The 144,179-nt window shown below is 40.5% G+C and overlaps 1 protein-coding gene and 1 pseudogene across 3 annotated transcripts in view; both read left to right on the forward strand.

Annotated features, from left to right (window-relative positions):
- The first annotated feature begins 21,386 nt into the window (after positions 1-21,386).
- Positions 21,387-55,655, forward strand: LOC124527154 (vomeronasal type-2 receptor 1-like; annotated as a pseudogene).
- A 46,919-nt stretch (positions 55,656-102,574) lies between these two features.
- KCNAB1 (potassium voltage-gated channel subfamily A regulatory beta subunit 1) overlaps positions 102,575-144,179 on the forward strand; it is a 417,565-nt gene continuing 375,960 nt past the window's right edge. For 2 of the 3 annotated variants that reach the window (XM_047099247.1, XM_047099250.1), the window contains exon 1: positions 102,575-102,849. In XM_047099247.1, the coding sequence (XP_046955203.1) occupies positions 102,575-102,849 (275 nt within the window). Of the gene's footprint in view, positions 102,850-130,242; positions 130,485-144,179 lie in introns of those variants that run through there. The other variant, XM_047099248.1, reaches the window with a different exon arrangement.

Raw genomic sequence — 144,179 nt, forward strand, 5'->3', positions numbered from 1 at the left:
AGCACAAATGTAGAATATTATATACCTTAGAAATGTCCGCGTCAAAATGTGGACATGACCCGGTATCCTGATAAAATAGCTAGGGAATGCTAAAATACTTATTATAACAACTGGATGCACATAGGATTTCCTTTCTCCCTAGGAAGCCAGATGGAAAGTAAGGAAGAGTTTTCAGAAATAAAAATAGAAGAAAGAAACCTCTAGATATTTACATGAACTTCCCTTGTGTATGCCCTGAATTTCTCTACTGTCTAAGAGAAACCCAACCTTCTTTAATTGGCAGGGCTGTCCTCAGAGCTTCAGGACTAAATGGACGTTGGGGATAGTATTGTAAGATACTTTACTGGTGTTTCACTGCTTCACTTTCACTGGGCTGCTGGCTCCCCTACTTTACCCTAGAAGGTGACAAATCCAATAGCAAAGGGAAACCTCACCTCTTTTCTGGCAGGTAAAGATGTTGGAGTGTTCACAGCTGTAATTGGTTATTTTTTTTTTTTCATATTCTTCCATCTCATCATTTTGAATGATGCCCAAAGGGAAGCTGTCCTTTAAAGCTAACGCTTTGAAACTCAAAGATTCCAAATAGAGATGTTTCTATGTTTTTTAAAATTTACATTTTTATATTTAAAGCCCTAAATAATAGAACCCTTGCCATATCTTGAAGCTCAGCAGTTTTTTTCCTCAGGCGTGTCTAGTCTACTAACAAGCCTATCAAAGACTTCTTCTTCATTTTGTTACTATGTTTGGTCTTCAGCATTTCTTTTTGATTCTTTTTTTGGAATTTCCATCTCTGTGCTTACTTTACCCATCTGTTCTTGCATGTTGTCTACTTTTTCCATTAGAGCCCTCAGCATATTAGTCACATTTGTTTTAAATTCATGGTCTGATAATTTGAACATCCTTGCCATATCCGAGTCTGGTTCTGACGGTCTGTATTTTCAAACTGTGTTGTTTGCCTTTGGGTATACCTCGTAATTTTGTTGAAAGCCAGACATGATGAACTGAATGAAAGGAATGCCAACAAATAAGCTTTTAGTGATATGATGGTGAGGAGATATGAGGTGTGGGGGTAAGGGAAGTGTCCTACAGTCCTGTGATTGGACGTGTAGTGAGTCTCTGGCCCTGGGCTGTGAATGTCTCGAGTGCTTCTTAGTTTCAGATCTACTGCCGGGACAGGATGGCTGGCTTAGCTGGGACAGGATGTCTAGCGTGGCCAAGGTTGGCTATTTCCCTTTCCCTAATAGGTTAGACCCTCATAAAATAGTTTCTCTTGAGGGCAGGTCTTGTTAAGAAAGAATGTTCTGGTATATTTCAAAATGGTTCCTTTTCTTCTCCCACTGCTGGAAGCCTGAGGGGCTTTTTGTCTGATATTCACTGTGAGAAGTAGGTTCAGCTCCAGGAGGTGAAGCATAAAACTATGTCCCTCTTCCCTGGGATTTTTAACTCTCATATTTGTCCACCCTGAGCCTCCCAACAATTCAGCAGTTACAGTTTAGGTTTTTCTACCCCTGTACTGGTTTCCATGGAGGCTTCTGCTCTGGTAAGTTGTGATTCCTTGTATCTGCCTATCTACAATTTTGAGGGTAGCAGTTTGCCCTGTGACCTCTCTTTTCTGACATACCTAAAAAGAGTTGTTGATTTTTTCTGTTGGCCCAGTTTTTTACTTGCTGGTTCGGACAAAATGGCAACTTCTAAGCACCTTACATACGAGACTGGAAACTGGAAGTTGGTACATCAAAGAACTCTTAAAATTAAAAACAAACAAACAAACAAACAAACAAAACCTTTTAAGTTGAACTCACTCCTAAGTTCTCAAAGCACTTTTCAAGGACATTAAGTAAGCAGTGTGCTTAGTAGTCTGGTGAAAAGAGTACTCGGTGTTAGGGGACAGATGCCATGACAGTAATTGTATTTATTAACAGATCGTTTCAAAACAAAACAAAACAAAATCACCCAGTACTTCGAAGAGAATTCACAAGAGAACATAACGCTCCATGAATAGTTTGGAAGGAAAGTGTCCAAGATGCAAGTAACCTGAATTTATTGTGGTAAATTTTATCTGTCAACTTAGGCTAACTTGTGCTGTGGTAGCAAATATACCCAGGATCTCAGTGGCTTATGACAACACAGGCCTATTTTCACTCGTGCTACAAATCCACTGAAGGTCAGCTGAGCCTTTGCACCATGCCGTGTTCTTCAATGCAGTTTGAAGGAGAGGGTGCTCTCTGGGACATGCCAGTCAAAGGAAGAGAGAAGATTTTGCTCAAGAGAGCCACACAGCCCCTCTGTTCACCTTTCTTTGCTCAAAGAAAGTCATCTGGGTGCTCTTGTGTTCAGTAAGGTGGGTTCCAGGAAAGGGTGCTGTAAGTCACATGGCCAAGCATGACATCAGTGTGATGGGAGGTATAACCTTTCTACAGAGAGGGGTATAGATGTTTTGAATGTTAATACAGTTTACTATATAGCTTCTACCAACTTTGCCCCAGGAGTAAGGGAATTGTCGGTGTAGAATTCTCTCTTTTTAAAAAAAATTTTTTTAAATATAATTTATTGTCTTGTTGGCTAACACATGGTATATACAGTGTGCTCTTGGTTTTGGGGGTAGATTTCCATGAAAAAAAATTTTTTTAATGTTTATTTTTTGAGAGAGAGTGAGCGAGCATGAGCAGGAGAGGGGCAGAGAGAGAGGGAGACACTGAATCCGAAGCAGGCTCCTGTCTCTGAACTGTCAGCACAGAGTCTGATGCGGGGCTAGAACTCATGCACCAGGAGATCATGACCTGAGCTGAAGCTGGACGCTTAACCCACTGAGCCACCCAGGCGCCCCTGTGTAGAATTCTCTTATCTATGTTGCAGGACTGGGCAGTTGTTACTGGCCACCTCCATGCTTACTTTGAGGCTGAATTCTTTTACATTCCTTTACTAGAGGATGAGGGAACAAAGGAATTCATCAGGTAAATACTTTTGTGAGGCACTCTTGGGCATCAGGTGGGGCTGAAAACAGGCACTTGCATTTGAGGTACTTACAAAACAGTGCTCTCCAGCAAGTCCTTGGTGTAAACCTTGTTCCTGGAATCTGCATTGGGAGACAGATGGTAGAAAAATGACTCCTCTTTTATGCCACATCAGATTTTGGTTCTTGAGAAGCATGTGACTACCCCATTGCCAAGATACATCTGTGTAATAATAAGGAAATATGCCGATGGAGTGATGGTCAGCTATTCCATCTGTTCAGAGATGGGGATAAAATTAGTAAATGGGCAGGATTAGGAACACGTTAAGGATAGGTAAACTAATAAATGGGCAGAAAAAAATGCAGGAAGTATTTGTTCTAGCAATAGCTGGAGTACAAAGCTTCAGAAGTCAGGTGAAAATATTAAAGAGATACTTTGTGATGCAAAGACCATAAGCTGGCAGCTCGCAGGATAAATCTGGGCCATATATACCTTTTGTTTGGGCAACACAATGTTTTAAATATCAGGAGATGTTGGGGAGCCTGGGTGGCTCAGTCAGTTAAGCGTCCAACTCTTGATTTTGGCTCCAGTCATAATCTAATGGTCACGAGATCGAGCCTCAGTCAGGCTCCACACTGAGCATAGAGCCTGCTTAAGATTCTCTCTCTCCCTCTGCCCCTGCCTCCCATCTAAAATTAAAAAAAAAAAAAAAAAAAAAAAAAAAAAAAAAAAAAAAGGAGATGTTACATTGAAAGAATCCAGGTTTCTGGCTTCTCATGAAAAATAGTAAGGTTCGTTAACTTTTGCCAACATCGCTGTTTGGCAAAATTGGCTGCAGCATTGCTGTTGCCCCCTTGGGAAGCAACATGAATCTCCAGCTTTCTATTTGGAATCTGGATGGATTAAACACGTTAATATGAAAAATAAAACTTTGAAGTCTGTGGAAGAAAATATAGGACACCCTCTTTGTCATGCTGTTTGAGGATAGATTCTTTTTTGTTTTTTCAAAAAATTTTTATTTTTTGAGAGAGAGCGAGAGAGAGAGAGAGAGACAGAGACAGAGACAGAGTGTGAGTGGGGGAGGAGCAGAGAAAGAGGGAGACACAGAATCCAAAGCAGGCTCTAGGCTCTGGGCTGTCAGCACAGAGCCTGGCATGGTGCTCGAACCCATGCACTGTGAGATCATGACCTGAGCTCCACCCATGCACCGTGAGATCATCACCTGAGCTGAAGTTGGATGCTTAAACAACTGAGCCACCCAGGTGCCCTGAGGATAGATTCTTTTTTTGTTTTTTATTTTTTTTAATGTTTATTTTATTTATTTTTGAGAGACAGAGAAAGCGTGAGCAGGAGAGGGCAGAGAGAGAGAGAGAGGGAGACCCAGAATATGAAGCAGGCTCCAGGCTCCGAGCTGTCAGCACAGAGCCTGATGTGGGGCTTGAACTCATGAGCCATGAGATCGTGACTTGAGCCGAAGTCAGACTCTCAACCGACTGAGCCACCCAGGCACCCCCCGAGGATAGATTCTTAAACAAGAGTCCAGATAGTCAACACTATACATTAAAAATTTATTTTTATTTTATTTTTTTTTTTTTTAATTTTTTTTTCAACGTTTATTTATTTTTGGGACAGAGAGAGACAGAGCATGAACGGGGGAGGGGCAGAGAGAGAGGGAGACACAGAATCGAAAGCAGGCTCCAGGCTCTGAGCCATCAGCCCAGAGCCTGACGCGGGGCTCGAACTCACGGACCGCGAGATCGTGACCTGGCTGAAGTCGGACGCTTAACCGACTGCGCCACCCAGGCGCCCCTAAAAATTTATTTTTAATCAAAATTAAGGATTCTTCTTCAATTTCTGAATATAACCAGAAAAATGCAATTTATAATAAAATGACTCCATCTTGCAACAATCCAGTTGGCAAAAATTATTAAGTCATGTAACACCGAATGATGGCCAAAGATCGGGGGACATGAGATTCCTCATATGTTGCTGGTAGAACTATAAACTGCTATTCCAGTGAGCTGTCTTGGCAGTAGGGGTGAAATTAAGAATACACATATACTACGCCTAGAAATTCCTTGCCTGGAGAAATTTCAACATCCAGAGAATCACTTGCATAGAGTTTTGGAAAAATAAAAAACAAAAAAAGACCTCCGAAAGACATATGAGAATGTTCATGGCAATGTTACATGTTCTAACAGACAGAAGGTCGGAAATAACATAGGTGTCCATCTTCAGGGAAATGTAGAAGTAGAATGTGGTAATGCATTTTAATGGAAGACTATGCAGCTGGCAGAAGCTTGATGTAAATAAGATTCACATGTCACAATACAGATACACATATTTGTAAGTGAATATATATGAAAGATGGTGTGAAAGATCAGACTCTAAATATACTAGAGTGGGTGTCTATATCAGACTCTAAATATACTAGAGTGGGTGTCTATACCTGGGGAGAGATTGGGATTGGACATAAAGAGAATCAAAATAAGACAAATCGAAAAAGAATAGAATAGCCTTGCAGGTGCCACCAATGGTAGCATACTATGACCTGAGGAATATGATCCATTCAGTTCTGTAAACCTAAAGATGTAAAAAAAGTCAAGAAAAATTTTCCATTTTTAAAATTTTGTTCTAAGATAACCTCTTAATCTTTTTTTTTTTTTTTTTAAACTTGCGGGTATGGAATGAATTGCATGGTTCGGTCTGACTTGAGCAGCGCCATGGCCAAACTCTACTGGGGCCATGCACAGTAGACTCAGTAGCAACAGTAGCAACTCTGCTGTTGCTGCTCTTTCCTGTTACCCAGGCATACATCTGTGGTCTTCCCGCTGTGTTCATTTATTTCCACCCAGTAAAGTCCTCCGGCAGGAAACTGCCAGATGACCTATACCACTTTTGCCTAAGCAGCGCCTTTATAGGAACCAGAGGGAAAATTCCTGCACGTTAAACTACCTTAATGCTGCTGGGTTTGAAGTAGCAGATGTTCGTTGGATTTTACAAGGCCCCTTTGCCCTCTTCCTTCATTTTCTGCCTGTTTTTACATTAATCTTCTCTGTGCAGATCTGGCAAGGTGTGTGAATCACCCTCCAAGGAGCTGCATTAATGATAAGCCCAAATCTGGGTCTCTAAAGAGTCACCTTTCATTCACAGAGTCTGGGGAGCCCCTACTGGCCTTTCCCATATTAAGGTTTTGCAGCAACTGTGGTATTTAGAGAGAACACACATGCAGGATGGGGAGGTAGGGCTTGTCTGTCTTCTCGGCAGAGAGCCTCCCAGCAGGCCGGATTTATTGGCTTTTTCACTTTCCTTTACCATTTGGATTTCCAAATACTTTTTACTAGTTGGGGTTTTAAAGCTGAGAAACTCAGCCAGATTGTAATAAAACACTGCAGGCTTAGAACCCCAGGGTCCAAGAACAATCGCTGAACTTTTCCAACTTGGCTGCAAAGCAGCATGTGCTTAAATGTCGTGCCTCACCTCCCCAGCCTCAGGGACACCACACTCACAGGGTGCAATTTTTGTGAACAGTTGAATTAGTATATCTTGTGCCTCTCTCCTTTCAATATCTTATGCTTAGTGTTAATGTTTCTAGTTTAGGAGTAAATGAAGTGACTTCACAATGTTTAACATAGCAAGATTTTTTCCCTTAGTTCTGAGTCATTCATTCGTTCATTCATTTATTCACTGAGTGTTTTCTGAACGTAGGTGTCAGTATGTGGCTCTAACTCTAACCAGGTAATTGCTAGGTTGTCCTCTTCCTCTGGTGATGAGATTTGTACTGTGGGTATTGGACTGATCTGATCATAGTTCTGTCAGGCAAATAAATGCTGGAAATCAAGTTGCCATTCTCTTGTCAATTTGCTGCATGCCTTTCAAACTAGTAGAGAGTTGATCTTCTTGGAAATAGGAAGAAGAAATATGGGTGTCTTACCACTGACTTAAATTTTCAGTCAGCCGTAAGCGTCACTGCTAGGTTTTAGTAAATATCACCTGCCTTCATGCTGTGCTTGAGTGAGGCATAGTATAATGTGATATGGTATTTATTGTATGATGTGGCATGGTGTGGTGCGGTACTGTATCGTGAGGTGTGGTAAGTATGGTATGGTATAGTGGATAGTACAGTACTATATAGTAGGTGGACCCCAGATTCACATAATAGCTTAAGCATTAAGTTTTCCATTAACTTCCCTTGTGATCTTGGGTAAGTGTCCTCAATTTCTGGGGCTCAGTTTACTTAAAATTAGATGAAAGTTGATAATTGGAGTTACTGAAACAAATTAAGTGAGGTCTGTTTGTGCTCAGCACATAGTAGATGCTCATTAAATGCCAGCCTCACCTATGGCATTCTAAGAGAAATGTGCAATGGATAGAAAAGCACAGTCCTAGTCCTCAGGAACTAAAAATCAGTTAGGGAGATGAGACATAGCCCCTGTGTGCAATCACCAGAGAAAGTGCCTCTGAGAAGATAGCTTAAATGGAATGAGTTAACTTTCTAACTTTCTTTCTTTTCTTTTCTTTTCTTTCTTTCTTTCTTTCTTTCTTTCTTTCTTTCTTTCTTTCTTTCTTTCTAAGTTTATTTATTTATTTTGAGAGTGAGAGGGGGGAGGGCAGAGAGAGAGGGAGAGAGAGAGAATCCCAAGCAGGCTCCACGCTGTCAGTACAGAGCCCGAGGAGGGGGTTGAACTCATGAACCTTGAGATGATGACCTGAGCCAAAATTAAGAGTTGGCCACTTAACTGACTGAGCCACTCAGGTGCCCCGAGAGAAGCTTCTTAGAGGCTGTGGGTGTGTGTTGGATGATTCAAGGTGGGTTGAAGAGAGTGAAGGCCAATTCTGGATTGGATGTTTCCGGAAGCAGGAACAATTTTATGATTGTGTATCTTAACAATGTTTATTGATCACACAGGAGAACCGCAGTGGGGTGGGTGTTCTTGGTAAAGCAGAGGAGCAGCAATCACTCTGTTAGACAGAAGAGGGGGATATTTCATCATTTTTGTGGTTCAGGAGTGTCCTTATCTTTGTCCCCTTCCAAATATGGTAAAGGAGTAGCCTTGGTTAGACATTGTTCCTACTCTGTGAGTGTGGCTTATATTCAATTGGGAGCATCACGGCCTAGCTGCCAGCAGAGCTGTTTTCTCACCTGGTTTGGGGTATATTTATTCACCCCCTTTCCCAGAAGGCAAAGAAGGAAGTCATATACTAGGGCGTGCCAGGGCTGAGCACTAGGGCAGACTGTCCCTAACTGGGTTTTGGAGGTTGTATAAAGAATAAGAATTAAAGTTCACAAACAAAAGGGGGAACCAGCTGATAGACACCAAGGAGCGGAGCCTGTCAGGGAGGGTGAATGAACGGGGTGTGGGCCTGAAGCACTTCCAGAGACAGAGTGCAGCTTCTCATCGGGCGCGGGTCTGTACATGGGCACGTGTGAGAGTCCACAAAAGCCAGGCAGGATTCCTATTTCCTGACTTTAAATCCAGTGACCAGATTTTCTCTCCAACCCCAAGGCCAAATTATCCCTTCTTCCTCCCTATTACCTTCCTATGATTCTTCTCTATATAGTCTGCATCTAAATACATAGTCTTCATTTTAAACTTTATCTAGATAAAAATGGGAGAGGTAAACTATTAACACTGGTTACTTCTGGGAACTGATCCGTAAGGGTTTCAGACGAAGTCATCAAACTTTGCTCTCTACGCTTATATATTATTTAAATTTTATGGGTTAATTTATTTTTTAATTAAGTTGTTAAAAACAAAAATGAAACAATGTTAAAATGGCAGTGATGGTGGAATGTGTGATTTGTCGCTGGTGATGCTCTCTGAGGTATAATTTTAGAATTAATATTTCCTTTTTTTTTGGAAGGGAAATTTGAAATTCCCTTTGGGAAGAGCACGGTGTGGATGTCTTGGATCTGTTTAAAAGATTATTTTAATAAAATGCTAAAAATCATGATTCTCATACAAATGTAAAATGAAGAATGGCAGTGATTTTATTTGATTCACTAGTTAAGGTAGAACCAGTGAGATGTGGAACCAGTTCAAGAGAATTCAAAGAGCAGGCATGTATATAGACAACCAGGAATGCTGAAATGAATTTGCTTAATAAATGTAAAACTGGCTTCTTGGCGAGAGAAGGACATCGATTTGCACCTCTACCTGACAAAATTCATTTGCAGTCTGTAGACAAGAGCCATTTGCTTTTGGAAACTTAGCGTAAGAAGGACACATTGGAGGTGGCATCAGTCAGATTCTTTCCCTGTTTGCTTCCCAGGGACAGTATCCACATGTCCTGGTAGAGGGAGGAGGTACTGCCTCTCAGGGTGGGGCAGTAAAGTCTTTTCTAAGTCCTCTCTTTTGCTTGAAAGACCAAATTTCTGAAAAATTTCAGGAAACTTTTGTTTATTAGAATACTATTCACACTTTCTTAAATGTAGACTCTGCTAAGCCAAAGAAGTGGATTACTTCTGAAGACAGATATCCTCTAGGGGAACAACAGCTTGCCTCTGGTTCTAAATGCTATAAAGTCTCCTTAGTTCAAGCTCCACATAGTTTAAATTCCAGAGGGACGAGTCTGAGGTTTGCTTTGCAAACCCTTTCTTCATAGATGGTGAAAATTAATGCTATAAATAAGATTCTGGTAGTGTCTGGGGTGTGTGTGATTTATAACACAACTATATCCCAGGCATCTAAGAAGTATCATTAAGATATTTAGTTAAATTAAACACTAATTTATTATTTAGACTGCTAGGTTCTAAGAGGAAAATGGAAAAATTGTGCATTCTGGTATGGGTTATTGAAATTGCAAATCTGGCTCATTTTGAAGATCTCTCTCAACCACAGTTGAGTGAATGAACCAATGAACAAAGAAATATCATTGCCTGATTTGAGTTATTATATGTATCTCAATAAATTAAATAAAATTTCTTTTATGTCCCAAATATTTCCATCATGGTGATTTCTAAAGAACTGCATTTGGTTCAGGGCAGTTGTATGATAATCTTTTGCTATTCAAGCAACTTTGATTGAGTGCATGACTGTGAGCCAAGTAAATTTATTAGCTTGTTTCATTGAACTGCATTTGTACAATGAGACAAATTGTTTCAGCCAGGTTTCAAAGTGCTTCTCATCCACTGAGAAGTGACTTGGGCAATAAAGCCACAGTAATCAGATCTTCCTGAACACTTAATAATTGTACATGGAAAACTGTATACTGATAATAGCACTTACTAAATAGTATAGAGACGTTTTCAATGCTAATAAAACATATGGTATTAAATAGATCATTTGAAATGTGCATGTACCCTTTCTAGATATATCTGCTGTCTGGTTTTAATGTGCATGTGTGTGATAGACCCTAGATTTTCACCTAAGATTTTTGTCAAGATTTTTCTTGGTTTGAACTATGCCCTTACTCCGAAATCCAGAACACATTTTCCAACGTCTTAATAAATTCTACTCAAAGCAACATTGCCATCCACGGTTAGTGAGGCATCTCAGCAATGACCCTCTGCGAGGAGATCTAAAACACTGATGGTAGAGTTTTATTGTTGTTGTAGGAAAAGAAAATAATGGATATCCTTCATTCAGTGTTCCTTTTCTGCGTATGAAATTCAATAAGGTGAGTGAATGACTACTTTAGTAGTTAAGGGACAAAGAAAACACTTCGTTTCTAATGTTAGCTAGGTACTTCATTGTGTGCCAGTGACTATGTTGAGTGCTATACCTGCTATTTCATAGTCATTCTTGATCCTCATCACAAGGTTAGTATTGTCTCTATTTTTTATGTATCAGGAAACTGAAGTATAGAATAGTTAAATGACTTGCCCAAGGTCATGCAGTTGGTAAGTAGTATAGCTGTAAGGCTCCAAATCCTGGAGACAGAGCCTCATACTTTACCATTGCTGTTGTAAAGAAATGAATATTTTGAAATAATTCTTCATGTCCTTGTCTTTTGGTTATGAAATTTTTCTTTTCTGTAGTCCTTCCACCATTAGGGTCAGATCATAAGGCTTTTTCTGCTAAGGAAAGGAAAAAATATCCATCCGTCTGTAGAAAAGAAGCTCATGGGTTGAGTCATGTGTTAGAGAATTGTCAAATAAATATGTTGTACACCTGAAACTAATATAACATTGTATGTTAATTATACTTCAATAAAAAATTTTGATTAATGAGAAAAAAAGGAAAAGCTCATTGGATAAGTAAGAAGGAGGCTATGACATAGAATTCCTTCCAGAAGGGAAAGTTAGGTAGAAAATCCTTCTGGTGCTGTCAGAAGAAAGGAGCTGAGAAAGAGACGAGAACCAGACAAGTTTCTTGGCTCTCCATATCCTCAGGGCTGAACAGGGGTTGGTGTGGTTAAGCATCTAAACAGGTTTGGGGCTGTCAGAGTGTATCCAGGCTGGGGAGACTATATGTTGTTGAGGGAAGCCTTGAGTTTGTTATGGCACCTTGTTCAACACAACGCCATGGCATGGGCTCAGTTTAGAAGTAATGTCAGGGAGGAGTCCCTAGGCAGCTCAGTTGGGTATGTGTCTGACTCTTGATTTCAGCTCAGGTCATGATCTCAGGGTTGTTGAGATTGAGCCCCATGTCAGTTTTTGCATCGACAGTGTGGAACCTGCTTGGGACTCTCTCTTTTCCTCTCTCTCTGCCCCTCCCCTGCTCATGCATGCGCGCGCGCTCTCTCTCTCTCTCTCTCTCTCAATAAATAAATAAACTTAAAAAAAAGTAATGTTAGAGAGAGGTGCTTTTATGGACCGTATGTCCGTATTCCCCAGGGCTTGTATCATGGCCACTGAAGAGTTAGAGTTCCTCCCCAGTCCTCTTCCAACTCTACGTCAATGGCTATCAGCAGAAATAGAGCCAGAGCAAGCTGGTGCAAGATGAGACCAGGTGAGCAGTAACTTCTTTTAAAAACAAACTGACCAGCATGACCCCTTCGGCGCAAGAAATTCCTTGAGCTTTGAGCAGATGTCAGTGGGCAGTTTCTGGCTACATTTTCCTCTTCACTGGAAATCAGTGGAGTGGGAGACCAACTGGTGATGCCTCCTACTTTTTGTCTTTACAGACAGATGGGCAGCCGGGATATGTGTACTCTCATGGGCAGGTCATTGGCTAGAAAATTCATCCAAGCCACTCAGGACTTTTGTGACCTTGAGAATATTGCTTAACCTTTCTGAGCTTTAGATTCTGTATGTATAAAGTGGAAATGATAGTAAAATAACATTTTCTGTGTATCGTTTTTGTAAGGGTTGATGAACAGTGAGACAAATATACTATGGAATATAACGCTATCATTATTAATACTATTATTGCCATTACTGTTATTAATTGATATATTTTGAGCTAACAATTGGAGGACCTTATATGTATAAAATAAGCACATGCAAAGCTACGTGTATGGTTTTGTGAAGCATCACAACATCATTCTTTTAAAATCCAAGCTGTATACCTTAACATGTTATCGCATATTGCCTCATTTTCTATTTTACTTAGTTTTGTTGATTCTTTCCATCTAAATGATCGTTTCTAGGCAGGCACTATGTCTTATGGTGCATAAATTGTAGGGGTTTTAAGATGATATGTATAGTACTTACAAAAGCTATAAAAAGTGTGAACTGGAGATCAGAAATACTCATTTTCAACCAATTTACAAGACAGTAAAGTTCTTGAGAGCAACGCCGAACAAATAATACAGGAAAAGCTGGATGCATAGAAATTAGAAATTAAGAAATCAAATCCAATCAAGCTTTTAAAAATTCCAAATCTTTTTCCTTTATTTTCTCATTTCTTTCATTTTTTAAGTTTATTTTATTGCCTTTTCTCCCTTATCGTTACAAAACTGATGCAGCCTTAGGCTCACTGCGGATAAAACAAAAACAAATAAAAGGATAAGCATAATGAATAATAATTATTCTATATACTTTAATAACTTGATAGATAGCCTTCCAGATAATTGTTAATTCATTTTTTAAAACGATCAAAACACACCTATTCTTTCAAAAATTATCAGAGGCTATACAACCAATTCCATCCTGTGGACATTTAGGTTGTTTACATTTAGGTTGTTTCCAATTAACTCTCTTATTGGATATCCAGATTGTTTCCATGTGGTCCCTTTTGTTGGCTATTAGATTTTTTTCCCAACTCATTACTATTGTATTCTCTTGTATTACTTATTGCTGCTGTAACATATCAGTACAAATTTAGTAGCTTAACACAACACAAACTTACTCTCTTACAGTTCTGGAGATCAGAAATCTGAATCAGTTTCATTGGGCTAAAGTCAAGATGCCAGCAGACCTGGTTCCTCCTGGAGGCTGTGAGTGGACAATTCATTTCCTTGCCTTTTCCAGCTTCTAGAGGCTGCCAGCGTTCTAATCTCTGCTTTTGTCACATTGCCTTCCCTTTGGTATGGTATCTCCCCCTATTTTTCTCTTATGAGGACACTTGTGATTAAATCCTTGGGCCTACCTGGATAATGCAGGCTACTCTCCCCATCTCAAGATCCTTAATCACATCTGCAAAGTCCCTTTTATGATATAATGTAACATATTCCTAGGTTTGGGGAATTAAAATATGCACATCTTGAGAGGCCATTATTCAGCCAACCAAAGACAAACATTATAAAAAATGTGAGCAGGTAAAATAGTCTGGGGAAAATTATAGGAAAAATCACCCTGAAAATTTTATGAAAAGTGATAACAATGTTTAAAGACATATGAGCAGTATAAGCCTTGCAAAATTTCTAATGCTGCCTAAAATAGGGATCAGTGGTGTCCATTTTAACCGAGACATTTCAACCAGTTTGAGGTCTTCACCAGCCTGTTTCCCACAAATTCCCCAAAGTCCATCATGTGAAGACAAAATAAGGTAGAGTGTGGGGGGTTGTGCATCTCACATATGAGTCTCAGAGGAAGTGAAAACTAAGCAGAGATATGAAGGAAAAGAAGTGGATCAGGTGATGTGGCCTAAGGAAGAAAGGTCCTGACATGAGCAATGTGGTGCATATGTGAGTGAGAAAAGACCTGGAGATGGGAGAGGGTCCTGTGTTTCAGGAACTGATGGCAGGATTATGTGGCTAGTAGTATATTTTGAGTTGGCAGTGGGAGGAGGATGCTGTAAAAGAGGAAGCTGGTGGGGCGCCTGGGTGGCGCAGTCGGTTAAGCGTCCGACTTCAGCCAGGTCACGATCTCGCGCTCCGTGAGTTCGAGCCCCGCGTCGGGCTCTGGGCTAATGGCTCAGAGCCTGGAGCCTGTTTCCGATTCTGTGTCTCCCTCTCTCTCTGCCCCTCCCCCGTTCATGCTCTGTCTCTCTCTGTCCCAAAAATAAATAAACGTTGAAAAAAAAAAAAAAAAAAGAGGAAGCTGGTTAGTTAACTAGGAGCTGGATCAAGATGGGCCTGTTGTGTATGGATTTTATCTTAAGGCAACTACAGAACCCTTGAAAATGACCTGGATCTTCTAATACATGAACTTAATATTGCTAATATGGCAACACTCCCCACACTGATCCATATTAGCCTCGCTCTTTTTTAAGTTAGCTCTATGCCCAACGTGGGGCCTGAACTCATGATCTTGAGATCAAGAGTTACATACTCTACCAACTGAGCCAGCCAGGCACCCTTCCACATTGATCTATCGACTTAACACAATCCCTATCAAGATTCCTCCTTTTTTTTTTCTTTCCTAAAAATTAACGAGCTGATGATTGTAAAATGAAATGGAAAGGGCTCAGAATTGTTAAAACAATCTTGAAAAAGAACAAAAAGTTTGTAGGACTTAAAGTTCCTGATTTTAGAACTTATGTCAAAACCAGAGTAATGAAATCGCACAACAGTGGCATCAGGATAGCTAGACATAGAGACCAATGGAATAGAAGTCCTTGCATTCACAGTCAATTGAGTTTTGACAAGGGAGCCAAGATAATTCAATGGGGAAGTAAATAACCTAATGGTGTTGGGATAGTTGGTTATTTAAAATTTAAACAATGACAGCATGAACTTAGGCCTGACTATATATCATACATAAAAGTCAACCCAAAATGTGTCGTAAACCTAAATTTAAGAGTTAAAATTTGAAAATATCTAGAAGAAAATGTATAGTTTTCTTTGAGTCATTAGCTATTAGGGACACACAAATCAAAACCACAATGAGATACCACTTCATATCCACATTATAACACCCACTAGTGGCTATGATAAAAGAAGGCTAATAGTAACAAGTAGTGGCAAAGATGTGATGTTGGGACTGTCATACATTGCTGCGGGCATGGTTCAGGCACTTTAGAAAAGAGTGTGGCACTTTCTCAAAATGTTAAACATACAGTTTAACCATATGACTCAGCAATTCCACTTAGGTATCTACCCAAGAGAATTAAAAACGTATGTCCACACAAAGCCTAGTACAGCAATGTTTCCAGCAGCATTGTCCATAGCAGCCAAAGAGTGGAAAGACCCCCAATGTCTATCAATTGATGAATGGATAAATAAGATGTGGTATATCGATACAATGGAATGTTATGAGTAATAAAAAGGAAATAATAAAAAGAGTAAGTACTGATATGGGCTAAAAATGGATGAACCTTGAAAGCATGCTATATGAAAGAACCCAGTAAGAATGATCACATAGTGCATGATTCCATTTATATAAATATCCAGAGTAGGGAAACCTTTAGCAGTAGAAATGTAGATCAGTGATTGATTATATTAGGTTTGAGAGTAGAGGTTGGGGAAAGTGGGGAATGATTGCTAATGGTTATGGGCTTCTTTTTGGGGTGATGAAAATGGTCTAAAATTAGATTGTGGTGATGGTTGCACAAGTCTGTAAATATGCTAAAAACTTGAATTGCACACTCTAAGTAGGTGAATTTTATGGTATGTAAATTATATCTCAATAAAGATATATATACTTTTTAAGAACATACTGGGGATTGACATAGTCAATTTCCATCAGTGTGGGAATGGATTAGAAGGAGGACAGGATTGGAGGCAGGCAGGCATGTTAAAATTTTCAGGTGCGAGTTACAGCTGGCCATGCTGTTTTAATTTCACGTTTTATTAAAAATAGATGCTTATTCTCTAGAAGACTGTGATTATAACAGTTTCCCAGCTCTAGTCAATTGCTTACCATCATCACATAATCTTTGTTATAGCCACAGCACGCCGTGGCTATGTCACATTTGATGCATCCAAGGAGAAAGGATGCTTTAGGTTTTATATGGTAAGAGTTTGCTGCTTAGCGAGCCAGCTGATTTAGAGGCAGGGGATTAATCAGGCTGTCAAATTGTTTCCCTGGAAATGGATGCAGCAGAAGAGATAGTAACCTGTGGCTTTCTCAATTCAGCAAGGCAGCTGTTTAAAATTTTTTATGCCTGCAGTATCTGAGTGTCTCTCTCCTTGACTATAATTGAGGGCTTTCTCTATTTAGATGTACAGGAGGCTCTCTGTAACAAGTACTTAGTATTGGCATATTTAAAAAAAAATCCCGAAGCCTGCTTTTTATGTACCCCAAGGCCACTCATCGATAACTAGCACTTCACATAATAATACACTTATGAAAACTAATTTATTTTTAGTCTTCCTTTCTTCTCATGATAAAAACACAGACAAACCATAATTTCCTAATGTCACAAAATTCAATACAAGTAGTAATTTTTTAACTGTATTTTTTTACATTAAAAAACACTAGTATATATTTCACAAAGCAAAAACAGCAATTTAAACAAATAGTGTTCATTTCTTGACTGTTCAGAAGGACAACTCTGGATGAGATATAAGAAAATGAAGTAGGATTCATTCATCATGAATATCCATTCATCTGAAGGTATGGCATGGATATTACCTAGGATTCTAAATGATTATAAAGCTGAGGGAAAGGCAGAGAGGAATGTAAAAGCCAAATATTATCTGACAAACTGTATCTGACCAAGTGCCTGTAATCCAGCTGTGAGTTCACTGATTGTTATAATGCTTGGGCTTTTCAGAGGCACGCAGAAGTGTCATCTGCAGTTGGTTTGGAATTTGAGCTTTTCCTGTAAATCTCATAACAGCCTTTAAATACTCTTTTAGCCTTTTTAATAAGATGGTTCTCATAAACTTTAGAGGCTCAGGTGTTTTCCTTTGCTTGAAGCCAGAGACAAGTCTGGACAGAATGTGTTATTATTCCTGGAAGGGAGCCTGACCTTCACCAGTGCCCTTGGAGAACAGCTAGAATCAAGCAAGTCCAGGGGTGGGTGGTAAAAACATACAGACTTAGATTTAGGAGTCTGGGTGTGGACACATGGCCATTTGCACAAACATTCATCTGGTGTCTTTTGCTTTGATGGAGAGTTCTTGAAATCAGAGTCCTATGGAAATGGTACTTAGGTTCAAAGTATTATTGAAGGAACAATCTCATCTTGACAGTTAACAAAACAACTTGCTACTTCTTGCTCTGGCAGCATATTGTTAAGCTCTCATTGAATATGAGCCTCGGAAAGACTCACCCAGAACTAGAACATCACTGACTCCTTACAACTCATGGACTCTGAAAAACGCCATTGAGTCTAAAGCCCCCCTGTTTTAGGATGAGGCTGGTAGTCCGAAGAGATGAAGGGAGGGCTGGATAGTGAAGAAGCTGGATCTAGGACCCACCCTGTTGGACTTGGTCTGTGTCCTCCCTACCACAAGGGCTTTGCTATCTGCATGTCATCATGTACTAGCTGTGAGAACTCACGTTTCTCCATTTGTAAAATGAACAAAAGAAAGCCAGTCAAGTAGGATGTTATAAGGAAAAAATGAGGTGTTGAGCATCCATCACTGCATTTAATAAAAAGCCTCTGTGCCAGAGCACTGATGTTGTTTTCCTAGTCTTTGCCTCATCTTTGATGAATTCTACTGCATTTGGAGAATGTAGTCATTGTGGCCCTGGTAAAATATACTATCACCCTGGGAATTATAAAAACATTGGAGACCAGATGCTGCTGCACAAATCAGAAGCCTCATCAACATTAAATCTTGTTCCTGACCTAGAGGAAGAATAATATATGTGGAAACAATCTGCAAAATGTAACATGCTATAAAAATGCTAGTTTTTGTTATTAATGTAAATTAATCTATTTTAGTGATTTTTTTTTTTTTTTTTTTTTTTTTTTTTTTTTTTTTTTAGCGGTCCCTAGCACAGCTTTTGCCCAGAGGATTAAGACAAATCAGCTTTGGTGATAAACATATCTTTGTGCAAGGGGTAGCCCTTGGCAACAAGAGGGGTAATTGCTTAGAAACAGCTGCCTTCTATCTGGTAAGAGAGAGAAAGAGCAAAAAGGAGTGAGGAATACTTCCAAATAGTTCCCAGAAAGGCCATGGACTAAACCTTTACGGCTCAAGAGGGGTATTCTCAGACTATTGGTGAGGAGTGGTCTGTCACCCAGGAGGCCAATTTGTTTGGACGAAGCCAGACTCTGAAGCCTATCAGGGAAGAGAGTCTTCTGGAAATGTGTCTTTTTCCTTAAGTCTTTTCAGTATCCTTTTGAAAGAGGGTAGAACCCGTGGACCATCCACATTTTAGAAAGCTGAGACTAGTCAGACATTCAGCAGATGTCACTCAAAGGCCAGGGGTATGCTCACCTGTGAGGCTGTGGGGAGACTGAGGCATGGGAAGTAATAATAGGAGAAACTCTCTTTTGGGATTCCTTGGGTAGGGTAGAGATTACACTTAACCAACAAATATGTGCTGAAAATCCTTCAGTGGGTTGAGGTGAAGAAATGACTTCTGTGTGGAAGTTGGTGGGACCCACGTGACTGATAATGCTAATGATACGAGGGTGGGGTGGGTGGGTGTGTGTGGCAGGGATGGTATTAGGGTTGAATGTGCCTGTGTGGAGGAGTTATAAAAAAGATGTGGGAGGGGCGCCTGGGTGGCGCAGTCGGTTAAGCGTCCGACTTCAGCCAGGTCACGATCTCGCGGTCCGTGAGTTCGAGCCCCGCGTCGGGCTCTGGGCTGATGGCTCAGAGCCTGGAGCCTGTTTCCGATTCTGTGTCTCCCTCTCTCTCTGCCCCTCCCCCGTTCATGCTCTGTCTCTCTCTGTCCCAAAAAAAAAAAAAAAAAAAAACAAAAAACGTTGAAAAAAAAAAAGATGTGGGAGGGACGTTTGGGTGGTTCAGTCGGTTAAGCGTCTGACTTCGTCTCAGGTCATGATCTCACAATTCGTGGGTTTGAGCCCCACGTCGGGCTCCGTGCTGTCAGCTCAGATCCTGGAGCCTGCTTCGGATTCTGTGTCTCCCTCTCTCTCTGCCCCTCCTGTGACTGTGCTTTGTCTCTTTCTCTCGAAAACAAACAAACATAAAAAAATCTTTTAAAAAGATGTGGGTTTTTTTCGGTATTATTTCTTTGTTTATAAAAGAAATATAAGAGTATTGTTGGACATATGGGAAAATATAGAAAAACATAAAGAAGAAAATTAAAATCACCCACAATCTGCCACCAAAAAGTAATTAAAAGTTCTATATGGTTGTCGATATGGACTGGAAATGCACACGAAAATATGACAACTATTGGTTTGTTAAAATAATGAGGAAAGGGATTTTTTTGTCCTTTTTCCTTTTTTTGATTTCAGTTTGCAGTGTTTTTTTTTTTCCTAGTGTTTTTAATGGGAATATATGGGTGAAAAAGAACTATAATATATTCGTAAATTTTACAAATTTGGAACGTGGGCTCCTGGGTGGCTCAGTCGGTTAAACGTCTGACTTTGGGTCAGGTTATGATCTCGCAGTTTGTGGGTTCAAGCCCCACATCAGGCTCTGTGCTGACAGCTCAGAGCCTGGAGCCTGCTTCAGATTCTGTGTTTCCCTCTCTCTCTGCACTTTCCCAGCTTGCACTCTGTCTCTCTCTCTCAGAAACAAATAAATATTTAAAAAAATTATAAATTTAGGATGTAACTGTATATTTCTGTATAGAACTGTATATACTATATAGAACTGCTTTGTTCTCTGTTATCTTCACTTTTAGCATATTGTGAGCTTTTCCCTTGTGAGTAAATATTTTTTTTAAATATGATTTAAATAGCTCCTTTGTATTTCATTATGCAAATATAGATTATAATTGATCTTAGAAATTCTCTATTGTATATATATAGTTTCATCTTTTATAAATAAAACTTTACTTAATCTCCTTATACACAATGTTCATGTGGATCTCTACTACTTCCCTGAGATAACTGTTTCAACGTAAAATCACATTATCAAAGGGAATACACATTTTTTATGCTCCTGATACATTTTATTGGGTTTTTCTCTGAAAATATTCTATGAATTTACACTCCAAAAGGAGATGTTTGAGAAGCATCAAAGGTGGAGGCTGGGAATCTATGATGAGTTGACCTGAAGAAAGAAGAAATTGGGAGACATCTCTCAGAGGGGCCTAGCAAGAAAGTAGGAGAGGAGTTTCTCATGAAAGAACCCTGGTATACTCAGGCATTTGTGTCTGAACCAGTGACAGAGTCAGCAAAGTGCACTGAGGGCCTTACTTCACCTTTAAGAGGGGGTTCAAGAAAATGATGTATGTGAAAAATGACCTCTTCCTTGAACTCTTGTGGGCTTTACAAAATTGTTCTAGGGTAGCTTACCAGGAGTCACTGAGGAGGACCTGAGGCCCAGAAGTTAGGCGACTCTCCCACATCACACTAATGCAAGTGGCAGAATGCAGATTCAAAACAATGCCTTCCAAACCCACCATGGTTTTCCACTTCGCTTTTTCTACACCTCTAAGTAAAGAGGTTGGCCTGATGTCACCTTTTTTCTTTCTTTTTTAACGTTTATTCATTTTTGAGACAGAGAGAGACAGAGCACGAATGGGGGAAGGTCAGAGAGAGAGGGAGACACAGAATCCGAAACAGGCTCCAGGCTCCGAGCTGTCAGCACAGAGCCCGACGCGGGGCTCGAACTCACAGACCGAGAGATCATGACCTGAGCCGAAGTCGGAAGCCCAACCCACTGAGCCACCCAGGCGCCCCCTGATGTCACCTTTTTTTAAAATACTTGGTGATGAAGCAGAATGGCCTTCCTCACCTTTGGGGCAAGAGCTGCTCCCACAAGGGTGGCTGAAGTGAGAGTGAATGAGGCTGACACATGACAAACAAGAAAGGGACAATTTTTACAAAATGAAATCACTCTTTCAAACTCAAAACCCACTATTTTTTCATTATATATTATTGCTAAGCATAGAAGAGATTTTTATGAGGCTCATTTCAAAGGGATTACTCAGTGTCTAGTCCAGATTGATAAATTGCAGGTGAGTATAAGGCCCGGTGATTGATTGAGGCCTGACGATTATGTAGCAAGTAGTGGTAAGCCAAGCCCACTGGGACATAGCATGCACACACTCACTGAAACACTCTATTAAGGTGCCTCCTTAAAGCTTCTAACACTGGTAATTTCTCCCAAACTCACTTTATTAAAATGGAGAGCAGAAAGAAATGCTTGGTTCTAGGATTTCTTGCTTTTTTATGGGCTGAATTAGGCATTGAAGGCAAAGAAGAGAAAGGAAGAACACACCTATCGTTTGCTGGGCAAGTTTGATCTGAATGGGTAGGTAGATGCCAAAAACCATTCACCTGTCATTAGAGGACTGTTTCCTATTCACTACAGGGCCATCCTATCAAATGAGTCTGTTTTGGAGCCAGTATCAGCAAAATGTGAAGGGTAAGCTGCTTTTCTTGTCTTCTTTTTACATCAAGCACAGTGGTGGGGATGAAGGAATGTGGGGAGGCGGGGTGGAAGTCAGGGTCTGGAGCTGGCACCATGAAACCAGCCTTGACTCCGACACTATTTATTTGATACAGGATAGGTACTATCTGTTTCTGCGCCTCAGTTTCTCCAGGGTGGACACTCTAGGATTGCTTAGAAACAAGAAAAGCTTGGTCTCAAGTGGGTCCTTTACCACTTCCGTACCGCAGAAAGGACAACAACAGGTTTTGTGTAATATAAAATGTTGCTTTTCAGAGGGTGGTCTGTGGACCAGCAGCAGCACCTAAAAGCTTGTTAAAAATGTGGAATCTCAGGCTGCATCCCACATCTGCTGAATCAGAATCAGCATTTTGATAAGGCTTCCCGGTGATTCATGTACGGTAAAGTTTGGGAAGCACTGATGCAGAGTTATGCAGTGTTATAGCTTTAATGTGAATTGTTAATTAGACTAAATTCTCCTCAAGTGAAAATACACGGTGTGGGGATGCCGATTTTATATCGGAGCTAAAATTCATAGTAAGATTCCTTCCCCTGGAAGGTTTCTGCCCTTCTCTCCTCATGCCGAAATTGCCATGTCAGGAATTGGGACCCATGACGGATAATCTGAATTTACTAATAATGCTTTGTAAGAAAGGCAAACAGGGCTTAGATTTGCATGCATGCATGTGAGCACGCACACACATACACACATTTTAGTTATGAAAAGTGCCAGAAATTGAAACAAAGGAAAACAACTATCCACTATATTACTACCATAACAAAGCAGTCCTTTTCCTATATTCTTTCTCAACCCTTTTATACAAATGCAACTATAATTTTTGCATAGTTGTGACTATAGCATGACCACAATTCATTATATAGTAAGCATTTCTATGAGGCTGGATGGTAATTTCAATTATAAATGAATGCTATAAAAATTTTAGCAACTTCTTATACAATTAAATCTTTCATGATCACAACTCTTTTCCTTTGATCTTATTTCATGCTACATATTTGAAATATCATTAGAGGAGTAGATAAACAGTAATGTTATTGGCAAAGGAAAGGATTGCAATCCATCCCTTCTTATCTCTTTCCCGGACCTTCTAATTCTTTTCCAGACCTACAGCTAGGCAAAGGAAAGAGGGATGAGAAGGGCTTTTGCTGGCAGCTACATTGTTGTAGAGTCAGTTCATTATTTATCATGGAGGTTTACACGTTCAATCCCTAAAATATAAAATGAAAACTAGAGTTTGTACACTAATATTTTGTAAATGGAATCGCTTAATTTGTTCCTCACCTTTCATCAGAATTTTTGAAGGTTATCTTCCTAGCAAGGCTAACTAGAAAAAAAGCCAATATAGAAGTTTTTAGTAAAAATCTACCCCTTTCATTAAAAAAATAATTTGGCATGTCCAATGTGGTTGAAACAGTGGTGAGAAGTATGTCCCATTTACAAAGTAATTCACTATGTCAGGGATATTTTGATTTTCCTGTGTAGTGCACGTGTTCTGATTTTTTTTAAGTGTTTATTTTTTTTGGGGGGTGGGGTTGAGAGAGAGGACAGATGATCCAAAGTGGGCTCTGCGATGACAGCAGAAAGCCCAATGCAGGGCACAAACTGTGAGATCATGATCTGAGCTGAAGTCGGATGCTTAACTGACTGAACCACCCAGGCACTCCCCCTTCCTGTTCTTATGTAAGTTTCAGAGTAGTGTAATAGTTGCTTTATATGTCCTGTCCAGCAGTTTTAATTGTAATCAGTGGGAGAGATAAGGTGTGTATTTATTCCCTCTTTAACTCAAACCTGAGGAGTCTCTGAAAGGATTTCTTCAGTCATTTTCTGACTCTCAGTGTTGCTACTGAGAAGTCTGTGACACTTTGATTCATGACATTGTGTGTGAAGCTTCTTTCATGCAGTGCAGGGCCTCTAAAAAGACAGTTTCTCATCCTGAATGTGACTCAGCAATGCAAGGCATCGTTATGAGTGTTCAGCTGGTCTCCCAGTCTTTTTTGACTGAAACCCATATTGCTCATCTTTATGCTATACAAAGCTAAAACTTCCCTTAGCACCTTAGTCCATCTTGAAAATACCTATATATTTTGGATATCAAAATTCCATATTTTTAAAATTGACGTATGTTCTTCAAGATTATAATTCATTTTCACCCACACCACCAGCAGTTTCTTCCAATCTCCGTCCAACACCAGTGTTCTCCGAGACTCTTAACACTCCTTCTTGTGATGCAACTTTCCCTTTCAGTGGGACAGTTGCATTGAGACTGGCCTGGCCTGGGACGTGCTCAGGGGCCAAGCCAGGCCTAATCTGGTAGTATTTTGATTTTAGCATCATCAACCCACCTATACCTGATCTAGAAATTCAAGTTGGGGTTTGGAGAAGTCTCATGCTCTAATGTTACCAAAATACTAGTTTTGCTTGGCCATCAGCTTAGGCATACAGAAGAGGAAGACTTTTCTGTTACTTTGAAAATGTCGTTCAGGGAAGACAAAGGTAGTGAAATGGGAGGTGAAAGTGTATTTTAATTCTTGTTTTGGTTGATCTAATAGAGGTTAGGATTTAGAGAAATTTTCTGGGGGGGGGGAAGGTATATGTTGCACAACAGTACTTGAATATCATAATGGAAATCAGAGAATGAAAGAAAAATCATCCCAAATCTCATTGTTCCAGTAATTATCCTGTGCTCATTTAAAATATTTCCCTGTTGAGGAGCATCTGGGCGGCTCAGTTGGTTAAGCGTCCGATTTCAGCTCAGGTCATGATCTCACTGTTTGTGAATTTGAGCCCTGTATGAGGCTCTGTGCTGACAGCTCAGAGCCTGGAGCCTGCTTCGGATTCTGTGTCTCCCTCTCCCTGCCCCTCCCTTGCTCACACTCTGTATCTCTCTCTCTCTCTCTCTCTCTCTCAAAAATAAATAAGCATTAAAAAAATTTAAAAATTTCTCTGTTGATACTTAACCAAATGTTCACATAATTTGTATGTATGTTTTAATTATAGTATGGAAATAACATTGCATATGGCCTGTTTCACTTAATATTATATACATGCTACTGTGTAATCTAATTATAGTTTTTTAATGATGGAGAAAATTCCCATCAAGTCACTATACCATAATTTCTTATCAGTGAACATGTAAGTTCTGGTGTTTCAATATTATAGATAATTCAGTAATGAATACTTTGGGGGTATATGTAGCTTTTTCCTTCGGGAAGAACAATTTGTTCAGAAAAATTCTCAGGGATAGAATTATTGATTCAAACTAGGTAAACGTTTTCCTAGCTCTTGAAATAAATTTCTATGTTCCCTTAAAGAAGATATTGCTACAGATACTGAGTGGCTCAGTCAGTTAAGTGTCTGACTCTTGATTTTGGCTCAGGTCACGATCTCGTGGTTCATGGGATTGAGCCCCGCATCAGGCTCCGCGATGACAGTATGAAGCCTGCTTGGGATTCTCTCTCTCCCTGTTTTTCTGCCCCTCCTCCATTCTCTTGTTCTCTGTCTCTCAAATTGAATAACTAAATATTAAAGAAAGGTATTGCTATATTTATTTCAAAGACATGTATGCCAATTTATATTGCCCCCATGTAGATTTGGAAGCCAACTATCTTAGGATGATGAAGACTTTCATGTTCTGGCACCTCTGGCTGTCCAGTTTCCATTTCCCTGTGCCATACCCACTCCCACTTTTATCCTTCGAATGTACTGATCTTTCCATCCCTAGAACGTATTAGGTTCTCTTCTTGAGAACATGCTTTCACACACACCATTCCCTCCATCTGCAGCTTTCATCCCTGTTTTTATATCATTCTTCAAGCCTCATCTTGGCCATTATGTCCTCCAGGGTGAGGTGTCCATCTTCAGGGCCCCTATGTGTATCTCTGTCACTATTTTTATAATTTGGTGCATGAGTTGGCTATTTTTCTGTGTCTTCACCTGTGCACTGCAGTTCCTATCTGGTTCTGTGTTATATCTATAAGGTCTAGCACCAGTGGAACACCCAGTAACTATTTATTAAACAAATAAAAAACAAAGTTAGCCTTAACTAAAAAAAACCCAACTAAAGAAATACTAATCTGCTAGCAGGGCTATTTGCTATTAGATGTTTAATCAAAAACATTTATTGAGTAGAAGATACAGAGTTAGGTACTATATAGGTGAGAAGATATTAAGATAAAATTCTTGAGATACTTTTAAATAGGTTAAAGTTTAGCTAAAACTGGGGAGAACAAGAGTTGGGAATAGAATAGATATTTGTCAGTGGAGAAGACCCTGAAAAAAAATGTGGTGATGGATTATAAGAGAAATATTTTTCCCTTTAGTGGCTGGGGGATGAAGGGGGAAATATCTTAATCATGGTTTTATGTGAGAATGGTGGGAAGGAGACAGTTTTCAATTAAAAAAAATTTCAGCATTAACCATCAAATCATGGCAGAAAAAAATGATTAAATTGGAGTCATAGGATATATGGTGTACATAAGCTTTATATTCTTCTTTGATATACTTTTATCACATTTTCATATATTTACATCATTTTTATTATAATTAATAGGAAAGTAAAGAGGAGGGAAAGGAGAGTCATATGGCATCAAGGACTTCCAATGAATGGCAAAAATGTATTGAGGGGTTATTTAGTGCCCTGTGTGGTGGAGAGAATTGAGAATATGAAGATATTTTTGTGAAAAGACATAATCAGCAGTTTGGGGAGATTATATCATCTGAAAGATATATAGAGCTAGAAAATGTCCCAAACAGGTACTTCTCAGCCCAAACCAATCAACAGTGAATACAATTCATATGTGAACCCTTGAGCTTTGCTCTATTATTCATGCAATATTCACATGCTCACGCAAGTGAGGTGCCTGCTGATATCCTGGCAAAATGCTCTTGGTACCACCCTCAGCTAAAGGTTGCTCTCTCGGACCCCGAAGTTCCACCCACTGACTAAAGCCTTACAAAACTGTTTCTTTTCCAGGTTTAACTTTTGGGGATTCCGCTGGATGAAAACCATGATCCACACAATCAAGGAGATTAACAAGAGGAAAGATATTTTGCCCAACATCACTTTGGGCTATCAGATTTTTGATACCTGTTTCACCATCTCCAAATCTGTAGAAGAAGCGTTGGGATTCCTTACAGGGCGGGAAGAAAACAAGCCCAATTTTAGAAACAGTACCGGAGCATTTCTGGCAGGAATTGTTGGAGTATGCGGATCGTCCTTATCATCTGCTGTGTCAAGAATTCTAGGGTTGTATTATTTACCACAGGTAATACTCAGGTAGCTCAGAATACTGTGCTGGGTACTAATTTGTAAGCAAACACAAGCTGTGTTTGTGGAAACTGCAGTAAATAGTAAGGTACTCAGATGAGGCTGAGGTAAATTGCAGAGACAAACAGGGATGATGGTGAAGTTACTGCCCCTAATTACTCTGTCCAGTCTAGCCTCAGCAGGTATGACTTGGTGACCATGTAGAGGTGATTTCAGACTCTTCTATACCCTTCAGGATACTACTTTAATTTTTGGCTTGAGGCTGTGAGTTATTGATTTCTAAGTTAACATCTCACTAGGCACAACACAGAGGCACAGAGTAGGTGATGGAGAAATACTAATTGGTTGGTTGTTTGCTAGATGGTATAAGGAATTCATTTTGTTTCTTGCCTATATTAAATATTCATGACTCTTTTTGTTCCATACACTAACATAGTGAAATGAGCCTGGGAATTTCATAAGATAGCTAGAGTTTTGGGATGCTAATTTTATGGATTATTTTATTTTTGACTTAAAAAACTTTTTTACTTTAAGTTTTTATTTTAATTCCAGTTAGTTAATGTAATAGTGTTACCTTAGTTCCAGGTGTATAATAGAGTAATTTAACAGTTCACGCATCACTCTGTCCTTATCACAAGTGTACTCCTTAATCCCCATCACCTATTTTATATATCCCCCCACTCACCTCCCCTCTGGTAACCATTAGATTATTTTAAATTCAGAGACAGATGATATGTTTCTACTTAAGAATAAGATGACATAAGGGAGAATGGATTATTAAGAAAATATAAATAAAATTCTATTTCTAAGGATGGGTGATTAAAGTATAGTCAGGATTTATTAATGTGAATGATGATTAAGCCTATTTGTGTTACTAAAGTAATGGGAAATTTGAAATAATCATAAAAACTAACATTTACATGGTGTTTCTTATAAAGTTACAAATAAAAATGAAGGAGGAACAGAAAAATACCGAGAAACTGGCCAAGTGGGTGGGGGGTGGGTGGGTGACACAGCTAACGCCTTAGCCGTGGGCTTCATGTAGCTCAGTTGAACGGTTACTGTGAACTCTATTTTCTACCAAAACCCAGCTGCAGTCCAGGCACTGGCTAGAAACCTCTAGATCGATTTTCTTGTTTAAATCTTTGCAGTAAATATGCAAAGAAGGTAAAAGTAATCTTCTATATGACACTTTCACATTGGCTGTTTCATTTAATATACTTATCATATTAAAATTTTTATATTATATATTAACATGTATGATACGTATGTTATTCATTATATTATACTGAGTATATATTAGGTGTACTTAATGTACTTAAGATGTAGATACCATTACCCTGATTTTGTTCATGAGGAAACCGAGGTTCAGAGGGTTTAAGTAAATTGTCCACAGTCTTACACTAATTATGTAGCCAGAATTAAAAATCAGGTGTCTCTGCTTCTTAAATGAGATTCTTTCCTACATATGACTTCCATGATGCTGCTGCTAATGAGTTTCCAAAGAAGAATGTAAACTTTAGCTAAGAGTATAAGAATAGGACAAATGGTATAGAAAAGAGAAAATAGGAATATTTTGTCACTCACAAAGGCATTGACAGTCATGGAACTATGGAATTATAATATAGGGGGTCCTACTGAAGGTGACATATTAATAACAAGAGATGGGTTGGGCAAGAATGTAGCGTATGTTCCTCATTGCAGAGTCAGTGAGGCTGGGGGTAAGGTACAGCAGAAATGCATGTAAGATTGTCAGGAATTCATGGTACTGATGGAAATATACACGAGGATCACTGGCAAAATGAAAAAAAAATACTGTTTAATTTATCTGGACAAGTACCTATAAAATGAGGCCTTCTAGAACTTTGTTGGAGAATGTAGCTAGACCTGCAGGTGCTGTGGAGCTTCCTACAACCTTCCTCCAGTAAGTCTCAGAACCTAAATGCTCACAAGTCCTGGCAGAGAAAAACAACATAAGAGAAGAGAAAGAGGGAAAGGAGTGGTGGTAGAAAGACACACACACACACACACGAGGGGCAGAGGGAAGGAGGAAGAACAAGAGAGAACTGAGCCTTCCAAATAGACTGTGAGTCCACTCACTCCATCATCTGTGTGGATGAGAAAGCAGAGCTGAGGAAGGACCTTGACCCTCACACCCAGTGTCACGAGAACATAGATGAAATGTCAGGTGACCTGTTTTTCAGTGTTGTGTCCCCAGCTCTGAAAAGTGGTGCCTTGAATGTCATTATCTTGATAATTGGCTTTTCTGACTCCCCTGGGGTGGAGTGAGGAAAGGGTGCACAGGGAGGCCAGTGTTCCCTTGCATGGTCCCCACCCATGAGATAGGGAGCGGAGTACAAGGTTTTATTGTGGAAGGATGTGAGAATGAAGGGAGAACTGATCAGTCCCTTCTTTCTCCAATAAAAATATTCAGAGGTTGTGTAATTTGAAATTTTTCTATTGCTGTCTAATAACTGCAAGCACATTTTCAATTCTGGTGAGTTACACCTCTACCTGCTTGATTCTAAGTGACAAACACCAGTTTCCATCTTACCTTCACACGGTAGGCAGTGATAAGATCCAGTCAGAAGCCATGGTATGACTTATCCACCACTTTGATTGGATCTGGATAGGCACAATAGCAACTGATGATGATTATGGGAAATATGGAGTGAAAAATTTTAAGGAAAGAATGGAGAATGCCAACCTGTATTGCAACATTGAGTGCCAACAGTACAACCTGTATTGCATTCTCTGAAATTATTCCCAAAGCCTCTTCCAATGAGAAAATGCAGAAAATTGTTGATGCGGTTGAGTTCCACTGCCAGAGTTGTGCTTTAAGCATCTGACACTGACCTCAGTCCTTTTGTGTGGGAATTGTTCACCATAACATAACTGACAGAACATGGATAGCCAGTGAAGCCTGGATTACCTCTGCCCTCATTGGAAAGCCTGAATATTTCCCATATTTTGGTGGAAGTATTAGATTTGCGATTCCAAGAGCTGATATACCATGACTCAAAGAATTTCTTTATGATGTACATCCTGGCAAGGATCCAAATGATGTCCTGACCGTTGAATTCTGATAAATGGCTTTTAACTGTACTTAGCTGGATAGCAGTGTTCCTTACAACATTGACCATAGAGTGAATTTGGTAAGGAGGACAGATTACATGCCATGTCTGATGAATTCTGTATTGGAGAGGAGAAGTTGGAAGATCTTAAAAATACCTATCTGGATGTGTCTCAGCTAAGAATCACAAACAATGTCAAACAAGCTGTATATTCTCTGACTTATGCCTTGGATGGTCTAAGTAGATGTGAAGAAGGACATGGGCCATATATGCCAGGAAACACCTGTGTATATATACCTGACTTTGAGCCTTGGCAGGTAAGTTATTGGGTTGTTTCTTTTACTTCATGACAGAGTTTGACATTAAAATAATTCATACAAATAAAACCTTTGACTTGCTTTTGTATTTAATAGATATAATTGTATCACATGTCTACCTAAGAGAAGAGCTTGCTTGTGTGACCTAAATGAGCATTTTTAAGTTCCTATTTGGTGGGATTTTTGAAGCCTTTAAATTTTTTCTATTTTTTAATTAAAAATTTTTTTCCTTTCAAATTTTTAAATTCTAGTTAGTTAACGTACAGCACAATATTGGTTTCAGGAGTAGAATTCAGTGATTTATCACTTACATACAACACCTAGTTTATTAATAGACTTCTTATTAGGTTTGTTTTGAATGGTAGAAAATTCTCCCTAAACAGTACTTTATGCAAAGTAGGTTTTGTTTTTTTTTTTCTTCATGTAAGTGAAGTTTAGAGATTAACATTCTGGGACTGAAAGACTGACTTAGGGATCCAGATTCCTTCTACCTTGTTTCACTGTTCTCACTATGTGGGTTCACTTCATAATCTCAAATGTCTACTTGGACTTCAACCATCATGTCCATACTGTAACCAGCAGGAAGGAGAAAGGGCAATGATGTGTACATCCCTCCATTTAAGGATATTTCCTGGAAATTACATACAATTCTCCTTACATGCCATTAGCCAGAATTTAGTTAACATGGTCATAGCTAGCTGGGAGGGAAACTTTAGCCTTTATGCAGTGTGGGAGGGGCCATGCAAAGGCATGAACCCTAGAAGAAGACTAATGGGGGTCATCTTGAAGATATGATTCTCCTCTTTCCTGTCTCAACTCTGATGTCCAAGAAATTCGTGTTGGGACACAGTAGCCCGAATGATCTCAGCAGGATGCACGCCTAATCAGAGTGCTCCTTTGCTTACAACCTTCAGTCCCTCCCCTCTTACCTGTAAAGGATAAAGCATGACATCTGTGGTCTGGCGCTATCAGTATCTTTGATTTTATCGTTCTTTCCATGACTCTCAGCACTTTATTCTCTAGCAACACCAAATTGCCTGTCACTCCCAACAGAGTCCACAGTAGTCTGAACCACCACATCTTTATTTTTATTTTCAAATTGATCCCACAATGCATTTCGATTTGTGTCTACTTAGTCTCCTCCAGTATGTGGTAGTTCTCCATTCCTCCTTGTTTTTCATGACTTTCATATTTTTTATAAGTACTAGTCAGTTATTTTTAAAATGTCTTAAATTTAGGGGCACCTGGGTGGCTCAGTCGGTTAAGCTTCCCACTCTTGGTTTGGCTCAGGTCATGAACCTTATGGTTTGTAGGATCGAGCCCCACGTGAGGCTCTGCACTGACAGTGCTTGCTAGGGATTCTCTCTCTCCCTCTCTGTCTGCCCCTCCCCTGGTCATACTCTCTTCTCTCTCAAAATAAATAAATAAACTAAAAAAAAGAATGTTTTTCAATTTTGGTTTTTCTATTTTTTTTCACATGGATACATTGAGGGTATGCATTTTGGCAAAAATATCATATGTTTTTTGATATGATTTATCCTTTTAAAAATTTCTTTTTTAAAGTTTATTTATTTTGAGAGAGAGAGGGAGGGAGGGAGTGTGAGTAGGGAGGGGTGGAGAGAGGGAGAGAGAATCCTAAGCAGGCTCCATGCTGTCAGTGCAGAACTGGATGCCGGGCTCAATCTCTCCAACCATGAGATCTTGACCAGACCAGAAACCAGGAGTCAGACGTTTGACTGACTGAACCACCCAGGCACCTTGATGTATCCTTTTTATGTCTCATATCAGGAGGTACATGATGTCATTATGTCTTATTATTATTGTTGACATTAATTTTCATCACTAAGTAATAGTGATGTCACCTTTTCTACTGTAAAGTGTGTTTCCCTTTGTAATTATCTTGTGGGGACAGTATTCTGAGGATCTGAAAATAATGTTTCTCATCATGCCTTTGCCCACAAATTTTAACATCCATTGATGATGGGTTTTGCTTGAAACAACCATTACTGTCTTGTTTAAAAAATGGTCATTTTCTGTTTCCTTCATTTCTTCTACACTTATTAACCAGAATTCTACTCTTCCCTCTCTGATTTAATTATATCAATATGGATGCAAGAATATTTATTTCCATCCTATGAGTAGAATAATCCACAACTATCATTATTTATTCTGCTGCTCAAAATTTCCCAGATTTGGCTGTTGGGAGCCATTTTGAGCTACTTCTTTTTTCTTTGACACATCTTTATCATCTCTAAGTACTTCCTTGTTTTCTGGAACCCCAAGATGTTCTGGGCTCATCTTGTACTTTCTCTGTGTCAGGTCAGTAGTCAAGTCAGCCATTTCTGTTAAGACTCCTATTTCCAGTTATTGGAGAATGGAATTTGTAAAGCAAGATCTGAGTGCAAGGTGTATTCCTTGGTACTGGGGAAATTGTGGTAAATTCAGAATAAGAAATTAAGTTATATTTTAAAGTCTTAGGGCAGTTCCTTTATTTTAAAAGAAATCCTTTGGGTACTTGTTTTGTAATAGAAAGGATACTATATGGTAAATAACAACCTCTAGTTCATTATTTGAATATTACAATTTAAATTTGCTCAAAGAACAACAAACATGTATTAGAATTGCAGAGAAGAGACTTTAGTGAAGATCAAAGGTCCACATAGTGTCAGGGTGAATGTTGGTGGGATAGTCCATGACGGGATTCATGCTTCTTGACACATACCCCATATGATGTCAGTAAGTTAAACCTGAAAAGCAGGACCTTACCCTAGAGATGGTTAAGAGGCTTATTGAGAATGCTTCATAAATGTATTGAAGTAAAAATTTTAAATTTATTTAAAACTAAAATGACAATGTACTCCATACTCATTCTTCTCAGCTTATCCCGTTAGCAGACTTGATCAGAATATGTATATTTGGTAAAACCCTTTTACTCTTGTGGTTTATTTAGACATATCTCTAAATTCTTTTGTATAGCTGGGTGATAGGGAACTGTATCCTACCATCCAATGGTGACAAACAGATGGAATTATGGCAACATTGTTCTAGAGAATGGTCAGGGACTGGTATTCTTTGAACATTTTCTTTCTTGACTCTTCTGAACATTGGAAAGGGAAAAAAAATGCCTCTTCCCAATGGACTTGCCAGTGAAAGTCACCATGTTGTGAACTCTGATGTGAATTTTATGTTGTTTGAGAACAGCATGTGGTAAAAGGAAGGAGAGATAAAAGGGCAGGGGACCTGGAGTGGCCCTACTCCAGAGTGGATGGTGATTATTATAATACTTAACTTGGTATTGACTTACTAAAGGCTGAAAGTTATATTAATTTCTATGACAGAGATAGGGCAGGAATAATTTCCTTCTTTTAACAGACCAGGAAGCTAGTGCTTACAAGATATATGACTTGCCCAAGGTCATGACATTTGAAAGAACCAAAATATGATGTCAGCTCATCAGACATCATAATTCAGGCTGTTTCCACCAAGTTGTTTGGCCTCTCTGGTTTGTGGAGGGAACTTTGTCCACATGTTATTCTCTTGGCTTAGAATCTCCTTGTCACCAATGTTTGTCAGGTGAATTCTTACTAATTTTTTAAAACCCAGCTCAGATAGCCACTTCCTGGGGAAACCTCCTAAATTTTCCTAAGACAATTAGTTAGCCACCCCCTCTCCCATGCCTCTTCAACACTTTCCACAACAGCAACATAGAGGCACATTGAATGTTACTATTTGTACCTGTTTATTTGTTTAACCTCTCTACTGGATTGTGAGGTTTTCAAGGTAGGGAGTGGATCTGGTTGATCTTCATGTCTCTACCACCCGACATGTAGGGAAGGGAATGGTTGGGGAGGTAGACTGGTATCCATAAGTGGAAGAAATCTGGGAGGGAAGGAAGATTCCCTAGATATGGAGATATTATTAGGCACCCCTATGCCTAATCTGTATGAGTCTGTATGAGCCACACAGGTAATTTAAAATTTTCTAGTAACTAAATTAAAAAATAAAAAGAAACAGATAGAATTAAATTTAGTAAGTTTTATTTGATCTGGAATAGTATTTTAACATGAAGTCATAATCATGATAATATAATAGTAATATTATATATATAAAGTAATAAATAATATTTATTATTATAAATATTATACATATAAAGTAATAAATAAAAGTAATATAAAATTATTAATGATGGTTTACATATTTTTAAACTAAGTCTTTGCAAACCAGTGTGTATTTTATACTTAAAGCTCATCTCAATTTGGCCAGCCACTTTCAACTTTTCAATTGTCTCATTTGGCCAGAAGTTGTTGTATTGGATAGCAGAGGTATCAGGGAAAAGGAAAAAGTCCAATCACATGAATTAGATATGAGTTCTGAGATTCTTTTCTTTATAAACCCTGTTTTCTAGGCAACCAAATATTTACAAATTGCTTTTTTTCCTCCTCTTTTTCTAGTTAATGTACTATTTGAAGGGACTTAAGTTTACCACCCATAATGGAGAGAGAATAGAAATTGATGAAAATGGAGATGTGACTATGACATTCTAAACTGGCGATTAGGTGATAATGGAGAGGTTGCTTTTGTGAAGGTTGGAGAATATATATTCACAAACTCTAAGTTTGAGCTGGTGATGAAAAAGAACAATGCAACCATATTTTGGAACAATGCATCATCAAAGGTTAGTTACTCGGACATCTTATTTTGTTTATATACACAGAGAATTATATGCCTATATTGTTTCAGGCACTGTGGAATATCAGACATCTAGAGTTGGCTATTCCAAGTCAATTTTTCAAATATAGTACATATCTTTTCTATGTACAGATTCCAGTCTTTTGTTTTTGGAACATTCTCTTGGACTATAGTTTTAAATATTAGTTCTATCATTTGGTTTTTCTTCTTCAAGCACTCCAGTCAAAGAGTTTGACTTCCTTGGTCTGTCTTCTGTTTTATCTATTTTCTCTCATTTTTGCTTTTTTTCTTTATTTCCTCCTTATTCTTTTGGTTATTTTCCTGCCTTTTCGATGTCCCTTATTAAATTTACACTCAGGTATGTTTGTTTTTGAGTACCTTGTAACTTTTATCTTAATTTCTGAACTGATATTGTTTTGTCTTTAGTTTCTTTCCTGAACTAAAAAATGAAATTGTTTTCATTCTTTCCAGTTTTATATTTATTTAGGTTTTTAATTTTTAAATATCTGAATCAACATATTTTTGCACATCTCCAAGTGCTTTTTTGAGAGTATTTAATTGTAGTGCTAGAATGTTTATTTAAAATACTATGTTACACGGGACACCTGGATGGCTCAGTTGGTTAAGCATCTGACTCTTGATCTTGGCTCGACTCAAGTCTTGATCTCAGGGTCATTAGTTCAAGCCCCACGTTGGGCTCCACACTGGGCATGAAGACTTCTTTAAAAAACTAAGAAATAAAATAAAATGCTGTTACATTATTTTTCTGGTTAATGGTTATGTGTTTATATGTGTTGATGGGAATTTTAATCTGCTGGAATATTTTTTTTTCTATTAGAATGTTTTGATTTTCATTGCCTGTTTTCTTCTTATAGTAAACTTACATCAAGGCACTCTTCCATTTTTGTTCATAGACAAGGATAAGGGTTTTTGGTGTTTTATAAATTTCAATTTCAAGACTTCCTTCTGTTAGTAGAGTAAAGAATAGTACATTTGAGATAATGACTTTTTGTGGTAAGAGAAAGCTTGATGTGTCTCTTGGTTTTATGATTCACTCTTGTTTCTGTAGGACTCTTAATTTTCCCTTCTTCTTTCCTTTCCTATAATATCTCAAAAAGTCACTTCTCCGTCTTCATACACCTTCTAGTCCCATACAAGTGGTGCCGTCCTGAGACTGGCACCTTAAGTCCCACTTTCAAGACCTTTCTCTAGCCGGTGCTGTCTCTACATGGTTTTGGACCTGTTTCAATGCAGACTGGGACATTTTCTTTCTAGGAGTGTCTTGTCTGCTCTCCATCAAACTTAGATTCTCTGTTCCCCCTTACTCTTTCCTGCATAGTTTCTTAAGTGTCATTTTCCACATACCCAGAGATGAGGGAGGAACTCTAGAGATGGCATTGCTGGAATTTAGTGACATTTCTCTACACACAAGTACTTTGAAGTTCGTAGTATTCTCAGGTCCTTCATGATGCTACAGTAGCTGTCATGTACGGTTTTATTTTATTTTGTTTGTTTTGTTTTTAAAGTTTGTGTGGTGTTTTTGATAGGATGTGTGGAAAGTCACAGTTTAGCAGCTACCATTATCCTCAGGCCACCCAGAAGTCCTTCTTTCTCTTTCTGGTGGTAGTTCTAAAGGGACTTAATTTCTTCCTCCTTTTTTTCTCATTTATTCTCAGGGCCAAAGTGTGGGAGGGAGGATTTACAAATTCATAATATGATTTGGGGTAGGGAACGCTAGCTACCCGTATAGTATGCATATGTGTGCACATGTATGTCAACAAGCTTTGATGTATCATTCAATAAACCTTTTACTGAGAAGATTATAGGAGAGAAAGATGAGTTTCCAAAATACTGCCTTCAAAATTGTTTTGAGAGGTAATAGAAATAAGGTTGGAGGATTAAATGCGTTATGTTTGGAAGTATTGTTTACTACACAATAAAATCTGTTATTTTCCTTTTATTTCCTATTGTTATTATTTATTGATTGTGAATTATTGTTATTTGTCTCATTATTTTACTTATTATAATTTTTATTTCTCTTCCTCCTATAGCAACAGGAGGGCTTTGATATGCAGGACTGAGAAGTGGTTGGTGAGCTAGAGACTGGGCCCCCCTGGGTACATGAGGTAAAGACAGTACCTGGAGAAGTAACAGAGAAAGTTAGGGGAAACCTCATCACTTACCAGAAGTTATGAAGAAACCCCATTACTTACCAGATAGCTGAACTTTTTATCCTTCATGAAATATTAGTTCTAGGAGAGTAGGACTCTATGGCCTTCGATATTCTAGTTCAGTGTTTACTACATGGTGACCTGCTGTGTCACAGTAAAATGGTCAGGTGGAGGAAAAGCACTGGCAATTTAATCTTCCAAGGGGATCTCAGGATGAAGGACCTAGCAGGAGTGAGAGAGTGGAATGTGGGAGTCCATGCAGCCAGTGGTTTTTCTTTAATGGTGCAGACTTATTTCAGGAGTGTGGGGTCTGTTTTCATCTTGTTTCTTGTTCATGTATTTTCCCTCTTCTTGTGTGGCCCTTTAGACGTGCGATCTGAGATACCCAAACGGTCTTCCAAATCCTGCTGGGGAAAGATCTAAGAATAAAGTGACAAGGAAATTAAGATTTTTGAGATCCTGTCCTATGCCAGACATCTAGAAGATCTTGTGTTTTTTTTTTAAATCTCTTTTCATCTCTTTTGTTTTCTTTTTTTGCTCTCTGCTTTTCATGGATGGCAGTAAACATTTACAAACTCATACAGACTCACAAAAGCACACACACTTACACACAAGTTCCTCCCTTTCTTGGCCCATCCTTAGGCAGCACTCAAACATTATGACAGGATATAAAAATAAAACCTTATCAGTATGTACCACTGGAGGAGCCACAGCTCTCTTCTGCATTTTATTTCTTTGACCTAGAGCTGTTCTGTCCAAATCAGTAGCCCCTATTCACATGTAGCTTATAAAATGTAAATTAATTAAAACTAAATAAATTTAAAAATTCAGTTCCTTAGTCACATTGGCCACATTTCAAGTGTTCAACAGCCACCTGTGACTAGGAGTACTGTACTAGACGTATAACACTTCTACGTCCCTAGGCCTAGAGTATAAACTATCTCTTGTAGTCTAGAGGTCTCTCCCTCAATGAGGCCTGAGACTTTTCACTTTGCAGTCCTACTGCTAGGCATATAACAGGTACTTAATATAATTATTGTGCATGAAAAAAGAGATGTTACTGCTTGTATAGGTTCATAGAACACTCATTCTACTAAAATTTGATGGAAGAACAGTAAAATGTAGTAGTTGGTTTTTATTTTAATGTTTCATTAGAACATAATAATTTTATTTTTCTTCTTTATTAAAATTGGGGTTATATTTGAATAATGAAATTGGTACAAATGAATTCGATACACATTTACTTAACATCTACTATGAGTTCACCTCTTGTTAAGCACTGCAAAAAACCACTGCCCTGAATTCCAGTCCAAGATGGCATCATAGGAGGACCCTGAACTCACCTCCTCCATGGACACACCAAATGTACACCTGTTTATAGAGCAGTTCCTCCTGAAGAACTGAGGGCTGGTCGAACAGCTTCTGCACAACAAAAAGATAGTGACCACACTGAGAATGACAGGGGAGATGGAGACTTGGTAACAAAAGGAACCCCCACTCCCAATACTGGGAACTGCAGTGAGGAGGGATAGTACCCTGAGATGACCTTGAGCAGGTTTGTCTGCTCAAGGGCACAGGAAAAAAAAAACTGAGATTTGAAAGAGCAACTAGAATATGAAGGGACTGGCCCTAGAACTTCGCCTAAAGGTGGGGAACTGCTGGAACTCTTTCTGGGTCAGAGGGGCTAGTGAGTGCCGGGGTTTATGTTCCCCCTCCACCTTGACAGTGTGAACAGGAACAGGATCTGTGTACCCTACTGGCCTGCTGCTCCAGTGTTTCCTGGGTTCCTAGCTCACACCAGCTCCACCCATCCCACCAAGGACGTCACAGGGCAGTGCACACCAGGACATCCCTAGTCAGTGCTCACTATGGCTCCAGCTATCAGACCAAGATGACACAGGAACACGGCACCCTGGAACACTCCAGGCCCAAGTCACTTCAGCTCCAGATGGCTTGCTAGGGCACCCCTGATACAGAGCTGTTTGAGACCTCCTGGCTATGCCTTCTTTAGCTCCAGCTATCCTGCCAAAGTGCCCCTTGTGCAGAGTGGCTTGGGAATGCCTGGCCCATGCCTGCCTCAATTGTAGCCACCCAACCAGGGCACCCTGGGACCTCCCAGCCCACACTCCACCTTGGTTCCAGCTGCTCCACCAGGGCAACCCCTGTGCTCAGCACCCTGGGACACCCTGGATTATACTCACTTCAGCTTCAGCTGTCCTGCCAAGGCACCCTCTCTGTGGAGAGTCCCGGGACCACCCCAGCCCCAGAACCCACTTCAGCTCTGGCCATGTTACCAGGGTAGCTCCATTGCAGAATACTCTGGCCACACCAGACACAGCTCTAGCCAGCCAGGCAAAGTCGCAAGGCACAGTCCACACAGGGGCCAACCATGCATAAGACTGTTCCTTCAAGTGTAAGAGAAGTAGCTGTTTTGCCTAATTTATAGAAACAAACACAGAAAGTCAAGCAAAATGGGGAGACAAGAATATGCCCCAAATGAAAGATCAAGAGAAAACCTCAGAAGAAGAATTAAATGAAATTAAGCAATATGCCTGATGAAGAGTTTAAAGTAATGGCCATAAAGGTGTTCATGGGACTGAGAGAAAAGTAGAAGAACTCAGTGAGAGCTTCAACAAAGAGATAGAAAATGTAAAAAACAGAACCAGAGTTGAAGAATATAATAACTGAAATGAAAAATACACTAAAGGGAATCAAGAGTGGATTAGAAGATGCCGAAGAATGGATCAGACATCTAGAAAATAAGGTAAAGGAAAGCACCCCAGCAGAATAGCGAAAAGAAAAAAAGTATTAAAAATTTTTTTTAAAAATGTTTATGTATTTTAGACAGACAGAGATAGAGTGTGAGTGGGGGAGAGAGAGAGAGAGAGAGAGAGAGAGAGAGAGAGAGAGAGACCCAGAATCAGAATCTGAAGCACACTCCAGGCTCCAAGCTGTCAGCACAGAGTCTGATGCTAGGCTTGAACCCATGAACCGTGAGATCATGACCTGAGCTGAAGTTGGATGCTTAACCAACTGAGCAACCCTGTCACCCCAGAAAAAAAGTATTTAAAAAAAGGAAGATAGGTGAGGAGAACTCTTGTAAAAATCTTCAACAAAATATTAGCAAACCATAGTCAACAATGCATTAAAAGGATCATTCACCACAATCAAGTGGGATTTATTCTGGGGATGCAAGGATAGTCAATATTCACAAATTAGTCAACATGAAACACCATATAAACAAAATGAAGGATAAAAATCATGATCATCTCAAGAGATGCAGAAACAGCATTTGTGAAAGTACAACATTCATCATGATAAAAACTCTCAACAAAGTTGGTTTAGAGGGAGCATACCTTAATATAATAAAGACCATATATGAAAAAACCTCAGCTAACATACTCAATGGTGGAAAACTGAGAGCTTTTCCTCTACGATCAGGAGCAAGACAAGGATGTCCATGCTTACTACTTTTATTCAACATAGTGAAAATTCTAGCCACAACAATCAGAAAAGAAAAAGAAATAAAAGAATCCAAATTGGTAAGAAAGAAGTTCAACTGTCATGATTTGCAGATTATTTGATACTAATCACAGAAAACTCTGAAGACTCCACCAAAAAAAACTATTAGAAGTAATCAATGAATTTGCTGAAATTACAGGATACAAAATTAATACACAGAAATTGGTTGTGTTTTTATACACTAGTAACAAAGTAGCAGAAAGAGGAATGTAGAAAATAGTCCCATTTATAATTGAACCAAAAAGAATTAAACACCAAGGAATAAACTTGATCCAGGACATGAAAGACCTATACTCTGAAAACTATAAAACGCTCATAAAAAAATTGAAGACAGCTTAACAAATGGAAAGATATTCCATGTTCATGGATTGGGAAGAAATAATATTATTAAAATGTCCATAATAGCCAAAGCAATCTACAGATACAATGCAATCCCTATTAAATACCAGCCGCGTTTTTCTTAGAACTAAAACAAATAATACTAAAATTTGTATGGAACCACAAAATATCCTGAATAGTCAAAGCAATTGTGAGAAAGAAGAACAAAGTTGGAGGTATCACAATTCCAGATTTCAAGATACACTACAAAGCTGTAGGAATCAAAAGAATGTGGTATTAGCACAAAAATAGACACACAGAATCAATAGAACAGAATAGAAAGCCCAGAAATAAATCCATGATTATATGGTCAATCTATGACAAAGGAGGCAAGAATATACAATGGAGAAAATATAGTCTTTTCAATAAATGGTACTATGAAAACTGGACATGCAAAAGAATGAAACTGGACCACTTTCTTACACTATCTACAAAAATAAACTCAAAATGGATTAAAGACCTAAATGTGAGGCCTGAAACCATAAAACTCCTAGAAGAAAACTTTGGCAGTAATTTCTTTGACATCAGCCTTAGCAACACTTTACTGGATATGTCTCCTCAGACAAGGGAAACAAGCAAAAAAAAAAAAAAAAAGCTTTTGCACAACAAAGGAACCCATCAACAAAATGAAAAGGCAACATACTGAATGGGAGAAGATACTGCAAATGACATATCTGATAAGGGGCTAGGATCCAAAATATATAAATAATTTATACAACTTTAGCACCAAAAAACAAGTAATCCAGCTAAAAAAATGGGCAAGGGACTTAAATAGACATTTTTCAAAAAAAAAAAAAAAAGATATACAGGTGGCAAACAGACACATGAAAAGATTCTCAAAATTACTAATCATCAGGGAAATGCAAATGAAAACTGTAGTGAGATATTGCCTCATATCTGTCAGAATGGTTAGAATCAAAAAGATAAAAAATAATAAGTGTTTGCAAGTATGTGGAGAAAAGGAAACACTTGTGTACTGTTGTGTACTCTTGGTGGGAATGTAAATTGGTGCAGCCACTGTGGAGAATGGTACTGATTTTCCTGAAAAAATTAAATAGAAATATCAAATGACTCAATAATTCTGCTATTGGGTATTTATCCAAAGAAAAGAAGAAAAAAACCACTAATTCAAAAAGATGTATGCTCCTCTGTTTATTGCAGAATTATTTACAATAGCGAAGATATGGAAGCAACACAAGTGTCCATCCATAGATGAAGAAGTGGTGTATATATGTATATAATGGGATATTACTCAGACATAAACGAGATCTTGCCATTTGTGATAACATAGATGGAACTAGAAAGTGTTAAGCTAGGTGAAATAAGAGAGAGAGGCAAACAAATTGATGATTGCCAGAGAGAGAGGGGGTGAGGGGAATGGACAAAATGAGTGAAGGGGAGTGGGAGGTACAGGTTTCCAGTTATGGAATAAATAAGTCGTGGGGAATGAAAGGTAGAGCATAGGGAATATAGTCAATGGTACTGTAATGTATGGTGACAGATGGTAGCTATACTTGTGGTGAGCACAGGGTAACGTATAGACTTATAGAATCACTATGTTGTACATGTGAAACTAACATAACATTGTCAACTATACTTTAAAAAAGAAAAAAAGAGGGGCGCCTGGGTGGCGCAGTCGGTTAAGCGTCCGACTTCAGCCAGGTCACGATCTCGCGGTCCGTGAGTTCGAGCCCCGCATCAGGCTCTGGGCTGATGGCTCAGAGCCTGGAGCCTGTTTCCGATTCTGTGTCTCCCTCTCTCTCTGCCCCTCCCCCGTTCATGCTCTGTCTCTCTCTGTCCCAAAAATAAATAAACGTTGAAAAAAAAATTAAAAAAAAAAAAAAAGAAAAAAAGAATGCGGGAGCAAAGCAGTTCTCCCTGGTCAAAAATTGGACAACTTGAGCATCAAGAAGGAAAACAAATGCAGTAAAATAAAACACATTTTAAAATCCATAAGTTCATAATGATAGTCTCTCTCCTCCTTCCAAAATTGATCAGCTTTGGAAGATTCTTTGGAACCAACCTGTTATTTCACAGACTACTAAATAAAGGAAAAGAAGTAAAAAACAAAAGCAAACACACACACACACACACACACCACAAAATACTGCCTTCACAGCACTTACAGTGAAATCAATTAATTAATTGAGCCAATATTTGTTGAGCACAATATTATAGATGCTAGACACTATCTCACGAACCGGGAATACATCAGTGTACAAAACAGAACAAATCTCTGACTAATGGAACATTTTGGTGGGAGGAAATAGGCAATTACGTAAATTAGGTAAATTATGTTATCTTAAAGGGTGATAGTGCTGTAGAGAAAAATTTATAAGGATTAAGATAGGGAATGATGGAGTTGGGGGTTTAATTTTACATAATATAGTCAGGGAAGGCCTCACTGGGGTGACATTTGAACAAAACTTGAAGTGAATCCATGCATTATCTAGGGGAGGAGTATTTTGGACAGAGGGAATGGCAACTTCTAAGCTCTGAGGCAGGGGTGTGGTTGGCATTTTGCAGAAACAGCAAAGAGGTCAGTGTGGCTACAAGGAAAGAGGGAGAAGGAGAGTAGTGGGAGAGGAGGAAAGAGAGGCGAGAGAGTAGATCACATAGGACCTTATTGGGTATTTCAGGACTTTGACTTTAACACTGAGTGAAAAGGGGAGTCACAGAAGAGTCTTGAGAGAGGAGAGTAATGGTCTGACTTAGGGTTTAAAGGATCATCTGTCTGCCATGTTGCAAATAGCCCTAAGGTGGGCTGGGGTGGGGAACAAGAGTAGAAAAAGGTAAACCAATTAGAAGACCAATAAAATAATCCAAAATAATGCGGGTGCTTGAACTAAGATAGATGTGATGGAAGTGACACATAATGGTCACATTCTGGATGTCTTACAGTTAGAAGCCCCTGGACTTGCAAGTGTTCTGCCCCAAATAATTAGTGGACAGTACCAGGTATGATTTAACTCATGATGGCAAGCTGAATCTGGAGGTTGGGGAGCAGACGGGCCTGAGTGAAGGAGAGGGTGTATATATGCATGCAAGTAATGCAAGATAAAGATATGGATGAGAATGGTGGTGTTGGTGACAGAAATGGGGAATTTGGGAGGAGGAATAGGCTTAATGGGAATAGTTTTGACATGTTGACTTGGAGGTGATGGTAGAAACTAAAAGTAGGGACACGTTGGAAGTTTAGGATATGGAATTAGAGGTCAGGTGGGATAGGTTGGCAGAGATCAAGATTTGGGCGTCCTTATATAGAGCTGCTGGTTGAAAAAAAGAGTGAATGAGCTGCTTTATATGAAGAGATTAAAGCAGAGGATTAAGGAGCAAACCTAAGAAAATGCCCACAGTGATGAGGAAGGTGGAGGAGGTAGAGCTGACAAAGTAAATAAAAGGCCCAATGGAAGCCAAGGGCGCCTGAATCTCAAGGAAGGATTGATCAAGAGTGCCAAATATTGAAGAAAAACACCAGAGAATTTAGCTAGAGGAAAAGCTAGCAGACACGGCAAGAAACATTTTAGTGAGATGAGTGGGTTAGAAGCTAGGTTGCAGGGGTTAAGACAGAAAGGGATACTTAGAAATGGAGCAAAAAGGCATCAGTTCATTGTTCATGATGATTTTATTTTATTTTTTTAATGTTTTTATTTATTTTTGAGAGAGAGACAGAGTGTGAGTGGGGGAGTGTCATCCATGCCTAGCTATCTTGGGTTTCCTGAGATATCACAAACCCCCTAGAAATCCAGATGTAAACTCTTTCTGTCCTCCCCTGGTGCCCCAGTGGAGACAAAAGGCTTTGTTACATGCATTGATTGTATTTGTCTTTGCTAGCTTTTCCATTTGGTGTGTACTGATCTATGTCGTCCTGGGACCCGGAAGGGGATTCATCAGGGGGAACCAATGTGCTGTTTTGACCTCATCGCATGTGCTGATGGACACGTGTCATGGGAACCAGGTAGAGATGATCATATTTTTCATTGATACTGAAATGCAATCAGAGTAAGCATGCTTTGGTAAACAGGGCTTTAGGAGTGATCTTTATAAATAGGTGTAAACAACTTATAACAAAAATCATTACAATCCTTCAAACTGTTGGATATTCTGTGTAGTTTGAAAAAAACCCATAATACTGGGTTTCAGTTCTAAAGCTGCTACAGTTGGGAATTTAAGAGAAAGAATTTAAGAGAAGAAAAATTTTTAAAATGAAATGTGAAATGTGAATAAATGGAATCATAAAAAGTACTTAAAATTATTTCAATTTATAAAATACATTAAACATCAGTTATGTAAGAAATAGTGAATAATTGGAAAAACAGGTGAATTACAGTTCTGTATTCTACTGAATTATCTCTAATTTGGAACTGTAAGATGTAGAATTCCATCGCTAAAGACAGTGGACTTAAGGCCATAATTGCTCAAGGTTTGTAGGATGAATTTTACAGATGAATTCTTTACTGCTCCATGAATTCTTCTCTACAACCTGATGAATTTCTGCTCTTCATGACCAGGAATTTACCTGGGTTTGGTGTTCGTAGCCTTATGAAGCATGTTGGAGCAGGTATACTTTTATCTCTGCTTATCTCTATCTTTAAAGATAACTCAAAAGCTGTACTTGTCCTTTGCCCAAAGGCCCTCCATAACAATTTATTTCAAGAAGAATTTTAAAAAATGTAAAATTTCCCCAAATAGAAAATAAGCACTATGTAACCTGAACAACTCCCTGAGCCCCACGTGACTCATTCTCTGAAGAGTTTTATCCAGAGAAGTCCAATCCAACAGTGAGAAGTGGTTAAAAGCGATTTCCAGTCATCACCTGTACATTTCAAAGAACACTAAAGTGATCCATTTGATAATTTACCATAAATTCATCTCAAATACCTTTTTCCTATGTTGTAACACACTCCCATGTAGCTTTGTCAACACTGTTGTTTTTGTTTCCCTTGTTTTTAAAAAAACTTTTTTTAATGCTTATTTACGTGTGTGTGTGTGTGTGTGTGTGTGTGTGTGTGTGTGTGTGTAAGAGAAAGAGAGGGTGGGGGAGGGAGAGGGGCAGAGAGAGAGGGAGACACAGAATCTGAAGCAGGCTCCAGGCTCTGAGCTGTCAGCACAGAGCCCGACATGGGACTCAAACCCACAAACCATGGGATCATGACCTGAGTCAAAGTCTTAGCCAACTGAGCTTAGCCAACTGAGACACCCAGGGACCCTTGTTTCCCTTCTTATTCTCAGTCCTTCTCTGCCTGTTCTCTGGAATCTGCATCTGGAGGGTGGGGAGGAGAAAGCTGAAGGAGCAAAGACAAGATTCCCCTCAGTAGGTGGCAGTAATGTTGAATGGAAGACTGAAAACACTTGTATTTTAATCAAATTTCTCACAATAATTCTCTTGATTGTTTCACCTGAGTAGCTTTAATTTTCCCATCCCTGGCAAACCATCTGTGGGTTGTTCTTAGGTTTATGAGGATACACACCTCTCTTCTCAACGGGATAATGGGAAGAGAAGGAAAGAGGCATCTTACTGGAAAAGGCCCATATAGGAAAGGCTGAAACCAAGAAGGCAGTCCAAATTTCCACAACTAAAAATAATTCTCAATTTGTAATATTGGTTGCAGACTCTAAGACCATTGTATTGCTGCTTTTTTTCTTCTTTCTTTCTTTCTTGGTTTTTTTTTTTTTTTTTTTTTTTTTTTTTAGATTTTGTATATTCTGTATAAAGGGATTTCAGCGAGTCCTGCCCTGGGTCTTTGGCTGCTCCGAGCTATTCACAGCTAAAGGGGACAATTAATTTTCTTGCAGTTAATCCTCTGTTTGTTCATTAGGTCAAAGGGAGTGTGAACAATGTGGTGAAGACTATTGGTCAAATGCACAAAAGAGCGAGTGCATACTGAGAGAGGTGGAATTCCTTGCTTACAATGAGGCCCTGGGATTACTGCTTGTCATTCTCTCCATCTTTGGGGTGCTTGTGGTCGTGGCAGCCACAATTGTGTATGTGATATGCAGGCATACTCCACTTGTGAATGCCAATGACAGGGATCTGGGCTTTCTTATTCAGGTTTCTCTTGTCATCATACGGCTGTCTTCCAGGCTTTTCATTGGCAAGCCATACAACTGGTCCTATATGACCCGCCATGTCACTTTGGCAGTGAGATTTTCTCTTTGCCTGTCTTGTATTCTTGGAAAGACTATTTCACTGTGTTTAGCCTACAGAATTTCTAAATCCAGAGCCCGACTCCTATCCATCCACTCCCTTTATCGAAAAATCATTGTGCTGATCTCTGTTCTAGTTGAGATTGGCATATGCACAACCTACTTAGAACTGGAGCCTCCAAGAGTGTGCAAGAACATGGAATCTCGAAACATAAAGATCATTTTGGAATGTGTTGAAGGTTCTATAGAATTTTTATGCTCTATGTTTGGGATTGATGTCTATCTGGCCTTGCTATGTTTTCTTACAACCTAGGTTGCTTTCCAGTTGCCAGATAATTACTATGAAGGAAAATGCATCACCTTTGTGATGCTGGTCTTTTTCATCGTCTGGATCTTTTTTGTCCCTGCTTACTTGAGCACCAAAGGCAAGTTCAAAGTAGCTGTGGAAACGTTTGCAATCTTGGCATCCAGCTATGGTTTGTTGGGTTGTATATTTGCTCCCGAGTGTTTCATTATTCTGCTGAGGCCAGTGAGGAATACTGATGAAATTGTTGGTGGAAGAGTCCCCACTATAAATAAAAGCATCCAACTGACTTTAGCTTCTGTGAGCAGTAGAAGTAGAACACAGTGTCAAGTGTTCTGGATGACTAGGGTTGTGAGTTACGTGTGTCTTTCAAAGCTGCAATGGTGACATGGTTCAATGTTCCCTCTCAGGTTGCTCCTGCAGCAGCTGCCTGATGCTCTGGGGAAATATTGAGGACTTGGGCTCTGGTAGTATGGTCCTAGCATGAGATGTGAAATCTCATACTGTAAGATACCATTGAGCATGAATTAGAATACCTGTTACTCCTGAAACTGTAAACCACTACATTCAAACATCTCAATACTTGCGAATAAGGAGTGTATAGCAGAGGGTACAAGTAATCTAAAATAATGGGTAAAAAATTGGCTCATGAATATATTCTTTTTTATATCATGGGTGTCTGATCTAGAAATTTACATTAAACAAAGTCACCTTGTGGGGACCAACAAAGACATCTTGTTAATGCATCTATTGATAGCTTTTCTCTAACTGAGGTAAGAATTATAGCTCATAAACTCTCCCTTGGAGCAGGGCATTTGGTAAGAGAATTTATGTTTCGAAGGACTCTGCAGCATACAGATGATATTGGAGGAACTGAGATGTGAACAAAGCTCAGGTCCTTCTTGAATTCATAATGGGAATAGACAAGTTTCTTCCAGAGGGAAAGCAAGGCCTACTTCCTCCAGATTTTCCTAGATAATAGTAGTAAAATATTTGAGTTCCTATAGAAGGCAAGATTTTTTAGAATAAATTAAATGATAGATATTTACTCTCTGGTCATCCAGAGTTAACTAAAATGTTATAAAAATATTTTGAATCTTCTTCCAGTTATGAAACTTAAAAGTGATCTACATACATTTATGTGCATATGAATTAAATGTGTGGAAAAACAGAATTTGTAGAAATGCTGATAAACCAAATAGCTGTGTGCATACTTGACTCTAGGAAACCAGTAGGATCAGAAACTCTCTTTTCAAGAGAAGTTATGAAGTCTTGTGAATATCAATTAGCCAAACTAGGCAGAGAGATTCATACAGGCTTTGGAGCAGAAAGTGAAACCATGATGACTAGTTTAGCAGGACAGGTCTGTCAGGAATTTATTAATTTTTAAAGAAAGATAATTCCAGACCAGATGAAGAGGATAAGCTTCCTGTAATTTAAATAGGAAGTTTACACCACGGTTCAGCAAAGCCCCAAAGTGAGCTCATTTCTTGGAGGGCTAATGGTATCCCAGTGCTTTCTGGGCCGGCATCTATTCACCCACCCATCTCCCAAAACTTGTACAGTGCTTTGCATCATGGTCCTAGGACTCTGAGAGAAGAGCCTATATCACGGCGTGACGCATGGGAGATTGCTTTCTTTGTCCCTATACTTGATCCAGGAATGGACTTTGGAAAAGAGAGGGTTGTTTGTCAAGGTATCAAATAATACGAAAATGAGAATCCGAGTCAATTTCTTGCTCAATAATGCATGCAGCTTGAGTCTTCTCAGTGATCCATTTTGGAATTTTAAAAAATGCTGAAAGATGACTCAAGTCTAGTGATTTGCCTTACTTTTATATTCAAAATATTTCAATCTCAAAGTAATTTTTCCTGAAATGTTGACTGCTGAATATATATCTAAAAAGGTAATTCCAGAAGTCCACCTGGGCAATATCGAAGACTTCACTATCTCCTTTCATACCAGATGGCTGAGTAATACTGTCTTATTGGACTTGTGTTCCTTGCAATTATTTATTTTTCTGATCAGCAATAGGTTTGGGAAAGTAGAGAGAATAAATATTATTAAAACAAAGTATCAACTGAACTTGCATGCTTAACTTTATTTTTTTTAATTTTTTTAATTTTTTTTTTAATGTTTATTTATTTTTGGGACAGAGAGAGACAGAGCATGAATGGGGGAGGGGCAGAGAGAGAGGGAGACACAGAATCGGAAACAGGCTCCAGGCTCCGAGCCATCAGCCCAGAGCCTGACGCGGGGCTCGAACTCACGGACCGCGAGATCGTGACCTGAGCTGAAGTCGGACGCTTAACCGACTGAGCCACCCAGGCGCCCCGCATGCTTAACTTTAATGTTAACTTGTAAAATTTTATAATTTTAAGATACAACTTTCATCTAAAATGATCTGAAGTTATCACTTGTTGACTTGGTACACATACATTGTCATAAAGACTGGCTTATGGCAGATAAATTGAATAATATGTGTTGTCAAAGATGATGGTCTAATTTTTAGTATTGATCTATTCAATTACTTATCAAGTATTAAAATGGTCCTTACTGCGTTAAAAGATAATTTTTCTCCTTGGGCGAATGGGTTGTTTATTTCATTTAATTTAAATTACATTTAGCTAACATATGGTGTAATATTAGTTTCAGGTGTACAAGTTTAGTGATTCAACACAGGCATGCAACACCCAGCGCTCATCACAACGAGTCCACTCCTTAATCCCCTTCACCTATTTCACCCATCCCCCCACCCACTTCCTCTCTGGTAAGAGTCAGTTTGTTCTCTATAATTAAGAGTCTGTTTCTTGGTTTTCCTCTCTCTTCACCTCCCGCCCCCGCCTATGATCATTCGTTTTGCTTCTTTTTATTAATGTTTATTCATTCACTCAGAGAGAGAGAGAGAGAGAGAGAGCGAGCATAAGTGCAGGAGGGCCAGAGAGCAAGGGACAGAGAGAATCCCAAGCAGACTCGATGGTGTCAGCACAGACTGGGGGCTCAATCTCACAAACCATTAAATTACGACCTGAGCTGAAATCAAGCGCCTGACACTCAACTGACTGGGCCACCCAGGCACCCTTGTTTCTTAAATTCAACATATGAGTGAAATTGTATGTTATCTTTCTCTGACTGACTTATTTTGCTTAGCATAATACTCTCTAGTTCCACCCACGTCGTTGCAAATGGCAAGATTTCATTCAAACGTGTCATTTTAAAATGATTTCTAGTAAAAAAAAAATTACTAGAATCTCTATCAGCAAATGTTGTCTCATAAGAGAATCTCACATAGAAGTCATTCGTGACGCTCCCTGCTGGGGGTGAGCATTTTCTGGTAACCACATGCTGGGTCTTGGGGAATAGTTCAGAATTAATTTCGGGGTGTTGCATCAAAATAATGCAGTTGCTGGCTTGGGGAGTAGCATAAAGACTAATTGAAAGAAAAAAAAAGTAGAAAACAACACTTTATTAGAGGCTGACCTAGACATATGCAGGTTTGAGCTCTTTTGGAAAAAGAAATGTTTATCAGAGCTGCTCAAACCCACAATGTAAGATTGATTTGTTTGGGTTAAGGCAAAGAAAATTCTTGATAGAAGGTGAATATATTATCAAAAAGGGAAAGATACTCCAACAGCCAGATTAATTTCCTTAAAACACAAATCTGATCTCATCTCTTCCCTGCTCATCAGCTCCCAGTGTTTCCTCAGTTCTCTGCAGCATGAGTCCAGCTGCCTTAGCCAAATATTTGAGACCTTACGAACTGTTTTCCATTTTCTATTTTCAACGTTTGTCACCTGCCACCTTCCTACCCACATCCTTGCAACACAATCCAACTGGATGCCTGAAATTCCTAGAATTACCTATTTCCTTTTTCCTCTAATGTGCTAATAGTACTCCATCCATCCATCCATCCATCCATCCATCCCTGAAGGGATGGTGTGCATCAGATTCAGAGGGAGGCATAGAAGATGCACAAAGACAAGGCTTGTCCCCCACGTACAGGTAATTGCCGTCATTTGAAATGAAAGATAATAAACTGACAATGATCCTATGATGTGATCAAGCTGTGACTGTGGGAGCATGGAGGTCAAGGAGGTGACACTTGAATACCTTCCTTAAGGACAAGAAGGAATTAGCCATAAGCAAGAAAGATAAACTAATGTGTGCATTCTCCCTAGCCTAGTGGTGGGGCATGGTAGGTGCCACCTTCCCTTTCCTTTTTTCTAAAGTCCTGTAGGAATTTATCTATGCCTCTTTTGTGTCATTGACCATTTTCTGCCTCATACTAGGGTTATCTGTTTCCATATCTTTTCTCTGTTGCTGCATTATAACTTATTAAGGGACCCCTTATATGTATATAAGTAATCTTATAAAGACTAGAAGTCTTTTTTTTTAAATTTTTTTTTCAATGTTTTTTATTTATTTTTGGGACAGAGAGAGACAGAGGATGAGCAGGGGAGGGGCAGAGAGAGAGGGAGACAAGGACTATAAGTCTTAACATCACAGAATATAACTTGCATTTAAGTGGTGCCCAATGATTTTTTTTAAATGAATGGATGGATGAATAAAGTTACTAAGATAGTTAACCAGTAACCTAGAAAGGCCCAGGGGTGATGTTTCCACGTAAACTGAGGAGGCCTGGAGCGTAGCAGGGATGGAGGAGGTGGAAAGAGGCTGTTAGGGAAACCTGGTGGGTAGGGGCCAGTTTGAGAGCAACAAGCACTTCACTGGGAAGAGAAGGGAAAACAGGGCTAAGAGGAAGGAGGTGAGTTGAAATGGGAGTGAGCAGTCTTAAAAAGAATTTTTCAATGGTATTCATTTTACTATTTTCCCATGGTATTTTCTCCTTCATATAGTCTTATTTTTTGAAGAAATGCTGTGTTTTAACCCTCCTGCAATTTCTTCCCTTTTGAGCTGTCATTGGGAAGCAGCTGTTCGGAACATCTAAAGGCAGAGTAGTTATTCATAATCTCAAGGTAGAATTATTAACAATTTATATAAAAAAATCTTTGTGAAATTTACTCATTTACATTTTTAGAGGATTATTACACATTTCCCCTGATAGTTTTGGGAAAACAATTTAAATATAAAAGACATAATGTGAAATGCAAATAAACCAGATACATTAGTTAGGGTAGGTTAACTGTGGACCGAACAATCCCTAAATCTCAGGGGTTTAACGGATTAATACTTAACACACACTTGAGATGAATGTATGTCCTATTGGTCAGACTGCTGTCTTGGACAGCCCTCTTTCAGGGGGTGATTCAAAGATGCTGCTAGATAATCTGTGTTTGCCCCACCACACACCCATTTGCTGCCTTCCCCACTCTGCTCTGTGCTCCTATAGTCTCCATCACACAAATTCCCTTGTCCTGTGGCTTCCAGTGGGTTCTGTCAATGAGAGGCACCAATGGGACACTGGACAGCAAGGAGAGAGGTCAGGGTCACTGGACAGCAAGGAGAGAGGTCAGGGTCTTTGCTCTTTCAGCCGTGGCTCATTCCTTTCCTGTGGCCCCTCCCCCTCCTCTCCTGTGACTACAGCTCTCACCAAGTGCCACATTTGCTGACCTATCCTTTCAGAACTGAGTGTAAAAACAACTTTTCATTGTTGCTAGTCCCAGGGGGTTCACTATCCTTTGTTAGATCCCTTAACTTTGCTCATGTCTATAGTCCTTTTTTTTTTTTCTAATTTTTATTTAAATTCCACTTAGTTAACATACAGTGTAATATTTGTTTCAGGTGTACAATTTAGTGATTCAGCACTTCTATACAATACTTGGTGCTCATCACAACAAGTGCCCTCCTTAGTACCCATCACCTGTTTAACACCCACCCCCCCACCTCCCCTCTGGTAACCATCAGTTTGTTCTCTATAGTTAAGGGTCTGTTTCTTGGTTTTCTTCTCTCTTTTTTTCCCACCCTATGTTCATTTGTTTTGTACTTTAACTCTCTTCTCTTCTGAGCGTACCAGCGTTTCCTGTTGGTACCCTGACTCATCCAGTGACCCAAGTTCCTTTTGCTTCATGATGCCAGTGTTTGCCAGGGCAAGCTGGAAGTATACTTCATAGGCTCTAATTCATGGATGAGTGTAAATAGACTGTGGGAAGGTCTGATGGTGGCTAGTCTGGGATCTGGGACTTAGGAACTCTTGAAACCATTAAATAAGAATACCTCTCAAAGACAAAGCCTCCAATGAAGAGGAAAGAGTAGGAGGAAGATCCAAACTGATCAGGACGAAGACAGCAGGGGCAAAGAGAGAAAGGGTTCAAATCCATATAATCAAAGTAAATCTTACTTAAACCCGTGTCATTTTGAAACATAAATAGACCCGGACATGAATGAGAACAGAGGTTTTAGATGCTTTAGGATAATGATCATGGTCAGTTATTTTGGCTAACGGGGTGAAGCAATGGCAAAGATAATCTCAAATTACTCATAAGCTATTACTGTCATATGACTGATTGTATCAATAAACATTCCAGGACTGTTTCATGTGTTTGCTACAAAATGATGTGGTATGTGGCTGCCCATTTTGCCAGCAATGCACCATCACTCAGAACAATTTGCCTCATGGAAATGCGTTAGGAGTTTGGGACATACTCTTTTGAATGTCCTCAGTTATGAAGATCTTTACTTTTTCAGAATAGAATTTTTTTTTTAATTTTTTTTTTCCAACGTTTTTATTTATTTTTGGGACAGAGAGAGACAGAGCATGAACGGGGGAGGGGCAGAGAGAGAGGGAGACACAGAATCGGAAACAGGCTCCAGGCTCTGAGCCATCAGCCCAGAGCCCGACGCAGGGCTCGAACTCACGGACCGCGAGATCGTGACCTGGCTGAAGTCGGACGCTTAACCGACTGCGCCACCCAGGCGCCCCTCAGAATAGAATTTTTAAAAATTTTATTTATTGCTAAACATTGAAAGAAAATGTAAGGGGAAAACAAGATCTGTAAAAGGCTGAATAGAATACGGAGAAAGGTAAAGCAAAACAAAACCACAATGTTGATTAGCACGTTAGAAAACTATTTTCAGCATCTACCGAAAATGAACATATATATACCCATGACCCAGCAAATCCATTCCCAGGAATCCACTAACTAAACTGTGTCTGTATGCTTATCAAAAAGATGAATTGGGTAGTTGTGATGAGTCAACCACCCAAATGCCCATCAGCAGGAGAAGAAATAAATAAATCAAGATAAACCCACACAGTGGGATACCGTGCGGCAGTGAGAACGAACAGGCTGCTTTGTGGGGGAAAAGACTGTAGGGCTTTATGGTTGAGAGCTGGGAGACCAATTTAGAAGCGATTACTGTCATCTGGGCAAGAGATCAAGAGACCATCTTGGACCAAGAGCAGAGCTCTCAACAATTTGTGGCTAGCTGGACATTGTCACATCAGATTTCCTGACGTAATTTAGACATTTGGCAGTTGCATCTCGAAGTAAATATTCAAAAGAAAAGGGGGATGTGTCAGAAGGCTACAATTTAAGCACTTAGCACCAACTCCAAAGATAATCCCATTATTTTGAACTGGCTTTTACTGCCTTTTGAAATTCTGATTAATAAGGGGATCATTTAAGCTCATAAAGCCACCTGGGTGGAACATGATTTTCTCAGAGTGGCTGCCAGAGCTCACCAGTAATTGAAAAACATGAATGAAAAGTTTCCTGTTTCCTTTTTCCCATTTTAAAGTTAAAATCTCACTGAGTAAACACTTTTTCTCCTTTCTGTAAGGATTCAGAGTGACAGCCTAACCAGCAAATACCTTTCTCCTTCCTCCTAAAGACACTAAACTTCATTTCTGCCTTTCTCTTTGAAGCTTTTCTCCACGGTGTCCCATTTTTTGGAGCTGGAGTATGTTGATTTATAGGTCAAGCATAAGGGTTTCTCAGGCGAAGTGCAAATTACTACTTCCTTCTCAGGTTGTTTTTATGTTTTTGTTTTTTTCTCTATCAGCTGCAGTTTCATAGTAAATCTTCCCACAGTGTTAATCAGACTGATGGAGTGGCCAGCAGCCTCAGTGAGGGCCTTGATCAGGGAAGACAAAGCACAATGATTTACTTTGGTGCCCTAGTCTCAGAACTGGTTGGGCGTGATAGAGCAAAATGACTAAAAGCAAAGAGTTTAGAATAACATGGTTTGGGACCACTGTTACAATTTATTGCTGTTTAATCCTAGGCACGTTCTTTTACTTCTCTAAGCACAAAGCCTGGCATCTAGTAAACACTCAGTAACTGTTAGTGTCTTTGTCTGTTCAGGCTGCTGTAACAAAATGCCACCGAATGGGTGGCTTATAAGCAAAAACCATTTCTTTCTCATAGTGCTGGAGCCTGGAAAGTCTGGAGATTATGGCACTGGCAGAGTCAATGTTTGGTGAAGGTTTGCTTCCACATGGTGGAAGGGATCTCTCTGGGGCCTCTTCTATGTGGTCACTAATTCCTAACGAGCTAACGTCCCAAAGGCCCCACATCTTAATATCATCACCTTGGGGGTTGGTATTTCAACTTATGAATTTTGAGGGGGGAACAAACATTCAGACTGTAGCAGCTAGTTATACAAGTTATTTCATGAACTACTAGTAATACTATTATTAGCTTGTTGGCTCCAATGTCTCTTTAGTCCCAGCCCCATGCACTGAGTATTTTAAACTCCAGGGGGCGCAGTGGGCCCTGCTCTAGCTCCTGTGATAGTGGCACTTTCAGGCCACAGAGTTTCTGAAATCAGAAACTTGGGGATCATTATCAACATTTTCTTTTCCTTCAGCTGTCTCCTCCATCCCCCTTCTAAGCCCCATGTACGCCACAATTGTCTAACAATTTCTGTCAACTCCAAAATCAACATGGTTCTCAGATCAGTCCTTTCCTCTTTGTTTACCCAATCCATTAGACACTCTTGGCCTAGGTACTTTTTGGTACTCTTACTTTGCCTCTCTCTGCAGCAAGAGTCCTCTAAAATGTGTGTTTAATTTTGTCACTTTTTGGCTAAAATCCTTCACCATTATGTTCTTGTTCTCTGTTTATTTCTCCTACTTGAAACTCCTTCTTCCTTGACCTTTTGGGGCTTCCCTTCCCTCTAGCTAGATTATTTATAATACCCTGAATTCATCTTCTCTGAGAAAAGGTAACTCCTTCTTTCTGAATATTCCTTCCTTCTCTGTCATTCTTTTGCCAAACATCTTTCTCCAATCCATGAAGACTCAGGTATCACGTCACTTCTCTGTGGAAGTTTTCTGAGCAGGCTCTCTCCGCTAAGTTGGCATGGGGGAACTTCTCATGCTTTGTAACACTCCACACCTGCTTTGATCATGGCACGTAGCATCTTGTGTTGTAATGACTTTTGGAAGATACCTTGCACCATGAGCTCAGGGAGCTCTGTACTCATCTCTTTATTCCTTGGTCCTCGTAGAGGGCCTGATTCATGATAGGTGCTTAATGAATGCATTCTGAATATCCTTGGCGGCTGCTATACTGGGAGACTGGCATTTTGCATCAGTGTAATCAAGATACAAATGGAACTATACATATGTTTTTGTTCATTTTTAAAGTCCCTAGGCATTACTGGCATCAAGTTGTATTTTATGTTAGTTCATGGTTGTGGCTGCATGAAACCTTTCTCAAACATGGCCTTGCTCTGTAAGAAATGCCATGCTAAAGGGTACTTAAAACACCATTTTACAGAATCTGAGATGATTTGCCTCTGGAGAAACAGTCTTTAGCCTGTGGACAAAGCCACTACAAGCAATAGTCACCCATCAAGGTCAACAAAGCATGCTTCCAGCTTAGAGCCTTCCATCCACTGGCCTGGGCCACAGCAGCTAAAGCTGGTTTAATATAAACTGCATCAAACCACGAAGATAAAAATGCCTTGCCTACCCACTGAAGTTCAAGGCTCACAACTATATTTCCTGGCCCTACCAAAAGCCTCTCTGCATGAGTATTTGTCTTCCCCAACTCCATACTTATGCTTAATTTTTAGTGTGGGAATTTTCATTTCCCAGCCCATGAAATGTTGCGGTCATTGACAATGCACCAAAGTATAGCCTCCTTTCTGGGTTTATAACAAATTAAGATAAAAGTTAAACAGTAGCAAATGAGAGGTCAAATGCCATCTTTTTTAGGATAAACACTGGGTTGAAGATGACTTTCTTAAGAGTCAAATGGATTTCCTAAGTTTGATCCCAAGAAATAAGGTGACTGGGGGTGTCTGGGTGGCTCAGTCAGTTAAGTGTCTGACTTCAGCTCAGGTCATGATCTCATGGTCCATGAGTTCAAGCCCTGTATTGGGCTCTGTGCTGACAGCTCGGAGCCTGGAGCCTGCTTTGGATTCAGTGTCTCCCTCTTTCTCTGCTCTTCCCCCACTCAAGCTCTGTCTTTCTCTCAAAAAATCAATAAACACTAAAAAAAATAGAAAAAAAAAAAGAATTAAGGTGACTGACCCCTCTAGTCACTGGCAATGCAGGACTGAGCCCCCCCCCCCCCCCCGGCGCCGCCATGAGAAACTTTCTAGGGAAGACTTGGGTCTTAGAAAACAAGGATATATTCCCACACCCTGTGGGCATTTCATTCCCAAAGAAAAAGATAGATAAGGTGTTTGAGCTCAGCTGTGTCACTCCACTTCCCCTCAGGGGTGAGTGAGCTGTGGAGAGATGCCAAGGGTGATAAACTAGTTGAACTTCCTCAATGCAGCAGGAGTCGGGAGTAGGGAAGAAGTGTTCCCATTCAACACCAGCGGAGACAGGGGCTCAAATAACTTTTGTGGTTTAATCAGTAAAAACATATATTAGGTGCTATTATTCCACCTCAGCATTTTTTCCTTTTAGTTCTTGTGTTTGCCTGCTGTACTGGATGATGTATGGATCAATACATAGTAATTTTGCAGAGATGATGGGATAAAGCATTTATAGGTGGCTTACCATGAACTCTAATGGTGCTCACATAAAACGTATGCCATATATCGTGCCTGTATTTTAATGCTACTAATTATGACTCAGACTGAAAATGTTTCTAAACCTTAAAGCTTGAGAAAAAAAAATAATGGCCTTTTTTTAATGATCTTTTTGCATTGTTTTCTACTCAAAGGGAGTAAAATATCCATAAAAACAACTCAATTTATTTTCAAACTGTAACTTCCTTTCAGACTTCCAATTTAAAGGCCAGTAAATGGATACCTAGCATTGACCTTAACACATTAATGTTGCATTTTAAAAGCAGGGTAATATAGGACCAGGTGATGTTTCTCAGATTTAGAAGTCCGATCACTTAATAATATCACTGTCCCTATCACTGGGCAGTATCAAGTGCCTGCTGACCTGGAGGCTGGTGTTTGGGGTGAGTGTAACCAAGATACAGAGGGAACTGGTGAGGCTAGCTGATCCTTTAGAAAGTCTTAGGACCTATGATATAAAACTGTGCCAACTGGTAGGTTTCTCTACCCAGGATGCCCACAGAAAGGGGTGGTGAAAAAGAAGTGATATGCCTCTATTTGCCCATTGATGGTCAGCGGCCATTTTGCTGGTAGAGTGGGCTATAGGATCCGGGTTGGAGTAGGTGACTTCTAATTTTTTTTTTTTTATAGTAGTTAATGACAAGAGTTAGGATTCCGTTGGTCAGCTTGAAAACTCACCAAGGTTTTGCTTGTGGTGGTCCCAGCAGGGAAGTCCATTGGCCAGTGAAGGGAAAGGAAGGTGGAGGGGTGAGCTGTGGAAGAATGAACACGTGGGCATCGCCTTGGGGGCTTACATTCCAGCCAGGGAAACAAGCAGATGTACACAGTCATTTGAAGAGTGCCAGGAGTTTGGTCATTTGAAAGAGACAATTTAAGGGCCTGTAAAATACTTTGGTCACATCACTTGCTATCCCTGAGACTTTTATCCTTTCTATGTCTAAATTCCTTCATCTGTCGTAAGGGTGTCCTAATAGTACCTATCTCATAGAATTGAGAAGATTATATGAGATGATGCTTATCAGGTGCTTGCGATGTCAGCTTTAAAACACTACATGCTAGACTGGTGGCTAGGTGGCCACCTGTCTAATATCCATTCAAATATTGTAAAGCATTGTGCCTGGATCGTGTTTTCTCTGGTTCCTGCAGAAGAAGTTTACTGAGTTCACATTCTCAGTGTAAAATGCAAAGTGAGATTTTTCATACTAATGTAGGTGGAAATTGGTTCCAACTTTCTGGAAAGGAACTCGAGGATATGTATCAAATCGTCTTAAGATTTTTCCTAGTTCTATCTAACTGAATAATTCCACTTACAGAAATTTATCCATAGGAAATAGTTATGGGTATATGAGAGGATTTATCTTCAGCATTGCTCTTAGTTGCTGTATTCTCCCAAAAAACATCCTTAAACTATAACAACAGGAAGTTAGTTAAATAAATTATGATATAGAAATACAGTGAAATATGAAATACAGCTATTTCAAGGGCTATTTAATGGGGAAACGCTTTCATATTGTAGCATTGTATGAAAAAATACAGGGTGTTCAAGATTTTATTGAAAGTTTGTACTAAAAAGTGACAGTCATAATTATCATGATTCCAGTTATGTGGTTCATGATATATTATGTAGTTAAGGAAAATAGGTCACAAAACAGTATTATGGTACAATTCTAATTTTATATAAAAATATATTTCTAGGGGCATCTGGGTGGCTCAGTCAGTTAAACCTCCAATGCTGGCTCAGGTCATGATCTCACAGTCCCTGAGTTTGAGCCCCGTGTTGGGCTCTGTGCTGACAGCTCAGAGCCTGGAGCCTGCTTCAGATTCTGTGTCTCCCTCTCTCTCTCTGCCACTCCCCCACTCGCACTCTGTGTCTCTCTCTCTCTCTCTCTCTCAAAAATAAAAATAAACATAAAAAAATTTTTTTAAATGTATATTTCTAGATGACATTGGAACACTAAAAATCAGATGTGAACAATGATTATTTCTGGAAGCTGAGATCATGTATGATTTTTTTTAACGTTTATTTATTTTTGAGACAGAGAGAGACAGAGCATGAATGGGGGAGGGTCAGAGAGAGGGAGACACAGAATCTGAAACAGGCTTCAGGCTCTGAGCTGTCAGCACAGAGCCCGACGCGGGGCTTGAACTCACGGACCGTGAAATCATGACCTGAGCCGAAGTCGGCCACTCAACCGACTGAGCCACCCAGGCGCCCCAGATCATGTATGATTTTAATCTCATCATTTATGTTTTCCTGTATTTACTGATTTTCTTTTAAAATGTAAAATTAAGAGGGGTGCCTGGGTGGCGCAGTCGGTTAAGCGTCCGACTTCAGCCAGGTCACGATCTCGCGGTCCGTGAGTTCGAGCCCCGCGTCAGGCTCTGGGCTGATGGCTCAGAGCCTGGAGCTTGTTTCCGATTCTGTGTCTCCCTCTCTCTCTCTGCCCCTCCCCCGTTCATGCTCTGTCTCTCTCTGTCCCAAAAAAATAAATAAAAAACGTTGAAAAAAAAATTTTTTTTAAAAATTAAAAAAAAAATGTAAAATTAAGAAAACTTAAAATTTAGTTTTAATTATACAAGTGATAACACACATATATTCTCTGTAATAAAGAATTTAAACAATGTAGAAGTATAGAGTAAAAAGTGGGAAGTCTGTTTTTCATTGTGTTACCTCCAAGTGCCACAAATACCGTTTGATGCTCACTAGTTACATTTTTGGGGAATCTCTTCATAACCCTTTCTGGGGGGTTCAGGAACACCACACTGCATTCTCTACACCCTTCTACAGATTGCAAGCCGGAGTGGCTGCTTTCAGCCATTTTTTTCTGGGCTCTTCTGGATGCAGTGTTCGGATGAACGTGAGGCTCCTCTGAGGCTTTCGCAGTCCCCTGGCTTAGCCAAGGAAATAGGATCTCCCTGGGAATTCCTTATGACCCTCCCTTCCACTCTTCTGACCCCAAGGGCATCTGATATTGTGTCCTTTTCTTCTTTCCTCCTCCTCCTCTTCTCTCAATCAAAAATGTTCTCACTTCCTCCTTAGGTGGGTATTAACTGTTGAATTTTCTGTATGTTTGGATTTTGAAATTTTTAGGCTCAGCTGGCCAAGCCTTGGTTTATAAGGGAATCTTTGGAATAATGATATTCATTCTCAATATATTTTGGCTTTCAAGACTTTGTCCTTTCCTTCTCTTCCCTCACTCCCTTCTTTCCTCTCTTTCTGCTATGGACAAAAACTTTCTCATTTATAAATCCCCTGCCTAACACTGAATCATTTTTTCATTTTGTATTTTTGCTGAAACAATCCTCAGTCGCTTGTTGAATTGGAAGAAATTCACATACAAGGATGGGGGGAAAAAAGAGCACAGAAACATATTTAAAAATTTTTTCCTTTCAAAACATAGAATTAAAAAAGGTTGTATTGTACAGATAGATTTTTTTAGGTCAGATTTACAGGTAGTAAATTCACCCTTTTTAGGTGTGCAATCAATGGTCTTTGTCAAAGTCATACAAAATAGTGTAACCAAGACCACAACCAAGAATATGGAACGTTTTCATCACTCCCAACAGTTTCTTCGTGTCCCTTTGTAGTCAACTTCTTCCCCCAACCCTCAGCCTCTGGCAGCCATTGATGTGATTTGTAGTTTTGCCTTTTCTATAACGTGATATAAATTACAGTAGGTAATGGCTTCTTTCACTTAGCATAATGCTTTTGAGATTCATCAGTGTTGTACATGAGTAGTTCAATCTTTTATTGCAAGGTAGCATTACATTGTATGGATATAGAATAATTTGTTTATCCATTTATCAACTGATCATTTAAGTTGTTTGTAGTTTTTTGACAATTATGGACAAAGCTACTATATAAACATTCACGTATAGTTCTTTCTGTGGACATATATTTTCATTTCCCTTCATTAAATCTCTAGAAGTGGGGTTGCTGGGTAGTATGCATATATGGTTAACTTTAAAAGAAATGTGAGAATGTTTTCCAAAGTGACTATGCCATTTTGCATTATCACCAGCAAAGTTTGAGAGTTCCAATTACTCCACATCTGTAATAATACTTGGTATTTTCAGGTGTTTTTCTTTCTTTTTCTTTTTTTTAAATCTTAGCTTTTCTAGTAGGTATGTAGTAGAATCTCACTGTGGCCTCAGTTTGAGGTTCTCTAATTTTTAATGATGTTTAGCATTATTTTAGGTATTTATCTAACACTGGTATCTCTTCTTTGGTGAAGCACCTATTTAAACATTTTGCCCACTTTAAAAAAATTGTTTTTTTTTTCATTATTGAATTGAAAGCGTTCTTTATATATTTTGAGTACAAGACTTTTATCACATATGTGTTTTGTGAATATTTTCTTCCAGTTTGTGGTTTGTGTTTTCATTTACTTAATAATGTCTTTCAACGAACACTAGTTCTTAATTTTGATGAGGTCCAGTTTATTGATTTTTCCCTTATACAGCTTGTGTTTTTTGTGTAATACCTAAGAAATCTTTGTGTAACCCAAGATTGCAAATAATTTTTTCTATGTTTTCTTATATGGTTTTAGGTTTTACGTTTAGGTGTATGATACATTTTGAGTAAATTTCTTGTACATGGTGTATGTTAAGGTTTATACTTTTACATATGGAGAACCAAACGTTCCAGCACCATTAATTGAAAAGACTATCCTTTCTTCATTGTATTACCTTGATACCTTTGTCAGAAATCATTTGACCATATACGTATAAGCTTACTTCTGGACTTTGTTCTGTTAATCTATATGTCTTTCATTATGCCAACACCATACTCTCTTGATTTGTAGTTTTATAGGATGTCTTGAAATAAATTAGTGTAAATCCTCCAGCTTTGTTTCTCCAAAATTATTTTGGCTATTCTAAGTCCTTTGCTTTTTTGTGTAAATACAAATATCCAGCTAGTCAATTTCTACAAAAAGAAGTAGGCTGGAATTTTTATTGGGATTGCATTTAATTGATAGGTCATATTGGAAAGAATTAATAGTTTAGCAATATGGAGTCTTCCCATCTATGAAAACCGTACATATGTTTATTCATTTAGGTCTTTTTTGATCTATCTCATCGTTTTATAGTTTTAGCATACAGATCGGGCACATGTGTTGTTAGATCTATCCGTAAATATTTTATGATTTTTGATGCTATTTTAAATGGAAACTTTTTATTTAAGATTTCAGTTTTCAATTTTTTCACTGCTAATTTATAGAGATGAAATTGACTTTTGTATATTGAGCTTGTATTTTGCAGCTTTGCTAAACCCGCTTATATTCTATTAGCATTTTTGTAAATTTTTGAGACTTGCCTTGTAGAGAGTTTTATTTCTTTATTTCCAGTTTTCTTATGTTACATTGTTTTTGCTGTTTCACACAGGCCAAACCCTCCAGTAAAATATTTAATAGAGTAGTAAAAGTAGACATCCTTGAAAATTGAATATTTTCAATCTTTTGAATTATTGTCGGTTTACAGATGGATATGGTGTGTCATTTTTAAAATTTGCATTCCCTTACTACTAGTGAAGTTGAATGTCTTTTAATATATTTATTGACTTCAATGTTTTTTTTTTTTAGAACTGCCTCCATATATCCTTTGTAAAATTTCCCTTCACTTGTTTAGCTTCTCTTATCTGATTTGTACATACTTCTGATGCATTCTGGTTATTAATCTTGTGCACATTGCAACTATTAAGATGTTGCTCATCTTAATTTAATATGGTCAGCTTTGGGATGTAGAAGTTTTAAATGGTACGGAGTCAGAAGTGTCAGGCTTCTTATCCTTTTATGATTTCTGAGTTTGTAGCTTGCTCACAAGGGCTTTTCCATTCCAAGACAATACAAATATTATTTTATAATTTATTCTGACACTTTTATAGTTTTACTTTTTTTCTTCTTTTTTTTTAAATTTAATTTTTAATTTTTAAAAAATTTACATCCAAATTAGTTAGCATATAGTGAAACAATGATTTCAGGAGTGGATTCCTTAGTGCCCCTTACCCATTTAGCCCATCCCCCTTCCCACAACCCCTCCAGTAACCCTCAGTTTGTTCTCCATATTTATGAGTCTCTTCTGTTTTGTCCCCCTCCCTGTTTTTATATTATTTTGTTTCCCTTCCATTATGTTCATCTGTTTTGTCTCTTCAAGTCCTCATATGAGTGAAGTCATATGATTTTCGTCTTTCTCTGACTAATTTCACTTATCATAATACCCTCCAGTTCCATCCACGTAGTTGCAAATGGTAAGATTTCATTCTTTTTCATTGCTGAGTAGTATTCCATTGTCTATATTTACCACATCTTCTTTATCCATTCATCCATAGATGGACATTTGGGCTCTTTCCATACTTCGGCTATTGTTGATAGTGCTGCTATAAACATGGGGGTGCATGTCTCCCTTCGAAACAGCACACCTATATCGCTTGGATAAAGGCCTAGTAGTGCAATATAGTTTTACTTTTTAACATTTAGCTCTTTATAGTCCATCTGGATTTTTTTCTTTCTGTGTGGTGTCAGAAGGATGTAGCTTTATAGTTGTGTAAATGATTAACCAGTTGTCTCATCTCTCATTTAATTGAATATCTTATATTTTCTCCACCACCTTGAAATGCCATATTTATCTTTAAAAATTTTTTTAAATATTTATTTATTTATTTATTAAAAAAATCTTTAATGTTTATTTATTTTTGAGAGAGAGAGAGAGAGAGAGAGAGAGAAGCAGAGAGAGGGAGACACAGAGTCCAAAGCAGACTCCAGGCTCTGAACTGTCAGCACAGGGCCTGACATGGGGCTCAAAGTCACCAACCATGAGAGCATGACCTGAGCCGGAGTCAGATGCTTAACCGACTGAGCCACCCAGGGGCCCCAATGTTTAATTATTTTTGAGAGAGAGAGAGCAGGAGCGGGAGAGGGGCAGAGAAAGAGGGAGACACAGAATCTGAAGCAGGCTCCAGGCTCTGAGCTGTCAGCACAGAGCCTGACATGGGGCCTGAACCTATGAACCATTAGATCATGACCTGAGCCAAAGTTGGACGCTTTACCGACTGAGCCACCGAGGCACTCCTCCATATTTATCTTTTACTAAGTATGTTCATATCAACGAAGTTCATATATTAATGAGTGTCTTTCTGGATTCGGGTTTTTGTCCCTTTGCCCTATTTTTCTACATTTTTGCTAGTACCATATGATTTTTTGATTGATTGGTTGATTTTTGAGAGAGAGCACAAGTGAGCAAGGGGCAGAGAGAGAGGGATGGAGAGAGGGAAAGAGAGTCTCTGGAGCCTGAAGTGGGGCTCGAACCCACCAACCGTGAGATCATGACGTGCACGGAAGTTGGATGCTTAACCAGCTGCTCCACCCAGGTGCCCCCTAGTACCATATGATTTTGAGAATTTCCTATGTTTTGCCATCTCATAGAGGAATTCTGTGGCAGTCCTGTGGAGAGGCTTGACTCAACTTCCATTCCGATCTTTTCCAAAAGTATTGGCTAAAGGTCACATTGCCTAGGTTTTCTTGCAGTTGCAGTTCTGTTTGAAATTTAGTTTTTACTTTATTTTTGAAAAGTGTTTGTTTACTTTTGAGAGACAGAGAGAGTGAGTAGGGGAGGGGCAGAGAGACAGAGGGAGACACAGAATCCCAAGCAGGCTCCACACTGTCAGTACAGAGCCCATCATGGGGCTAGAACCCATGAACTGTGAGATCATGACCTGAGCCGAAATCAAGAGTCGGATGCTTAACTGGTCGAGCCACCAAGCACCCCTGAAGTTTACTATTTAGAAGGCAAAAGCGGAATACAGTATTTTGGAGGCTGTTCTTTACCATCTGTGCTGGTGAGCACAGAGGGAGACACATTTGGTTTTTCTACAGTGATTATAGCAGTGGTGCCATTCTCTAGCTCCCACAGTCTGGTGTAGATTGTGTCAAATGGGGGGCATTATGCAGTTAGTAACTTTACGACTCTGTGAGGCAGCTGCTCCGTTGGTGGCCTAATTCTGTATTGAGCCCTTGGGAGGCGTCCCTGGAAATTCAGCCTAGGTTCTGTTTTGTTCACCTTCCCAGTGGATCTGGTACGGCACTTAAGATCTAGAATGATTCTCCTTGTGCTAATTGGATGGATTTTGTTTTCTGAAATGAGTCCTGACACAATACAACTGCCATCATATTTATTCTTTTATCAGTTGGGAGGTAGGGTGTAAGGAAGACCTAATTATAATAATGCTCTTTGTCCTTTTTGCCTTTTGTACCAATGTATGCATTCCTACCACTGCTAAAATCCAAGTTCACAAACCTTGTGAGGGATGCAAATTGTATTGTAGATTTTGTAGGGAGGTGGATCAGACTAGTGTTTGCATGCCTCTTGGTAAAACTTAGGAAAAATTCTGCGTAGAGACCTCAGTTTTCCTACCAAAGTTCATCTCAGTTGTTATTTTACAAAATTTTTTCCAGTTCTGCCCCTGTAAGTCTCTCTTACCTTCTGAATCCTTCATTCCCACGTGTCATTTGATTCAGTTTACTGCAATAGTAACATACTTCAGGATAAACAAACTCACAGTGAGATGTTTCCTTGAAAGAAAGAAAAGAAATCACACAGGCGTGCACTGTTTTGAGTAACTGATTTCACAGCATGAGGTTTAGAATTCTTTGCAGTAGTTGGCAAGTGTTCTTTTCAAATTTGCAAAGACCTTTAGATTCTTCAGGATTAGTTTCTTCAGGATGTATCTGTGTCAGTTATTAAAATATTGTCCTTACGATCCAAACCTACCCTTGGTACTTTGCTTTGTGATGTTGGGGCTGGGACCGCAAACCGCGTTTCCGCTCTGCGAGTCGCTCTCCGCTAGATTCTGTCGGTAGGGGGCACTAGAGGGAGCCTGGACGGTGGAGGCGGGAGAAGGACTTCAGGCTGGCCTTCTGATTCTGAGAGCACCATCCCAGCAGTTTCTTTACACTGGCAGCTGCAGTTATTCCCTTAGTGGCAGCTGAGTCCATTTTGTACTTACGCTAACACGTGTAAAACCATCTTCATCGTGTGTCCCCTCAGAGAGCCTGGCTGATGCCCCCAGGGTATTGTCCATCCGGTTCGCTATTGTATCTCCAGCCTCTAGAACAATGTTCAGTTACAGAAAGTGCCTAATAAATATTTTATGAATGAATGAATAAATTTAGACAGACCAGAAATATGGTAGATTTCAAATGTCAAAAAAATTCTCTCCTCAGCTCCTCTGAATCCAGACACTGTCATAGGGGCTTTGCATTAATCTTACTAGAGTAGGCATTCATTACTCCATTTTTAGATGAGGAAATTGAGGTTCAAAGGCTTAAGTAGATCAAATAACCAGCTCTACTATCTTATACACAACAGAATTGGGGCTCAAACACTGCATCCCATCTGAGTCCTAAACCTGGGCTCTTTCCCCCATCCGCTGTAATAATCGTGATATTTTAAGGACCCGCGGGGAGAATCCTTGACAAATTATATATATTCTGCTGTTACACATATATACATTGAATATGTAACAATGGGGAGAAACATTTGTTAGGAATAACACTATTATAATTTTCATGTATCTAATGAAAACTCATGGAAGTTGGTAACAAAAGAGGCTTTATAAAGTGTGAGAATGAGTCACAGCATACATTCTGGGGAGTCAGGAGATGTGGGTTCTATTTCTGGCTCTGAGGCTAATTAGCTCTTCGACCTTGGGTGTGTCTGAGGAACTCCTTGTGTCTCACTTCTCTCATCTACAAGGTGAGGGAGCCGGTCCCTAGGACTTCTGATGCATATACTGCTTACCCTTCTAACTTGGTAATTCTCTCCGTGATATACAAATGAAGGAGCTTATCCCGTGTAGGCAATGGGAACACTCCAACTGCAAGTCAGGTTATAAATAAATAAAAACTTAGACCCACAGTTCTTCCTTTAAAATGTTTGTGTTGCCACTCAGAAAATCTATTCTTAAAATTTCTGACTCTGCTCTAAAAGGAATTCGCAAAAAACATTAAGTAATGTAACATTTTTTTAAAAGCTAGATTGAGGCTAAAATGATTTCTTAAGGTCTGTATTGCTTAGAAACTGGCTATTTTTCACATTGAAAAATTGAATGGAAGATTCTGTTTTCTGTTACTGGCATCATGGAAGGATCTATTGAGAAGTTTATTCAGTTAGGTGAATGAAGTAAGGCTTTTTATTTATTTGTCCTTGAATTATTTCTAAAAGGAGGCACTCAAATATTTTGAATAAATTCCCTCCTCTTTGTGGCTTTGTAACTCAGTTATTATTTGGGGGATCCATCAAAAGGTTTTTAAAAATGACTCAATCTGAGGCACCTGGGTGGCTCAGTCCATTGAGCGTCCAACTTCGGCTCAGGTCATGATCTCATGGTTTGTAGGTTCAGGCCCCCACGTCAGGTTTGCCTCCTCTCTCTCTCTCTCTCTCTTTTTAAAATTTTTTTTTCAACGTTTTTTATTTATTATTTTTGGGCCAGAGAGAGACAGAGCATGAACGGGGGAGGGGCAGAGAGAGAGGGAGACACAGAATCGGAAACAGGCTCCAGGCTCTGAGCCATCAGCCCAGAGCCTGACGCGGGGCTCGAACCCACAGACCGCGAGATCGTGACCTGGCTGAAGTCGGATGCTTAACCGACTGCGCCACCCAGGCGCCCCTCTCTCTCTCTCTCTTTTTAATGTTTATTTATTTTTGAGAGACAGAGACAGAGACAGAGCACAAGCAGGGGAGGAGCAGAGAGAGAGGGAGACAGAATCTGAAACAGGCTCCAGGCTCTGAGCTGTCAGCACAGAGCCCCACGTGGGGCCCGAACTCATGAGCCATGAGATCATGACCAGAGCCGAAGTCGGATGCCCAACTGACTGATCTACTCAGGCACTCCCACTTGCACTCTCTTGAAAATAAATAAAACATTAAAAAATGACTCGATCAATTAAAAAGAATAGTTGCATCACAAATTAAAATCAGTGAAATCTCTGTCCATTAGTTGAGTACGTGGGGCGGGGAGCCCTTGACATTCTCATGGATTTAAGGATCTCTGGAAACTGTGAGCACGGTAGTGTATGGGTAAATAAAGATGCTGTCTCCTTTCCCCCAAAGGTGCCATTTCTCTCTCCCACCTCCAGGGGAGCCAGTGAAAGAGAGGAGGGCAGAATGTCAGTACAAAGAGCCCTGGACTGGGACTCGGCAGGCCTGAGTTCTAGTTCCACCTTGGTCAGGGCTTTGTTGTTACTTCGGGCAAGTGACCATGTTTCTCAGGACCTCACCTGTAAAAGGAAGATTGGACGAAAACTATGCCTGAGACCCTTTCAGGGTCTACTAATATATGACTTTAGAACTGAATTTTGGGAACAGTTGTAGTCCAAAGGAGACTGGACGAAGGGAGGCTAGTTGAAGGACTTGATTCAACAGAGGGCTCTTATGAATAAGGAACACTTGAAACTGAATAGACAGCTCACTACAGCCATGTGCTTCCAGCAGATAGGCCATGGCACACGGCTTCCTTTGGCTGGCGTCACATTCCAGATAGGTAAGGCTGTCCCGGGTGATTTTAATGGAGGCCTAACTAGGCTTTTCCAGAGGAGTCAGGAGAGGGTTTTAATCTGGTGCAGGCTGTTTGACTAATTGGCTTTGCACAGCTTGTCCTGGGAGTAGCAGAACAAGAGCCAGTTCTCCCAGGAGGAGAAATACTATTTGTTCGAGCAGTTATACTTAATAACCTAAGACCTCCCGGGACAGAGGCTGATATGAGAAAATGTTATTTATTCTCCTTTCACAATCCAAAGTGTCACATTCTTCTAGGTCAAAGTTGTGTCTTTCTTTTCCACCTGATTTGAACGCAGATAATTTCTATCTTAGTAACCTCCAAGAATCCTATCCAACAAGGACAGAAAGAGAAAAAAAAGGGCTATAGAAAAAATGCCTTAGGTTACACATTTTCAAATCTCATGTTTATTGAGGTGTTGATGCAGTAAAACTAGTGCCCAGATAATGGTTTCATTCATTCTAGACTTTTAATCTATTTGTTGTATTATAGTTAGTGATATTGAAGAGTCCTGAGCCTAAGGGGCCTTTAGAGACATTCCTGAATATTCTCAATTGATAGGTATGCTGAGGAATGTGGAGATGATGTGATTTATTAATGGGGGATATCTAAGAGACTGATTCGATTTAAGCAGTAAGCAGCTTTTAAGAGAGGGCTGCAGGAAGATACAGGACCTGAATACAGTTGAAACGAAAGCTGAAGACTAAGCAAGCATGAGTTGCTGTGCCTAAATCTGTTAAATACCACCTTAGAACAGTGGGCAGATAAATGGAGCCAAACTGTCCATAAACATATGTCAGTATATGTAATACATGTATATGTATTTAACATGATGAAGGTGGTATCCCAATCAGTGGGAAAGGAGGTATATATATATGAGTTACATATTATATATACTTAAAATATATTAATATTTATTATATATTTATATGTGTATTTATATTCTCTATGTTTCTAGGATTATAATATTCACATTATATTCATATGGCCCATGAGCCCCTGTTTTCTCTGAGAGTGTTAAACTTAATCTGGCTAATTCTCGGTAACTCAGTCACTTCTCCAAGAACTCAGTCTCTTAGGGTTTTTCGTTCCTCTGTCTTTCCTGCGCACCGGGCCCACCTAGTTCCTCCACGGGGTCAGGCATGGCCTTAGCGTGGGAATTCAGTCTCAGAAGTGGATCCTTCTGCTGGCCCTACCAAGGCGAGGCTTGTCAGGTGGTTGGCTTCTCTGTCCACTGTGCCTACTCCGAATGTCCCTGGCTGAGGAGCTCTCTCCCTCCTGACTCGGGGCAGCCTCACTGCCGCCCCTCGGGCTCCTCTGCTCACGCCACAGCCCTGCCCCAATGTGCCCTTGCCCCGGCCAGGCCCACCTTCCATTTTCTGTTACTTTCCGCAGGTCTTTTTTTTGGGGGGGGGGGGGCGGCTACGGAAAGCACCCGGATCTATCACTCTCTCGGGCCCTCGTGGGGAGCTCTGTTCTTAAACCCACGGTGCTTCCATTTTTAATCTAATGTGGGTGCTCCAAGTGGCTCTGGGCACCTGAATGCTGAATCCTTGGAGTATTTGTCCTTCACAAACTCATCTGGCTTTCCATCCTGGGGCTCTTGTGTTTGGCTCCTAGCTCCTCCCAGTCCAGAAGGGATTCTTACTTCCGTTCTTATAGGTCTCACTCGTGCTTCTGTGCCCTCTGCTTACTAGTTTAAAATCTGTGCTTCTGATCTTCCAGGGTTTTTTTTTTTTTTACCTCTTGAAATGAGAAGCTCTTGAAAGATCAAAAGGACTCTGTCTTCAAGAATGCTTTTTCTACTTTGGATTTGAAAAGCCTATTTTTATACTCAAAGCCAAGAATTTGAATATATGTACATATGTGTGTGTGTGTGTGTGTGTGTGTGTGTGTATACATACACACATATATATATGTATTTATATATGTATTCAAATATATTAAAAATATTTTATGTAAATACGCGTGTGTGTATATATGTATGTATGTATTTATCATTTTGCTTGTTTGTTTTGGAGTTCCCCCCTCCCTCTCTGGTGCAATAAGCCAATGTGAATTTTAGGTAATTATAAAAAGAATGACACTAAAGTTCATCTAGATAAATATAAATGTTTGGTCTCAGGGTAAAAATAAAGTTTTTCCTAAACTTAAAAGTAACAGAAGAAATTACAAGAAAAATGCTAGTGGTTTGGATCACATCAAGATTAAAAGTACAACATCAAAAAAAGCATGTAATACTAAAGGAAAAAAAAATAGTCTGGAATGTTCTTTACCCAAAGGTTAGAGATAAGTGATGAATAACCTTTATATATAAAGAATTCATACATATCAATTAAAACACTGAGACACCATAAAAATAAATGAGCAGAGCATAGAAGTAAGAGGAGGTAATAGTGACTAATAAAATCACATATCAAATATATGGAAATTAAAAGGATACACATTAAAACCAAGCATACTTAGTTCTGGTTAGTGTATTCCAATCAGTGCATCCTCATATTGCTAAAAGGTGTGAAAATTCATATGGCTTTTTTTTTTTTTAATCTGGTACCAAACTGAGACCAGGACCTTTTTGGTAGCAAATTGAAATTCAGACCCTTTGGTTCCACTTCTAGGAATTTAGAAAAAAAAAAGTGTGGATGCAAAAGAAAAATGAAAATTGTTGGTGGGATAATAGTTCATAAATTATGAAACATTCATTTGCAGGAATCTTATGTAGCCATTAAAATATTTCTAGGGTTTTTAATGACTTTCCTGTATAATATAGAAAAGAAGAAGCAAGAGCTGGGTCTATGGTATAATCTCAACAATATATAATATTTTTTTTAAAATTTTTTTTTTCAACGTTTATTTATTTTTGCGACAGAGAGAGACAGAGCATGAACGGGGGAGGGGCAGAGAGAGAGGGAGACACAGAATCGGAAACAGGCTCCAGGCTCTGAGCCATCAGCCCAGAGCCCGACGCGGGGCTCGAACTCACGGACCGCGAGATCGTGACCTGGCTGAAGTCGGACGCTTAACCGACTGCGCCACCCAGGCGCCCCTAATATTTTTTATAACAAAGAAAAGAATGGATGAAATGTGACATGGGGGGGGGTTATTTTAGGAGAGTGGCATTATGATGGTTGTTACTGTCTTCCTTACTTTTTTAAATCTTTCATAATGATCATATATTGCTTTTATAGTTAGTAAAAAAAAAATTATTCTTAGGAAAAGTGTAGACAATTATACTCTCTTTTGGGCAAACACTGAAAAGGCTTCTATAAAATGCCACTTTCTTTTAACATCCTAGTCATCAGTCTATTTGTTTAGTCCATCAGTAAGAGAAATTTTATGACCTGTAAGCATAAAGTAATATAAAATAGGAACAACAAAAATTAAAATTACATGGATGAGAGGATTTCCAAAAATGTTAAAAATGAATACCTTTTAGAAGACAGATGTCTTTGACATTTTGAAAAAAAGTCTCAAATCTTTGGCAAGCTATCAAGTGACATCAGCTATTTGTGAAACTGAGCAGCCTTGGGATTGTACTTTACCCTTTACAGTGCACATGCACACGTGTTGTCTCACTTCTTTGTTAATCCTCACAACACTCTGGGACAGGAACAATTACCATCATTTCCAACTTAACCACTGGAAAGCCAATGCAGGGCTTTTAGGTGGTAGGAACATACATCAAATCTAGATCTTCTCATGAGAAATCCCAGGCTTACTCCATTGTACTGCACCATTTCTCTAATGTTCTCAAGGAATCCAGGAGAGTCCTGAGAACAAAAAAGAAATGTAAAATAAATTTTTGTTGCAAGATATTTTAGATGTGAAGCTCTCTTTTAATTTTTGAGAATGTGATGCCATCTGGAAGCGGTATCCCATTTTAAAGCTCAGATGGTGAGTCATGATTTCCTGACCCATATATATTGTGTACTAGTTTTGTTTCTTCTTTTTCCTAAGATTCTCTCTACCAGACAGGAGACAGATGGCTGAAACATTGTGACATCCAGGGCTGTTGTATTGCACAACTGCAGGGAGCACCATTCATATCATAGTCTATGTGAATAGCACCTTCTGGAATTGTGCAGTGCCCAGCCTGTCCAGCTGTACATGGCCCTAGTGAAACTAGGATAATTCCCACCTTTCATTAGTACTCAGTTCAGGTAGTGTTAGTCCTGAGGATGATGGCCAGCAAGGGGTCTAAATCTTTGCATTTTGAATTTTGCCACATCTACTATGGACATTGCACTCTCCCTAAATCCATGGTGATATACGTAGCACAGAGGACACTCTAAGAAATAAAATGTTTTATTGCTAGCTAAGCTATACTTTCCTTAACTTCACTCAATGGTTCTCAGCCCTGGGCACACTGGCAATGTCTGGAGACATTTTTGATTGTGACAACTGAGTATTTAGTGCTGTTGGTATCTGGTGAGTGGAGAGTCCAGGGATGCTACTAAAATATCCAAAAGAGCATAGGACTCTCCCTCACAGCAAAGAATTGACTGATTCCAAATCTCAACAGCGCAGACATCCCAGCTGTATTCCCTTCTTGATCAGCTGGGCCCATTTATGAACCTTGAACAATTTCTTGTTTTTTTTTTTTGTTTTGTTTTTGTTTTTGGTTTTTTTTTTTAGTTTGGCCTCCAGTAGAAGGTTAGGAAGCCTCTTTCCCTAGATTTACACCCTGTGGTTTCCTCTTGGGGATTCTTTATTTCCACTTAGAGAGAAAGAAGCAAAAGTTCTTCTTGAGGAGAGTTTTCCTGAACCATTTATCCATGGCCCTATTTCCCCATAAGTTTTGGTGCAGTAGTGGTGTGAAAGATTTCTTTTGGTGGGAGGAAGTACATGGTTGGAAAATCCCTCACAATGCGAGAAGGCATGGATTATGAGCACCCCCTGAGAGCTCTTACTGCTTTGATCCTTGGATCCTTATAAGTGGAAAAGAAAGAATGCACACCTCTAAGGGAATGAAGGACTTAGCCTGAAGCTGACCATTGATATACTTTTGAATTCTCTCATTTTGTCTTAAAAATACATGTAAATATTTTTCTACTCTTAATATCCGTATTAATTTTTATACAGTTGTTTTCAATGATCAGACACCTCACTTTGTTTCTCCATGTCTTTGAATAAAATCGAAACTCCATGAACATGCATGTGCTTACCCAGTTGCTTTGCTGATATGGCCATGTAGAATTTTCCTCCATTGCCCCCCTTCACGGGGCTTGTAGATAATCACCCCATAAGGAGAGAATACCTGATTGCTTTTGGTTGGGCCAGTGTTAGAGATGTTGAACTGTGCTGTGGCGTCCAGTGCATCTGAATCAAAAGGAGTGGTCATCATGGTATCTGAACTCTTAGGAGGGAGGTGTTGAATACACCACTGGATCCATCGTGAATGACAAAAGTGTTCTGAATACTTTCAGAAGGGGGGGAATGAAAGGAAAATAGCTGTAGTCTTGGGACTAGATTTTCAGCAAGAAACACTGTGACAGTGTTTCAGCCAGAAAGTGGGGGACTCTGCCTTGCTAGGTAAGGTACCAGACTGGTTTCTGCAGAGAATTCCAGGAGGAGATGCCAGAAGGCCAACCTTTGGAGAGAGGTACATGTCCTGAATCGTCAGTTATCAAAGGGATATGGCAAAGTTGGTCAAATGACTCAAGCAGCACTGGATCTGTGGACTCTAGTTGGACCCTGGCCAGATGGCCTTGAACCGACAGGAAGACAAGCAGTGTGACCTGTGTTGGATGTTACCAGGCAATCAAAAACAAAGATTTTATGGCATGTGGGAACCTCAGAGAAGGTGTCCATAGAGGGTAGAACATATTAAGAAAATATTACAAGAATGAAATGTCTCAGAGACAGACTACATGTGGGTTATAGGTTATGGAGAATTTTAAGACTCCATCCACAAGAGGTCACATATTTAAGACCCAAACCCACTCTTTGTAGTGCCTTACTTAGGCTGGTTTAAAGCAAATTATTGGGATGGTAGGAAGTACAGCAGCATTTTTATCACCTAGAAGAGACAGGATGAAGTTTTCTGGTTAATGATGACATGAGGGAAATTATCCTGATAGGCAGTGGAGAAGGGGCCGTGGAACATGTAATGGACTGGATGTGTCACCACAAGGTGACATCCACTTGTGGGGATTCTCTTTTCCAGCTGCAGAATTGGTCTGAGGATCCTGAAAATTCTACCTTTTGTCACAGTTAATGAAGTGTGTTGGGGGGAAATGGGGAAAGTTGAGGCAACAGAGAACCATAAGGAGAGTTTGGGGGATCAGAATATGCCACCGCAAATATGGCACTTTGGCATTAGGATTATTTTGAGCTGAAGATAATTGAGAAACAGTTGCCAAAAAAGTTCTGTACCTTTCCTACCATTGCTTAAAATCAGAGATAGACTCTTAATCATTAGAGACAACTCTAGACTCTTAACAGCGCAGAGATGGCACTGAGATGAATCTACCCAACAAACCTTACAGACTTGAACCTTATCTTCTATTAGTTTCCCTCCATATATTTATCTTCTCAAAGTTTGCTAACTCTAGAAGCCTGCACCCCTTTCCTTTGTCTTGTCATTTCTCTACAAACTTCTTGTTCTTTGTTTAGATGCTATATAAGCCCAAGTTCTAGACCATCTCTTTGAGTTACTCATCACTGAGTTTCCTCTGCATGTGTATGTACTGTACTTGTTAATAAACTCTGTTTTTATCTTGTTAATCTGTCTTTTGTCAGTTTATTTAACAGGGTCCCCAGCCGCTGAACCTAAGAGAGGGAAAATTTTTTCTCCCCTACAGGGAGGAACCCACAGGATGTATCCTGACCTGTGCTCAGACATGGAAACCAGGGGTGACATAGCCCTGAAGAGGCAGGCAGGCCAAATGTTGGCTGTTCACTTGGGGCAGTGGAGTATCTAGCACCTCTAAGCCTCTTAGCTGAGATCGCCAAAGTGGAAAAGATGTACAGATGCCAGAGGTGGTCACAAAATGAGCTTGGACTCCCACACTGGAGCCAACTGGCTCCCTATGGCACCAGGCTCCTTTCCTGTGGCCGCTCCAGACCCCTCTCACAGAAGGGCTACTCAGCATTTCTACTCTTCCTTACCACACTTTCCTCCCACTCTGTCTCCAGACCAGTGGGTTAGTACATTGTATGAGTCAGCATCTAACCAGGAAAACAGAGTCCTTATTGGGTAGTTCAATAGAGGGAATTTAGTGTGGGGAAGTGGTTATAAAAGTTTTTAGAAAAGTGGTATGGCTAAACAGACAGTGAGGCAGCCCAGAGATGTTGTTCAAAGGGTACAAAGGTTGTTATACAGGATGAATTAGTTCTGGGGATGTAAGGCACAGCATGATGACTTTAGTTAATGATACTGCATTGTGTTATTGATATGTGCTATGAGAGTAGATCATAAGTTTTCTCACCACACGTACACATAAATGGCAAGTATATGAGGTGATGATGTGTTAATTAGCTTGACTGTGGTAATCATTTCACGATGTATTAATATATCAAAACATCACACCTTAAATATATACAAATTTTCTTTGTCAATTGTAGCTCATTAAATCTGGAAATAAAATTAAAAAAAAACATTTAAAAAGAGCTTTACATGAAACACTGAAGTCTATGTAATTATGCCCCTTGCCTCACAGACCTGGGCCACATGCTGTCCTCACTGTGGTTCTGTTAAGAAATATCTTCAAAAAAAGTAGCTTCTGAGTCATATGAACCACAAGCTCTGCAATCTGCCCAGCACTGCAGACTTTCTAGAATGTATTTGGTAATGTCTCTTAAGATACTTTCCCCATCACTTGGGGGTTATGACTGTCAGATCTTCTCTCTGACATCTCAGTTGGAGACCAACACTTTTGATGACATATGTTGGGTGGGCTCATTGCTGTCATTTAAGAAAATGCCTCTATTCAAATCCAGATGACTAGATCATTTTCCCAAAACATCTGTCTGGCTTATGTAAAGGGAGCTGGATGGTATTCGCAATCAAAGCTTAGAAATCTGCATGGGTCTGCAGGCTTCTCTCTTTCCAGAAAAATCAGAGGAAATGAATTCAGATTTATGTAAAGTTTTAAATCAGTCTGTCCTCATACTGTTGGGGGGTGGGTAAGTCATTTGCTCACAGGTAATCAGTGTAAAATGGTTTTCCAACAGAACACCAAGCAATTACTTCTTGGTCAAGTAAATTTTCCCACAGTTCTTATAAATGGGCAGGCTCTTCTATTTAAACATTTATCTCTCTTCTAATACTCAGGATGCAGACGAGTCTTACATCCTTTAATTAATAACATGCCCTTTGAGGTTAATGATTATACAGAATGTTGTTTCATTGTACCAAGTTTCCAGCCTGGAGTGGAGATCATGGAGTCAATGAGAAATCACATCAGCATTCATTTCAGTTATTTTTCACTAAAACCCAGTTTGGAATGAACCAAAAGGGCTTATCTGAAATTATAAATGACTATGAATACATTAAAGGGATAAAACAAGCCACCTCTTTGGAAAAAGGCAAAGGATAAATTATAAAGAATTATTAAAATATCAGTGAAGAGATTTTACAAATATTGTGCTTCTTATTTCCTTTGCTCTTTTTTTTTTTCAGGTTTTGTGATCCTTTAATATATTTTCAGCTTTAGTTGCTCAGGATTAAAGGAATTACTTTTTGTGTAGTTTATTCTGATTCTTTGATAGGTCTTTCTTCAGAGACTCAGTGTAATCTTTCTCCAAACTTAACTTTCTATTAAGTCCAGCCTCCAAAATCTAATCTTGGCCTAGGAAATCTGAAACTTACAAGAATTGTGTCAACTCCACATGTGCAAACTCTCCCTTCCTTCTCCCTGCCTTCTTGCCTTCTTTCCTTCCTTCCTTCCTTCCTTCCTTCCTTCCTTCCTTCCTTCCTCCCTCCCTCCCTCCCTCCCTCCCTCCCTCCCTCCCTTCCTCCCTTCCTTCCTTCCTTCCTTCCTATTCTTTCCTCTGAGGAACATCCACTTCAAGTTTCCAGGAGTGGATAGTAGCAGTTGCCTGATTGCTAGAGCACGATTCAAGTCCAGCTTATTCATTACCTTTCTTCTGCATTTCCAAATTCTTCCCTGTCTTTCTCTGGACTTGTCCAAGCCATTATTGTCTGTCCCATGTCTTAGGGTTCAAACCTTTTATAGTTGGAAACACTGGCTTCTACTTTCCCCTTTTCCTTCCAATTAGCCACAAAGCCCAATTCCACCTGTGAAATATTTTTCTAAATAACAGTTTTGTTTGAGTCGCTCTTCTGAACAAAAAGATTCAATGTTCCGTATTTCTTACAAAATAAAGATTAAATTCCTCAACCTGGTGTTATAGAATCTCCTTGTCTTTATTCCAGCTTAGCTTTGGCCTTATGTCTAATTTACCCATTTGTCTATTTTATGTTCATGAGAAGCCAAGTTTATAGAGGTTTCCTAATTACATCTGGTGCTAAATCAAGCTAATTTCTACCACTATTTCACTTTAATTTAAAAAATTCCATATAGTAGTGCATGGTGATTTTAGAAAACATAGAATATACAGATAAGCAAAATAAAAAAAAATCTAAATTCAAACTCTCAGAGATAATTACTTCCAAAATTTTGCTGCATTTTCTTTCAGAGTGTTTTCTGCCATATGTAAACTTATAAAATGGAATTTTACTGGATTATAATCTAATTGCTTCAATAACTATATCATTGAGTATAACTCCATTTCTATATTTCCATCTCTTGGCTATCAAATTTATGGATGTTTAATTATCTGATCTCTTTGTTTGGTCACTTAAGTGTTTTCATTTTTTTTCATGATTAAAAAAATGTCCTTACAAACTATATTGTAGCAAATATTTTGTGCAAGTTCTTAGTTAATTTCTTATGGTTAATTCTACAAGTGAAATTGGTTCTTGAACATCTTTAATGTTTTCCTATCATTTCTATTTTCCAAATCTTAATAATGATTATTTTTCTTCTTTGGATCCAATTCAACTTGTTTATATTTTTATTAAAGTGTGAAGATTAAACTCAGAACTGTTAATCTAGGACCAGATCAGACCAGAGCTATGGACAAGATAGAGATGACTCTCTGGCTCTTATAGTTTATAAGTCTTGTTAATTCCAACCAGAATTACATGAGCTGTGAACCTAACAAAACTTACTCCCAAAATGGTTTATGTTCATGTGGCGCCCCTATTCCTCTCATCTCTGTTTGAATCAGCTCAGTCACTCACCTCCATGCTGTTGATGAAGTTGGAGTTTTGTTATTGTGATATAAACTTTATAAGTTAAGGTGTGCCTGGCTAGCTACCAGAGACTGTTTTTTCAAGGGCACTTGGTCCATCATTTAAGAATCCACCACTGAATGGTTGTTCATTTTATTCTGCCCTACTTAATTGAAAAAAACATTTATTGAGTCCCTTTGGTAGATGACTCTACGTGAGGCTCTGAGGCACAGTGATGAGTAGGGCAGTCTCCCCCAAAGAGCTCAAGGTCCAGTAGGGGAGGCTGACATGTAAATACCTAGATTCCCTCACTGTAGCCTGTGCAGCCACAGAAGCGTGTACAAGATAGAAGAGATGGAAACTCTTTATGGAGGATCAGGGAAGCCTTCTTAAAAGAGGTGACAGGTGAAATGTATTTTGAAGGATAAATAGGAGTTGCACATGTGGTTGTGTCATGAGGAAAGAAAAGAGAGAGCAATGTTTCTAAACACAAAGGGGCCTAAAACAATATGGTGTGTTTAGAAAACCATACATACGGTGGTATTATTGGGGAAAAATGCTATGGAAAGAGGAAAGTGTGTGTTATGAGGCTTGAGGGGACAATGGCCAGAACGTGAATGGCCTTGTGCTATCATGTACTTGGTCTGGACTCTAGAGGCACTGGTGACTTGGTGAAATTGTTGTTTGAGAAAGATGTGTCAGATTCTAATACAGTACCTGGATTTCAGAGGAGAGGTACTGGAAACAAGAAAACCAGTTAGGAGAGGATTATAATTATCCACAAAAGAAACAAGGGAAGTATTGGGACAGGAGCGTGATCATGGTAGAAAAGCAAGAGGCCAAGGGTTCTGGACCAAGCCAGGGCCTAGGAGGCTTGAATGGGTATCACACTTAGGACTTTAAAGACAGGGAAGAGTGGTTGACTGATTCAGGAGGCTTCAGTGGGGAAACCAAATTTGGGAGCCACTCATTCTAAAAGAGGAATCAGCAGGACAAGATTGGGTAGAGAGAAGAAGCCAATTGAGATACAACAGTTTGGGCTCTGGGAAAACCAGAAGATATCCCAGAGTATAAAATCAATGGATTCTCTAAGCAAAACAAGCAAAAATCATCAACAAGGATATCCATAAATAGACCACAAAGTAAACTTTTCCTCCACCCCAAAAATCTGTAAAATACCAGCAAAAGAGAAGTCTTTGGGGGAAAAAATCCCGAATTGATTTCACAGTAATTTTGATCTGAATATGAAAATCTCATTTAGAATAAAATATTCAAATGTCGTGGGCAACTCTAATAGGTATCAATACTTACCTTCCTGATTTTATTGGCTTCTTTGAAACCCTGACAGGGAGGATTTTTGCATAATTGTCCATATGTTTACTGGGGTAAAAAGGCAAAAATAAGTCCGTTATAGATACTGAAAATCACCCTCTCTAAGTGTTAACATTTGCCAGTTTTCCTCTACTTTTCACTTGGTACCATTCACCTCATTTGATTGGGGCCATGTTCTAGTTATGGAATTCTGTGTTAACAAATCATTTAAAAACTTAGTAGCTTAAAACAACAACAGTATTTTGCTTGTAAGTCGGTAACTTAGCCAGAGCTTGTCTGGGGCAGTCTGTCTCTAATCCGTTTGATGTCAGCTTTGGCAGATTGAAGGCAGAGGCATGGAATTATCTGAATGCTGCCCATTCATGTCTGGTGGTTGATGGTGGGGAGACTCAGAAAGGCGGGGTCTGGAACAACTGGAGCTCCATGGCCATGTGTCACCATTTCTATGGGATCTCTTCAGTAAAGTGGCTTCAGGAAATCCAGACTTCTTTCATATGTTGGTGGAGGGCTTGCAAGACATGGAGAGAGAGGGAGAGAGAGAGAGAGGGAGAGAGAGAAGAACCAGGAAGGAGCTCTATTGCCTTCTCTAACCTACCTTGGAAGATATCAAGTGTCTCTTTTGCTACATTCAAGTTATTAGAAATGAATTGCTAAAGCCAGCCCATATTCAGGGGAGAGGAATTAGACTCCACCTTCTGTAGGGGGAGGGTCAAATAATTTGTTTTAAAACTCACTGCAGTTGGGGTGCCTGGGTGGCTCAGTCAGTTAAGCGTCTGGACTCTGGGTTTCAGCTCAGGTCATGATCTCACTGTTCACAAGATGGAGCCCCTGTAGGGCTCTGTGCTAACAGCATGGGTCCTCCTTGGGATTCTCTCTCTCTCTCTCTCTCTCTCTCTCTCTCTCTCTCTCTCTCTCTCAAAATAAATAAATAAAACTTAAAAAAAAAAAACCACTGCTGTCTAAATGAGGGGAGAGGAAACCTACTGCTATAGCTATAGTTTTGTAGACCCTTTTGTTTCAGGGATTCTTACCAGAGAAATTTTTGACTCCTCCTATACTGTATATGGGTTCCTAACCCAACCTTCCCAAGTTCAGTTCTCTGAAACTTCTGATGGTCCCAAAGCAACATGATATAGTAGAAGGAGCAGGTATCCAGAGTCAGAAAGACCTGATTAATAATCCCCCAGTCTCAGGTGTGCTACTGACTTGCTGTGATTGCCTTGTGACTTAGACAAGCTTCCCACGGTGAGTGGAGGTGGTTAATTTAGACCATAAATAACATGTTTTTTCCTTTAGTTAAAAACAACAGTAAGATTTATGTGTGGAGCAATTAGCAAACTTTACTGAGTTTTTCTCACATGAGAAGTGATATCCTGGCCTCTGTGGAGGCTGCAAAGACTGGCCTAGGAGCAGTAGAGTCTGGTTCTAATTAATAAGTGGGGGCAGCCTGTGCAGACAGAAGCCAACAGCATTACTGTCCCAAGGCCTGGGCAAGCAGGGCTCCCCATGCCATCTACTACTCCTCTCTTCTCTGTCGCCATGGTCCCAAGGGCTTTTGTACTTTGAAATCTCTTCCTCAAAAGTTTCTTTCTTTCTTTTTTTTTAAATTTATTTATTTATTTTGAGAGAGACAGAAATAGCGCAAGTGGGGGAGGGACAGAGAGAGAGGGAGAGAGAGAGAGTCCCAAGAAGGCTCAGTGCAGCCAGCACAGAGCCTGATGTGGGGCTTGAACTCACGAAACCGAGAGATCATGACCTGAGCTGAAACCAAGAGTCGGACGTTCAACCAACTGAGTCACTTCCTCAAAATTTTGTAAGTGACTCTCTGGTGAGATTAGTTTTAGTCAGGGCCTCTAGTGCCATCTGAGAAGGGTGCTCTGGGCTTGGACCAGGTCTGGTATAGGCTCTGGTCTCCCATTCTCACCTTCATGATGCCTTCTGTATCCCCACCTCCTTGTGCATGGAGTTGACTAGATGTCCAGAAGCTTCAGGACTCATGACTACAGGGTGGTTTCAGGGCTTTGTGGTAGGGCCCTGATTCTAGAAGTGCATCCAATGAGCAAATAGTCTCTATTGGCTAGCATGGTATTTCTCTTGTAAGAGGACACGAAACTGGGCTGCCAGATTGGTGCTGACACACTAATTCTGAGGCCTGAGAATTTAAGTTTCGAACAAGTTTCCAGGTGATGTTAATGCTTCCGGTCAAGCAACTGCACTTGGAGAATTAGTGTGAAACTGTATGTCTTGTAAGTGACCTGTGTTATATTCTTTTTAATCCTTTGAGAACTTTTGTTCTTATACTCTGTGGTATTAGTAAAATGCCTAGCTCAAGAGCAGTGTAGGTCTAAATTTCCTCACCCAATGATACTGACTCAGGCATCACCCTATAAAATGGCCCTCTGTACATGTTCTCCCTGACTGACCTGCAGTGTTGATCCCTGCTCAGTCAGTGCAGTGGGGTTCTCATCTGTGGGGGTCACCTGAACGTGATACATGATAGGCCATGTTTACTTGACTTGAGGACCAGAAAGGCAAATCTTTAGCTCTGGGACCACCTCATTCTTACTGTGACTGAATGCCACATGATTGGGTATGAGTGTCCCTTCCTTTATATCTTCCCAAATTTTTGCTGAAGATGAGATGTCAAAAAATACAATCTAATCAATGTTTTCTGGAGGAGGTAGCTTTGCAAAGGAATATTATAATGGATATCTGAGGTGGGGGGGGTCATTGCTTTAGTAGCTTGAATTTTAAAGAGGCCGTTATGTTTGTGGCCAGGGTTTCTGAAGCAACAGAGACTAAAGTCACCCAAAAGTGACCAGCAGGTCAAATGACCTCTTAAGGGATTCAGGACTTTGCAAAGACATCTCTAGTTCCTATGACTGAAAACAGCAGGAGATCTTCAATAGTCAACATTTACTAAATAGATTAGTGCCAACTCCGCTCCAAGATGTGGGTTCTATGGAATGTGTCATCCCTTGGGGCTCTCGAGACAGTCTCGTGCCCACCCCCCCCCCCACCCCACATAAGCCACTAAGGAGCATTGCCAAGCAAGGAGGGCTCTGACAGAAGTGCCAGAAACGAGAGGAGGGAGCTGTGTGTGGAAAAGTGGAATGTAGTAAGGATCCCCATACGTTATCTTAGTTGACCTTGTTGACTTAACGGGATTATTAGGGACTTGCCCAAGATCCGACAGCTTGCATCACAGAGCCAGGACTTAAATCCTCTACACGCTTAGGGCATATGTAGAAAGGGATGTTTAGAATACGTGATCTGTACAATAATTACTCAACTATCTGCTAACTATGGTCTGGTTACTTAATCTCTCTCTCCACGAACTCTTATAGAAAATTAGGTTGTTTGTAAAAACCAGGGTTTTTGTGAGGAAGAGAGAGACAAGAAACAAAGTGCCTAGCATGGTGTTGGACACATAGTAGATGCTAAGAAGGTTGGCTTCTTTCCTTCCCTTTCTTTTCCCTCCGAGGGACCTAAGCCTAACAGCTTCACTCTGATTCATCAGGAGGCACAAAACAGAGGTTTTCTCTCAAGCAAGTTACACAATCTTCTCAAGCCTCAATTTCCTCATTTCCAAAGTGGAGATATAAAGTTGTGGTATTTAAATGAGAAAATGCATGTCAAATGCTTAGCATAACACACAGCATGTGGTCAGTGCTCAATAAATATTAACTATAATTAATAATAATAGAAATGGGAACATTTAAGAATCTAGGGTTGTTGGAGTCACAGGAATGGTGAGCTGGTGAGCCCTGTACCTCTTTGATTTTTTTTTTTTTTTCTTTTTTTGCTGTCGCTGGCATGCCCTTTAAAGTTGAGTTGGGGCAGGCCCAGGCCTTCAAGGAAGCCTGGAGGCCCCAGGAGGAAATTTGGGCCCTTTGAGTCATCTTGTTTTATATACTGTGCATGTTATACAGCTCTTGCCAAGGAGATGGCAGGATTTTCTTTCAAATAAAGCTGAATTTTGCACAGTTCTCAGAAAGAGATTTTCCTCTGTTTGTGAATTGAGCTTCCTAAGGACTTCTTGCCAGAATGAAGAGAATGAAATGCTTGACTTCTCGATAATAGCCTCTGGTTTAATAATTAGACATTCCAGGAATAACTGCTTTGGCAGAAGTCAGCTACATTTTATTCTGACAGTGAAAGACTCTTCTATTTTTTTCTTCCTATTCCATTGTAATAATGGCAAAAGCTATTTGGAAGCCTGGAGGTTTTGTAACATATTTTGTTCTTTAAGGCCACATTATATTCTAAGATTTTCTCCAAAGGTCACAACTAGAAATATTTTATGGTGGAAAGACAATGGAAAAGGCCAACTTTCTATGTATCCCAGCAAGTTGAGAAGTTTTCAAAGTAAAGCTATATTATAACTCTTCTTCAGATTTTTATTCTCTCTTTGCAATAGGGAGCTGGCCCTGTGGAATTTAAAAAAGACTGGGAGGTCTTGGGGCAGAGAGACCAAGGCATGGATTCCAGACCAGCCATTAACTTGCCCCTGGCATGTTATTGAAAACCTATAACCCTCAGTGTCCTCATCTGGAAAATGGTAGTCATAAATCCACATTGCAGGACGGTTTGAGGACAAAGAAGCTTATATAAAGCTCACAATGTGTGGCATATGGTAAGCACTCAATACAGTTCAATAAATATTATGTCCTTTCCCTCACCTCCTCTACTGGTTTATAGTTAGGCAATCATGGGCAAGTCTCCTAGGCCCTCTTGGTATCAGTTTACCCATCTGTAAAATTAAGGGGCTTGGCCAGCTCAACACACCAGGGGGCCTGAAAAGCCTATGATTCAGCGATTCTTTGTATTGTTATCATTCCCTGACAAGCTGCTCCAACACTGGATTGAATCAGCTCCAAGGTGAAAGATGGAATAAACCCAGGTAGCTGCTGGCCTATGTGTCACCATGACCCTTAAGCTCGGCCTGAGGAAAGTAAAACAGCAGTGGGGCCTCAGGGTGGAAAGCAGCCGGAACCCTTCAGGGGATTCAAAGAGTCCAGGGATGTTTATCCCAAATCCTGCTTGGATTTCTGAATGACCAACCAATTCCAGGGGCAAGTGGGGCATTTCTGACATGTTCAGACTATTATGTTACTCAGCACTTTTTTGGTGGAAAACAGCAGAAACCCAATAAAGACCAGCTGAAACCTAGTAAAGACCAGCTAATGCACAAAAGAGATGTCCTAGTCCCATGAAAGCAGGATGTCCAAAAGATAGATCCACACATGGCTGGACAAGGGGCTCACATGGTGTCCTCAGGCCTTTTCCTCCACATCTTTCAGCTCTTCTGCTCTGTTTTTTTTGAATATTAGCCTTTTAGTTTTCCTCCTGCTTCTGATAGGGTTTCTCTACCTGAGAGCCAAGTTGGACCCTGGCAAGTTTAGGCTTACAATCCAATAGAAAGAGACCTGTTCTCCCCCCCATGTCCATATTTCACACCCTATGGAAGGACTCTGATTGGATTTTATTAGGATATGTGTTCATTCCTTGGGTGAGAACACAGTAGCATGTAAGTAGCATACCACAGTTCTCAGAATATATAGGCCTGGATGATGTGGCCACCAATAGGAACAGGAACCAGGTGGGCCTTGTGATTTATAGTCCAATGATATCTATGTGGAACAGAGGACTTGCAGTTTACCAACAAAAAAAGACGTGCCAGGCAAAAACAAACACAACCCAAAGATATCCATGAGGGCAGGTACAGTGAGCAGAACTAAATCCCAGTATTGGTCTCAGCCTTTTGTCTGCCCAGAGATGCATTGACCCTTCTGAGATTACTGAGAAGCACAGCAATATACCCCTGGGCTGGCCTTCAAGGACTTGAACTTCTCCTTTTTTCATCAGCAGTTTCCTCTTTTTGATCTTGTTCTCACATCTTACACGTAATTATCCATCACATATTTTCCCAGTGCCAACTTCCTCACTCCCATTGGGCTCCCCCACCTGCCTGAAAAATCCCAACCCTGGGTCAACCAAAACATCCCATTTCTCTGTGCTTACACCTGTACTCCTGAGCACTCCAGGAGATAATCATGGGCCTGCACTGATAAAGGCCACTATCCATTCACGGCTCCCAACTTCAGGCAAGCCCTGTTCCTTGGCAGTAATTTCATCCATCCTCCACCAGTGGCCATTTCAAACATTCTCCACTTGCTGGTTATTTGCTGTTTCTACTGTGGATAGATTCTCCACCTATATCTTTTCTGGGCACTGATTGACCTCAACAGGCAAGATCATCGGGCTCCTTGCCCTCTGGCTTCCTGTTGGGTTTTGTCAAGGGAGGCACTAGCAGAAGAACCAGATGGAAAGAGGACAGAGAAGTTGGGTCCTCTATTTCCCTGTTTCCTCTCTGCCTCACCATAAGTCTGACTAATGTCTCTGCTGGGCAATTTCCCCTTCATGGCTCCAGCTCTCAAGGTTGCACTTCCCTTTTCTTGCCCATTATTGCTAGCTCCTGGGTGCTTCGCCCCCCCCCCCAACCCAACCCACATCTAACTAACTTGCCCCATAACTGACCCTCTTTAGTGACAGTCCTGTTCATATTGGTGGCCACATTATCCAGGCCTATAATGATACTCTTTGAGCATGCCATTGGTTTCCTGCTGAAAAGTGATTGTGCACATTCACTCTCCTCAAACACATGGACTCTCCAATGATTCCTTCACCCCCAGAATGAAGCGATCCCTTCATTCCTACAACACAGAGAGAACAGAGGCCACTAGAAGGGAACCACTTCACCTCCTTCCATTAAGCCTAAAACCTTCCTGCATCTGCTTCTATCCTCCCCCCATTTCTCCTCTTATATTAACAAGTTTTCCAGCCCCTGCCTGAGACCAGTTTGTCTACTTGCACTCTGGATTTTATGATCCCATCCACCTGGGGACCTTGTTGTGTCTGTTGTTGTCTCTCTCTATAGTCTTCAGACTGTCCCTCACACTGGATTCTCCCTTCCTTCCAGCAGTCAAAGTTGCCTAAGACTTTCCTATCTTTATTTTATTTTTTAAAAATGTTTGTTTATTTTTGAGAGAAAGAGAGAGAGTGTGAGCGGGAGAGGGACAGAGAGAGAGGGAGACACAGAATCTGAAGCAGGCTGCAGACTCTAGGCTCTGAGCTGTCAGCACAGAGCCCGATGTGGGGCTCGAACCCACAGACTGCGAGATCATGACCTGAGCCAAAGTTGGACGCTTAACTGACTGAGCCACCCAGGTGTCCTGGGCTTTCCTATCTTTAAAACACCCCCCTCAACACCTCCTTCTCTTTAGCCACCATATTTCTCTCTTCCGCATCACAGCAATCATGTGCAATCTCCGTATTCTCACCTCCCATTTGCTGAGGGTGGCCTCTCTAGCCCCTAATGGGAAGCTTATCTGTTTAAAGGATCATACCATCCTTTGCTGAATCTGGTTTATTATCTTTAGGAGGAATTTACTTGCCTCTCTTTTAAAAATTATGTTTAAAAAAGAAAATGGGTTATAAGTCTGAAATATTTGTTAAATGTTGTTAATGCCAGCATTTCATACTTACTTTTCAGTTATAACTCACGAAAGAATACTTGGGAAAATGTAAATGTTCCTCAGCACTGGGCATCAGGGCAAGGGGAGGCATGTATCAGTTTCTGTGAGGCAGGAAGCAAAAACTATGGCCACGAGAGGAGCTCAAAGCCAGGAGTGGGGTCTGAGGGTTTGAGGCAAAGTGCATTCACACATAGTTCTCACCTGTAGATGGCAGAGTCTGTGGTGCTTTAGGAGAGAGTCCTAAATTCGTCTTGAATTTAATCTTTATTCTCCTTCATCTCCACCTGGGAACATCTGTGTTAATCCTGCTGACCTCCAATAATCAGAAGGAAGTTTTATATACAAAGCATATTCTTCAACAGACATCCAACTCATGTTTAAAGAGCAGCTACTCAATAATGAAAGAACATGAATTTTAGAATCAGACAGGCTTGGGTGATCTTAGGAAAGTTATTGAACTCTCTAGGTCTCAGTTTCTTCTGTATTAGTCAAAACGCATTCTTCCTGTTCAACCTTTTCATATACACAATCTCCCAGTACATGCAGATTAGTGCTTCTCAAACTTCTATATGCATATGAATCACCTGGGGGATCTTGTTAAAATATATGTCCTGGTTCACTGGGTCTGGAGTAATTCTGCACTTCTAAAAAGTTCTCAAGTGCTACCCAAACTGCTGATCCTTGGACTGCACTTTGAGTAGCAAAAGCTTCTCCAAGCATTGATCATGTGAGTATGAAAAAACAAAATCAGTTACCGTCTCTTACAGCAACTGAAAGTTTCATAATGTCCCTTAGCCTTTTTCAAGATCTTTTATAGGGATGATGGGAGTGTTCTGAGTAGCTCTGGAGAGTCCGCAGCCCTGCAAATGGCTGGAACTCCTGTCACTTCGATGTTGGTGTGGCCAGGTCTGCTTGCCCTACTGGTTCTGTCTTCTGTATTCTCCCAGTTCATGTCCTGGCCAGCCATGGAATCTTAGCCCTTTTCAGGCACTTCAGATATTTATAGGGCAACCTCTTTTTTTCCAGTCTCCCCTCCATTAACTAGCCTGTGTGGCCTGGTTCCTAAATAAGGTCCGGACATTTTGGAATGAAATATTCCCTGCTGACATGCCTTAAACTTTGTGAGTATTGGGCCATAATAGTATAAATCAGCTTTTAGACTCTGAGAAAAAATTGGGCCCAAAAAAGTATTGGGCCAAGCTCTTCCATGTGTATTTATTACAGTCAAATAAAGCAAGTATACTTTGACACACTTGAAAAATACTCTAGGTGTTAAAATGTAAATAATATCACAATAAATGACCAGATGTCATCATAACAATGTCTATGGTTTTACTAGAGCACTTTCTATGTCCCCGGTGCTATACATTTAATATCTGTAATCTTCATAGAAACATCGTCATCTGTATTTCCTTCTGGTGCCAATGGGGATACTGGGACTCAGAGAGGTTAGACAATGTCCCCGGGTCACATCGCTCCTATTCAGGAGAGCTTGGATCCACCACCTGTGTCTCATGTGAAATCCTGCTAAACCACTTCTGCTCTTCATGCTGTCTTTTCAGTAGACAGCCACTTCCTTAAATACATGTCATGTTTTACTTTTGCCATTTACTTTCTCATCAATAACATTTGTGGATTTCATTAATGAGGCTCCCCTTAACTTGAAGCAATGTGATCATCACAATGGGAAATATCAGTGAGGGGCTTCCTCAAAATATTTGGCTGAATGTAAGCCATTTAAAAATTTTTTTAATGTTTATTATTTATTTTTGAGAGAGGGAGAGTGCAAGCAGGGGAGGGACAGAGAGAGGGACACACAGAATCCAAAGCAGGCTCCAGGCTCTGAGCTGTCAGCACAAAGCTTAATGTTTGTTATTTATTTTTGAGAGAGAGAGTGCAAGCGGGGGATCTCACAAACCATGAGATCGTGACCTGAGACACTTAACCGACTGAGCCACCCAGGCTCCCCTGGTTGAGTTTAATCTTACACAAATGTAATCCTGAGGATCCAGAATGGGTAGGAAATGGAGTCACTGTTTATCCCAGATAGTGAGGCAGTGTGTGTCTATGAAGGTGTGAATGCATCAGAAATGTGGGCCGTTATTTGCATTTCCAATGTAGGGCTGACAGAATACTTGAGTTCATACTGAACCACACACTAAGAGCCCTGGTATATTATTTCTGTTGCGAGTGACTGAACTGGGCTCAGGCCCCAGGATGGGAATTGAGGCAATGAGACCTTTATAGGAACTGGGCCAAAGTCATCACTGCAGCAATGCTCCAACAAGGGAGGAGTGACTTAAATATTGGGCTCCTTGAATAGTGTTCACGAGCTAGAAGACCCTTTAAGTCTGTGGAGTCATCTTTCAAGCTGTAAAGAAACAAGTCTGAGTAAATTACAGGATTACTGGGCAATAGTTGAGACAGGTTACTTTGGCCTGACGTTTAAATGTTTCCTTTAAGATCACAGAATGTCATTGATTCTGGTTGCCTAACCATCATTAGAACTTGTCTACATGTTTTTTATTATTAAAATTTTTTTAATGTTTTATTTATTTTTGAGAGAGAGAGAGAGAGAGAGAGAGAGACAGAGCACAAGCAGGGGAGGTGCAGAGAGAAAGGGAGACACAGAATCCTAAGCAGGTTCCTGGCTTTGAGCTGTCAGCACGGAGCCCGACCCAGGGCTCGAACTCACGAACCGTGAGATCATGAGCTGAGCTGAAGTCGGACACTTAACTGACTGAGTCACCCAGGTGCCCAGACTTGTCTGCTTTTGAAAACAAGAAAATAATTACCTCCCATTTTGCATGCTCGTTACTTTTCCTTTTTGGGATTATGCTCAGTCCTTCTCCTTTAAAGGGACGGAGATGGAGCAAATGTAGATGATTTCTACCTCTCTGTCTCTAGATTCTATAAGAGGCTGCTGAAGGCTTATACAGAATAGTTTTTTTTTCTTCAAATTTCCTTGAAGCAGTGATTACAGAGATGGCATAGCCTTCAGCACACATTTCATTGACAGCTTCGATGTGTTTTCTTTGTTTGCCAAACACTTTATTTTCAGAGGATTGCTCCTTGCTTTATAAGTAGCAATGTTCTAAAATCTATAAAGAGGAATTGTATTTTCTTTCAATGACGACGTTCTAAAAGAAATGTGTAGCATATTAGGGCTCAGTGAGTTAAGCATCCAACTCTTGATTTTGGATCAGGTCATGATCTCCTGGTTTGTGAGTTAGAACCCCGCATCCAGCTCCATGCCGACAGTGCGAAGCCTGCTTGGGATTCACGCTCTCTCTCTGCCCCTCCCCCACTCATTCTCTCTCTCCCTCTCTCTCTCTCTCTCTCTCAAAATAAATACATAAACTTAAAAAAAGAGAAATGCGTAGCATATTAAAGCAGCAGAAATGCAGTAGGAATACAAAGTGACTCACTATACAGTGTTAAGTATTTAAAAGGTAATAAAGATGACCCATAGTAATTCATGGTTAGCAGATTAACAGGAAAGAAGAAACCAACCTTGCAACAGGCAGGTAAAGAATAAAACCCAAAACTTTAGTGGAGCAGTGTGCGTTTATTAACATCATAAAGCAGGAGTGACAGGAACTGACCTCTTAAATTCAGTGCACAGAGTTTGTTCCTGGAATGAATCCACATTACTTGTGAAACACAGCATCCGGCTTTGATTCTTTCAAAGGAGCTGAAAGTAGAGCAAGTCACAGAACCTTTCTGGGCCGACATCTCCTCAACTAAGAATGGAACCTGCAGTGAGAATACATGACAGCCATTCAGATCTGTAACTACATGGCTATGGGTTGTTGTGATAGATGTTGTTATTCTGACCAGAAGTAGCAGCCCTCATTTGGAAAAGGCTCTGGCTCAAGCTTCTCCTTGCTGAGAGTTGGAGGTTAGTACCCTTGTGCTCTGCCCGTCATAGCCTATAAATGCAGCCCTGCCGGTCTGCCGATGTGTTTCACTTATCCGGAAATGGCCTCATAGCTTCTACTGGGTTCTACCAAGTTCAGAAGACAGAGGAAACTTGAAAGTAATAAAAGTATCGATCATCTTAGGATGAGAATGGAAAACAACTGAAAACACAGTGGGGCGGGGGAGTGGGACAGTCCCTAGGTGGCTTAGTCTATTAAACATTCGACTCTTGACTTTGGCTCAGGTCATGATCTCATGGTTCATGAGTTTAAGCCTTGTGTTGGGCTCTACTCTGACAATGTGGAGCCTACTTGGGATTTCTCTCTCTCTCTCTCTCTCTCTCTCTCTCTCTCTCTTTCTCTCTCTCTCCCTGTTTCTCCCTCCCCTACTGCTCACACTCATGTTCTCTCTCAAGAAATAAATGAACTTTAAAAAATAATAAACATTTGAATTCATGGCAAGGATACAAGAATATCACTCATCCCTCAGTGTCTAGCTCATAAAAACCTTCATTTCCTTTGAGAGCAGAGCAGAAATGCTGCCAATTCCAGGTAGTCACTTTTGAATGGCAACTCAGTCAGTTTCAGATTGTCTCCTTACCTCCCTTCTTGGGCTAATTCTAAGTTTCTAGGGACCTTACGTATTTTCTTGACCATGGGAGGTGCATCTGGTGCCGGTGCTGTCCTCGTCCTGACATGCCTGCTCTTGAGGCTGCCAGTCCCCCAGGGGTGAGACACCTTCCCTCGCACCAGGGCCCACAGCAGGGCACTTTGCGGTTCCCTTGTCTTGAGCCCAGCTTTCCTGGATGCTGGCTTCTGTCTGTCATTTCTGCGCGCCTTATGTGGGAGGGACCACTGCTAGAGAAACCTTTAGGTTGCTGTTCTACATCACGCTCAGGGTATGTGTGGGATGCGTATACCTCCTGTTTGGAAGGACATTACCGTTTTTGCCTGTTGTTTCTATGTGACTATTATTAACAGCACTCTCTTCCCTCCCCAGAGTGGCCCAGTTTCACAACATATTGGGTTACCTTGGTGTGCAGGACTCAGGGAGGCCCCCCCTTCAGTCTACCTGGCCAAACACCTCCATCAACCATTGCTTCCTTGTCACTCAGATACCTTCTTGCACACAGAGCAAGTAGGGCCAGTGGCACCTCAGGCCTAATCAAATCTACTCCAATACTCTCATTTGGCCTCTAGTTTCTTCTTGGCCCTGAGGGAAGGGAGAGGAAGAAAATAATAATCATGCAATCGAATGTCCTTCCCCTCTTGATGACTATGTTCTAAGCTTTCTCTCTTGCTATTTACATAGGATTTTCTAGAAATAAAGCAAAACAAAACCTTTAAAGAAATTTTTTTAAGGGTTATTTATTTTTGAGAGAGAGAGAGAGAGAGAGACCAAGTGCAAGCAGGGGAGGGGCAGAGAGAGAGGGAGACCCAGAATCTGAAGCAGGCTCCAGGTTCTGAGCTGTCAGCACAGAGTCTGACTTGGGGTTGGAACTCAGGAGCCACGAGATCATGACCTGACCTGAAGTCAGACGCTCAACCGACTGAGCCACCCAGACGCTCCGAAACAAAACCTTTTTTAGGTTCCAGGCCCTGTCGTTGCCCTTCAAGAACCCATGGTGAAGGGAAAAGATCCAGTGGGTAAGATGCCGAAGGTGTGCCTGAAAGGTGGGACCTCAAAGAGGGGGGTGAAAGGGAGACGGATTAAGGGCAGGTGATAGAGGGCAAGACATACAGTAAAGGGAGCAGATGGTCAAGACAGTAGGACAATTGTCGCAAAGCCATGTAGAACAGCATATCCTAATTAGCTCAGCCCATAGCCATGATAAGAGCAGGAGAGAAAATGCTCCCTGCAGGCTGTCGGGATCAGAGGAAGCTTTATGATAGCCTGGAATCTCAATGCGGAAATAGGGGAAGGGGTAGGCAGAGAGCTTTATTGATAGGGAGAAAGGGAAAGGAATGATAAAAATGTGGTGTGAAGCAGCAGGCACTTTAGGGGAACCAGGAGTGAGGCAATCTAGTTGGAATACACTTTGTGCAGAGAAGCAGCTACACATGAAATTGAAAAAGCAGACTGGACAGAGATAGTGACTGGCCTTTAAAATCAATTTGATGAGTTTCAGCAGTATTTTATGGTGTAAGGAAAACACTGAAGGGTTTTGAGCACGAGAGAGATATAATTAGAGCAGGTTTCTCTTGCCCCTCTCTCCATCTGTCTGTTTTCCTATTTTAGAGAAACTTACCTGTCAGTTATGCGTGTAGACTGGCTAAAACTTTGGAATGATGAGAGAAAGACCAGATAAGTATTTTAAATCAGCTATTATAACTATGCTCAATGAGGTAAAGGACAGTAAGCTTTCAGGGGATGAAAAGCTAAGAAATCTCATCAGAGTAATCTAGAAAATAACCAAATGAAAATTCCAGAACTGAATAATATATTATCTGGAATTAAAGGGTTACAGGATGCACTTAGAATAGAAATGAAAAAGTGAGCTTGAAGAATAATCGATAAAACTGTACAATCCAGAGAAGAGAGAAACAAAAAAGAAAAGAATGAACGGAGCCTCAGGGACACAAGGAACAATTTCAAAAGACCTAATATATGTGTCATTGCTGTCCCTGAGAAGAGGAGAGAGACTGTAAAAATAATGGCCAAAACATTCTTAAATTTAGTAAAAGACAGAAATTTATAGATTCAAGAAGCTAAGCAAACTGAAGCAGAACAAGTACAAAACTGGAGCACATGATAGTCAAACTAATCAGAACCAAAGATAAAGAGAAAATATTTAAAACAGCGTAGGAGATTACAGATAAGGGAAAAGTGACTTGACCATTGATTTCTCATCAGAAAATGCGGAGGCCGGAAAACAATGAAAAAACATCTTCAAAGTGATGGAAGATAAAGAACTCAGAGCGAATACCTTTCAAGAAAGAAGCTGAAATAACGTATTTTCAGATAAAAGAGAATTTCTTGTTAGCAGGCCTAAAATAACTGTTCAGGGAAGTTCTGACTGTAGGAAATGAAAGTGAGTGGAAACGTGGGTCTTTGGGAAGACACCAAGAGCATTAAAAATGGTGAATATGTGAGTGAATAGAAAAACTGCCCACATGCACCCAGCAAACTCAATCCACCTGCCTCTGCCCTGTCTCAGCAAGTGGCTCAGGCCAAAAACCTTCCCATCATTCTTTTATACCTGCTTTCCTGGCACCAATGCACCAGGAAATTCTATGCTTGTCACCTTCGAAATAGGTACACAGTTTTACATCTTTTTATTACGGCCACGATTCACCATGTCTATGCTGCCATCATCTCTCTCCTCTCTCCTAGGTCATTGCAACAACCTCTACTAGTCTTCCTTCTGCTTGCCCCTGCCTGCAGTCTGTTCCAGCAAAGCAGCCAGAGCAATCCTTTTACTACATAAATCTGTTTGTTTCACTCTTCAGTCATCTCCTGCCATAAGCTCTCCATCTCAGAGATGTTGCTGGATGGATCTTTAACATATTGTTAAATGATACAGCATTGTGATTTTCATATGTATCTGAGAAGACATTTAAAGAACCGAATAATTTTATTATAATAAAAAAAAGCCTTCCATTTCCATTTATATGAACAAAGTTCTCAGAACATGTATCTTTAAAAATGAAAAAAAAAAAAGAGACTAGAATTGATGTTGAATCTTATCCCATTCTACCAGTGAAGAATAGTACTCTATGGATACATGACCTAATTCAGAAAAAAAAATCTCAACCCTATCCATGTCATGAAAAGATACATTTCTGGGGCACCTGGCTGGTTCATTTGGAGGAACATGCGATGATTGATCTAGGGATCATGAGTTTGAGCCCCATGTTTGGTATAAATATTACTTAAATAAATAAATTTTAAAAGTAAAAAAATAAAGATACATTTTAAATATAATTTTACTTCTTATGGTAAGCAATAATTTTTCAAAATTTGGAATATCTAATTTTGATCAGTTATGTCTAATAATTGTCACGATAATTCAATTCCTAGGACATTTTATAACACGTATAGTCTTTTTTTTTTTATATGAAATTTATTGTCAAATTGGTGTCCATACAACACCCAGTGCTCATCCCAACAGGTGCCCTCCTCAATGCCCATCACCCACCCTCCCCTCCCTCCCACCCCCCATCAACCGTCAGTTTATTCTCAATTTTTAAGAGTCTTTTATGGTTTGGCTCCCTCCCTCTCTAACCTTTTTTTTTTTTTCTCCTTCCCCTCCCCCATGGTCTTCTGTTAAGTTTCTCAGGATCCACATAGGAGTGAAAATATATGGTATCTGTCTTTCTCTGTATGACTTATTTCACTTAGCATAACACTCTCCAATTCCATCCACGTTGCTACAAAAGGCCATATTTCATTCTTTCTCACTGTCACGTAGTATTCCATTGTGTATATAAACCACAATTTCTTTATCCATTCATCAGTTGATGGACATTTAAGCTCTTTCCATAATTTGGCTATTGTTGAAAGTGCTGCTATAAACATTGGGGTACAAGTGCCCCTATGCATCAGCACTCCTGTATCCCTTGGGTAAATTCCTAGCAGTGCTATTGCTGGGTCATAGGGTAGATCATTTTCAATTTTTTGAGGAACCTCCACACTGTTTTCCAGAATGGCTGCACCAGTTTGCATTCCCACCAACAGTGCAAGAGGGTTCCCATTTCTCCACATCCTCTCCAGCATCTATAGTCTCCTGATTTGTTCATTTTTGCCACTCTGACTGGCGTATAACACATATAGTCTTATGGATATAGAAAATAAAAATTTGGGGGCACCTGGGTGCCTCAGTCAGTTAAGTGTCCAACTTCAGCTCAGGTCATGATCTCATGTTTCATGGGTTTGAGCCCCGCATGGGGCTCTGTGCTGACAGCTCAGAGTCTGGAGCCTCCTTTGGATTCTGTGTCTCCCTCACACTCTCTGCACCCACTCACTTTCTGTCTCCCAAAAATGACAAATGTTAAAAAAAAAAAGAAAAGAAAATTTTTAACAGTTTTATTATATTTGTTTTCCTTGCAGAATTATTTGATAGTATCATCTGTAAAATATTTTCAAGCATGCTAATATTTTACATCAGAATAAAATTCTGGGTGAGAAATGGACTAGAAAAACAAGTTCAGGGAGAAAAAGGAAGAATGTAAAATTTCCAACTGCTAAAGAAGAGAGTGTTCATGAATTTTTTAAATGTTTGGTGATAGATATCAAGTAGCCATGGGATTTAAATTCCACTGGATACATTTGAGATAGTGGCATAACAACTTTATTTTTAAAACAGCAATACTTATATGCTGGACATGGCATCTTTGCCACTTTTTAACTTTATGATGACAAATATATTTAAAAATGTTTAAGTTGATAGTTTTTCAAATTTTTAAAAGGGAAACATAAGCAGAAAGTTTGAATTCGAGTGTTTTAATAGTATCTAACTTGGAGAATAAGTCATTAATATTTATTAAATGTTTATATATGCTAGATACTGTTCTAAGTTTCACACATATTTTGTGAAATGTTTATCATAAGGGTATGAGTAATACCCTGGTTACTATTGCTGCACAATAAACCTTAAAACTTAATGGGGGTAATAAAGCAATCACTTATCTTACAATTTTGGAGGTTAGGGTTTGGGGATGGACTTGCGTGGGCCGTTCTCACTCGGGGTGTCTCATGCAGTTGCAGTCTGGTGTTGGCTGGGACTGCGGTCATCTGAAGGACCAGCTGTGCCTGGACACCCAAGCTGGCTGGCTCAGAGCGTTGGTGGTTGATGTTGGCTACTGTCTGGGAGCTCAGCGGGTGCTACTGATCAGAGCACCCTCACGTGACTGTCCGCCATGGCAATCTCAAGGTAGTCAGTTTCCTTACATGGCAGCTGGTTTCCCCAGGATGATCGTTCCAACAATGGTGGGTGAAAGCCATCTGGCCTTTCTGACATAACATCACTTCTGGTATATTTTACTGATCAAAGCAATCAGAAGTCCACCCAGAGTCAGGGGAAGGAAAATACATCCCACCTGTCATTGGAAGGAGAGTCAAAGAATTTGAGGGTCATGTGTTTTTCTGTTTTTCTTGTTAATTTTAAATACTGCTGTTTCTGTAGTTACATTTATTTTTGTTTCTAATTTTTAATATGCCTTCCCCCCTCAATTAAGACCTTTTTTCTTCATTCTGCTTGAGGTTTGTCTCCTTTTTGTCTTTTCATTTTATTTTGTTATTTTTTTTTTCCTTTTGTGCCCCTGGAGTTCCATCGTCTTCCTTTCCTGACTGCCTGTAGACAACCAGCTTTAGCCTGTGCCCAGGCTATGCCTGATTTTCCCCTCCTGACTCAGTCCTACTCATTTTTTTTCTCCTTTCCTTCCTTCCTTCCCTCAAAAACTTATATATATATATATATATATATATATATATATATCAAAGTTTATATATAATATAATATAATATAATATATTATTCTATATATGTTAATCAAGTTTATATATATAAACTTCTCTCTCTCTATATATATATATATATAACATATATATAATTTCAGTATGTATGTATTACCTGAGAAAAGCCTTTTTGGAGAAGGACTGGGGAAATCTCTATGGTATACACTTGCTATTATATTTCAGTGTCCTTCCTTAAGTTACATGGCTTCTCTCCCTTTTTTTTTAATTAGCATGTGAATCTTCCTTAGCTCAATACTGTAAGGTTCAGCCTCGTTCATTCTCCTTCAATACTGCATAGTGCTCAGCTTACTGTTGGGGACCTCCTAGGTAGAACTTCAAAAATTATAATGAATAAATAAAAGACTGAATCCAAGATTTATACAGATACAGATACACACACACACATTGGCTAAAAAATATATAGATTACATTAAAAAATTTTTTATTTCTCTCACCCCACCACCCTGAGCATCGATCTAATCTCTGTATCTATGAGCTTTCTTTTTCTTTCCTTTTTTTTTTTTGGTTCCACATATAAGAGAGATAATATGGTATTTGTCTCTCTCTATCTGATTTATTTCACTTAGCATAATGCTCTGGGGTCCATCCATGTTGTCACAAATTGCAAGCTTTCTTTTTTATGGCTGAATAATATTCCGTTGTATATGTGTCTCTGTGTGTGTACGATCACAATTTCTTTATCCTTTTATCCATTGGTGGACACTTAGTTTATTTCCTAAAAAAATGTTAAACTAGAACTACCATATGACCTAGCAATCCCACTTCTAGTTATTAATTCAAAGAAAACAAAAACATTAACTTGAAAAGATATCTGTACCCCATTGTTCACTGCAGTATAATTTACAACAGCCAAGATAACGGAAACAACCTGTGTCCATCGATGGATGAATGGATAAAGAAATTGTGGTACGTTTAGACAATGGAATATTATTCATCCATAAAAAAGAATGAGGGCTATGTTTTAAAACTGCCACAGGTAGATAATTATTCCTGTCTTTATAGATGAGCAAAGGAAAACATAGTGGGGTTAAGTAATTTGCCTGAGTTCATAGAGCAGTTAAGTGATGGAGTTAGGTTTCAGACCCAAGCAGTCTGACTTTACAGCAGAGCTCCTTAACACAATAGCACTGCCTCCTAAGAAAGGCAAGCCAAGGGACCTGGGAAGCACCTTTGGCTGAATGAACGTAGTTCCCTCTCCCCAGCTCCACTACAGAGTCCCCAATTGACACATGACCAACAATATCAAACTAGGGGGACTGTCCTCAGAGTCCACACTTTGAGAAGTCTATTGGATACCATTGTTGTCAGAGCTCCTTGATGGCTCAAGGGTTGGAGGGCAGGGTGAGGAATTGGAGAGGTTGCAGCTGTTGGTGCTAAACATTCGTAAGCCTCCTCAGTGCTGGGTAGGATAGACCCCAGCACTTGGTAGCAGCTGCCTCCTTGCTCTTTGGTCAATGTTTCAGGTGTTACATTGCTTTATGGTCATAGTTCTAATCCTAGTTTACTCTAGATATTAATATTAAACATCTGTTGCCTAAATATAGGAGAGTCCACATGATATGATTTGTTGTCCTCTCATTCTCAGCTTTGATTAGTTAGCAACCATGGGCATCTTCAAAGACATCTCTATGATTTCCACAGGAGTCAACTTTTTAAGAAGAACCTTGTCTTTCCTCTTTTCTCCCCTGTCATTCGCAGAGGCTATAAAACCTCACATTCCCTCTCTAATTTAAAAAATTTTTTTTCATGTTTCTTTATTTTTGAGGGGGGGGGTAGAGAGAGGGGGACAGAATCTGAAGCAGGCTTCAGGCTCTGAGCTGTCAGCACAGAGCCCGACGCAGGGCTCGAACTCACGAACCGTGAAATCGTGACCTGAGCAGAAGTCGGGTGCTTAACCGACTGAGCCACCCAGGTGCCCCTGATTTTTATTGGATAGACAAATTCACAAACTGTCTCAAGTTCTTTAGATGTAGCCGACACTGAGTAGTTGATATAGGAAGGACTGAGGTTGACTGGGGGGATGCCTGGGCTTAGTGGCTCATCAAACAACTTTGTGGTAGACACATAGGTGGGCACTAATGTCATCGTCCCTTGAGCTAGGACTGATTGGTGGGCATGTGTGGGTCAGTCCCATGGGTCTTGAGCACAAGGGCCATTAACCGAACTTTCTTTCCATCTTCAGGGCTGGTTTTCATGGGCTCTGAGCACATACACCCCCACGTCTATATGTGCACACACTGGCTCTTTCCACTTCCTTTCAGCCTCCTAGTTTGGTTACGGCAGCTTCAGCCTCAGTCTATTTAGTTGTAACGTGATTCTCAAGCCTTCCATCCCTCAAAAGTATGGAAAGGGTCAGTTACTGAAGCCCTGATGGTGGCCCTACCTTTCTTCATTAGGAATGAAAGAATGTTTGACATGTATTATGTGGTTCACTGATGTTCAAAAAGCCTTCCTCTCCCAAAGGATCATGAGATAAGTTAAAAATATTATTTTAAGGCTTACATGAGAGGAATGATCCTCCCCTTGCATTGATATTGTGAAACTTATTCGAGGAAATTCACACCAAAACGTTTAAAACTCTAAAGGGACTCTAATTAAGAATGGCTAATGAACCTCTAGACGTCTGTTTTTAAATATAACTCTGACATGATGACCAAATATAATTTACCAGCCTTAATGATCTCAGGTTCCGTATTTTTAAAATGAGTCAAGTCCAAACTTTGAAGAAGAAACAGCACCGTAACAGCTTCAGCATTACAAAGTTGCTAGGGGTTGGTTTTTTTTTTAAATTTCCACGTTCCAAGGTAGCACAGGTAGTGGCCGCCCTAGCCCTTCCTCAGGAAAGTTAGAGATAGCCTTTCATCCCCCAGCCACAGACCTGGCTCAATTACAGCGTTGCTGCAGGATAAGGTTAAGGGGATGGGGGAGGACGGGGAGGACGAGGGAGACAGAAACAGAAAAATCAATTCAAATTACTTTGACGACAGTGACTCAGAGTCGTCTCTGATAGACACGAAAGCTCCAGGATGCTGGCGGCCCGGACCGGGGCAGCCGGGAGTCAGATCTCAGAAGAGAATCCCAAGTTCAGGAGACAATCTGGGCTTTCCACGGGGGGCAAAGACAAATCTCCCAAGAAAGCCTCAGAGAATGGGAAAGACCGCAGCCTCAGCCCCACGGGGCAAACCCAGCTCAGGGCTCGCCAGCTGGCTCTGGTGCGCGAAGTGGAGATGAACTGGTACCTAAAACTCTACGACCTGTCCAGCGAGCACACCGCCGCCCACACCACCGGCATGCCCCACAGGTAAGCCTCCGCCCCTCTCGGCGCGTGCTTCGGGAGACTCCACTCTTCAGAGTGGATGCCGGATTTCTTTTCCTGTGCTGCTGGAGATCTTAATGGCTCTAATTGTTTCATGGATGATTGACACTCCCAAATGTGTAACCACAGAGCAGGAACTTGGCGAAAATGGCAAATAATGCTCCCTGGATTGTTACTCAAAAGACACCCCGTGTAAGGAGGCAAAAGACCCTCAAGGGCTGGCAGGAGCAGAGGGTATGGCATTCAGATCCCTTTTAAGTGAAAATCAGAGGAGCTCAAAGATCGCAGGAAAATGCCCCTTTCCACCATAGCAACAAAAAAGACTTTGCAGTCGTTTTGCACTTCCTTTACCTTGAGAACTTGGGGATGAAGGAGGGAAATGTGTTTTGCTTGTTTGCAAAGTGTACAGTTGAATAGTGTGACTTTGTTGAATGACAACTTACTCTGGCAATCGGAGTGCAGAGTAGAACACCCAATATGACCCAATGTGCAATCTGCAATATGACCCAATCTGACCCCAATATGGGGGTCTGAGACCCTCCTCTGAGTAAGGAAGACAGCATCAGGACAAAGGGTACATTTCAAAAAAGTGGGGAATCTCTCTAGATTTAATTTCTGTTCTTTTCTCAGCCTCAGCTTCAAATACTGCAGAACAGAAATAATTTCACAAATCTTAATGTTATAAGGCAAAATGCACTGAGTAAAAGTGGTCTGAGTCCTGAAATTTAAGAGTGCTTATTCCCAATTGCTACAAAAAAATCTCTTAGGAAAAGGATAATTTTGCAAAGAAAGTTATTGTGAAAATAAGGCCTGAAATAACTATTTTCATTAGATGGTAATAAAAATTAATTAGAAATGAAACGGTCAAAGTATAGAAAACTTCTTTTGTAGAGACTGTGTGGTAGTATGGACATTCTGGAATGTACTTACTAAAGCATCCCAGTGTGCTCTGCACTGTCCCTATTTTTATGTTTCTAATTCCAAAAGGACACTATAGAAAAGTTTATCTGGCCATGAAATCAATTGATTTAGCAATTGATGCCTGTAGACTAAACACTTGTTGGAGTACAAACTTCTAAATGCCCGAATTTCCCTTTTTCCATTCCCTTTTCATGGCAGGAATAAAATAGATATTTCCAAATCTAAGCCACTATTTAAAAATCAACATTTAAGAAATAGAACAAGATAAGGTTTCTAGAAATGTTCTGTGAAATACATTTACTATTTATGGCCAGAGTGATTTGTCTGAAGCTCTTGTAAGCTGTCGTGCTTACATTTGGGGTACAAGGAGGAAGGACCAAAGAGAATGGCCTCAAGTCAGAGAAAGCTTGAATGACCTGTCAGTGTTGGACTTCACATCTATAAATCTTAAAGTTATCATTAATGAGCTTCTGGAAAGAGAGTTAAGTGGCAAAGCCCTGATAATGATTTCCTTCCGTAACGCATTCTTTTACTTACTGTAGACCAGAAGCTTAAAGGAGTAAAGGAGTAAAGACTCCTTAAAGCAGTCTTACACAGGAATTTTATGATTCGGTTTTATGTTCTGTTTTATGATCATAAAATTCCTACTCTGTTATCTGATGGTGGAATAACATTTATCAGGTCAGAGGGGAATATTCATTCAGGTAACCAGATTTAGCCAGCAACTTTTGGGAAGAAACAAATATCTACTCTTTTTTTGCTTTACTCAAACAATACTAACTTGTCCTTTAGTCAGAAGACATGACCCAGAATTAATGGTTTCTATGGTAATCTGTGGGGCAGGGTTATTAATCGTTGATTTGCAGTAACTTTGGGTGTCCTTTGTTTAGTGAGATGTTCAAGAACAGTGAAAATCATTTCTATGTTACACCATCAAAAACAGCAAAAAAAGTCTCCTCCCCCTTTATTTTTGCAACATGATTTCCTAGGAGGAAACTAGTGTGTGCAGTTGGAACTAAGTCCATTTATAAATTAGATTTATCTCAGAGCTCTGTACATGCATATCTCAGAAAAAGAGTTCTCATTGTCAGCTCTTTTCCTTTTTATACCACAGTATTGGGACTACCTACCTCAGTTGAGTCCTTGAGATCATTAGGATAATGACCATGACTAATGGTACAATCCCCTTAAATAGTAATGTAAGTAGTAGAATGTGCACTCCCCAAGCCACCTGTTTTTCTTTCATTTATAGATGAAAAGCATAGCCCAAGAGTGATAATTCCATTAGAGACCTGTATGTAGAATATAAATATGATTAAAATAAGAACAAATGTATTCATCTGTGAAACCTGACTTATAGGACAGAATATGAAATGCATTGAAGAGTCCTTGAAGATATACACATTTGCTATGGGCAAGGATTTTATGGGTTGTTGGTTAATGGCCATCAATAGGAAAATGCTAGAGGGCTCTAACTCTAATTTCCTTTCTGAGAGGATGGAGTGACAATATTTTACAGCAAGTTAATTCTAGTTCATGAGGGATTTGAGAATTGTCTTATCCTTGGATTCAATAATAACCTATATTTGAAAAAAGAGTATTATTAAATGATTAAATGAAAGCATTAGAAATTGAGAGGGGCCCAGCCGTCCTGGTATATTTAAGAAATAAAATTGCAGGAAGCAGGGCAGAGAAAGCACATTAGTTTTGTGGGAAATGCTTCTGACCCCCTTTCCGGGGAGAGATCTGTATCTACATAGGATTACATATGAAACAATCTAATATAATTGCTTCATACTGATTGGCCACTTTACAGAGTTGACTGATCTCCCTGTGATCCTGGTGTATTTTATACGAGGGTCTCATTTCTCTGCATAGTGAGAAAGAGTGTTGCAGGGGCCAGCGTCCTGAGGTTGGAGGCTAAAAGTTGGCTTTAAGTTCTTGTGTAACTATAGATATGATTTTTAAAGAATTTATTTATTGTTTTTAATAGCATTTTTTTTTCAGATTACAAAAGTAGCATCTAAACAAGGTAGAAAAATTTGAAAGCAAACACATATAAAGAAGAAAGGCAATACTGTTAATAATTGGTGTACTTTCCCCCAGCCTTCTGAATTGGAATCATTCTATACATTCTGTTTTCTACCTTTTTTTTCTCACTTAATATTATGCCAGTCCATTTTATTATCTTAAAGATAGCTTAAAAATTTCTTTCTAAGGACTATATCTTATTATATTATTGCTTAGCTATTCTTATTTTGTTTAGTGTTTATCATTATCATAAATAATATTATAATAATGTCTTTATATCAGATTTGAAAAATATATCTCTGGTTATTTTTTAGGCTCTACTTCTAGAAGAATAATTAATGGGTGAATATTATACATACTACATTACATACACATATATACAAACACATACATATTTATTCTTAATGTACATCATAAATTGCTTTTTGAAAATATTTTCTCAATGTGCTCTGCTACCAGCAATATTTGGGGATACCTATTTCATTGCTTTCTCTATATGCATAGTGTTTATATGGAATCCATAGCATTGAGGGTTTTTTTAATTAAGCTTTTAAGATCCCAATGTAATTAACATACAGTGCTATATTAGTTTCATATGTACAATATGGTGCTTCAACAATTCTATACGTTACTCGGTGCTCATCACAAGGGCACTCTTTAATCCCTGCCCTATAGCACTGATTTTTATAGTTAAACAAGTTGTTAGGTAAGTTAATTAACTTTTTTGAGTCTCAATTTCTTTGACTGCAAAAGAGGACTAATAGCATTATAAGGGACCGTTAGTAAAAATTAAATGAGATAACGTACAAATGATTTGAAAAGAGTAATATATTTTGTTTCCGAATTCTCTAAAAGGTTGCGATGTGACCCCATATTGTTCATGGTGTGTCGAAAGCTTATGAAGGTAATTAAGGATGGGGTGACTCTTAACATACCTGGCAAAAATGTGCACCTCACCTGGCACCTGACAGCTGAGAGGATCCTGTTGTGCTCAATTAATATTTATGGGATACCACTGTGTTCTTAATAGAGGCTTTCTGGGGATTCATACAGTCACCATCCTCCTGGGGAAAAATGACTTGGGGATAGAATACAAAGAGCTTTTAAGTACTTTTTAATACAGTATTAACATTCCAAACCATAGCTGAGTGAACCTATTAAATTGAAATGACTGGGGACATTCAGTGGGGCAAGTCAACACACAAATGAACATTTAGCTGTAGCATTTTAACAGTGATTTCTACCATCTTAATGAATGTTTCTTCTTAACCAGAGAGTTACATTGGGCCACATTTCTAGTGTTTCCTCTTTCTGCTATCAAAACTCCTTGACTTCCTAGAAATCATTTACTTCTGCCTGCTTCCAGAGGATCAGATGTAGTTCTGCGTGAGGACAAGTAGTTCTCCAACGTCAGTTTTGGTGGATTCATTTCCTGCCAATAGGGCAGCAGGTGATCCATGAGCTTAGTAACCTCTGGGTTGAGTTTATGCAGGGAGATCTGGAGTTGAGAATCAAGCCTGAGATCAGTGAATGAACATTTAACAACCACTGATTGAGCCTCCTCTTTGTACAAGACCCTGTAGCTGACACAAAGATGAATTAGGTAAGAATTCTGTCCTCAAGATTCTTGAGGGATCATAAAGTTCATAAACCTCAGAAGGAGTGAGTGCTTTCAGCTGGAGTGCTTGGATCTGGACTTGGAAAGTGAGCAGGACTTGAGCAAGAGGAGGTCGGGGCTGGAGAAGGCAATATGTGTAGAGGGAAGAGTGTGAGCAAGGTCACAGAAGTATGAAAGTGTGAAATGGAAATGGAGAACTGCTTTTTTTGTTCGGAAAGTTTCTTGCAGGCTGGAGCCAGGAGTGTGGCCAGGAGAATGAAAGAGAGGAGATCATTTTCAGAGACTTGGGAGTCAAGCAGAGACTAGACAGGGAGGGGAGGCAGTGTGTGTAGACTCTTCTCAAGAAGAGGCGATAAGAAGAGAGTGGATGATATTTGAAGTCTCAATCAGGGTTCAGGGAGAAGTTTGTAGGAGAAAGCTGGTCTGTAGATGTTTTTTGGCAGAAAGGAAGAGTCCAATGGAGAGATAAAGTATGTAATGCAAGTAATGAAGCCATGACCCCAAAGAGGAAGAAGACAGGTCAAGGCCACTGAAGGCAGGTGTTAGCTTTGGCAAAGGGAAGTGTTGGTGGAGCCTGGTGGTGAAGAACATACCTCTGGAGTCCCGTGGTCTACAGGCTGCGTTCCAGTAGTGTCACCTACTGACCAGAGGCTCTGGGCAGGCCCCTTGCCTGACACAGTTGGTTTGGAGGTTAAGGCCATAGTCCAGGAGCCAAGCTGCTGGGTTCAAGCCCTGGCTCTGCCACTGACCAGCTGTGTGACCTAGTTTCTTCAGCTGTTAAAGGTGGATAACGAGAATACCAATTCCGTACAGTTATTATGCAGATAAAATGACTTTTAAATAAGGAAAGCACATGGAGTCTGGTGCATAGTAGGTGCATTGTTATATGAAAGTCCTTAACATGGCACAAAAACAGACACACAGACCAATGGAATAGAATAGAAACCCCAGAACTAGACCCACAAACGTATGGCCAACTCATCTTTGACAAAGCAGGAAAGAACATCCAATGGAAAAAAGACAGCCTCTTTAACAAATGGTGCTGGGAGAACTGGACAGCAACATGCAGAAGGTTGAAACTAGACCACTTTCTCACACCATTTACAAAAATAAACTCAAAATGGATAAAGGACCTAAATGTGAGACAGGAAGCCATCAGAACCTTAGAGGAGAAAGCAGGAAAAGACCTCTCTGACCTCAGCCGTAGCAATCTCTTACTCGACACATCCCCAAAGGCAAGGGAATTAAAAGCAAAAGTGAATTACTGGGACCTTATGAAGATAAAAAGCTTCTGCACAGCAAAGGAAACAACCAACAAAACTAAAAGGCAACCAATGGAATGGGAAAAGATATTTGCAAATGACATATCGGACAAAGGGCTAGTATCCAAAATCTATAAAGAGCTCACCAAACTCCACACCCAAAAAACAAATAACCCAGTGAAGAAATGGGCAGAAAACATGAATAGACACTTCTCTAAGGAAGACATCCAGATGGCCAACAGGCACATGAAAAGATGTTCAGCGTCGCTCCTTATCAGGGAAATACAAATCAAAACCACACTCAGGTATCACCTCACGCCAGTCAGAGTGGCCAAAATGAACAAATCAGGAGACTATAGATGCTGGAGAGGATGTGGAGAAACGGGAACCCTCTTGCACTGTTGGTGGGAATGCAAATTGGTGCAGCCGCTCTGGAAAGCAGTGTGGAGGTTCCTCAGAAAATTAAAAATAGACCTACCCTATGACCCAGCAATAGCACTGCTAGGAATTTACCCAAGGGATACAGGAGTACTGATGCATAGGGGCACTTGTACCCCAATGTTCATAGCAGCACTCTCAACAATAGCCAAATTATGGAAAGAGCCTAAATGTCCATCAACTGATGAATGGATAAAGAAATTGTGGTTTATATACACAATGGAATACTACGTAGCAATGAGAAAAAATGAAATATGGCCCTTTGTAGCAACGTGGATGGAACTGGAGAGTGTGATGCTAAGTGAAATAAGCCATACAGAGAAAGACAGATACCATATGGTTTCACTCTTATGTGGATCCTGAGAAACTCAACAGGAACCCATGGGGGAGGGGAAGGAAAAAAAAAAAAAAGAGGTTAGAGTGGGAGAGAGCCAAAGCATAAGAGACTCTTAAAAACTGAGAACAAACTGAGGGTTGATGGGGGGTGGGAGGGAGGGGAGGGTGGGTGATGGGTATTGAGGAGGGCACCTTTTGGGATGAGCACTGGGTGTTGTATGGAAACCAATTTGTCAATAAATTTCATATATATATATATAAAAAAAAAAAACTGTGAGTTCCAGAGCTCCCATTGGATCAAAACTTTTAAGGTATTGATCCAGCCCAGAGGAAAAACAAAATTATATAGGAATATGAAGGTCACAGATTGCTAAGGCTACTGCTCTTTCATTGTAGCTAAAAAAAAAAAAAAAAAAAAAAAAAAAAAAGTCCTTAACAGAGTTCCTGACACACGCTCCATGCCTTGTTTTTATCATGAGACTATTACTGGGTCTATTATTAGAGGTGCCTCCCCTTTCTGGAGGGTACTAACTCTACTCTCATTCTGCAAATGGGTGTAAGAATACCTAGCTGAGAAGACTGTTGTGCAAATTCCATGAAATTATAAAAAACATCTGGTGAAGACTGGACACTCAATCAGTTTTGGTCCCCTGCCCCCTACTCCTCCTCTAATGACCTAAGGCATAGTGGACAGCACCAGTAAAATGATATCAGGGACAGAATATAGAGAGATAGAAATGTGCTACAATGGAATAACTAAAAAAAAATTTTTTTTAGCATTTATTCACTTTTTGAGAGACAGAGACAGAGTGTGAGCAGGGCAGGGGCGGAGAGAGAGGGAGACAGAATCCGAAGCAGGCTCCAGGCTCTGAGCTGTCAGCAGAGAGCCCGATACGGGGCCTCAATTCACGAACCGTGAGATCATGACCTGCGCTGAAGTTGGATGCTTAACCGACTGAGCCACCCAGGCGCCCCTGGAATAACTAAATTTTTAAGCCAATATTATTTTTGTTAGAAAATACCATTGATTAGATTCTTTGGTTATTAAAGAAAAAGCTCTTTTCTAAAAGGTGATACATGTTTCTTATAGCAAGCATGCAATGTTTATATGAGAAGTCACCTAGAGGTGCGTTTCTAGACATGTTAGAACATGAAGATGTTTTTGTGTAGCTTAATTAGACCATGAGCTAGAAAGATTGCTTCCTAGTTCTTTGTTCTGTTGTTTTGTATGTTAGTGCAAATCTTAGACTATTGAATGCCTGGGTGAGTGGGGGGGTGAACCTCAGTAAGACAGGCATTTGATTAATTAGAGAAAGTTCCCAGGATCCCAGCAGCAGCCCTTGGGGAAGGGTGGGATTGCTATGGTTTCTAAAGGTGACGATGATATCCTTTGACGTAGGGCCATGAGGCTGTCAGTGCTCTGTGCCGCTGTACCCCCAGGGTGGTGAGTTGCAAGTAGGCATCCCTGGGCAGGCGCACCAACCTCCACAGTAGTAGCCAAATACATAGGTGCTGGCTTCCTTCTGCATCCCTGTGACTGCCTTTTGGGTTACTTGGGAAAGTCAAGGCAGTTTCTCAATTTTGGGTCATGTTTGCGTGTGTCCAATTCATTCTGAAGGATTGTGGACACACTGAAGGCAGCGTCTATGTCTTGGTCTTCTAACTTGCCCACATATTTCTTTCCAACTGGATGTCAGTGGATTAGGGAGAGCGCAGAAGCCCTGGTTCCCCTGAAGAGGAGGAATGGCTCCTCTTGGCTTCTGCCATTCCGGGGAGTGGGCTCATGTAACGACAGCAGCATTCGTTGAGGGGCTTGCATCCATGATTCAGATTCCGTTTTGCCCTGATTGTAATAAGGTTTTAAAATTCTCCAGGACTCAATGTCTCCTCTGTAATATGAGAATACTAGACAAGATGATCTCTCAGGCTCTTTTGAGCTCTGAGCCTACTTGGTATCACGATATCATAATCCAGAGTAAAGGGGTAGCATTTGATTTCCTGCTCACTGACCTTCACAGAGATTGTGCCTTTGTGTTGTCTCTGCAAGGAAAAGGAAACATGTTGATGCTTTGTTTTGAAGTGTAGGAGCAGTAGAAAATTCTCTGATTTTTAAAGTGAATTGTTTTAGCGATTGGTTGACCATTAGTGGATATGTTTGATTATTTTTAAGTTTTCTTTTTTTTTTTTTAAGATTTTATTTTTTTTTTAAATTTTTTTTTTCAACGTTTATTTATTTTGAGACAGAGAGAGACAGAGCATGAACAGGGGAGGGGCAGAGAGAGAGGGAAACACAGAATCGGAAACAGGCTCCAGGCTCTGAGCCATCAGCCCAGAGCCCGACGCGGGGCTCGAACTCACGGACCGCGAGATCGTGACCTGGCTGAAGTCAGACGCTTAACCGACTGCGCCACCCAGGCGCCCCTAAGATTTTATTTTTAAGTAATCTCTACACCCGACGTGGGGCTTGAACTCACAACCCTGAGGTCGAGAGTTGCATGCTCTACTGACTGAGCCAGCCAGGCGCCACTAAAGTTTTCTTTGAAAGAAGGAGACAGAGTTACACAAACACCTTCAATCTGTGATGTCCCTGTTTATGAAATGCTTTCACATACATTATCTTCTGTGCTAATGGTTTTATATTTATTTTCATGAATATTGGGAAGAAACGTATAGCTTACACCTCAAACCTGCAGATTCATGGCTGTTAGGGCAGAGGACAAGGCTAAGGGTTTTTTTGTTTTTAAAGTTTATTTACTTATTTTGAAAGAAAAGATATGAGCAGGGGAGGGGCAGAGGGAGAGGGAGAATCCCAAGCAGGCTCTGCACTGTCAGCGCAGAGCCTGACATGGGGCTTGAACTCATGAACCTTGAGATCATGACCTGAGCCGAATCCAAGAGTCAGATGCTTAGCCAGCAGAGCCACCCAAGCACCCCTAGACTAAGTTTTAAAACCAGTGAGTCAACTTAGAGGAAAATATTCACTGAATATGAGTAGACGTGGAACTCAGATCTGACAAAAATTCTGAACATGGTACACAAAAGACTATTTTATCTCCTTCACATTTATTAAGCACCTATGACACGTCACATCTATATCTTTCCATTTAATTCATACAGCAGCCCCACAGACTTTTAACCTACAGCCCTCAGGGGTAAAGAGTATGGCTCTGCTTATTCACTTTCAGTCTAGTGTTGATTATTTTTTCTTCTTTTCCCATGAAGGGGGTAGAGTATTTCCTGGACTGTCTCTTTGTTGGCCATGCTCATCTCTATTCCAGGTTACCTGTTTGAGCCACTGCTATGCTACTCCCTGTCTAAGGTCAGCCTTCCCAGCTCTTTCTCTACATGCTGAATGTTCTGCTTCCCATGGGTTGGGGTAACATCATGCTGTGATTTTAAAATTTAGCCTCAGTTTTATGGCTTAGTTTTGTTTTATTTTATTATTATATTTTTTAATGTTTATTTATTTTTGAGACAGAGAGAAAGAGACAGAGTGCGAGTGGGGGAGGGGCAGACAGAGAGGGAGACACAGAATCTGAAGCAGGCTCCAGGCTCTGAGCTGTCAGCACAGAGCCCGATGCGGGGCTTGAACCCATGAACCGTGAGATCATGACCTGAGCTGAAGTCGGACGCTTAGCCGACTGAGACACCCAGGCGCCCCACTTTCATTTTATACAGATTAATTTTATTTTATACAGCTTCATTGATTAATCTTTTACATTTGCCCTGCAGCTTACAGTGCACTTGTGGTATCAGCCAATGAGGGATGTTGTGTATCTTGCCTTCTCTGTGAGCCTCAGGGACTACATAAACCGTGGGCAGGCTAACATAAGCTCTGATGTCAGGCCAACCTAGGTCCAAATCCTGATTCTACTACATGTTCTCTACGTGACCTTGATCTCAGTCTCCTCCGTTGTACATGGGAATAACACTACTGCACATTCATAGGGTGGGGAAGATTAAGTGGGAGAACATCTATAAAAGTTTTAGCACAGCGGTGACCGCAGGGAGAGGGCCCTTCAGCAAATGCTATTATTACCATTCCCCCTTTTAAAGGGCCTTCTGTTATTTTATCCCCGTACTCTTCTTTTTGTTGGATTCCTTCTGTGAGCTCCCTAGCCTGGGAAAATTCCCCAGCCATAAGAGAACAGCAGGACTTGCTGCTTCCATCCTTGCTTCACTTAGAACTCTGTTCTTCTAAGATTTTCACTTACGCCCTCATTTAAAATCTTTTCTGATTAACAAGGATCAAACGTCTTTCTGACATGTCCTCTCTCCATGCACAGTGGATTGGCCCCTTGTCTCTAGGATAGAGAGGCCTGGGTTTAAATTCTGGCTCTTTTGTGGGCCAGTTGTGCCAATTTCAGCAAATCATCTCTCCTCTCTGAGCTTTAATTTCTCCATCTATAGGACGGAAATAAAAGCATCTGAGTTATTGTCTACAATTTTAAAGATTAGATGAAAGTGCATAGGTGAAATGGTATGTTATAAACTACTAACTATATGTTGGCTATTATTTTTATTACCGTCTGTTCTGAGACATTGGCTGTAATTCAGTCTAGAACATGGCTTGAGAAAATGATTAACTCTAATCTGCTTTTCTAGTAAACATAGGGGTAAATCCCACCATATTTCTTTCCCAGATCCTGGACAGGTTTCTTGGGTACACTGACAAAGACCAGACCATCTATCTTGTTTTTTTTTTTTTCTTTTATGTTTATTTATTTTTGAGAGAGCGCACATCAGGGAGGGGCAGTGAGAAGGGAACAGAGGATCCAAAGCAGGCTCTGTGCTGACAGAAGTGAGCCTGATGTGGGGCTTAAACTCATGAACTATGAGATCATGACCTGAGCCGAAGTCAGATGCTCAACCGAGTCACTTAGGTGCCCCTTGCCTTGCTTCTTTTTTTTTTTTCTTTCAATATATGAAGTTTATTGTCAAATTGGTTTCCATCCAACACCCAGTGCTCATCCCAAAAGGTGCCCTCCTCAATACCCATCACCCACCCTCCCCTCCCTCCCACCCCCCATCAACCCTCAGTTTGTTCTCAGTTTTTAAGAGTCTCTTATGCTTTGGCTTTCTCCCACTCTAACCTCTTTTTTTTTTTCCTTCCCCTCCCCCATGGGTTTCTGTTAAGTTTCTCAGGATCCACATAAGAGTGAAAACATATGGTATCTGTCTTTCTCTGTATGGCTTATTTCACTTAGCATCACACTCTCCAGTTCCATCCATGTTGCTACAAAGGGCCATATTTCATTCTTTCTCATTGCCATGTAGTACTCCATTGTGTATATAAACCACGATTAAAAAATTTTTTTTTAACGTTTATTTATTTTTGAGACAAAGAGAGACAGAGCATGAACAGGGGAGGGGCAGAGAGAGAGGGAGACACAGAATCTGAAATGGGCTCCAGGCTCTGAGCTGTCAGCACAGAGCCCGACGCGGGGCTCGAACTCACGGATCGTGAGATCATGACCTGAGCTGAAGTCGGACACTTAACTGACTGAGCCACACAGGCGCCCCTAAACCACAATTTCTTTATCCATTCATCAGTTGATGGACATTTAGGCTCTTTCCATAACTTGGCCATTGTTGAAAGTGCTGCTATAAACATTGGCGTACAAGTGCCCCTATGCATCAGTACTCCTGTATCCCTTGGGTAAATTCCTAGCAGATCTATTGCTGGGTCATAGGGTAGGTCTATTTTTAATTTTTTGAGGAACCTCCACACTGCTTTCCAGAGCGGCTGCACCAATTTGCATTCCCACCAACAGTGCAAGAGGGTTCCCGTTTCTCCACATCCTCTCCAGCATCTATAGTCTCCTGATTTGTTCATTTTAGCCACTCTGACTGGCGTGAGGTGGTATCTCAGTGTGGTTTTGATTTGTATTTCCCTGATGAGGAGCGACGTTGAGCATCTTTTCATGTGCCTGTTGGCCATCCGGATGTCTTCTTTAGAGAAGTGTCTATTCATGTTTTCTGCCCATTTCTTCACTGGGTTATTTGTTTTTTGGGTGTGGAGTTTGGTGAGCTCTTTATAGATTTTGGATACTAGCCCTTTGTCTGATATGTCATTTGCAAATATCTTTTCCCATTCCATTGGTTGCCTTTTAGTTTTGTTGGTTGTTTCCTTTGCTGTGCAGAAGCTTTTTATCTTCATAAGGTCCCAGTAGTTCACTTTTGCTTTTAATTCCCTTGCCTTTGGGGATGTGTTGAGTAAGAAATTGCTGCGGCTGAGGTCAGAGAGGTCTTTTCCTGCTTTCTCCTCTAGGGTTTTGATGGTTTCCTGTCTCACATTCAGGTCCTTTATCCATTTTGAGTTTATTTTTGTGAATGGTGTGAGAAAGTGGTCTAGTTTCAACCTTCTGCATGTTGCTGTCCAGTTCTCCCAGCACCATTTGTTAAAGAGACTGTCTTTTTTCCATTGGATGTTCTTTCCTGCTTTGTCAAAGATTAGTTGGCCATACGTTTGTGGGTCTAGTTCTGGGGTTTCTATTCTATTCCATTGGTCTATGTGTCTGTTTTTGTGCCAATACCATGCTGTCTTGATGATGACAGCTTTGTAGTAGAGGCTAAAGTCTGGGATTGTGATGCCTCCTGCTTTGGTCTTCTTCAAAATTACTTTGGCTATTTGGGGCCTTTTGTGGTTCCATATGAATTTTAGGATTGCTTGTTCTAGTTTCAAGAAGAATGCTGGTGCAATTTTGATTGGGATTGCATTGAATGTGTAGATAGCTTTGGGTAGTATTGACATTTTGACAATATTTATTCTTCCAATCCATGAGCATGGAATGTTTTTCCATATCTTTATGTCTTCTTCAATTTCCTTCATAAGCTTTCTATAGTTTTCAGCATACAGATCTTTTACATCTTTGGTTAGATTTATTCCTAGGTATTTTATGCTTCTTGGTGCAATTGTGAATGGGATCAGTTTCTTTATTTGTCTTTCTGTTGCTTCATTGTTAGTGTATAAGAATGCAACTGATTTCTGTACATTGACTTTGTATCTTGCAACTTTGCTAAATTCATGTATCAGTTCTAGCAGACTTCTGGTGGAGTCTATCGGATTTTCCATATATAATATCATGTCATTCTGCAAAAAGTGAAAGCTTAACTTCATCTCTGCCAATTTTGATGCCTTTGATTTCCTTTTGTTGTCTGATTGCTGATGCTAGAACTTCCAACACTCTGTTAAACAACAGCGGTGAGAGTGGACATCCCTGTCGTGTTCCTGATCTCAGGGAAAAAGCTCTCAGTTTTTCCCCATTGAGGATGATGTTAGCTGTGGGCTTTTCATAAATGGCTTTTATGATCTTTAAGTATGTTCCTTCTATCCCGACTTTCTCGAGGGTTTTTATTCAGAAAGGGTGCTGGATTTTGTCAAAGGCCTTTTCTGCATCAATTGACAGGATCATATGGTTCTCATCTTTTCTTTTATTAATGTGATGTATCACATTGATTGATTTGCGAATGTTGAACCAGCCCTGCATCCCAGGAATGAATCCCTCTTGATCATGGTGAATAATTCTTTTTATATGCTGTTGAATTCGATTTGCTAGTATCTTATTGAGAATTTTTGCATCCATATTCATCAGAGATATTGGCCTGTAGTTCTCTTTTTTTACTGGGTCTCTGTCTGGTTTAGGAATCTTGCCTTGTTTCTTAATATCAGGAAGTGCTTATTGAATCCTTATTATCTACTGGGCACTTTCCTTTGACCATTCAGTTTCATCCCTACCAATAATCAACCAGGTGGCTATTGTTATCTCCACTTCATGGGAGGAAGGCTTACAAAAGATACTGCCTGGGTCCAACTCAAGTAAGTGACAGAGCCAGAACTTGAACCTGGGTGGTTGGGTGGCAGATGTCACCTCTTAACCCCACAGAACACTCCCTTTCCCTCATTTGGCTTGATTGTAGATCGCTACTGAGATATCACTTGAGTAATTTTACCTTTCACTTTCCATCACAGTATAAGGTTCCTTGATGAGGGATGTGGGAGTCACAGCTCCTTCTCCCTGTTTGAGGTCCTTGAGTTTGGCCTTACATGAGTCTAGCCAAGGGCTGGGGGTGGGGGCTGGAGAGCAGCTTAGATGGCAAAAAAGTCCCTCAGATGGAGAGCAAAGGGCTGCATGATACAGTGGGCTGTGAATTTCGGTATTTATTCAGGCTTCTCTCCATGGAAGTTATTTCCATCAAAAGAGCTGTGTGAGAGCAGAGGCTCTGGAAGCCCTCACATGGCATCCTCTATTAGATGAATTTAACTGAATTTCAGATCTTTGGTTTAAGTCAGGGTCTTTGGCCATCTCCCTCTCACACAACTCCAAGAGGAGGCAAACATTACACAGCAACAGCTGCCTTGACCTTTCCAATTTTAGCTCGTGGTCATCACTAAATGGCACATGCTAATGTGCTGCCAGAGATTTTTGCTGTTGTTTTAGGTGCTTTTCTGCTCTCTGGGAGGATGCAGTGTGGTTTTGAGAAACACATGCTCACATCTGTCTGGAGATGATGATTGAAGTGATGTTTCCTCCCCCCGCAGCCTCTTGAGTCATCAGGCATCAAGTCTTGCAGTTTGGAAGAAAAATCTCCATTCCAAGGCAAGAGAGGTTGGGGGTTTCATGTGCCTTGGTACACACATCACAACCTAATTGCAAACAGAAACTTGCCAAATATTTCTCACCAGGACATTAAATTTAGCTCCAGACCAGATATCTGATTCTGGTTCCCAATCTAGGAAGAGTTCTTGAATGCTTATTATGGTTAGGCTAAAAGTGAATGCCCCTCACTAAATAGAGTCCATTGATTTCATTAAGGGACACTCCTCCTGCTAAGTCCTGCAGGTTCAGTGACTTGACCTAAGAAAGTTTATTTCTTACTCATGGGAGCCCAGTCAAGAGTAGGATTGTCCCATCAGGTGAAATCCAGGCTGATGAAAGTTCTGTCATTTTTGCTTTTGTTTTCTAAGCTGGCTAGTGACTGAGAATTGACATCAATCCAGCAGACAGAAGAGAGTTTGGAGGTTGATTTTAAGGGTACTTTATGGCCCAGGCCTGTAAGTGGCACTTGTAGGCAGAAGTGACATTGACTGGCACTCAATCACATGACCGTTCTGAACTTCAAGGGAGGATGGAAATGGAGTCCAAATGCATGCCTAGGAAGAGAGAAATGAGCATGATGAACAGCTGGCCAGACTCTGTCACAAAGCCATGGTCAGAGCAGAATAAAGGAAGTGCTGAGGCAGAGTCTGTTTCCTATAACAGGGAGAGATGAAGGGCATTTCTTTACCCTCAAGGCCATTCTCTTTGTTCAAAGCCTGACGCACCCACCTGATGATAGCCACATGGTGGGTCAGTCTCTTTTGGCTTCTCTACTTGGAACTTCCTTTCCTGTTTTACTGAGAAGCCTAGCGTCCCTCAGAAACCCGTAGATGGTGATCTGCTATAAGCTTGGCAAGGACTTGGAACACAGCCTTACTTACATCAATCCATGAGTGCTCAACTCTCATTTTGAACCTCTCAGAACTTTTCTTATTGCCCTAAGGATCACTGATGGGTGGGTGAGCAAGAGCTTCCTGCAGTTCGTGTTTTGTTCCTCCTCCACTCGGCTGTGAGATGGAGTTGCTGCAGGGCAGGAGGTCATCTCTTCCCATGGTGACAGCCAAAGGCGCTGGCGCCACAGACGCACGCTGATATCTTATGAGGCGGGATCAGGCACATGGAAACAGAAGTCGGAGAGCACTTATTGAGAGCCAAGAGGGCTCATTAATTTCGTCTGTTATTTCAGAACTGGTCAGGTGTGTTTTTAAGAAGAGCTTCTATGACAGCATGTTCATTCAATTAACACTCGCGCTTTTCTGGAGGGCACCTACAGGAGTCTTGACAACAGACAAGCCGGTCACTCTGTTCTCAGCAGCAGGATCCAATATGGTTTTGAATGTAATATTATTAAATAATATGGCTTATCATTTATGATGTCCTGGCATTCCTTCCCTGGCTCAACAAGAGCCTCACACAAGATACGTGCATATTTTTGTGTGGAATGGTGAGGAATTTGAGGAAAAAATGGTTAAGAGAATTTGGGTTTGTATTCAATATACTTTTTAAAAAAATTATTACAAATTATTACAAATATTTATAATAGTTCACTTGTCAAAGTCCAACGTGTATTCTGTAGCTTCATCTTCTTATTTAATTTGATTACAGCAATAAACATTAAGTATGAGACAAGCTGTCCAAAAGGGCTGTTGAATTATTTAATTACCTCAGGGACTAAGGAGGTGTAGTCAGGGCAAACTATTCCATAAGTGGGATGCATTTGAAAGATCAGCTCTTTCTGTCTCCAAGCGCAGTAATTTGAATGATGTGATCCAAACACCAGTTGCTTGTTGAACAAAACATTAAATGCTTAAATCTGTTTATATTACTTTAGGTTCCAGATGGTCATCTATCCAAAAGAAATGGCAAAGAAGTATCAAGTTGAAATGTGTTTTTTAAAGTATTTCCAGTTAAATGAATATCCAATGAAGTCAATATTCAGAATTTAGGATTGCTCTTATATTACTGTTTATGTAATATTGAAAGAATTCCTAACAAGCACACTAGAAAATTAAGCAGAAATTCATTCAAGAGTTTCGATCATCTATTACGTTCAATTCTGGGGATGTAGGGCACATAAGATAGGGTCCTTGCTCTGAGTAATCTTGGAGTCCTTTCAGAAAAGACAAGACCACAATAAAGTTTTATTGGTGCCGTATGAGAAGTAGAAATGGAGTGCTATGGAAAGAAAGGAGTACTTAGTTCTGCCTGGAGGTAAGGAGACAAGGAAGAGAAATGTCAGGAAAAAATAAACACAAGATGCACCGTTTCGGCGGATTTTTACAAGGAAGGTGCAGGAGCTCGTGAGACCATGAGCCAGCAAGGAGGCAGGGAGGAAGGGGCAAGGGAAAGAAAATGCGTGGTCTGTAGCTCAAGAACAAAGCTGATCTTTTCTTAGGCTAGTCATCAGCTAAACCACCAAGTTGCTAGTGATGGAAAGAAGTTTGTGAGAAGGGGCAAGACACTATTTCTAAATGCGGAGATTAGTCACAATTAGGCCTTGCTCATCTGACACTGTCAGAGAATGGAAATTTTCACTCAAGCGATTTCCCCAGTACCTGAAACTTTCTAATTTCACAGTCAAGGCTCTATTTTTAACTTTTTAAACCTGAAGAAACAACTCGACAACTCTAGTTTATCTTAGTAAATGTCAGCTATTGTGCTATGTTAAACTGTCCTCGGGGACGATTAAGGAGTATAGAACTCTTTGCCTTGAAAATCAGAGGCTTTATTCGCTCTTAAATTTTGTCTTCTGTATTTCACCCCCTCCATTACTTTTCCTGTATCCGCGTCTTGCTGTAAATTTTTCTTGCTGCTGTCAATATGCCTGCCTCTCTAATAGCTTTTTCATCTCATTTGCTATCCTTACTCTGCTGGGGAGTGGGAAATAAGAAGCTTCGTTGTGCTTGAATTATGACCAAGAGAGAGTAAATGGTTTATAAACTGAGGTGCCCTCCCAGGAGGTTTGGGACTGGGGCTTTGTGATGTCTTATTTGTTCATTTGTTTATTCTCGGTTGTGTTCTATCTAGCAAGGCTGCTAAACAGGTGACCTCTAAAAAATTCGGTCGTTACTTTATTTGAGCTAGCATTTGAATGTGTTTGGGAAAATGCCAAATGCTGAAATTGCTTCACATTGGAGTTTATCTTGGAATACTCCTTAGAGATTTTAGAAGAGCAAACCATGAAGAACACAATTTTTCAAAATGTGGATGGGACCCTTGTACTCTATGTTTTATAAATTTCCCCGCAGACAGAACATTCTGTCACAAATCAAGTAAGCAAAATGAAGCTATTCATTTGTCTTCCACAGCAGAAATACACGGAGGGCTTTCCAGTGGATCATGTTTTCAACAGTATTCCTTGGAACATCGGTCAATGGTTAAACATTCACAATTATTACATGGTGAAATGACATTGCAAGAGGCGGTGCGGTGTATTTGGAGATTTAAAATATATAAACTGGGGGTACCTGGATGGCTCAGTTGGTTGAGCACCGACTCTAGCTTAGGTCAGGAACTCATGATTGGCGGGTTCGAGCCCCACATCGGGCTCTGGGCTGATAGCTCGGAGCCTGGAGTCTGCTTCAGATTCTGTGTCTTCCTCTCTCTCTGCCCCTCCCCCACTCACACTCTGTCTCTCTCTCTCTCTCCCTCTCTCTCTCTCTCAAACGGTAAAAAATTTAAAAACAGTAAAAAAATTTAAAAAAATATAGACTGATTTAGCTCTCTTTGTGGAAGTAGTGTTTTTTCCCATTTTTATGAGGAAGAAACTAAAAACTCAGAGACACTCGCATTACACAGTAGCATATCATCAGCCAAGGATTTAAATCTGTCTGTCTACCTCTAAGCCCATGCTCCTGGAAACTTGCATTTTATTCCAGTCCTCACAATAACTGATTCTAAATGTTGCCCGGTTGGTCTGGATGTTTTTTTCCTTATTTGTAAAACAAGAGAATTGAACCAGTCGATTTCTTTTCTTTTTTCCTTTCTTTTTCTTTTTCTTCTTTTCCTTTTTCTTTTCTTCTCTTATCTTTTATTTCCTTTTTTGTTTTGAGAGAGACAGAGAAAGAGAGAGCGTGGAGTATGTGTGCACACACGCGAGCAAGTGTGAGCCATGGAGGGGCAGAGGGAGAGGGAGAGAGAATCTTAACCAGGCTCCATGCTCAGTGTGGAGTCCCACATGGGGCTCAGTTTCACTACCCTGGGTTCATGACCTGAGCTGAAATCCAGAGTTGGATGCTTAACCGACTGAGCCACGCAGGTGCCCTGAACCAGGTGATTTCTAAGATTTCTTAGAGCTGTAGTTAGAATCCTAGATTTTTTAGATTATTGTTACATGCCTGGAAGAGGATGATGAAGAGGTAGATTGGTTCAGCTGGAATGATGCCAAGAAGACCTCACAGCAGTGCATCGTATCACAAAACTGAACGTGTGTGTTATTAGGCCTTGCTTTTATAGCTGGGATTCACTTTTCATGGTGCCGCTCTGTGTCCCAGACTCCCAGCCTTGTCTCTGATACGTTCCTGACCCCAAAAGGATAATGTGTGGAAGATGGGTGAGCCTATAGCAGAGCACATGGAGCAGGGACCATGGAGGTGTGGGATTCTCTGCAACGTTCAAATCTGCTTTCTGAGTAGACGCTGAAGGAGTGATGGGGGGATTTCTTGCCAGATGAAGAGCAAATCAACTTTATTAGATAATATTTCCCTTCTCTTTAGAAAAGAGGAAGTCATATATTTAAAGCCATCCCATCATTTTGAAGTCATGCAACTCATAGCATTGATGTCCCCTGAAAATGACTGCTTGCTGCATCTACTAGGTCGGCCACGTAAAGCTTTGGCTGCTGTGTGACACTAGGGGGCGCCATCCACACCGACGACAATGCCCAAGGCAGTCCTTGGCGTTGTGTAATACCACAGATATTATAACAATAACCACCATTTAATGGGCCGTGCATTCTGAGCCAGGCACACCAAACACTGTGCTTCCTTTTATCTTCACAACAACCTTATGAGGTAATATGGAGAGGTGTATTTTCCAGAGGAATTAATTGGAGCTCAGCAAGTGCCCATGGTCAATCCACTAGTGTGCTGTAAAGGGTAGGATTCGAATCCAAGTCTTTCTGATTTTGCAGCCCATGCACTTTCCACTATATTCCACCCCCACTCCATGGCCAATGCAGGCTGGGATAAGGGGGGAGCATGTTCTTAGCATCCTGAGAGCATTACTTCAGTAATGACTCAACAGCTTATAACCATAATACTATCCTGGTTTCAAACCTTTAATGGCCCAAGATTACTTAAAAAGAAAGTGTAAAACCTACATAATAGGACTGCGGCCCCTTCTCTCACCCTTCCTTCCTCCTCACCTGCCTCTTTTCCAAGGTACTCTGTGTCCCCAACAGCCACCTTTCAAGGTATTTCTGGCCACAGGGCACCCTTTTGCACATTGGGTCCCGTTGGCCGTTTCCATTGCATTAGTCTCAGACTAAAGGCCACGTTTTGGCATTTTGGGGGGGACCTTTTGCAGAAAGAACAAGATGGTTACCCTCAAAGTGATGAGGGGAGATTTTGCTGCAAATGACAAACTCTACTCAAAGATGCTTTCTGGTTGTGGATATGGGTCAGTGTGGGATAAATGCAGGATGCCGGTGAAATCCCAAGGGTCAGCCCCGCCCATAAGCCCTTCATAGGCCAAGGAAGAGACCTGTACATGTGGTCATCCATAAGTATGCTTCATTTTTGTAAAGCAAGGCTATAATGTATATGCCTCTGTATGTATTAGAAATATGATTATACATTGAGGAGGGGCTGCTTTATGTTATAATGCAAAAGTACATAATATACAAGCAGCAGGGATAAGGAAAAGATGTAAAGGAGACTGGGACTGAGGGGAGGCCCTGCCTTCAGAGCTGAGGCTGGCTGGGCGGGGCTTTCCATTTGTCCCATGCTGTCATCCCTCGCACTGTCACATGTGTTCTCTCCCCAATCCCATTGGAACTGCTGTTGTCTATTATTAGGAACATTTCGTCCTAAAAGGAGGTGAGACGGATTGGCCCTAGCTCATAGCTCACTGCTTTATAAGCTTTACTGGTCTCTCCTCTCCCTCCTGGGAACTCCTCAAGGGCAGGGGTGAGGTTTTCTTCATCGTGTTGCATTGATATGACACGCACATATTCACCTGTGGTCTCACTGCACACAACTAGACTCCCAGGTGCTTCTGCAAAGGTGGAGAGAAGATGGCAATGACAAGAGGAGAAAGCCCTGTGATGACTCCCAGTGGAACAAGGCAGGCATCTTGGTCAGGTGACTGCTCTCTTATCACAGCATCGCCTGCAGAGCACTAGCCAGCAGACCCCTGAGCGGGAGTAAGAGCCACAGTTCCCATAAATGATTGGAATAGAGAGACAGGCTCTGATCTGTGGTCTGGTGTCCCTTGTCCAAACTCATTGGAGCAGAGCCAGCCCTCCTTCACCCCAGCCATGGAAACACAGTCTCCTTGTCCCAGGCCCACTGGCTCTGGCCTCAGTTTTCGATTGTAGGCCAAGACAATTTTTAGATGACTGTGATGTTCCCATAAATCCAAGATATAGTGTTTAACAGGCCATCTCTTTAGCCAAGAAAAATTTTAAAGCAGGCTATATGTGTGACTGGTATATTCCAAGAATAATAGCAGCAATCTCCTGGGTCCCGGTGTCAGAGAGCTAGCTAATAATTCATAGCCTCCAAGCCTCTCCAGTCAACACAGGCAGGATCCTCACCTCTGTAGAATGTCTAGTCCAAGTAGTTTTTCTTCTTAAAATTTTTTTTTAATGTTTACTTATTTTTGAGAGAGAGAGAGAGAGACAGAGACAGAGAGAGAGTGTGAGCAGGGTAGGGGAAGAGCAAGGGGGAGACACAGAATCCAAAGCAGGCTCCAGGCCCTGAGCTGTCAGCACAGAGCCCGACGTAGGGCTCGAACCCATGAGCTGTGAGATCATGACCTGAGCTGAAGTCAGACACTTAACTGACTGAACCACCCAGGTGCCCCCTAGCCTAAGTAGGTTTGTTTTTTTTTTTTTTAACATTTATTCATTTTTGAGAGACAGAGAGAGACAGAGCATGAGCGGGGAAGGGGCAGAGAGAGGGAGACACAGAATCCGAAGCAGACTCCAGGCTCTGAGCTGTCAGCACAGAGCCCAACGCGGGGCTCGAACTCACGAACTGAGAGATCATGACCTGAGCTGAAGTTGGACGCTCAACCGACTGAGTCACCCAGGCACCCCCAAGTTGTTTTTATGATTCACAGAACACCAGACCTAGAAGAATCTTAAGAGATTACCTAAGTCTGAGCCAATAAAGAAACTAAGGGGCCAGAGATGTCAAGGCCTGCCCATGGTTACATTGTTACCTATGAATGCTGAACAGGTGTGTTTAAAGCCTGCTCACCACCCAGAGCTATATGAGCTTCTATTTGTGACTTCTGATTCTCAGCATCCCATCAGAAGAACATGACCAGAAACATCTCTGTCCTCAGTGGTCTTGTCACTTTTTCTCCACACTGAGATTACCTAGTATTTAAAGATTCTGAACAGTATATGATAGTCATTCCTGAGACAGAGAAAGACAGCAAAGCAGACATTAACTACCCCTGTCAGCTGCTCAGGGGCATTTCTTATAGTATTGTACATTTGCAAGATTTGCATTGACAGCCAAAGGGGCTTAAAGTTCTCTTATAAACATAGTTTTTATTTGGGGCACTGGGCTGCCCAGTCAGTAGCGTGTGCAACTCTTGATCTCAGGATTGTGAGTTTGAGCCCCGTGTTGGGTGTAGAGATTACTTAAAAAAAAAATCTTAAAAAAAATATATTTTACTCCCCACCTTCAAACTGGGACCTTTTATGACAGTGATCAGCTTTTAGAACTTAATGAAAAGAGATGTTGGTTTCAGACAAATCTTGGCTTTCTCATCCCTCTGTCCTCTCCTGGGCTTGGCTCCATATTCAGAGCGCAGAAAAAGAGAGTGATGTGTTGAACAGGGCTCATGTCTCATTTTCCATGACTTCTTTCACTTCACCTCTGCTTCTTCCTTGTTGGGTATTCCCACTGGGGAGCCAGTTCCACGGCTCACAAAGTCAGATGCAACCACGGGCTAGTGTAAGTGGTGGAACAGTAGGTACAACTTTACTTGGGCACGCCTGTTTCTCCCCGACTCCATCCCGCTGCTTGTGTCCTCTTCTAACTTTTCCTGGCCCCCTCTCTCTAAGCTCTTATTTCTCCCTGGAGATTCAGCTTTGGCTGTGAGCTTGAAAATGGAAAGATTGACAAGAGTAGCTTTTGGAATTTTAAAATTCAAGCAGGCAAACTCTTAATATCTATGAAATGTTGACTGAGCACAAAATACCATGCTGGTTATGATGGAGGTTAAAACTTATACCAGATAGAGTCTGCCCGTCTCTTCAAAGAGCTTATAGCTTGGATGGGGAGTTAGATGTGCACTTGCAGGAGGAGGTATCTAGTACTCTGGGACAATGTGTTATGAGTCTGTGTCTCCCAAAGGAGGTACCAGTACCACTGGCAGACAAGGAGGTGACACGGATGGGGCATTAACTTGGATTCATATTGTAAAGGTGGTGTATTCCTGTGTCAATTTCCTGTCAATTCTTCTGATTACCTTTAAAACATTAACAGGAGAAAGGAGAAAAAAAGTCTCAGATTTGTGCTAAACACCTAATAATACCTTTTAATTTCTGATATAAAAAACAAAAAGAGGTAGGACTCGGGTTCAGAAAATTTGGACACCAACAGTGTCTGGCAGTTTAATAATATTCTTCATTTTTATTACACTTATTTTCTACAGGCTATGCTCTCTTTTATTTCAAGTGATAAATGTTTTCTTTTTTTTTTTTTTTTAATTTTTTTTTTCAACGTTTATTTATTTTTGGGACAGAGAAAGACAGAGCATGAACGGGGGAGGGGCAGAGAGAGAGGGAGACACAGAATCGGAAACAGGCTCCAGGCTCTGAGCCATCAGCCCAGAGCCTGACGCGGGGCTCGAACTCACGGACTGCGAGATCGTGACCTGGCTGAAGTCGGACGCTTAACCGACTGCGCCACCCAGGCGCCCTGATAAATGTTTTCTATGTGTAATGCTAGTAATACAAGGTTTCCTTACCAAATTTCTTAGCTTGGGCTGCTATAGGAAATTACTACAGACTGTGTGGTTTCAGCAACAAACGTTTATTTCTCACAGTTCTAGTGGTTGGGAACTCCAAGCCCAGGGTGACAGCATGGTTGGATTTGGGCCAGAACCCTCTTCCTGGTTTATAGACAGCTGTTTTTTGCTGTGTCCTCACACGGTGGAAAGAGAGCTAGCTAGCTCTCTGGCCTCTTCTTAGGAAGGAACTAATCCCCTTCATGAGGGCTCTACCCTCATGATCTAGTTATCTCCCAAAGGTCTCACTTCCCAATGCCATCATAGATTAGATCTCAACATGTGAATTTGGGGGAGGGATACAAACATTCAGCTCATAACACTAAATATATTCATTTAGGTTAAAAAAAAAAGCAGGTGAATTCCAAATAGTAAATAAATAATGGTAAACGTGGTCCAAAAATAGGACAGAAATCATCAGGTTTGTACAAATGTTTGGAAACAGTTTAGAAGTGTCAAGTGAGTGCTTTAGAAGTGAATTGCAAGAGGAATTTCAAGAGGTAATCATATACCAGGGTCTAGGAGGTGGGGCAAGAATTCCTAGAGGAGGTGAGCTCTCACAGGACATGGGGTGGGGGAGCTCATGTGAGCAAAGCCATGGTGATGGGTGGGGTGGGAGTAGGAAGCCTGTTGGATTGGATGAACCCTTTATGCCCAGGAGTTGTCACTGGAGGAGAGACGCAGCTGGTATCACAAAGGGAAAGGACCCTTATATGAGGGGACTTTTTGTTTTCTCTTTTTGACTTTTTCTGTTGAGATCATTATTGAGTCACATGCAATTGTAAGGAACAATATGGAGAAATTCCTTCACCCAGTTACTCCCAATGATGATACCTTACATAACTATAGTTCAGTATTACAATTAGGAAATTGATGGTGATGCAAGCCACTGACCTTATTCAGATTTCACTAGTTTTGCATGCACTCATTTGTGTGTGTGTGTGTGTGTGTGTGTGTTAGCTCCAGGCCATTTTATCACACAGGTAGAGTGATGTGGCCACCACCATAGTCAAGACACAACAATTCCAGCACAAGTATCCCTCATCTACCCTTTTATAGACTGAGCCACCTCCCTCTCTTTCCAATTCTCTAACCCCTGGCAACCACTAATTGGTTATCCATGTGTGTAATTCTATCAGTTAAAGAATGTGATCTAGATGGAATCATGCAGTATGATGATTTTTTTTTCCTCTTAAGGACCTTATTGAAACATTGGCAAGATAAGACATATATTGAACAATTAGAAAACAAGATAAGTAATGATTTTCCCCAGGAAAATTGGGAAGCTGGGAGGGAGTGTTTGTGATATGGTGGGGGAAAGGGAGAGAAAATGAGTCCTATTTGATATGTGTAATTTGGCTTTTTTCCACTCAGCAAATTCCCTTGAGATCCATTCAAGTCGTTGCGTATATCAGTAGTTCATTCCTTTTTATTGCTGAATACTATTCCATAGTGTGGATACGCCACAGTTTAACCATTCACCTGTTATAGGAAATTGGGGTTGTTTCCAGTTTTTGGCTATTTTGAATAAACCTGTTATGGACATCTGTGTATAGTTTCTCTGTGTCAACATAGATTTCATTTCTCTGGGGGAAATAACCCAAGAGTACAACTACTGTGTCCTATGGTAGGTTTGGTATGTGTAGTTTTATAAGAAATTGCCATACTCTTTTCCGATGTACATCTCCCCCAACAACGTGTGAGTGATTCAGTTTCTCTGAATCTTTGCCAGCATGTGGTGTTATTGGTATTTTTATTTAGCTAGTCTGGTGTGTGTAGTAATATCTCATGGGCTTAATCTGCATTTCCCTAATAGCTAATGATGTGGAACTTATTTTCACGTGCTTATTTTCCATCCGTATATTTTCTTCAGTGAAACATCCGTTAAGTCTTTCGTCCACCAGCTGATTGGAGTGTTTATGTTTTTATTGTTGAGTTTTGAGACTTCTTTGTATGTTCTGGATATAAGCCCTTTGTTGGACATGGTTTGCAAATACTTCCTCCCAGTCCCAGTTGTTTTCATATCTTCTTTACAGGGTCTTTCATGGAGAAAAAGTTTTGAATGTTGATGACATCTAATTTACTAATCTTTTCTTTTATGGGCTGTGTTTTTGGTGTCAGCTCTAAGAATTCTTCACTTATCCCTAGGTCTTGAAGATTTTCTCCTCTGTTTTTTCCTAGAAGTTTTATGGTGTATATCTATGTCTGTGACACAGTTTGATTTATTTTTTTGTATAAATATGAAGTTGAAGTCAGGGCTCATTTGTTTTTGTTTGTTTTTGCTTATGGGTGTCCAACTGCTCCAGTACCATTTGTTGAAAAGCTTATCCTTTTTCTATCGAATCGTTCTTACATCTCTGTCAAAAATCACTGGGTCCTATTTGTGTAGGCCTTTTGCTTTTTACAACCATCCTATTGATATTTCCTATCACTCGATAGCAACATCTTAAAGAGAAAAAGACTGATGGACCTTCTACCCAAATGAATCATGTCTCTAGTATAATAAATTATTTGATTATGAAGTACTTAGAAAGGTCTCATTACACACTCATGAATCATCCCCAAGGCCTTATGATCCTTATGAGAACAGAACATTTGGCCTATATCCCACCCAAATATTTCCTTTTACCTAAATAGAAAGACATGGGAAAGAGTGCCCGTATTTTTTCCCCAGGGGCCAATACATAGTTGCTGAAGCTTGACTTTGGGAACTTAATGGGGACAAGAAAAGGGATTGGACTTTGTCAGGGTTTTGTTTTGTTTTGTTTTCTAAGGTTTCAACAGAGACATGTATCTAGGAGCTCTGCCGGGGACTCCAGAGTCTGCTCACATACAAAAAATAGTAAGGGGCAGCTAAGGAAAACGAGCTGATCCCTTTTAGGGACACACCAAAGCCAGATAACCCAAGTAATCATAGCAAGATACAGCCAGTCTCAGAGCTAAGAACTGTGAAATTAGCTTTGCATTCTTGGGTTTTGGAAACATGCATCTGTATAAACCTGCCTGTGCAGACATCCCCAGCCCCAAGCTGGGTCTTCCCAAATCCAGTGAATCGGCTCTGAAATGTAGACGGCACATAGCAGTGACCAAGCCTCCTCCTCAGGCAGCCTGCTGGCCGGTGAGGCCTAGTGGAGCAGCGGAACGGAAATATTTGGAGAAGTTTTTACGTGTCCATGGAATTTCATTGCAGGAAACCACCAGAGCAGAGACGGGCATGGCTTACAGGTACTGGCTGGTTGCAATGTTATTCAACCAGGGCACTGCACGGAAGTCAAGGGTTCTTGTTGTTAAAGAAATAAGGACTGAAATGACAAAGCAAACACTGTGTGGAAAAAGGAAAAGAAAAATGAATGCAGGGAGCCCTCTTCTTGGTCTGCCTTAGTTTCTTGTGCTCTATATTGTCTACTTTCTCTTTGCTTAAAGGGTTACATAGAGGATAGTCAGGCTCTCTGTGGAGGATCCTAACCGTGTGTTGCCTGTAGAAATAATATCTTTGGCTTTGAGGAGGTAGGTGACGTAGCAGGTCTTAATGAAGAATGGGGGCTCTATTCTTCTTAAGGGAATTTATAAATTAAGAGTAGGATTTTTTTAATATGCTGCCTGGATGTTAAGGCCGTTATTTTCTTCTAAGTCTGAATCATGTGGTCTGTGCTAATGGTTAATAAAGTAGCTCACGAACAAGTTCTTCTTGAAACGACGGCACTTTTTATCATTGCAGCCTGAGATAAATTACTGGCTGTTCTCTAAACTTCCAACACCATCATTTATTCTGTGAAAGATTAACAAAAGGGAGAAGTTTTCCCCTGGTGTGGGGTTGGGTGTGTAATCTTCATAAATTGTTCTGAGATGGGAAGTATCATTCTTTGTCAGAGCAATTATTGTCCAAACCTTGCTAAGACATGCCTGTGCTTAGCTGAATCACCTAGGGGCACCGACACTAATGCTTGCCTGACAAATGCCTAGAGTCTTAAATATCCAAGAAACTGAGCAAAAGCCATTCAGAAGGACAAGGGTGTTGAAAACGGAAAAAAGAATTTAACATTCGTGAAGAACGGCTGTCCTAGCTCAAGTCAAAGCTTTTCCTTCTCCAGAGTATGATTGTTTTTGCATGGACATGATGTCTCCAATGATTTCACTTTTCCATAATCTAAAGGTCTATTTTAGTGTAGTAGATACTGCCCTAGTTTTATCATCTAATTTGGCTAATAAAGCAATTTGCAACGAAATGACTTCTTTGGAGAGCAATGTGTTTCACACAGACTCTTTATGCAATAAAGGGCTCATGCAGAAGAAGAACTCTTCTAGGTTTACGGAGATTATAAACATACCACAGCCCACCCCAACATGCTTTGGAAATGGAGCCTATGAAGAATCTAACCACCTTTCCAAGAGAACTCATGGCTCCATACACCGGGATGGAGGAGATGCTGATGTTCCTCAGTCACCTTTCCCGAATCTGGCTTCCACAAGAAGGAGCTGTCTTCTCTCTCCATCTCCTCCCATTCTCTTCTCTACGCTTTCCTTGACCCTCAGTGGTGGCAGGATGGTGATGTCTGAATGTAGATCAGTTGAGGATGAACTGTTTCATTAAAAAAAAATCTCTCTCTGCATCTCTGTCACAGGATGGGTGGTTTTACCACAAACTCTTGAATTTTTTTTTGTTAATGTTTATTTTTGAGAGAGAGAGAGAGAGCGAGCAGGGGAGCAGAAGAAAGAGAGGGAGACACAGAATCTGAAGCAGGCTCCAGGCTCTAAGCTGTCAGCACAGAGCCCTACACGGTGCTTGAACTCATGAGCTGTGAGATCATGACCTGAGCCGAAGTCAGCCACCCAACTGACTGAGCCACCCAGGCGTCCCAGCCATGAATTCTTTATAAAGCTTCAGAGGACATGCGTCTTTCCCTCAGGAGTCCTGGTTTGAATGTCAGTTAGACCTCTTGTGATGTGTGCCAATGTTCAGACGAAGATAGGTTCTGAATATGTTTTCAAATGGTTCTGAAGCAGAGGAATGATCCCTCCTCAAATAGGTAAAAGCAAGGGTGTCCTTGTTGAAGCCGGGGGCCTGGAGCCCACCTGCTTGAGGGGAGCAGCCATCCCCCATTCTGGCCCTGGAGGCCCCCCTGTCAATCCCATACTCCCATGATTTGAGAATACGGTTCCAAGGTGACTCTTCATAAGGCTTGGGGAACAAGGCTCTGTGACCTTGAGGGTGCTTGGTCCTGTCACAGAGATGGGCTCTTGGGCAAGGTTCTGTGTCACTCGGCAACACTAGTAACAAGTGGGACCTAGAACAGTGCAGCTCCGGGATCAGACTTTGAGGAGACACAAGTTCAGTTAAATGGATACATGGCCCTAGGGAAGAGCCAAAGCTCTGTATTATGATGGGTTGCTGTGCTTTACTGCCCCTTCCTCCATTATTCCTCCCGTCCCCCTCCCTCCAACCTGAAACACGTCTCCTTTCTCTAGATTCCCATAGTAATTTGTCTATTCTTTCAAGACCCTTATTAATCACCCTTATTTAAAACATCCTCCTCTGAACATTAGGGAGGGATTTTAGGGAAGAGAACCCAGGTTCTCTCTGTTCTAACCCCAACTTGGCTTTTGGCCGTGACTTCTTTTTTGCTTTTTAAGTGTTTTACTTTAATTCCAGTATAGTTGACACACAATGAACGTTATATTAGTTTCAGGTGTACAATATAGTGATTCAGCAGTTCTGTACATGACTCAGTGCTCATCATGATATGTGTACTCTTAATCCCCTTCACCTATCTCACCCACCCCACCCACCTTCCCCCATAACCATCAGTTTGTTCTCTACAGTTGAGTCTGTTTCTTGGTTTTTTCCCCCTTTGTTCATTTGTTTTGTTTCTTAAATCCTATATATGAGTGAAATCATATTGGCTGTGACTTCTCATAAACCTAGTATTAAGTGAGAAGGTGAATTTCATATTCTTATTTCCTTATCCTGATTTCCAACTGCCCTCCAACCATGGCTTTGTCAAAATACCTTGTTTCATCTTGCCTTTTCTATTTTCTTCTTTCTGAAGGATATTATTTCATGTATACTGGAAAGAGAATGGGCTTTAGAGTTAACCAGAAGAGAGTTCAAATCCTAGCTCTTCTGCTTTACAAACTGTGTGACATTAATCTGGCTGTGACATGTAAGTGCCTGACACAGAGCAGGTGCTCATTGATAGAAGTTCCTCTCCTGCTTATTTTGTAGACTCTGTCATTCATTCTAGGGGACGGGATGAAAACCCCCTATGGCTGAAATGTACACAGGGGTAAGACAGAATATTTTATAAGAATATAAGAATATCACATGATAAGATAGAACATCTCTCAGAAAGAAAAGAAGGAATAAAAAGAAATCTGCAGTAATTCACAATCTGTGTAGGTTTTCATGCTGAGCTTTAGAATTCTGAGAGGTCTGAAGGAGCCGGTGAGCTGTTTTCTCTTCCTAATTTGGTCAGATGCCACTGCAGCCTTCAGCCCAATACCAGCTGCTTGGGTCCCTCGATCATCTGTGAGAGAGCATTCTGTTGTGTTTCCATGGAGACTTGTTTTATTTCTAACTGAGGGTGACCAGGAGAGGAAAAAAATCAGTAAATATGCAAACACATGTATCAACTGAAAAGAAACTGGAGGGAATTGTTTGAACGTGATGTAAAAAGTGCCAAGTTGCTGTGTAGATCCTTCTGTTGGCTTAGAATTTTCTGCAAAAATAGAAGGTTTTTGTGGATTCATTTTATTAGTGTCTATAAAATAGTTACCCAAGAGAGTCCTTTAGTCATTTCTAAGAGGCGCAAAGTCAATTGTCTCTATTACACAGCATTGAAATCTGAGCCAGATAATAAACCTGAGCTTAGGTCGAGGTTAAAGTACACTGAGAGATAGTTTTATGGACAAAACACAAAAAATATCTAGACTGAGTAAGGATGCAGCAAACACCGAGCTTTGAAGCAATTTTATAATTAGCCGGGAGGAACTTACACAGATGTAAAATGAAAGTCTAATTTAGGGATCAGCAATTTTTTTTCTGTAAAAGTCCAGGTAGTAAATATTTTAGGCCAGGGGCCACATCCACCTTTGTCATAGCTACTGAACTCTGCTGTGGGAGGGTGAAACCAATCATTGACAGTAAGTGAACGAGTGGGTGTGGCTGTGTTCCAATAAAACTTTATGGGCACTGAATTATGACACTGAGTTTTACATAATTTCTGCACATCATAAACCATCTTCCTTTTTTCTCCCAAACGATGAAAAAAATGTACAGGTCAATCCTAACTTGAGGACCATACAAAAACAACTGGATTTGGCCAATAGGCCACAGTTTGCTGGCCTCTGGTCTAGAAAACAAAGCTTTCAGTTGCATGAAGTTATTTATTTATTTATCTATCTATCTATCTATTTATTTATTTGTATTTATTTTTAAACTTCGTTTCCAGAGGTATTTAAGGTACACCCAAATGCATATAATTCAGAAAGATAAAAATAACAAAGAGGAAGAAATGAGTTCAAGAAAGATTAAGAGCAGCCAGGGAAGACATGTTGCCCGGGGTGAGTTGAGCAAGCCATGTGCTTGGACCAGATTTGGCTCTGTGCTTCCCAGCAGCACCAAATTGTAGGTAGTGAAATGGAGCTCTTTACAACAGTCATGGAGTCCTTGAGGTAGGTAAGGATAGGCCACTTGAGCAGTGTTGGCACATCTTTTTTTTTTTTTTAATTTTTTTTTTCAACGTTTGTTATTTATTTTTGGGACAGAGAGAGACAGAGCATGAACGGGGGAGGGGCAGAGAGAGAGGGAGACACGGAATCGGAAACAGGCTCCAGGCTCCGAGCCATCAGCCCAGAGCCCGACGCGGGGCTCGAACTCACGGACCGCGAGATCGTGACCTGGCTGAAGTCGGACGCTTAACCGACTACGCCACCCAGGCGCCCCGGCACATCTTTTTTTTAATCTGGATACCGGAGCAAAATTTCTCTCATGGTTCTTCTTTATGTAATTAGTAACATCCTCAAAAATATCCTTACAGTAAACACAGCAGTGAGGTTCCTAGGGCTCTTTACTGTGGATCCCCTAACATTAACAGTGGCATTGCCACAAAAAATAATTCAGCGAAAGCAAGCAGGTGGCTAGCGAAGAAATGACATTGGCTTAATAGAAACATCAGTTTGAGATTATTTACACTTTAAAAATTCCCTATTAATGATGATGCAGCTTTCACTATTCTTTTACAGTAACAGGGCTTGTCCAGATTCATGCAATGAACTAATTGTTTCTCAAATTAAAAAAAAAAAAAAGTTATGCTATTTGCAAACCAAAGAGAACACTTCTCATATTCTGGAGCTGATGGTGAAGAAGGAGCAGAAGAAAAGGAGAGGCAGGGGGATGTCTTAAGATTACTGACAGATCTTGGAGATGATCTCCAATTTCTGGTCTTACAGCTGAAGAGAAGCAAGGCTGCAATGTTGGGTGACTAGCCTGAGGTTGCATTTGCAGCCAGCAGCAAAGCTGGGACGAGAACCCCTGTACCTCGGGACCCAGTCCAGTGCTTTCTCTACACTCTCCATATTTACTCCCAGCTCCCTAGTTCCCATCCCAGCCCATGCCCATCCATGCACGCACGTGTGCACACACCCGTGTGCCCACACTGCTTCCTGGGCATGCTGCAGTCCCGGTCACATTCACCATCCTGCTCTGGTCTACTTTTCTGGTCACCTGTCTTTTTTGCTCTGCTCTGCAACCTGCTTCGGTCCTATTGCTCTGCACACGGATCCTCCACCCCTGCCCTGGACCACTGGGTCTCCACTCATCATAACTTGCTGCAACTAGAATATTCTTATATATCCTCCTTGCCTAGGCAAATCCAACTCACAGTCTTCTCTCTTACAGAATGACCTGTCTTTGCTCCACATAGATTTGGATTGTTAGTTATTTGTGTGTGTGTGTGTGTGTGTGTGTGTGTGCACGTGTGTATCTGTGTGTGTGTCTTATTCTCAAAATTATGTTGCTGTTACCTTGAGGACCAAGGACCAGAGCTTATAATATTTTGCAATCCTCCCTTTGACAGTGCTCAGTACATGTGTATTGCTTGACTGGGGTGCATCTATTTAGAAGTTGGGGAGCAGAAAGAAAGACATTAAAGAGCAAGAAGTAGGGACTTCTCCTTCCCCCACTAATAGTGCTCTAACTTCATATTTGCTCCTGTGTCTTAGACGCAGTATGTTACCTAACCTTGCTGATCCTCAGTTTCCTCATCTGTAAAATGGACCCAGTTGAAGTTAACTTACAACACTGTTGTAAGACTAAAATGAAGTCACACATGGCTTAGCTCACCCCTTGCGGGAGCGGGAGACTGAGCTCTCTTGCTCCAACCTCTTCTCAGCCAATCTTGGGAACCCACGATGTAGTCAGTTTCCAGAGGGTTGAAAGGAAATGTGTGTAACAATGTATCTAACAAAGAGAGGGGCAAAAATAACACCTACAAATTGAGTTTTCCAAAACACTGGGCATACCACTCTCCTTTCCTCACTTGCTTTTATAATTTTTTTCTTCTATTGGAAGCTGTCCTTGGGATCTATTGAGAAAATGTGGGGTTTTTTCCTTTCACCTCACGCATAGCCCAAAACAGCTTCATGAAGCATTGTAATAAATTACTCTCCAAATGGTGTATATGAAGATAAAGATAATCTTTTATCAATCTGTGTATTTCCAGTGCCTAGCATTGTGGCCAGAACAGAAATATTTGAAACAGAATATAATTAAAAGCCCAAAACTCACACCAGCTCACAATACCTCTCCCATCAGCTTGCCACAGTATCTGAGATGTTCTCCAACTAGAGGCATCAGTGCTGTTAAAATAGAAGTATTAATCCAAGCGAAGAGGCAGCTGACCGAGGCAAAGACAAGATATTGGCCAGACCTGACCTGAAAACAGAGAAGGCAGAAAGAAAGTTTCTAGACCAGATCAAGAGGAAAGCTTGTGTGTCAGGGCACAGGTACGGAGCTACAAGTTGACGTACGGGGACATAGGAGGGAAGGAACTGAGGAAGAGGATAGGAAAGCTAGAGAGAAACCTCACTCACTCGACTGCTTTCTCAAAGAGGTGGGCAAAGTGACTAAGAGCATTCGTTAACTGATAGTTTTCACTGGTCTCTCGATGGAGATTCTAAGGACAAGTAGAATTATTTTCACTCTGAAAACCTTTTCCTGGGTTCTGTCCTAATGATAAGATGATGTCCCAGCTTCGGGATTTGAAGTCCACCTTCCTTCCTCCCTCTTTCTCTGGTCTCTGGCTTCCTTACCCATAAAATGAAAACAAACCCTCCTTCACGGGATAATAATATTGATGCAAAGGCACAAATAGTGGGCACTCAGGAAAGACTGTCCCCATCTTGCTCTTCCTCCTTTTCATTATTTCCATAGTACAGCGTAGAAACTGAAAATTATTTCTATTCCCAAATTGAACTCACTGTCTTCTTTCCAGCCCCCCACTTCTAACCCCCAAACAAAATCCCTTTGCAATGCATTCCCGTGACCTACTTTTTTCACAAAATGCTTGGCGCACTCAGACCTACTTGAAAAGGAGCTCTGGCCATGACCGTGAAAATTAAAAGGCTGAAAAACAAATAAATAAATAAAAACTAGTAAATGCTCCCTGTGCAGGGGGTTATATTTTCTACATTAAAAAAAAAGCCTACATGGTTTATTTTAGACTGGCCTAATTTTGGTCAGTCGCGAGGCCTGTGCTAATTTGCTCTGAGCCCTCTGTGGCTCTCCTGGCCTCAACATTTCTGGAGGAACTTCAGTGACAGGGAGATGGTTCAGACCCAGAACGTGTGTGATGACCTGAAATCTGAATAGGCTGCTGGTGAAGGGGCTCGAAGGCTTAGTGAAAGGGGCCTATTCAGAATGGAGCAGAATGTTTATTTCCTTTTGAATGTAACACAAGTTCTAAAATAAGTAGGTTTTAAAAGTGTCAGTTTAGATAGAAGATGCTTTAAAATTTAAGCAAAAGTGAGAGATGCGTGCCACTTGGAGTTGAAATATTATTTCTGTTCTGTTTTGAAATTTCCACTTGTGTTTTTCCAAGGGAAAAGTTGCTTTGTTTATGTAACTGAATAAAAACATTTGAAATTCACGGCTCCAGAACAAGAGTGGGTTATATGAACCCACGTTTTCTCATATAGAAATTCTTGATGGCAGTTTAAAAAAAAAAAGGAAATAGCACTGAGACTTGGTTTTTCTGACCAAGGAGCTACTGTAGGTCCAATATGTACTCACTCAAGGTGGGGGGAGGGGACGGGGGGGGGGGGGAAGACTTCTGAATTTCCCTGCAGTTTCTGAGAATGCCACTAGGATGCGCTATTTCATAAAGAAAATTAAGCCCCCGGGTTCCTTAACCACAGCTCGCAGAAATCTTTACACTTTCCCCAGATAATCCTAGACCAGAATTTAAATTCTAATCTGTATATTTTCCTTGATTCTGGAAATTAAGAAGTATCTTTTTTGGTACCACGTGGCAAATGTCCTATAGCGAGAAAAAATAAATTATGGCCAGCATATTCTCAGGATTCTGAGAAGCCCTGATCCATAGCAAGCCTATGTTATTATAACCTATATAAGTTAGATATTTGATAGAGCAAATTTCTGTGTCTGGGAGTTTCCAACACGGGGGATTCTGAAGCCCACCACAAACCTCTGGGGCATGGCTGGTGGAGAAAAGAAAGGCATACGCCTCACCTCCTTGGCCTTGCTTTGGAGAATGTTCTATTGATGTCTTTTGCCCCATCTTGGTTGCAGGCACCTTGTTGCACAGTTGAGATGGAGCAGGTGTAGGGAATCTGGAAGGAGAGTGTCATCAGCGTTGTCAGAGAGAAGGCTAGCTTAGAATCCACGGTAGTTCGTAGAACATTACCCTCAGGTCTGGCTCAGCACCAAATTAAGAGGTGGAGGAATAATGGTGCCCTTCCTCCTCTGTATTCATGGCTCATTTTCATTTATATGGGACACCTCTCCACACCTATTGCTTTAGCTTCTTTTCTAGTGACTCCTCTGCCTGTCCCTAGCTAATTATGAACTGATACTCCCTAACATTTCAGTTTTATATCTTGTGATATATGCCAATGTTCAGATGAAGATATGTTCTAAGTCTTTGTGTTTCAAACAATTATGAAGCAAAAGGACATTTTGTTTTCAAAAGGAGAAAACAAAGCGGACCCAGTTGATGTGGAGAAATTGGGGTGGTCTGCAAATATGTCACATCCAAAGAAATGAACCTCTAATCATGACAGTCCAGGTAGTAGAGGAGCTATTTTTAGACAACCTACCTAGTTCTTAAAACCAGATTATAAAAAAAAATTATTTTGAAAATAATTTCAGTCTCACAGGAACTTATAAGAATACAAAGAATTTTTAGGCACTTGATTTTTTAACATATTGTGAAGATTTTGCCCCAATTGCATTAACCTTTGCACATTTTCTTACGTGCTTGCTCCCTGCACCCCTCCCCCCACCTCCCAATTTGTTTTTCCAAGAGAGTATGTTTGAGAGTAAATTACGTATGTTATGGCCCTTCAACCCTTACATACACCCCTACACGATTTCCAACTTCAGTTACATTTCCATGGTATGCTACTTTTATATGATGTATACCATCTGTATTCCAATTTCGTCAGCTGACACAATAATGCCCTTTCAAGCATTTTTTTTTTTTCTCCGCTAGTACTAGATCCGGTTTAGGATCACAGTTTAGTTGTCATGTCTTTTTAGTTTCCGTCAATCTGGAGCAGTTCAGGCTGGAATTAAATTTAGCTCAGGGAGGTCAGTGGGAAAAGGGCCGTGACTCTTTGCAATTTCTGCTTGGGGTTGGGAGGTGGTGCTGTCGTGCCGCCTAATTGCTGTGCTTGTCCTACAGTCTGCTGGTTACTGCTCCCAGTTCCGCGTCCAAGCCCATGTCTTCTGCAGCTACCCAACAAGGGCCACAACGTTTTCATCTTGGACTTTAGGTCCAAGGCTGAGGCGGATTTCAAAGACGTACGGACCTAATTGACCCACATAAATTCAGTCATCTGTGTTCTTCTGCTCAACATATCCGCTGAGGGGAGTGTGCTGGCGGTGGGGCTGTTGAGTTACCGGGAACTGGAGTCAGGCCCTCTGAGCACAGACACGCAGAGCGAAGAGGGCTGGGAGGGTCAAGCAGGTGCTATCCAGCTCCAAAGGCAAGTACCAAGGAAACGGGCCCAGAGACACCTCCAAAAGGCTGGAGCAGCAGCAAAGGGAGGGGCCTGGCACAAACAGTCTCCAGAGGGATGGTGTGGATTCTGGCCCAAGGTCCCAGTGAGCCCGCTGTGGGAGAGGAGGAGGTAGTGAGCTGCCCAGCAGCCAGGGAAACTCAGGTGCCCAGTGGGGTATATGGGCTATCTTTCGACAAGGAGTTTTTGACCCAGTTGTCTTTAGTCTATTTTTTCCCTCATGATAATCCTTTTAATTTGTAAAGGCAGAATGTTTTAGAGGCTCTGACAATTGAAGAGTGTGGGTGTAGAATGTGTAGCTCATTAGGTATCTAAGCTCTGCTTTAGCATTGAAAGGGTTTATAACAGGTCACTGCTTTTGTAATTTTGCAGCACTCTATAATTCAGCACACAATGACAACACATACACTTGGAAGGTGGTTAAGGCTTTAAAAAGGAGCTGTCATTGCTCCTGAGATGACCATTGTGCATGACTGGCACCTCCATGCATAATTTCCCGAGAGCTGAATCCTCACTGTAACTTCTTTCTAAGATTCATCAGATTAGTACCTCCTTCCTTTCTGCCTGTTTTTTTCTCTTAGCACTCTAATTGTTTATTTCTGTAATGTCTGTCTCTCCCACTAGCGTGTGAGCCCCAGGAAGACAGGGATCTTATCTGTATGGCTAATTGCTTCATCCCTAGAATCTAGTCTCTAGTGTAGAACTCAGTAAACATTTGCTGAGTAAATGAATTATTAGGCAGGAGTATAACAAATAAGCCTTCATTCTTCGCTGACAATCAGCTGGATTATCCGATATAAGGAATTGCTCCGCCAGACTCTCCACCCATAGTCTCCTGCCATTTACTTCCTACCTTTCTTTTTTTACTAAAAGCCTCCCAATGTCCTCCTTTGAGATAGTGGTACTTGGGGACAACATTGTTCTCATAGGAAATAGGTTGCATTTTAAGACCGTTGAAGTTGCCTTTCATACCTATCATAATGTCATAAGCCCACTTTATTTTTGTTTCTCCTCAGACATTCATCTTGTTTCACTTTTCATTCATTTATTTACCTCACTGCATTCATGAAGGCGTCACTGTACTTTCCTCCAGAAAGTTCTCTGTGATGTCACTGTGCAGCCCTATCCACAAGGGGGTCCTGAGTTACAGAGACCAGACAAAATACTCATGGTCTTCCCTCTGGGCATATTCCTCATTTCTCCTAGATGTGGTTCTTATGTACCAATGTTACAGAGCCATAGGTCTCTTCTTTATCACCCCTTCCACCATGAATTCTTCCCCTTTCTACCCCTTGTCCATCAATCCCATCAGCTAGCCCTTTTTGGTTTACTCTTGTCCTGATCATTTTTGCTTTTTGTCTCATTGCAAGAGGTTCATCATATCATTATAACATTTATATGTCATCTCCCAAAAGATGGGAGACAAATCTATAGGGTCAGCCATCCTGTTGGGATTCCTAGATGACCCACCATCCTAAATACACTAAAGGATTCTCTCTCTACGCAGTAATTATGGATGATTGTGAGTTCTGATTAGACCTCTTATTCTTGGTATAGATCAGACTTTCCCAGGAATAATCTGGCCTGTAACTAAGAAACTCTTCAGCTGGAGATTAGCAGTTAGAGGATGCTACTTTGGTGGTATCATTAGGTCATTGAGTCATTGTGGGGTTTCTCACTTTATTCTGGCCACGCTTTACATCCTGAGAAACACCAGACCTATTCTACTCAGTGTTGGTGGGACTGGGCAATAGCGACAGTAGGGTCACACTTTTCCATTCAAGGGGTTTCATTGCCTGAGGGAAACTGAGTGGGCCTCAGTGACAATGAACGGGTCCTCAAAACCACTTCTTCTCCAAGGACCTACCATTTTTTTACTCCATTTTCACCAGTTCTTGGTTTCTGGATGTCCTATGTGGGTAAATATTATCCCTCTTATGTCTCATGACCTGTTTAGAATGTTGGGTGATCCAAAACACAGTTTCTTTTTTTTTTTAAATTTTTTTTTTCAACGTTTTTTTATTTATTTTTGGGACAGAGAGAGACAGAGCATGAACAGGGGAGGGGCAGAGAGAGAGGGAGACACAGAATCAGAAACAGGCTCCAGGCTCCGAGCCATCAGCCCAGAGCCTGACGCGGGGCTCGAACTCACGGACCGCGAGATCGTGACCTGGCTGAAGTCGGACACTTAACCGACTGCGCCACCCAGGCGCCCCACAAAACACAGTTTCTTAGAAGATAGAAAATCAGGCTCATGTAGCCAAGTCTACTAATCCTTATTTTATAATTCATCAGTGGCCCTCTTTATGAAGTTCTTTTCTAGGGCCACTAATCAGTCCTTGCTGTTTTGGGTCGATTTTTGGTTGAACTATTTACCTTATTTCCTCCCCAGTATACACAGATTCATTCTTTCATTCAAGAGCTATTACCAAGTTCTCACTTGTGTTATACACTATTCTGGGAGACACAGCAATGAACAAAACAGAGAAAAACAGTAAGTTCCCTGTTTTCTTGAAGATTTCATTCTAGTTAGGATTAGGTAGACAATGAGCTAACTAAATAAAGTATATAACATTTCAGAAAAGATAAGACCTCTGCAGAAACACAAACCATGGATGAAGGGAGAGTGTATGTATTAGTGGACAGTTACAATTTTAAACAGTTTAGTCAGGGAAGGCCTCACTGAGAAGACAGTATTTGAATAAATATCTGAAGGAGGTGAAAAGGACAATCACCTGGGTTTCTTGGGGGAAGAATACTCCAGACAGAGGGCACAGTATGTGTAAAGGCCTAGAATGAGAGTATATATATGCTTCACTAGAAGGACTCACAGAATTCAGGAAAGCGTTATATTTACAGTTATAGTTTATTGCAGCAAAAAGATACAGATTAAAATCACCATTGAGAAAAGGGGCCCAGGATGGAGTCCAGGAGAACCAGTTAGAGCTTCTAGTTGTCTTGTGCCCGTGGAGTTATGTGGAAAGCACATTTCCCCCTGAAACAGTGTGCGACAATATGGACAGAGTATTGTCAGCTAGGGTAATTTACCCAAGACCTGGTATCCAGACTTTTTGCTGGAGATTGGCCCTATAGACACACTGACCACCTACATGGGTGACCTTGGCGCTCAGTCCATGTGAAGAATGAGCAGATTCCCAGTGGCCCAAGGCCTCACTATAAACCATACATTTAGTATACACCATTCAGCAGGGTCCAAAGCGTCCAGGCAAACAAAGATACTCTTGTTGGGTAGAACATTCCAAGGGCTTAGAGGTTACCTCCCAGGAGCTGGGGGGCAAAGGGCCAATGCTTTCTTTGATCAAGCTTAATACTTCCCTGCACAGAAGCCAAGTCATGCTGGTCTTTGTAGGTCATTTAAAAGATGTGGGCTTCTAAAACTGGTATAGGAGATTCCTCAAAACGTCAAAAATAGAACTACCCTACAATCCAGTAATTTCGCTATTGGATATTCACCCCCAAAATACAAAAACACTAATTCAAAGCAATACATGCACATCTATATGTATAGCAGCATTTTTTACAATAGCCAAGTTATGGAACAGCCCAAGTGTCCATCGATAGATGAATGGATAAAGAAGTGGAAGTGGTATATGTATATAATAGAATAATATTCTATTATTCTATATATGCTAATATATTCTA

This window comes from Lynx rufus, unplaced genomic scaffold (genome assembly GCF_022079265.1).
Source record: "Lynx rufus isolate CCGP_SWC_20201006 ecotype Redwood Valley unplaced genomic scaffold, mLynRuf1.p SCAF_5, whole genome shotgun sequence".
NCBI lineage: Eukaryota > Metazoa > Chordata > Mammalia > Carnivora > Felidae > Lynx > Lynx rufus.